This window comes from Symphalangus syndactylus, chromosome 19, assembly GCF_028878055.3.
Source record: "Symphalangus syndactylus isolate Jambi chromosome 19, NHGRI_mSymSyn1-v2.1_pri, whole genome shotgun sequence".
Classification (NCBI taxonomy): domain Eukaryota; kingdom Metazoa; phylum Chordata; class Mammalia; order Primates; family Hylobatidae; genus Symphalangus; species Symphalangus syndactylus.
The window spans coordinates 70,764,382-70,907,513 of NC_072434.2; the positions used below are offsets into that span (position 1 = coordinate 70,764,382).

The window sequence follows — 143,132 nt, forward strand, 5'->3', positions numbered from 1 at the left end:
GTCTGGACAACATAGCAAGACCCTGTCTCTAAAAAAAAAAAAAAAAAATGCCAGGCACGGTGGCTCACGCTGTAATCCCAGGACTTTGGGAGGCTGAGGCGGGCAGATCACTTGAGGTCAGGAGTTCAAGACCAGCCTGGCCAACATGGTGAAACCCTGTCTCTACTAAAAATACAAAAATTAGCCAGGCATGGTGGCAGGTGCCTATAGTCCTAGCTACTCAGGAGACTGAGGCAGGAGAATTGCTTGAACCCGGGAGGCGGAGGTTGCAGTGAGCTGAGATTGGGCCACTGCACTCCAGCCTGGGTGACAGACTCTGTCTCAAAAAAAAAAAAAAAAAAAAAGTCAGGCACGGTGACATGTGCCTGTGGTCCCAGCTACTCAGGAGGCTGATGTGGGAGGACTGCCTGAGTTCAGGAGTTCAAGGCTGCAGTGACCTATGAGCATGCCACTGCACTCAGCCTGAGTGACAGAGTGAGACCTTGTCCCTGCCATTCCCCCAACAAAAAGCCGCTAAGAGAACATAGTTGAGGCCTTAGCAGCAAAGTGTATTTCTTAATTCTTTGAAAGCTGTTTGAAACCAAAAATGAGCTGATAAACATTAGTTATTAACACTGCTCAGGGCCCATCCTGGAGGTGCTCAGGAGGTCTCACAATCACAGAGCTTTACATTTAAACTTGTGACATGGCCAAATGAGATACTACAAATACATCCACAAAACTGAAAGACATATAACATTTTAAATTATGGTCCACTAAGAATCGCACTTACGAAAAAATCTGGTAATTATTTTATTATTGCTTTTATATTGTCTCATGTTGTTTCCCCAGTAAACAACTGTAAAAATCTATAAATATGTAAATCTTGTTGTCACATTTTAAATTGTGGGAGCCTCTAAGAAGTAGCCTGCAGCTCTCTCAAACTCTAAGAGGCCCTAACTGCTAAATGTGTTACAGACATTATCTATTTTATCCTCACACCTACCATGTAAGACAGGGACTAATCTTCCTACTTTAAAGATCAAGAAACTGAATCTAAGTAGTGGCTCACAATTATACAGCTTATAAATGGCACGGCCAGGACTCAAACTCAGCCCACCCATTAGTCTACCACCATACAGTGCCTCCTATATTGCACTGGTCTTGTTAGTCAGAACTAATGATAAAATAATGTGATAGGTTTAAAAGCAATCCCCAAATCAGAATTTCTACATGCCAGTCATTACTGTCTCATCTTTCAAAGAAATCATCATGGAAGACCACACTCTTATTCTGATGACATTAATGTTGCTTAGAGCTTTTATTTGCCCACTCATTACACAAATATTTATTTGTTGCCCATGAACAGGCACTTTACCAGGACCTGGAAATAAATAGTGAACAAAAACAGAAACAATCCCTCCCCTCATGGAGCAGAGGCCAGTAGGGAGACAAAAGATCTCCAAGAAATATTAATATTAAATTGCAAATGTGCCAAGTGCTGGAAGGAGAGATATATGATCTAGAGACATTGTAATAGGAGATGTGCTGTGGTTAAGGAAAGCTTCCTTGAACAAGTGATGCTGAAGGTGAGATCTGGAAGATGATCAAGAGTTACAAGGAGAGGAGAGGGAACGTAGGTACTGTATGTGCAAAGACCCTGTGAAGTAATGAGCAGATAAAGAAGTGGGGGGGCCAGATCATGCATGGCTTTATAGGTCTTGTAAAAGAGTTTTGAATTTGTCCTGAAAGCCAAATGAGGACTTTAAAAGCATTTATAGACAGAGGGATAACATGATCCATTCTGCATTTGAAGATGATCCCTCTGACTGCATTTGAAGAGGACTGAGTAGATGCTGGGAGATGTTAGGAGACAACTGCAGTGTTCCAGACCAGTGATGATGGCAGCTGGGCTGCAAGTAGTGGTGATAATGAAGATGGAGAGCGGTGCATTGATTCAAAAATGCTAATGGGCAAATATTTTTGTAGATTCTCAATGGTTATGAGTGAATGTGACTTTTAGAACTAGCTTAAAGTAACTCAGAACCAAATCTATATAAATAAAAGCCATGTATGTGCTTGCATGTTTGCTCAATCTGGCTTTGATAGCTTTCTTTAGAGCTCCAAAAGTGTGTTAAGCAGTGGCATATCATTCAAATCAATGTACGGCTGACCCAACATGACTACTTTGAAATATAGATTTCTTCCTCCCTAAACAGAAATAAAATTCAACTGTATTCTTCAGCACAGTCCCTGCTGTCAACACACGAAGGCACTGAAAGACAAACAATGCTCAATTAAATATGTGTAAAATGAGGTACTATTTAAGTGTGACAAGTAAGCCTTAAGAAATGTAAGACAGACCGGGTGTGGTGGCTCACACCTGTAATCCCAGCACTTTGGGAGGCTGAGGCAGGTGGATCACTTGAGGTCGGGAGTTCGAGACCAGCCTGACCAATATGGTGAAACTCTGTTTCTACTAAAAATACAAAAATTAGCCAGGCGTGGTGGTGCGTGCCTGTAATCCCAGCTACTCAGGAGGCGGGAGAATCCCTTGAACCCAAGACCTAGAGATTGCGGTGAGCCGAGATTGCACCACTGCACTCCAGCCTGAGTGACAGAGAAAAAAAAAAAAGAAATGTAAAAGAAAAAAATGCACAAAATACCCAATTCTAGGCAGAATATATTAAAATCAACCTTTCACTAGGTCTATACCAGGCCAAATAACTTACCTGCTTAATACCATACCACTGGATGGTATGGTAATAAATAAAATCCATATCACTGGATGGTATGGTATGGTACTTCAGAGAGACTCGGTAATCTGTACTGTTTCCCCTAAAAATATAACTTAATGGAAATTACAATTCTTCAAAACTTTTTAAACAGAAGGAATGCATATCGACTTGAATTAAATGAAAATATAGAAAATAATTTTCATAGATCAATTTATTTAGAATTACAAATATTAAGAATAGAAGATTTATGCATTTCTTAATTAACATAACAGTTTAGCTAAATATAAACTCTGCACTAAAGTTCTGCAGTGGCACAATACCAACAAAGAATACGGAAGCCTTTTTAAACTATACAAAAATTTCAAATGGAAAATAATCTTGTTTCAGTTTTATTATACATTAACATATAAAAAGTCTCATTTTATGAGACATCTAAAGGAATTAAAACCACCTCTACAGCTATATCTTAAACTCCAAATTTGAAAAAAATTTATATTTTGACTTTATAATATTCTATTAAAACGAAGAAAATTCCAAATACATACTTTTTACAAGATTAGCATTTTAGGCAGGGTTTTCCTAAAAAAGAAAAACAACCAAAACAAGCCTTTCTTCTGCATTTCACAGCACTGGTTATTATATTTGTTTTCCTTATAAAATCTTTTTACTTTATAAATTGTGTACTGTTGGATTTTAACCAGTAATCTGGTTTAAAAGTTGTGCAAATAAACAAAAAAATATGAAAATAGTGTGTTATCATTTTTTTTTAAATAAATCTCATAACAATGCACTTTTGACCTGAACTGATGGGAAGACATGCCAAATCCATTTTCAGAAATTTAGCATTTTGCACCTTTTTTTTCCTGTTCCTTCATTTTCTTTCAACAAACAACAAAGGTTTCTTTAATATAAGTTATGATAAATTAAAATATTTATTATTATAAAACGATCTACAGAACCATGTCACATTGCAAGTATATATAACATATACTTGTAAAGTCCACATTTCCCATTTATATTTCAGTGGTTTCCTTAAAACTAGGACTTCCCACACCTCATGATGTTATCTTTTGAAGACTGAGATGGTGATCAACTAAATCAAGTGGAGTTGTCATTTTCTGGATGGAATTTCCACACTGCCACCGACATGAATAAAAAGACCAGGTTTCTTCATACTCTCCATTGCAGCAGTTGTCTGCATGTGTTGTGGTGAATTCATGCACATTAAAAAAAATGGTCAATGTATTCTTCCACGAAATTATATTATGTTCAGATATTTCAGTTTAAAAATATTTGTGAATATAAACATATGTAACATAAGCAATGCTACTGCATCTGAATAATAAAAGAAAAATAAATATAATGCTGGTCAGCAATGCTGGTTTAAGAAGCAGTACAGTCTATTAAAATGCCTTATTTGGAGATTTAAATTTCCCTTGTTTTCCAGCAGTTAGGTTATTTGGTGTTGGAAGCCTATATAAAGGAAAAGAACTTCTCAAAAACAATGTCCCGTGCAGTTGGAATAATGAAATCTTTACTCAGTCTCTGTTGGTGTTATTTGCTGCAAAGGCATGTAAGTTTCCCATCTGGCTCAGGCCACTCTGAATATGTGCAACATGGATTTCTACATTATTCTGAAAGCAACTAAAGAAAGAAGAAACATGGTTAACTACTTTATTTCAAAAAATTAAGAAAGAATTTTTTAAAAAAGGAAGAGCTGAATTTTAATTAGGAAACAGCCATGATAAATCTTAGGGAAGGAATAAATCTCCTCTAATATATTAGCCATAATTCTACTTCAGTAGTAGTTGAACAAATATGCTCTAAAGAAGCAAAGGAGCCACGGGGGGCTGGAAGGAGAAGATGAGTCTCTCACTGACTGGGGAAGGTCTACTTCTAAGCTCAACCTCCGTGCTGACCCCAAACCTAAATATATCTCCTGATTTCTTTATATACAAAATCCATGTGAAATTTCTATTCTGTCAATAGGCTGGATATAAGTGAAAAATATATTTAATGGATAATAATATATGAGTACTTCACAAATATGCATAATTCTTAAAACTTGGACTGAAAATCACTATGAACTTCACATTAAAATGATTAGAGTGTACCTAATGAATTACCTGATATTAGAAGCATCTATTGTACTCTTGATATCATTTAATGAGTCTGTAAGTGATTTGAATTCAAAGGAATTCAGGTCTCCTCCTTCTGCTAGACACTAAAGGGAAAAAAATTTCAAAATTTAATTGCATTATAGCTCAAATATAGTCAAAAAATACCTGATATAATCAATGAATTAATTTCTTGGCAACAAATTAGCATGGGTTGTTTTGTGTCAAATTAAGAAAATATTTTCTCTAAGATTTACCTTAATTTGTAACAAAATAGCTGTAAGCCTGGAAATTAAGTCTGTCAGATTTTCATTTTCAACACAGGGCTGTCCTGTTGAGGAATTTGCATGCCGAACAATTTCCTGTGCTTCTTCCTCACACCTGCGTCTCATATCTGTTGGCTGATCTGCAGGCTGGAGCCCCTGGTCTGGAGCAAGCTGAATACAGATGATTGAAGCATGAGACGCATGTTCGAGAAGCCATGATTATTTCTGTATGTGTTTGTGCCCTCTTTTCAGATTTTAATTTTTATAAAACTAGCATTTAAAACTAAAGTAGTACTCTTACCTTAGAAGTTTTTTTCCTTTAATAGTTTCTGATTTATTTTCTATTTTTTGTAACTTTTAATTTTGATATAATTTCAAACTTCTAAAAAAAGTTAAAAGAATAAAACAAAGAACTCTTGATAACATTTACTCAGATTCACGGTTTATGTTTTACTACATTTGATCTGCCATTTGATCTCTGTGAATGTATAATTCTTCCCGTGGACTAATTTAAGAATAAGTTGCAAACACTGTGCCTCATTACCTCTAATCACTCCAGTTTGTAATTCCTCGGTATTTTTGAAGAGTATGAGCCAATTATTTTGTGTAATATCCCCCAATGTGGGTTTGTCTGTTTCCTTATGATTAGACTGAAGTTATGCATTTTTGGGCAGAAACACTACAAACGTGGTGCTGAGTTCTCTGGCATCTTTATTAGAAGGCACGTTAGATGTCGACCTGTCCCATTACTGGTGATGTTCTCTTTGATCAAGTGGTAAGTTAAGTGTCTGCCAGATTTCCCTACAGTAAAGGATTTCCTTTTTGTAAGTACTAAGTAGTTGTGAAGAGATACTTTGAGGCTATGTAAACATCCTATTTGTCATCAAACTTTTACCTACCAATTTTAGCATCTGTTGATGATTCTTGTCTTTATCAATTATTACTACGATGGTTGCAAAATGGTGTTTTTCTCACTCTTAACACTGCTTCTGTATTCGTTGGCATTTTACTACAAAGTAGTTTCCCTTAAAAATGAATTAGTATCAGTATGAACCCATACTGATATGATTTTATTCTATGGGTTATAATCTCTTACTATATTTATTTATTATGAAGCTCAAATTGTCCCAGATTTGGCCAGTGGGGACCCTGTCAAGCTGGCTCTTTTTGACACGTCTCCATAATTTGGGGGCACATTTTACTTCCTTAGCATAATAAGGTGGGCCAGGCTCATCTTCTTTCTCTGCCCCAGGTCTGGAATCAGTCTCTTTTTCAAGGAGTCCTGCTTTTTTAAATTGGAGAACAGAGTTAAGAGACCAAGATCTGGGTCTAGTGTGTTCTTTGCTATTAGGGTGTCATTGCTTTTGGCTCTCCCAGCAGACATATACACTCACTTATACCTATAGCATAAAGATAAAATAAACCATGAATTCATACTGATTTCCCCTAATGCCACAGGGTTCACTCTAGTCTTCCCCCTCTTCATAACTGCCTTCTTCAACAGTGAGAAACCTGGCTCACGTTATCCTCAAAAATTTTTTTTTTTTGAGACAGTCTCACTCTGTTGCCCAGGCTAGAGTGCAGTGGTGTGATCTCAGCTCACTGCAACCTCTGCCTCCCAGGTTCAATATACTTATTTGCTTCTTTGCTCAGTCCTAGAGTACACAGTAGGAGTTTCAGAACTGCTGCCGGACATGGTGGCTCATGCCTGTAATCCCAGTACTTTGGGAGGCCGAGGTGGGTGGGTCACCTGAGGTCAGGAGTTCAAGACCAGCCTGGCCAACATGTCTCTACTAAAAATATAAAAATTAGCTGGGCATGGTGGTACATGCCTGTAATCATAGCTACTGGGGAGGTTGAGGCAGGAGAATCACTTGAACCTGGGAGGCGGAGGTTGCAGTGAACCAAGATTGCGCCACTGTACTCCAGCCTGGTGGACAAGAGCGAAAATCCGTCTCAAAAAAAAAAAAAAAAAAAAAAGAGTTTCAGGACTGTTATGCATGCCACCAAGAGAAAAAATTCTAACTAGAGTTCAGTGTTTAAATTTTGGTTCAGACTAAAGGTATACAGCCAAAATACAAGTTGAGTATCCCTTATCCAAAATGCTTGGGACCAGAAGTGTTTTGGATTTAGGATTTTTTTAAATTTTAGAATATTTGCATTATACTTACTGGTTGAGAATCCCAAATACAAAACTCCAAAATCCGAACTGCTCCAGTGAGCATTTTCTTTGAGTTTCACTTTGGCCCTCAAAAAAATTTGGACTTTGGAGAATTTCAGACTTGGGATGCTCAACCTATGCTATGTTCAAGCTATCTGAATCAGTTTTTATCCCCTTCAGTAAGCTTATGTCACTCCTTTGAAATATAGTTAGGTTCGTTTATTTCTGTTTGCATTTACTTGTATTTGTTGGGGAAACAAACACTCAGAAAAATGTCATTCCTTCTTACTCACCAACTCCTACCCCATTCCCAAATTAGTTTCTAATGTATCCTTTCTGTTTCCTTTTGAAAAATTAAGCTGATACATATATATTGTATTTCCACTTATTTCCTACTCCAAAGGTAATATACTTTGGAATATGTATGTGTATTTTTGAATTTGCTTTTTGCATCTAATAACATACCCTGGAAATCACTCCATATCAGTAAATAGAGAGCTTCCTCTCTTACAGCAGCATAGTATTCAATTGTGTGGATGTACCATAAATAGTCAGTTCCCTATGTGTAGGCATTTGTGTTTATTTCTAATATTTTATAATTACCAATAATGCTTCAATGAATAACTGTATCCTCTAATACTTTTCTAAAATTTAAATTGAAGCATAAATACATAAAAGTACACAAATCGTGAAGTACAGGTTAATGTGTTTTCACAAATCAAACATGCCTGAGAAGTCAGCAACTAGATTAAGAACCAGAATATTACCAATGCCCCAGACCCCCTGATAATGCCTTCTTCCAGTACCACCTCCCTCAGGGTAATCACCATCCGCACTTCTAGCATCAGAGGTTAGCTTTTGAGCTTTATAAAAATGTAAACATACATTATATATTCTCGTGTCTGACTTTATTTATTTATTTATTTTTATTTTTTTTTCTTGAGATGGAGTCTCGCTCTGTTGCCCAGGCTGGAGTGCCGTGGCGCGATCTCGGCTCGCTGCAAGCTCCGCCTCCCAGGTTCACGCCATTCTCCTGCCTCAGCCTCCCGAGTAGCTGGGACTACAGGCACCCGCCACCATGCCTGGCTAATTTTTTTTGTATTTTTAGTAGAGACGGGGTTTCACTGTATTAGCCAGGATGGTCTTGATCTCCTGACCTTGTGATCCGCCCGCCTCGGCCTCCCAAAGTGCTGGGATTACAGGCGTGAGCCACCGTACCCGGCTTGTCTGACTTCATTTGTTCAACATTGTATTTGTGAGATCCATCCATGGCGCTGAGTTGTAGTTGAGTTCATTCATTCTCATTGCTGGGTAGCATTTCCATTGTGTAATTATACCATGTTTATCAGTCGATTGTAGTACTGATGGGTATTTGGGTAGTTTGTGATTTCTGGCTATAATGAACAGTGATGCTATGAACATTCTAGTATATGTATTTTGGTAAATACATGTTGATGTATCTTTTTGATATATATTGAGAAGTAGAATTGCTTAGTCATGGTGTTCTCTCTGATATGTTCTTATTTTAAAATCTATATTGTAGTTCCATAAGAGCTTTGAGAAGATTAAATCACTTTACTTCATTAGGAAAGGAGCCTATCACAAATGGCCTTGGGTACTACAAAAAGATTGATGAGCAACCCGTTTCTGCATGTACCATCAGCTTTGTTATGTGTCATCCTGGACTGCATAGTCTGCATGTCTTGTGAATAGTTGCTAGTCCAGGGGAGAAAATCTATTTACTAATACAATGCATATTATTATGTGGGTGACTGACAACTATCAGGAAAATAAGCCAACTGTTTAAAAATTTGATATTGCTGGGCGCGGTGACTCACGCCTGTAATCCCAGCACTTTGGGAGTCTCAGGCAGGCGGATCACCTGAGATCGGGAGTTTGAGACCAGCCTCACCAACACGGAGAAACCCCGTCTCTATTAAAAATACAAAATTAGCTGGGCGTGGTAATGCATGCCTGTAATCCCAGCTACTCGGGAGGCTGAGGCAGGAGAATCACTTGAACCCGGGAGGCAGACGTTGCAGTGGGCCGAGATGACACCACTGCACTCCAGCCGGGCAACAAGGGCGAAACTCCGTCTCAAAAACAAAATAAATAAAAATAAAAAAATCTGATATCACAGCCAGGCACAGTGGCTCACGTCTCTAATCCCAGCACTTTGGGAGGCCGAGGAGGGCGGATCACTTGAGGTCAGGAGTTCGAGACCAGCCTGGCCTATAGTATGGTGAAACCCCATCTCTACCAAAAATACAAAAAAATTAGCCGGGCATGGTGGATGATGGTACACAGCTGTAGTCCCAGCTACCCAGGAGGCTGAGGCAGGAGAATCGCTTGAACCTGGGAGGCAGAGGTTCCAGTGAGCCGAGATTGTGCCATTGCACTCCAGCCTGGCAACAGAGTAAGACTCCATCTCAAAAAAAAAAAAGAATCTGATATCACAAATAGAGGTGGCTTTCCTGGAAACACACAACCTCAAAGTATGCAAATGCAGGAGCATTTTAAACTCACCTGAATCATTTTAATTCTTACTCTGTAGTAGGAAACTCAAATTTTGGATGAAACTTTTGAACCACTCTCATATAATCACATGTGAATGAAAATTAAACAAATAACCCTGTTACCTATGTATTTGAAATTCAAGAATTCATAGTTCTAATGCTAATTTAAGGTTTAAAAAAGAAAGCAACAAAATTGTATAGCCAGCATGATCAGAACTGTATGAGAAAAAGCATGTATTGTTTAAAAAAAAAAAAAAAAAAAAAAAGACTAAGGAGAAATAAAGCAAAATTTGGTCTTTGGGGCTGGGCACAGTGGCTCATGCCTATATCTCAGTACTTTGGAAGGCCAAGGTAGGAGGATCGCTTGAGCCCATGAGTTTGAGACCAGCCTGAGCAACATAGCGAGACTTCATCTCTGTAAAAAATAAACTGGGCATGTTGTGCATTTGTGGTTCCAGCTGCTCGGGAGGCTGAGGTTGGGGGATAGCTTGAGCCTGGGAAGTTGAGGCTGTAGTTCGCCAAGATTGCACCACTGTACTCCAGCCTCGTCAACAGAGCTAGACCCTGTCTCAAAGGAAAAAAAAATGAAGAAAAAACAACGACAACAACAAAATTTGGTCTCTGGGGTAGTGGAATTAAGAGTAATTAGTTTTCTGGATTTTTCCATATTTTTTTGGAGGGCCTTATCATTTGTATCTTGAACCAAAAAACTCAGAATTGATAGCTTTCTGTGTATAAAGCACTCTTTAACACTGATGCTGGGAGGAGTAAGAAACTTTATATAATACAGTTCTGCAAAAGGACTTTATGAAGATATTGGCTTGGTATGGATTTTCTAAAGTGTGAAAGTAAAAGGATTAAGCTTCAAATACAAATATGGAGGGAAATCTATACATATCACTTACTTCATAGCAATACTGTTGAACTTTATGCAAAACTTTGTTTAGGTCCTTGTTCAGTTGTTCAAGCTCCAGAACAATTGTTGCATATCTCCGCTGAAATTCAATGCTGATGGGCATGGAATATGATTTCTGAGAAGAGAAAAAAATCAGATCTTGGTAAGAGTTTTTTAGCAATGCAATTTCAATGATATAAAAGGAGATTTGACTTATCTAAAAAGCAAACTAAAGGTCATTAAATTTGTCTGTTTTAATTGTTATAGTTCTTGTTAATGGACTTTGATGCCATTTCCTTCCCTCTCTTCACAGTACTTCCAATAAATTATACTCTCCATTTCATTCCTGCTAAAAATGCTGGCAATGAAACCTCTCTAGTCAAGGAAAATTTAACCACATTTCTTTTTTCAGAGGGTTTCTGAGAAAGCATGTTGTTATGTACTAAGGAAGCAAAATCGCTCCTTCTAATGAGTATAGGTAGGGAAAGAAAACTTTCCTAGACCTAGGGAGGAACTACTTATATAGGTTCCAAATCACAGAATTATAGACTGAGTTAACAGAAACCTCAGAGGTCATCTAGTTAAGCCATACCATTTTACACAGGAGAAAACTGAGGCCCAGAAAAGTTAAACGACTTAACAGCACACACTATTAATGATATGCTGATTACTTAATGATGACAACAGATGTACTAAATACAGCTGACTAATGGGCCATACACTAAGAGTGGTTTTGTTGTTGTTTTTGGGATGGCGTCTTGCTATGTTGCCCGGGCTAGACTCGAACTCCTGGCCTGAAGCAATCCTCCTGCCTCAGCCTCCCAAGTAGCTGTGACTATAGCATGTGCCACCACACCCAGCTTGTTCTAAGTTTTTTTTTTTTTTTTTGAGACAGGGTTTCACTCCTGTCACCCAGGCTGGAGTGCAACGATGTGATCTCTGCTCACTATAACCTCTGCCTCCTCAGCTTAAGCAATCCTTCTGCCTCAGCCTCTCAAGTAGGTGGGACTACAGGTGCATGCCACCACACCCGGCTAATTTTTGTATTTTTAGTGGAGACGGGGTTTCACCATGTTGGCCAGGCTGGTCTCGAACTCCTGACCTCAAGTGATCCGCCTGCCTTGGCCTCCCTAAGTGCTGGGATTACAGACGTGAGCCACCGCACCAGGCCTGTTTTGTTTTTTAGAGACAGGGTCTCACTCTGTTGCCCAGACAGGACTGCAGTGGCACGATCATAACTCAGTGCAGCCTCAAACTCCTAGACTCAAGGGATCCTCCTGTCTCAGCCTCCCAAGTAGCTTGGACTACAGGCATGTGCCACTATGCCTGGCTAACGTTCTAAGTGTTTTTAAAGGATTTCATTGAATCCTCACAATAACCCCATGAGAAAGATATTATTGCTTATTGTCTCCATTTTACATATGAGGCCCATGTACCACAGCCAGTAAGTGGTAACCTTGTGGGATCTGAAGCCAGTTTGCATCAGTTAGAATTCTTCTGCTACTATGGATCTGAAGCAGTAAAAGAGAAAGAGGGGAGGGAATGCCACAGTGGGAGTAGGGAAGGGATAATTTCCACATAGGCCTGGAATCATATCCAGGACATCCTACTTTTAGTTTACCATTGGTGCTTCCTGAATTCCTTCCTCTTCGTAAACCTCAGTTTTTGTGAAGTTAAAACCATTGGATCATCCAAAAGATTTTCAATAAGAATGCAGGGATAATGCAGGACATGCTGAATTTAATTTCATTTCCTTGTTGGGAATTGGGGGTTACTGAGGACATAGTGTAACGTAAATTATAACTAAGTATTTGATCAAGCCTCTTCTCGGGGATAAGTGTATACTTTTGCAGACTCAGAACTAGTTAATCAAAATCAAAATCATTAAAAGCTCTGTATCTCTTACAGCAAATTTGAGGGTGTCAAAAGTCTCTATCTTCATCTTTTGTGTTCAACATTTTAATGAATTAAAGATGTACAAAGGGTTTACATATACAGTATACGTCAAAATGTATGAAATTGGGAGATGGCTAATGCATTACAAAATGGGGTGATATAGGCCAGGTGCAGTGGCTCACACCTGTAATCCCAGCACTTTGGGAGGCTGAGGCGGGCAGATCACAAGATCAGGAGATCGAGACCATCCTGGCTAACATGGTGAAACCCCATCTCTACTAAAAACACAAAAAATTAGCCAGGTGTGGTGGCAGGTGCCTGTAGTCCCAGCTACTCGGGAGGCTGAGGCAGGAGAATGGCGTGAAACCGGGAGGCGGAGCTTGCAGTGAGCCGAGATCGCACCACTGCACTCCAGCCTGGGTGAGAGAGACAGACTCTGTCTCAAAAAAAAAAAAAGGGGGGGTGGTGATGTAACTAATGAACCATAAAAAAAAACTCCAAAACTAAACAGATATATACTTCCCATTGAAATTATCATCTGGTTATATCTCCAACTTCTAAAAATATTTTTTGAGCCCCCTTTTTTGAAGCTGTTCTCAAAGTCTTTATCTTTTTGAATATCTCCCAATGATGGAAAAAATTTCCCTTATCTTCTTAAACATCTAAATAATGAAGGGTTAATGTAGAAGCATAAATGTATAAGAATGACCAAATCAATTTTGAAAGAGAAAGACAAATGGAGGGACTTGTACTGGTAGTTATCAAACAGTATGGTACTGACATGGGAGACAAATACACCAATGGGAGAGAATGGTGGCCAGTCTTTATACTAAATTCCAACACATATGTATATGTATGCCTGGCACATATGCTTGTGTGTGTACGAATATATGTATATTAATGTTTGGAAATTTTGTATATAGTAAAGCTGGCCTTTCAAATCAGTGGGAAAGGATGAACTATTAATAAACTGGAACAAATATCTATTTGAGGAAAAAAGTTAGCTTTCTATACTCAAATCATTCACAAAATTTTAGGATGTACTGAAGGTCTAAATATTTAAAGAAACTATAAAAGTATCATGAGAAGACAGGAGAATATGTTTATGAATAAGAGGTAAAGAAGCTATTTTAAACAAGTTACAAAAACCAGAAAAAGGAACAGGCTGATATAGAGCTGACCCTCAGACAACACAGGTTTGAATGGTGCAGGTCCACTTACATTATTTACATGCAGAATTTTTAAAATTAATTTTTGTAATAGCCCACCAGATCGTATAGATGCAGACTTTTTCAAAAGTTACACCAGTGTGCCTGCTTCTCCTGCCTCTCCTTCCATCTCCTCTACCTCTTCTGCCTCTGCCACCCCTGAGACAGCAAAACCAACCCCTCCACTTCCTCCTCCTCCTCAGCCTACTCAATGTGAAGATGACAAGGATGAAAACCTTTATTATCTACTCCTGCTTAATGAATATGTTTTCTTTACCTTATGATTTTCCTAATAACATTTCCTTTTCTCTAGCTTACTTTATGTAAGGATACAGTAAATAATGCATATACATGATAAGTGTTCATCTACTATTTAGGTTATCAGTAAAGCTCCTGGTCAACAGTAGGCTATTAGTAGTCAAGTTTTAGGGGAGTCAAAAGCTGTATGCAGATTTTTGACTGCTGGCAGGGGTTGCACCCCTAACCCCCATGTTGTTTGAGGGTCAACTGTATTTGACTACATCAAAATTTAAATTTTCTGTACTATGGTAACATGAGAAACAAATAATTTGGTTACTATAAATAGCCAATTAGAATGCAAAAAGATGCTTAATTCCACTAGTAGCCTTAGAAATACAAAATAAAACAATGAGATTTATATTTCACCTATCAGATTGCTAACAATTTAAAGATCTTCTAACACTAGGATTGAAGAGAGTGATCTATATTTACTGATACTATACAGTGAAAAGCAGAATGTTACATAGTATAAAATTTATTTAAAAATGTCTGCCCTTGGCCGGGCATGGTGGCTCAGGCCTGTAATCCCTGCACTTTGGGAGGCCAAGGTGGGCAGATCATTTGAGGTCAGGAGTTCGAGACCAGCCTGGCCAACATGGTGAAACCCCGTCTCTACTAAAAATACACAAAATTAGCTGGGCGTGGTGGTGCGTGTCTGTAATCCCAGCTACTTGGGAGGCTGAGGCAGGAGAATTGCTTGAACCCAGGAGGTGGAGGTTGCAGTAAGCCAAGATTATACCACTGCACTCCAGCCTGGGCAACAGAGCAAGACTCCGTCTCAAAAAAAAAAAAAATTCCCTCTTCAAAAAAACCCAATAGTATATATTCTATAGGTATTTATACATTAAAAAACAAATACAAAGAAAGAAAAACACACATCAAACTCAATAAGAATGGTAATTTTTTAAAGAAAAGTACATTCGTTTTACACATACACACATACAATTAAAAATTATTATTATTTTTTGAGATGGAGTCTTGCTCTGTCGCCCAGGCTGGAGTGCAGTGGCACAATCTCGGCTTACTGCAACCTCTACCTCCAAGGTTCAAGTGATTCTCCTGCCTCAGCCTCCCGAATAGCTGGGATTACAGGTGTGGGCTACTGTGCCGGGCTAATTTTTGTATTTTTACTAGAGGTAGGGTTTCACCATGTTGGCCAGGCCGATCTCAAACTCCTGGCCTCAAGTGATCCACCCGCCTCAGCCTCCCAAAGTTCTGGGATTACAGGCATGAGCCACCGTGCCTGGCCTAAAAATTACTTTTGGAGGTCAAGGAGGGTAGATCACTTGAGGCCAGGAGTTAAAGACTAGCCTGGTCAACACGGTGAAACCCCATCTCTACCAAAAATATAAAAAATTAGCCGGGCATGGTGGCGCATGCCTGTAATCCCAACTACTCGGGAGGCTGAGGCAGGAGAATCGCTTGAACCTGGGAGGCAGAGGTTGCAGTGAGCCGAGATCGTGCCTCTCCACCCAGCTTGGGTGACAAAGCGAGACTCCATCTCACAAAAATTAAATAAATAAAATAAAAACAAGTCAAAAATATGACATTCAATTAGGCCTGTATGAATAAGGTGAGGCATTTGAGCCATTAGAAATAACTAATACATTCTGATAAAAAACCAGGTATGATCACAAATTAATGATTTTCTTGTGTGGCTTACAGGTTCATGTTGAAGGCAAACAGTCTGTAAAAATATGAGCTTATAAGGGACAAGATGGAAAATACCAGATTTAGCAGTTCATGATCAAGGGTATGGATTTATTTGACTAGTCCTCTACAGATATTCATTTAACCATTTATAATCTCTTGCTATTACAACAATGCTGTGATGAACATCCTTGTATGCGCATCTTCGGAATGATACTCTAGAAGTAAAATTTCTGGCCCATCAGTATGGCCAAGCTGCCTTCCAAAAAGACTTCAATTAACTTATATTCCCACCTAGAGTGTATAAACATGCTCACTTCTTCACCCGTTCACTAACGCTTTATTTGAAACATTTACAAATCTGATGGGAAGACTAGTAATATTTAGTCTGAATAAGAATAGAAGATGGTAGAAATGTAGGTTGTCTTCAAATAATTTACTTTTTTCTTTTGTTTTACATGCACAGATTGTGTAATGATCAAGTCAGAATATTTGGGTATTACCTTGAGAAACAAGGGACCTTGCAATGTACCTTAATACTATTAACAATAAAGTTGGAGATATAACCAGATGATAATTTTGAAGGGGAGTATATATTGTATATCCATTTTGTTTTAGAGTTTTTTCATGGTCCATTAGTCACATCACTCTATTTTGTAACATGTTAGCTATCTCTCAACTCTGTACTTTTTTTTTTTTTTTGAGATGGAATCTCACTCTGTCACCCAGGCTGGAGTGCAGTGGCATGATCTCAGCTCACTGCAACCTCCGCCTCCTGGGTTCCAGTGATTCTTCTGCTTCAGCCTCCCAAGTAGCTACGATTACAGGCATGTGCCACCACGCCTTGCTAATTTTTGTATTTTTAGTAGAGACGGGGTTTCCCCATGTTGGCCAGGCTGGTCTCGAACTCCTAACCTCAAGTGATCTGCTCACCTCAGCCTCCCAAAGTGCTGGGATTACAGGCATGAGCCACCATGCCCAGCTATTTCGTACATTTTTATGTATACTGTATATGAAAACCCTTTGTACATTTTTAAGCGATTCATTAAAATACTGAACACGAAAGATGGAGAGACTCTTAACACCTTCGAAAAAAATTCTCTGTAGGAGATACTGAGTATTTAATAATTTTGATTTTAACTAGTTCTGAGTCTGCAAAAGTATACATGTATCCCTAGGAAGAGGCTTGATCAAATGCTTAGTTATAATTTATGTTACCCTATGTCTTCGGTAACCCCCAATTCCCATTTGAAAAGATAATCCCAATCTGAAAGGCAAATACCTCATATTCTTACTCATGTGGGAGCTAAAAAAAACCTGAATTCATGGAGATGGAGAGTAGAATGATAGATAACAGAGGCTGGGAGGGGTAGTATTACCCAAAATACTCTGACTTGATCATTACACAATCTATGTATGTAAATACTTAAGGTAATACCATTATTATCTCTATATGACTAAAATATTTAAAAGCCTCTCTATTTTGAAATATATATTTTTGCTAACTATAGTCACTCTGGTCTGCTATCAAACATTAGAACTTATTTATTCTGTTTGAACCCATTCAACAACCTCTCTTCATTTCCTCCTCACACCCTCTGGTTTCTATCACTCTACTCTCCATCCCCATGAGTTCAGGTTTTTTTTTTTTTTTAGCTCCCACATGAGTAAGAATATGAGGTATTTGTCTTTCTTTACCTGGGTTATCGCACTTAAAATAATGACCTCCAGTTTCATCCAGGTTGCTGCAAATGACAGGATTTCATTATTTCTTATGGTGGAATAGTATTCTATTTCTTTATCCATTGATGGACACTTAGGCTGATTGCCTATCTTTGCTATTGTAAATAGTGCTATTATAAACATGTGAACACAGGCATCCCTTTGATATACCGATTTTGTTTTCCTTTGGATCGACACCCAGTAGTGGGACTGCTGGATCATATGGTGGTTCTGTTTTTAGTTGTTTGAGAAATCTCAATATGTTGTACATAGTGGATGTACTAATTTGCATTCCCACCAACAGTGTATAAGAGGTCCCTTTCCTCCACATCCTTGCCAGCATCTGTTATTTTTTGCCTTTTTAATAACAGCCATCCTAACTGGGGTAGGATGATATCTCATGGTGGCTTTGATTTGCATTTTCCTGATGATGAGTGATGTTGAGCATTTTTTCATATACTTGTTGGCCATCTGTATGTCTTCTTTTGAGAACTGTCTATTCATGTCCTTTGCTCACTTTTTAATGGAATTACTATTACTTTTATTGTTGAGTTATTTTACTTGTATATTCTGGATATCAGTCCCTTGTTGCATGAATAGTTTATAAATACTTTCAGGCCGGGCGTGGTGGTTCACGCCTGTAATCCCAGCACTTTGAGAGGCCAAGGCGGGCGGATCAGGAGGTCAGGAGATCAAGACCATCCTGGCTAACACAGTGAAACCCCGTCTCTACTAAAAATACAAAAAATTAGCCGGGTGCGGTGGCGGGTGCCTGTAGTCCCAGCTACTCGGGAGGCTGAGGCAGGAGAATGGCGTGAACCCGGTAGGCGGAGCTTGCAGTGAGCCGAGATAGCGCCACTGCACTCCAGCTTGGGCGCAAGCGCGAGACTCCACCTCAAAAAAAAGAAATACTTTATCCCATTCAACTGGCTGTCTCTTCACTCTGTTTTCTTTAATGTGCAGATTTTTTAGTTTGAAATAGGACCATTTGTCTATTTTTATTTTAGTTGACAGTGCTTTTGAGGTCTTAGTCCTAAAATCTTTGCCTGAACCGATGTCCTGAAGGGTTTTCCTTGTGTTCTCTTCTATTATGTTTATAGCTTCAGATCTTTTGTTTAAGCCTTTAATCCATCTTGAGTTTTGCATATGATGAGATAGGGATCCAGTTTCATTCTTCTTCATATGGATTTTTTTTTTTTTTGAGACAGAGTCTTGCTCTGTCACCCAGGCTGGAGCGCAGTGGCGCAATCTCGGTTCACTGCAAGCTCCGCCTCCCGGGTTCACGCTATTCTCCTGCCTCAGCCTCTCCGAGTAGCTGGGACTACAGGCACCCACCACCATGCCCAGCTAATTTTCTGTATTTTTTAGTAGAGATGGGGTTTCACTGTGGTCTCGATCTCCTGACCTTGTGATCCGCCCGCCACGGCCTCCCAAAGTGCTGGGATTACAAGCGTGAGCCACCGTGCCCGGCCCTTCATATGGATTTCTAATTTTCCCAGCGCCATTTATTGAAGAGGGTGTCTTTTTCTCAGCATATGTATGTTCTTGGCACCTCTGTCAAAAATCAGTTGGCTAAACATAAGTAGATTTCTGTGTTCTCTACTCTCTTCCGTTGGCCTATGTGTCTATTTTCATACCAATATCATGCTGTTTTGGTTACTATAACCTTGTAATATAATTTGAAGTCAGACAGTGTGATGTTTCTGGATTTGTTCTTTTTGCTCAGAATTGATTTGGCTAATCTGGCTCTTGTTTCAATATGAATTTTAGGATTGTTTTTTCTATTTCTGTAAAAATAACATTGGTATTTTGATAGGGATTTCATGGAATCTGTATATTGCTTTGGGCACTATGGTCATTTTAATGATAGTCTTCCAATCCGTGAGCATGAGAAGTCTTTCCATTTATTTGTGTTATGGTCATTTTAATGATATTAATTCTTCCAATCTGTGACCTTGAGATGTCTTTCCATTTGTTTGTGTCCTCTTCAATTTATTTCATCAGTGCATTTCCTTGTAGAGATCTTTCACCTCCTTGGTTAAACAGATTCCTAAGTATTTAATTTTCTGGCCGGGGGCGGTGGCTCACGCCTGTAATCCCAGCACTTTGGGAGCCTGAGGTGGGCGGATCACCTGAGGTCAAGAGTTTGAGACTTGCCTGACCAACATGGAGAAACCCCGTTTCTAGTAAAAATACAAAAATTAGCCAGGCATGGTGGCGCATACCTGTAATCATAGCTACTCGGGAGGCTGAGGCAGGAGAATCGCTTAAACCCAGGAGGCAGAGGTTGCAGTGAGCGGAGATCACGCCATTGCACTCCAGCAGCCTGGGCAACAAAAACGAAACTCTGTCTCAAAAAAAAAAAAAAATTTCTTTGTAGCTACTGTAAATGAGATTACCTTCTTGATTTTTTGGCTACTTCGTTATTGGTGTGTAGAAAATGCTACTGATTTTTGTATGTTGATTTTTGTATCCAGAAACTTTACTGAATTTGCTTATCAGCTCTAAGACTTTTTTGGTGCAGTCTTATGGTTTTACAAAATATAAGATCATGTCATCTGCAAAGAGGGACAATTTGACTTCCTCTTTTCCAATTTCAATGGCTTTTCTTTCTTTCCTTTGCCTGATTGCTCTGGCTATGACTTCCATTAGTTTGTTGAATAAGAGTGGTAAAAGTAGGTTCCAGTTCTTAGAGGAAAGGCTTTCAACTTTTCCCCATTCAGTATGATGTTAGCTATGGGTTTGTTATCTATGGCTTTTATTATTTTGGGGTATGTTCCTTCTATGCCTAGTTTGCTGACAGTTTTTTTTTTTTTTTTTAACATAAAGGGATGTTGAATTTTATCAAATGCTTTTTCTGCATCTATTGGGATAATCACGTGGTTTTTGTCCTTCATTCTGTTGATGTGATGTACATGTTTATTGATTTACTTATGTTAAATCATCCTTGGATCCGTAGTATAGATCCCTCTTGATAGTGGTGTACTATCTTTGTTATGTGCTGTTGAATTCAGTTTGCTAGTATTTTCTTAAGGATTTTTGAGTCTATGTTCATGAGTGACAATGGACTAGTTTTTTTAGTTGTGTCCGTATCTGGTTTTCATATCAGGTAATGCTGGCCTTGTAGAATGAGTTGGGGAGAATTCTCTTCTCTCCTCTCCAATATTTTGGAATAGCTTAAGGATGATTGGTATTAGTTCTTTATATATCTGGTAGAATTTGGCCTGAATCCATGTGGTCCTGGGCTTTTCTTTGTTGGGGGGGCTATTTTTATTACTGCCTCAATCTCACAAATTGTTAGTGGTCTGTTCAGGTTTTCTGTTTCCTTTTGATTTAATCTTGATAGCCTGTTTGTGACCAGGACTTTATCCATTCTCTCTAGGTTTTCCAGTTTGTTAGCATATAGTTGTTCATAACAGTCTCTGATGATATTCGGTCTTTCAGTGGTACCAGTTGTAATGTCTTTTTTTCATTTCTGATTTTATTTAGTTCTTTTCTTGGCTAGTATAGTTAGTAGTTTATAAATTTTTTTCAAAGAACCAACTTTTAATTGATCCTCTCTATTATTTTGTTTAGTCTCTATTTTGTTTAGTCCTGCTCTGATCTTTATTGTTTTTCCTTCTGATAATTTTGGGTTTGGCTTGTTCTTGCTTTTCTAGTTCCCTGAGGTGCATTGTTAGATTGTCTACTGGAAATTTCTACTTTTTGGATATAGGCATTTATTGCTATAAACTTCCCTCTGAGTATTGATTTTGCTGTATTCCACAGGTATTAGTATGTTGTATTACCATTTTAAGATTTAAAAAAAATTTTCCATCATAATTTCTTCATGACTTAATGGTTGTTCAGGAGCATGTTGCTTAACTTCCACGTATTTGTATAGTTTCCAAAGTTCCTCTCAGTATTGTTTTCTAGTTTTATTCTATAGTGGTCTCAGAAGACACTGGATATGATTTTGATTTTTTAAAAATTTGTTGAGATTTGTCTTGTGCCTTAACATAGGGTCTATCCTGGAGAATATTCCATGTGCTGAGAAGAATGTGTACTCTATAGTTGTTGGATAAAATGTTCTGTAAATGCCTGTTAGATCCATATGGTCTAAAGTCCAGTTTAAATCCAAAAAATTTTTTTTTTTTTTTTGAGACAGAGTCTTGCTCTGTCACCCAGGCTGGAATGTAGTGGCGCGATCTTGGCTCACTGCAATCTCTGCCTCCTGGGTTCAAGCGATTCTCCTGCCTCAGCCTCCTGAGCAGGTGGGACTACAGGCATGCGCCACCACACCCAGCTAATTTTTTTTTGTATTTTTAGTAGAGACAGGGTTTCACCATATTGGCCAGGCTAGTCTCGAACTCCTGACCTCATGATCTAACCACCTTGGCCTCCCAAAGTGCTGGGATTACAGGCGTGAGCCACCGCTCCTGGTCAAAATCCAGTATTTCTCATTAATTTTCTGTCTAGATGATCTGTTTAATGCTGAGTAGGGTGCTGAAGTTCCCCACTATTATTGCACTGGAGTCTATTATTAGTAGTATTATTTTCTCTTTCCCCATCATGAAATAGCCCTCTTTTTAGATCTAGTAATATGTGCTCTGTGAATCTGGGTGCTACAATGTTGGGTGCACATATATTTAGAATTGTTATATACTCTGGCTGGATTGATCCCTTTATCATTATGTTATATAATGACCTTATATTTTAAAAAAACTGTTATTGGCCGGGCGCAGTGGCTCACACTTGTAATCCCAGCACTTTGGGAGGCCGAGGCGGGCGGATCACGAGGTCAGGAGATTGAGACCACGGTGAAACCCCGTCTCTACTAAAAATACAAAAAATTAGCCGGGCGTGGTGGCGGGCACCTGTAGTCCCAGCTCCTCGGAGAGGCTGAGGCAGGAGAATGGCGTGAACCCAGGAGGCGGAGAGCTTGCAGTGAGCTGAGATCGCGCCACTGCACTCCAGCCTGGGTGAAAGAGCGAGACTCCGTCTCAAAAAAAAAAAAAAACAAAAAAATTGTTATTGACTTAAAGTTTGTTTTATCTGATATTAAGTGTAGCTACTCCTGCTCACTTCTGGTTTCCATTTACATGGAATATCTTTTTTCATCCCTTTACTTTCAATCTATATGTGTCTATACAGATAAAGTGCATTTCTTATAAGCAGCATATACTTGGGTCATGTTTGTTTTGAATACATTCAGCCAGTCTATATAAGTAGAGAATTAAATCCATTTACATTTAAGGTTATTGATTTGTGTGTTTTTTTTCCTATCATATTGTTGTTTGCTGGTTGTTTTATATATTCTTTATTTCTTCTCTTATTGTCATTTTGGTTTGGTTGTTTTCTGTAGTGGTACCATTTGAGTACTTTCTCTACCTCATTTGTGTGCTTGCTTTACCAGTGTTTTATATTTCCATGTGTTTTCATGATGGTAAACACTTCCAGGTTTAGGATGCTCTTGAGCATTTCTTGTACAGTCAGTCTAGTGGTGATGAATTCCCTCAGCATTTGCTTGTCTGGGAAAGGCGTTACTTCTCCTTCATTTAAGAAGCATTAGTTTCTTTCAGCACTCTAAATATATCATCCCATTCTCTCCAGGCCTGTAAGGTTTCTGCTGAGTAATCTACTCTTAGTCTGATGAGGATTCTTTATAGGTAACTAGATGCTTTTATCTTGCTATTTTTGGAATTCCCTCCTTGTCTCTGACTTTAGTCAGTGTGACTATAATGTGATGTGAAGAAGTCCTTTTTGATTGTATCTATTTGGGGATCTCAGAGCTTCCTGTATCTGGATGTGTAAATCTATTGCTAGACTTGGGACGTTTTCATCTATTATTTCATTAAATAGGTTTCCTAATCCTCTTGTTCTCTCTTCACCTTCTGGGACCCTAATAATTTGAATATTTGGTCACTTTATGGTGTCCCACATGTCATGAAGGTTTTGTTCACTTATTTGTTCTTTTTTTCCTTTAGCCTGAATAGCTTATTTCGAAAGACCTGTCTTCAAGTTCTGAGATTCTTTTTTCTGCTGGATCTAGTCTCTTGTTCAAGCTTTTTTTTTTTTTTTTTTTGAGACGGAGTCTTGCTCTGTCGCCAGGCTGGAGTGCAGTGGTGTGATCTCTGCTCACTGCAACCTCTGCCTCCCAGGTTCAAGTGATTCTCCTGCCTCAGCCTCCCGAGCAGCTGGGACTACAGGTGCGTGCCACCATGCCCAGCTAATTTTTGTATTTTTTAAATAGAGATGGGGTTTCATCATGTTGACTAGGATGGTCTCAATCTCTTGACCTCGTGATCTGCCCACCTCGGCCTCTCAAAATGTTGGGATTACAGGCGTGAGCCACCGCACCTGGCGAAGCTTTCTAATATATTTTGTATTTCATTCAATGAACACTTCAGTTCCAGAATTTGGTTCTTAAAAAGTGTATCTTTATGGTGAATTTATCATTCACATCCTGAACTGTTTTCTAGTTTCTTTGTATTGTTTTTCAGAATTCTCTTCCCTCTCACTGAGCTTCTTTAGAATCAGTAATTTGAATTTTTTCCAGGATTTCAAGAATGTCTTTTTGATTGGAATCTGTTGCTGGAGAATTATTGTGTTCCTTTGGAGGTGTCATATTTCCTTGTTTTTAAATGTTTCTTGTCCTTAAGTTGATATCTGTGCATCTGGGTATAATAGTTGCTTCTTCCAAGTTTTTTGATTTTTTTTTTTTTCTTTTAGAGTTGGAATCTATCTCTATTACCGAGGCTGGAGTGCATGGGCACAATCACAGCTCACTGCAGCTCAAACTCCTGGGCTCGAGTGATCCTCCCACCTCAGCCTCCCAAGTAGCTAGGACTACAGGCATGCACCACCGTCCTTGGCTAATTTTTAAAAAATCATTTTTATGGGCCAGGCACGGTGGTTCGCAACTGTAATCCCAGCATTTTGGGAGGCTGAGGCGGATGAATTGCCTGAAGTTGGGAGTTCGAGACCTGCCTCACCAACATGGAGAAACCCTGTCTCTACTAAAAAAATACAAAATTAGCCAGGAGTGGTGGTGCATGCCTGTAATCCCAGCTACTTGGGAGGCTGAGGCAGGAGAATTGCTTGAACCCGGGAGGCAGAGGTTGCGGTGAGCCAAGATCATGCCATTGCACTCCAGCCTAGGCAAGAAGAGTGAAACTCTGTCTCAAAAGAAAAAAAAAATCATTTTTATAGAGACGGGGTCTCACTGTGTTACTTAGGCCGCTATTAAACACTTGGCCTCAGGCAATCCTCCTGCCTTGGCCTCCCAAACTGCTGGGATTACAGGCATGAGCCACTGCACCTGGCTGAAATTGCTTTTGTAGGGGAGGACTTCTTCCTGAATATGTATCTATGGTATTGGTTGGGTGGGATACTTTGACTTGATTTTGGATGCATGCAGCAGTGTAGTCTTTGTATTTCTTTGACTGTAAACAGCATTAATGGTATCTATGGTTTCCTCAGTAGCTCAGGGTAGAGTTATTTGTGGACGCTCTGGTGAAGTTTTGCTGAGGACTGGGATGCCAGGTAGGTCGGCCTTTGGGCCCCAGTGGTGGCAGTGGTGGGCTAAGCATGCCTGTCCTTGGATTCCAAGGTGGTGTATGCTGGCACTAATGTTAACAGGTCCAGGCACACCAATTCTTGTGGTTCCAGGTGGCTTACTTGGATGTTGGTAAGGTAGTAGCAGCAGTGGGCTGAGTGGGTGGGCAGAATTTTGGGCCCTGAGGCAGCCAGTGTCACATGAACAATGACAATGACAGTGGCAAGATGATCTAGGTCCCCAAGGATCCAGTACGTGCTGGTGTTGGCAGTGGCTGTGATGGGCTGGATGGGCCAGTCTCCAGGTGTGCAGGTGGCATATACAGCTAGGTGCCAGCTGTGGTGGTAGGCCCAAACTCAGGCCCCTGGGAGGAGTGTTCAGGTACAAGTGGTGGTATACTGGGTCGGGCAATAGCCTGGCTGCTGGACTGTGTACTCTGGCACAAGGGGCAGGGGGACCAAAGCTGGGCCGAGCAGACTTGTTCTCAGGCTCCCTGATGGTAAGGGCAGGTGCAACCAGTGGCAGGCAGGGGTGGGGCAATCCCTCAGGCCACCAGTGGAATGCTTGGGTGGGGAGCTGCCCTGCCACACTAGGGAGGGTGGCACTGCCTTCAATGGTGTGCAGCCTAGGCCAGGGGGTGCAGAACATGCATGCCGCTTGCACCTCAGCCCCTGCTGCCATAGCCAGTGACTCACTTGTGCTTCAGCCCCTGGTGCAGTAGCCCATGGTCAAATGCACCTAAACCCTGGGGGTAGCAGCCATACTTCTCTTGCATCTCAGCTCTGGTGCCACTAGGTTCTGGGACAGTGCACAGTCTGTTAGGGCTGGGCTCTAAAATGGCACCTTGTTGTAGCTGCTTAGGTCTCAGGGAGCATGTGAGACGCAGTGCAAGCTTCCTCTCTGGAGCAGTGCTGTTGCACAAGATCCCGACAGCTCTGTGTTAGTTGCAGGACCCATGAGAGTCAAGGGGCTCTCTTCTGGCTAGGATTGCAGGAGCTGACAGCGGGAATGAGGACTTCTGAGGGTCTCTCATTTACCCTTTCCCTGTACTGGGGAGTCTCTCTTGGCTCTCAGACTGCTAGGCTGTCTCACTCTCTTCTTCCTTGCTTTAAATATTTCCTGTCACTTTTCTGTTGAATTCCAGTATTCTCTTTTGGATGATCTATTTGAAGTGTGATTATCTACTTACTATTTTGCTTCTTAGTGGAGGAGTTGAGTACAAAAATGCCTATAGTCAGTCATCTTGAAACCTCCCATCGTATTCTCCAAATATCTTAATAGTTACCACACAGAAGATGTAGCAGACTTATTCTGCTACATCTTATTGTTTCTGAGAGTAAAAGTAGGATTAATGAAGGAAAGCTACTGAGTCAACATTAAGAGTAAACAGTGAGTTAGGTCACTTTCTTCTTCAGCTTTGGGAAATTTTCTTGTATCATTGTTTTGATAACTCCTCTCCCCTCTATTTTCTCTGCTCCATTTCTGGGCACCCTATTGGCTGAATGTTGGACAGTTGAATTGGTACTCTCTGTTTCTTAATTTTTCTCTCAGATTTTCCATCTCTGGCTTTCAATCGTATGTTCTGAGAGAGCTCAACCTTTTCTTCTTAATCTTCTCTTGAACATAATTTTAATTTTTTTGGAATACAAAATAAATTTGCATGGTTTAAAATTCAAAAGTTAGGTCTCCCCCTAATGCCACTTATTCTCTTCTCTTTAGAAGTAATCAATATTACCCGTTTCTTAAGCATCTTTCCAGAGACAGTCTATTTACACACAACAAAAAAGGCATATATTTCCTCCTGAATCCACCCTTCTTTTTCCAAACAAATGGGAATATATCATAAACATGTTCAGCACTTTTATCTTCTCACTTGAAATCTTGGTTTGTTCAAGTGAGCTTCCCTATTACAGAGTGTTACACTGTATAAATATATTACACATTTAACCAGTTCCTTATTATTATTTTTAAAATTTATTTTAAAAAATATTCTTTTTTTTTGAGACAGAGTCTCGCTTTGTCACCCAAGCTGAAGTGCAGTGGCATGATCTTGGCTCACTGCAACCTCTGCCTCCCAGGTTCAAGCTTGGCTCACTGCAACCTCTGCCTCCCAGGTTCAAGCAATTCTCCTGCCTCAGCCTCCTGAGTAGCTGGGGTTACAGGTGCGTGCCACCACGCCTGGCTAATTTTTGTATTTTTAGTAGAGACGGGGTTTCACCATGTTGGCCAGGCTGGTCTTGAATGCCTGACCTTGTGATCCACCCACCTCAGCCTCCCAAAGCTGGGATTACATGCGTAAGCCACAGCACCCAGCCAAAAAAATATTATTATTATTGTTTTTAGAGATAGGATCTTGCTCTATTGCCCAAGCTGGAGTACAGTGGTATGATCATAGCTCACTGCAGCCTCAAACTCTGGCAATCCTCCTGCTTCGGTCTCCTGAGTAGCTGGGACTACAGGCATCCAGAACTGTGCTTGGCTAACTTCCTAAACATTTTTGTAGAGACAGGGTCTCACTATGTTGCCCAGGCTGGTCTTGAACTCCTGGCCCCAGGCAATCTTCCTACCTTAATCTCCCAAACTAGCTCCTTCTTGATGAACATTCAGGTTGTTTCTAACCTTCAGATCTTGCAAACATGCTGCAATGAACATGCAGTCATTTTGGACAAAGGCAAACATAAGTGTAGAAGTTTCCAGGAGTGCAACTGCTAAATCAAAGGACTTGAGCATTTTAAATCTTCATAGGTATTGCCAAAGCACCTGTAGAGGCCAGAGGGACCTCCCCTTTACCCTCCGAAGGCTCACTGAAAATCACTGACAAAAGAGAGATTAATAGGAAAAAAGGCATACACATTTATTTGGTTATAATTTTATGTGACGCCAGAGTCTTCAGAATGAAGAATACAAAATAAACTGTCATTTTTTGTGCTTAGGTTCACAAAGCATATGGACAGTGGTATAGAAATATGATTGGACACAGGAGGCTGAGGCATAAGAATTGCTTGAGCCCAGGAGGCGGAGGTTGCAGTGAGCCAAGGTTGCACCACTGCACTCCAGCCTAGGCAACAGAGTAAGACTCTTGTCTCCAAAAAAAAAAAAGAGAAAAAACAAAAAAGAAATATGATTGGACAAACAGGGTATGATCTAATGCTAACAGACAAAGTAGGGAAATCCAGTAAGGCCTGTCTAGATTTCTCTTGGCCTGTCTCTGCAGCAATCCTTTCTACGGGTATGAGGCAGAATCCTGTCTGGAATGGGGGTCTTATGACCTGTAGTCAAAGTAGGTCAAATCATTTCTTTATGACCAATTTTTACACAGAAAGGTGACGGGCAAGCTGGAGTAATATTCTCAGGTTTTATATAAAGCTGGCTTCTGGGAAAAGGAATTCTGGTTTCTATGACCTGCTCTGGGGAAGAGGGATTCTGGTTTCTATGGTTAGCCTCAGAAGAAAATGAGAGATCAAAGATAGGTGGGCAGAAAAAGGTCAGAGAGAGCTGCTTCTGAGGCCTTCATTTTGGGGTATCATTTTCTGAGACCCTGTACACCCTTCATAAAAGATGTACTAATTTATGTGTAAGAATGCCTACTTGTCCATATCCTCACCAATACAGTGTTTTGTCAAAGTTTCTTAGTTCTGCCAGTCACATACTCGTCATTTTTTTTTTTTCCCCCAAGAAATAGGATCTCACTGTCACCCAGACTGGAGTTCAGTGGTACCATCCTAGCTCACCACAGCCTCAAACTTCTGGGCTCAAGCAATCCTCCCCCATCAGTCTCCTGAGTAGCTGGAACTATACCATGCCTGGCTAATTTTTCTAAAAAACAATTTTTTTTTTTTTTTGAGACTCAGTCTTGCTCTGTTGCCCAGGCTGGAGTGCAGTGGTGTGGTCTTGGCTCTCACTGCAACCTCTGCTTCCTGGGTTCAAGTGATTCTCCTGCCTCAGCCTCCTGCGTAGCTAGGATTATAGGCGTGTGCCATCACGCCCGGCTAATTTTTGTATTTTTAGTAGAAACGGGGTTTGGCTATGTTGGCCAGGCTAGTCTCAAACTCCTGGCCTCAAGCAATCCAATAGCATGAGCCATTATACCCAGTCCCAATTAAACATTTTTATTGTTCCATTTCCCACCTACTTCCCCCTAATTAGCTTGATAAATATTCACCTTTTACTATTATTTTAATAGGTTCCTTAGAGATTAAAATGTCATCCATCTTTGATTTATCTAGGCCTATATGTATATACACCCCTACCCTGACCAACAGACAATGTAGTGTATTTTAATTCTCTCTATACTTTAAGTGCCACAAAAATTATTTAATGTGTCACTTAGATTAATCCACATATTTACCCTTTTTGTTGTTTCTTCATTCCCTGAATCTTCATGTTTCTTTTACAAACTTCAAGTTTTTTCTTCTGCTTAAACAAAAACTTTAGTATTTCCTTTAATGTAGGTATTCTGGTAAGAAAGTCCATAAATTTGTCTACAACTGTCCTTGTATTAAGTTTATCCTTGAAGGCATTTTCACTGGTTATGGAAATCTAGGTTGGTAGTTATTTTGTTTCAGCCCTGTGAAGATGTCGTTCCATTATCTTCTGTCTTCTATTGTTTCTGTGGAGATGGTAGCTCTCAAACTGTTGGCCGCTCGTTTGTACATACTCCCCACTCCCATCCTGCCCTGGGTACTCTAATATTTTTTCACTTTGAGTTTAGTTTCAGCAGTTTTAAGATAATGTGTTTAGGTCGGGCGCAGTGGCTCACGCCTGTAATCCCAGCACTTTGGGAGGCCGAGGCATCCACAAGGTTTCCTGATCTCACGAGGTCAGGAGATCGAGACCATCCTGGCACCTGGTGAAACCCCGTCTCTACTAAAAAAAAATATATAAAAAATCAGCCAGGCGTGGTGGTGGGCACCAGTAGTCCCAGCTACTTGGGAGGCTAAGGCAGCAGAATGGCGTGAATCTGGGAGGCGGAGCTTGCAGTGAGCCGAGATTGCGCCACTGCACTCCAGCCTGGGCGACAGAGCAAGACTGTCAAAAAAAAAAAAAAAAAAAAAAGAAGATAATGTGTCTAAAAGTCACTATCATTTTACTTACCTTGTTGGGGTTGATAGGAATTTATCTGTGGCTTGTTGCCTTTTGATGGTTTTGGAATGCCTTTAGTCATTATCTTTTAAAATACTGCTTTTGTCCCATTCTTTCTTTCTCCTTCTGCTGTTCCATTACATATTAGACCTTCCTCACTGTATTCCCTATTTATCGTCTCTTCTATATTTTCCACTCATTTTTATCTTCATGTTTCATTTGGGATATTTTCTTCTGATCTATTTTAAATTACTAGCTCTCTCTTTAGCTGTTTCTAATCTGCTGTGGTTGTATCCACCGAGTTCTTAATTTTGACTGCTAGAGTTTATAGTTTTCATTTGGTCTTTTTTATTGTTGTTTCCAGTTCTCTTCTAAAATTCTCAATTTTGTCTCATCTCTTTTAACAAATTAAACATTTAAAATATATTTCTAAAAACTCCATTGTCTGGAGTCTGCCTACTGTCTACAGTTGATTTTCTTTTTGGCTTAGGATTATTGTGTCTCCTATTGTGTCTTGAATTTAAATTGAGTTTTAGATACTATATATAAAAATTTATAGAAATAATTTGAGGCCTATAAAAATGCTATAGTCCTCCAAAGAGGACTTAAAGTTTGCCAACTTCCCCCAACCCTCGGTGGGTCTCTGGACTCTAATTTTGGCCTCCAACCCATTTAAGCCTTTCAAGAATGCCACTTAGCTTCTCAGCTACCTTTTCTGGAACTTGCAGAAGCCCCCAAGGAAAAAGCAACCCTGAACATCAGGTTCCCCCTTACTTCTTTCCTTCTTTTCTCAGATCCTATAATTCCTTAATGCCTTGTTGTTGTTTATTTTCTTTCTTTCTTTCTTTCTTTCTTTTTTTTTTTTTTCGAGACAGAGTCTCACTCTGTTGCCCAGGCTAGAGTACAGTGGCACGATCTTGGCTCACTGCAACGTCTCTTTGTGGGTTCAAGCGACTCTCCTGCCTCAGCCTACCAAGTAGCTGGGATTACAGGTGTATGCTATCACACCCAGCTAATTTTTTTATTTTCAGTAGAGATACGGTTTTGCCATGTTGGTTGGCCAGGCTTGTCTTGAACTCGTGACCTCAAGTGATCCACTTGCCTCGGCCTCCCAAAGTGCTGGGATTACAGGTATGAGCCACTGCACCTGGCCTCCTTAATGCCTTATTAATGCTCCAGTGTTCTTCAAGCAGGTTATTTTAATATTTTATTCCAGAGGAAACAGTTATTCACAGCAGGAAGGTTAATCCAAATTACCTAGTCTACTCTTACCAAAAGCAGAAAAAAACCTTAACTTTCCCCAAATAGTACATTCAAATTCTTTAGAGAAGTGCTTCTTTCTCTCCTTTTAACTTGAGTAAATGCCACGTTTGAGTTCTGTCACTGAGATGAAGAAGGGGAACAAGGAGAAAGACCTTGAATTAATTGCCTTTTAAAATACTAATCTCACTTCTGCACTTCATCATATTTGCCAACTCTGGATCTAGGGCCTCTTGTAGCCAAGGTTTCTGTTTCATCTAAAAACATGCCAGGAAAAATTTCAAAATCTCATAGACATTGTTAAGCAGACTGCTTCATTTTTTCTGTTTACTTCTTTTTGTACTTCATATTCTATGTGCAATTATAAAGGATATGAAAAAATATGTTCAGCCTACCATCTTTAAACTGTTTCATTAAATCTTTCATTTTACTTTCTAAAATTTATCCTACAGATAGACACAAACAAATGCACAAAAATATTAGCACTATATTAATAAAATGATGGAAATAACACAAATATCTGTTAACAGGAAGTTGTTTAAATTATGGTACAATACAATCATTTTAAAAGATAAGCCAATATATCATAATTTAATTCCATTTTGTATGAAAATAATTTTTAGTATATGCACAGAAAAAGAAATCCATATGGTAAACATATAAATAAACATATTTATAACATATGCTAACTTAATACTATTTATGGAGAAGGCATTATAAAGAACTACAGTTTGACTCATTAAATCATTTCATAATATTTGAATTTTTATAGGGAAACTATTTTTACATAAATAAAACAAATAATCAAACATATCAAGCCAACTAGATTACTTCTACAGAGTTCTCATATGCTAAGAAGCCAAGCCAACATCAAAACGGTCTCTGGGAATACAAATTCATTTTACACTGAAGGCTGCATCTCCTTGGTTTGCAAATCAACCCGAAATAGGTCTCTATTTGAAAGCAGGTAAGATTAACTGGGCAAAGGCAAGCCCAGTGCTTTAAAGCATGGAACTTAGAATAAAACAGTCCTAACTAGTGATATTAAAGGGAAATAATTCATTTATACATAAAGATAGAAGAGATGATAAAGTGACCAGAGAAAAACATAAGTGGGGGTGGAGGAGCACTGAAAAGGCATAGAATATAAAGGGCAGAAGTAGAACTGATGGAAACCAAGAATTAGAGTCCAGTAGGAAAGAAGCACGCACATACATTTCTATGTTTAAGATATGTAATGGCAATATGCTATAGCTAATCCTTTTCATTTTCGGATGGCTTGTGTATCTGATAATACTAATTTCATATTACGCTTAAATGAGTTAAACTGGGAAATAAACCCAAGTTTTAACACCTGTACTGCTAAAGAGAGCAGTATGATGTTACACTGAAATCACCTGACATTTTTGGTCTTAAAAATTCAGTAATTTTAAGATAAAAAAAATTCTATAATCCTAAAAGAGGATTGTTCTTTATTCACTTAGGTATCTACTTTTGCAGCTGTAGATACCCAACTGTATCCACACCTATATGCTTACAACTTTTCATTTCAGAGATTCCCAGTGCTACTACTCCCATTCCTGCACTTATGACAGACACTGATCATCAGTCACAGCACTTTGCCCCCGAGCACAGTCACTGAGCCCTCCCTTTCAGACTTCTATACAGTCATTTTCAATAAACTGGAGATAGTACGAGATAAAACCTATTTGCCATCCTACATATCCTTAAGCAAGATGTGAATTTCATTACAATTCAAAGACTTTCTTAGTGAATAGTGTCCACATAAACAGCTTTTTAAAAAACTCTGGGCCGGGTGCTGTGGCTGGCCGAGTGCCGTGGCTCACACCTGTAATCCTGAGGTGGGTGGATCACCTGAGGTCAGGAGTTCCAGATCAGCCTGGCCAACATGGCGAAACCCCGTCTCTACTAAAAATACAAAAAATTAGCTGGTCGTGGTGGTGTGCGCCTGTAATCCTAGCTACTTGGGAGGCTGAGGCAGGCGAATCGCTTGAACCCGGGAGGCGGAGGTTGCAGTGAGCCAAGATTGCACCATTGCACTCCAGCCTGGGTGATGAGCAAAACTCCGTCTCAGAAAAAAAAAAAAGACTTCTGGTAATTATCTTATGAATAAAATTGGCTCTCATTTTTTGAACTCATTAGATTAATAAATTAGGATATAAACGTTGTCAAGATAACCCAAAGATGACAACATAGATATTTCCTGACTTACTTATTCTGAAACATTTTTTATAACCTGCCATTACAACTTCCTTGGTCACAGGTATCTGTCTGAGCAATTCTAGACTCATGCAAACTGTTGAAAGAACCTAATATACCCATTAATCCTATTCAACTGTACAGCCAATAGCATAATGAGGTCTGGGGCAATGCATTTCCAGTTTACTTAGCATATGTTCTGTGTAACAAGAGATAGTGACAGCAATGAAGATTTACTTTTGTATGTATGTATGTATGTATGTATGTATGTATTTATTCTTGTATTCATTCATTTACTGAGATAGGGTCCCGCTATCACCCAGGCTAGACTGTAGTGGTAGAATCTATAGCTCACTGCAGTCTCTGACTCTAGACTTAAGCAATCCTTTTGCTTCAGCCTCCCAAGAAGGTGGGCTACAGGTGTGGACCTCATGCAAATGAGGATTTAAAAATAATATTTATCTGAAGGTTTCCTCCCATAGATATTTTTAAATCATTAGATATAGATGATGGTCTCACCATTTTAAAATTAGACAAACAAATGAAGAAAAAAAAAAGAGAAACAAATTCTTACCAATTTTTCTGCTTCTGTGTTCATTTCCCTTAATTTCTTGATATGTTCCTTTTTAATCATGAGAATTTTTGATAATCTGGTCTACAGACAAAGAAGAAATATTTTAGAATAAACAGGCATTTAGGTATATTGGTTAGACATTAAATTTCCAATTTTTTAGTAAGATATTTCAGCAATAGATTTTAGTGTTTCAACATATATATATAGCATAGCATTGTTTTTTTTTTTTTTCTGAGACAGAGTCTCACTCTGTCACCCAGGCTGGAGTGCAGTGACACAGTCTTGGCTCGCTGCAACCTCTGCCTCCCAGTTCAAGCAATTCTCAACTCAGCCTCCCGAGTAGCAGGGATTACAGGTACACGCAACCACGCCTGGCTAATTTTTGTAATTTTTTTTTTGTTTTTTGGAGATGGAGTCTTGCTCTACTGCCTAGGCTGCAGTGTAATGGCGTGATCTTGGCTCACTGCAACCTCCGCCTCCCAGGCTCAAGCAATTCTCCTGCCTCAGCCTCCCGAGTGGCTGGGATTACAGGCACCCGCCACCATGCCCGACTAATTTTTGTATCTTTGGTAGAGATGGAGTTTTGCCATGTTGGCCAGGCTGGTCTTGAACTCCTGACCTCAGATGATCCATTCACCTTGGCCTCCCAAAGTGCTGGGATTACAGGCGTGAGCCAGGGCACCCAGCCATTTTTGTATTTTTAGTAGAGATGGGGTTTCACCATGCTGGCCAGGCTGGTCTTGAACTCCTGACCTCAAGTGATCTGCCCACCTTGGCCTCCCAAAGTGCTGGGATTACAGACATGAGTCACCACACTTAGCCTCATAGCACTGTATTTTATATATCTGATTAAACTGACAAGCAAATATTATTTTAAAAATCCATTGTAACTAGGACATGTCAAAAGGACTAAGGAGTCAATCTGAAGAAGCTTTCACTGGTCCAAAATAGGGCAATTTGTAGACTAGTAAGAACAATAACTGTAATGAACTAAAGCCAAATGTTAAAATCCATGAGTTTACAATGATACTTAGGAAGAAGAAATGACAGAGTGAGAGCAATTCTGAAATCTTATTGAATGAATGGATCTAAGCATTGATAATCGATGGCAGCTAACATTAAAAAATAATTAGGTCAGAGATGCAGTGGCTCACACCTGTAATCCCAGTACTTCGGGAGGCCAAGGCGGGAAGATCACTTGAGCCCAAGAGTTTGTGACCAGCCTCAGCTTCCCAAGTAGCTGGGATCATGAGTCCAGGAGTTTGAGATCTCATCTCCACAAAAAATAAATGAAATTAGCTGGGTTTGGTGGCTTGCATCTGTAGTCCCAGTTACTCAGGAGGCTGAGGTGGGAGAACTTCTTGAGCCAGGTAGGTGGACGATGCAGTGGGCCGAAATCATGCCACTGCACTCCAGCCTGGGCAACAGAGCAAGAACCCATCTCATAATAAATAAATAAATAAATAAATAAATAAATAAATAAAGAAAGAAAGAAAGGGCCTCCTATCAAAAGAACACAAAACCACCTGTAAAAGTAGTCACATAATAACAAATAATCAGCCAACCAAAAAACCTAAATCTACTCAAACCTCTAGAAATAATTTTCAATTTACACAAGATACAAAGAACAGGTTAAATAATCCCACAAGGATTTAGTCAAAAAATCAAGACTGTGGGAGACTGTATGGATAAATAATCCAGTTTCTTCAATAAGTTGCATGGAGAAAAAAGGCACTCAACATTTAAAAAACAACTGAAAGATCTGAATACCAATTGGATATTTGATATTGACATTTAAATTTTTATAGATGTAATAATGATATCGTAGTTGTTTCTTAAAAAAAAGAAATCTAGGCCAGGTGTGGTAGCTCACACCTATAATCCCAGCACTTTGGGAGGCGGGTGGATCACCTGAGGTCAGGAGTTTGAGACCAACCTGGCCAACATGGTAAAACCCCATCTCTACTAAAAATACAAAAATTAGCAGTGCGTGGTGGTGGACACCTGTAGTTCCAGCTACTCCGGAGGCTGAGGCAGGAGAATCGCTTGAACCTGGGAGGCAGAGGTTGCAGTGAGCAAGATGGTGCCACTGAACTCCAGCCTGGGGGACAAGAGTGAAACACCCTCTCAAAAAAGAAATCCCAGCTGGGCACAGTGGCTCACACCTATAATCCCAGGACTTTGGGAGGCAGAGGTGGGAGGATCACTTGAGTCCCGGAGTTTGAGATCAGCCTGGGCAACACAGCAAGACCCCGTCTCTATGAAAAAGTAAAAAATTAGCCAGGTGTGGTGGCACCCACCTGTAGTCCCAGCTACTCAGGAGGCTTATGTGGGAGGATTGCTTGAGCCCAGGGGTTTGAGGCTGCAGTGATCTGTGATCATGCCACTACACTCAGCCTGGGTGACAAGGTGACTGAAACCCTGTCTCAAAAAAAAAAAAAAAAAAAAAAAAGAGAGAAAGAAAGAAAAAAAAATTTATCTCTCTTTTTTTTTGGAGACGGAATCTTGCTCTGTCGCCCAGGCTAGAACGCAGCTGCATGATCTTGGCTTCACCTCCCAGGTTCAAGCAATCCTCATGTCTCAGGCTTCCGAGTAGCTGGGACTACAGGCTCGCACCACCACGCGTGGATAATTTTTGTATTTTTAGTAAAGATGAGGTTTTACCATGTTGGCCAGGCTGGTCTTGAACTTCCTGACCTCAGGTGATCCATTAGCCTCAGCCTCCCAAAGTGCTGGGATTACATACAGGCATAAGCCACCATGCCTGGCCAAAAAAAGGGTTATCTCTTAGAAATAAATAATAAGGGCCAGGCGCAGTGGCTCACGCCTGTAATCCCAGCACTTTGGGAGGCCAAGGTGGGTGGATCACCTGAGGTCAGGAGTTTGAGACCAACCTGGCCAACATGGTGAAACCCCATCTCTACTAAAAATACAAAATTTAGCCAGCGTGATGGCAGGTGCCTGTAATCCCAGCTTCTCAGGAGGCTGAGGCAGGAGAATCGCATGAACCCAGGAAGCGGAGTCTGCAATGAGCTGAGATCACGCCACTGCACTCCAGCCTGGGCAACAGAGTAAGATTCTGTTTCAAAAAAGAAAAGAAAGAAAGAAAGAAAGAAAGAATAAGGCCGGGTGTGGTAGCTTATAGCTACCCAGGCTGAGTGCAGTAGCATGATCATGGCTCAATGCAGCCTCAACCTCCTGGGCTCAAGTGATCTTCCCACCTCAGACTCCCAAGCAGTTGGGACTACAGGGACGTACCACTACACCGGGCTAATTTTTGTATTTTTTGTACAGATGGGGTCTCACTATGTTGCCCAGGCTTGTCTTCAACTCCTAGACTCAATCCTTGTCTATGTTGCCCAGGCTTGTCTTCAACTCCTAGACTTCCAATCCTCCCAGCTTGGCCACCCAAAGTGCTGGGATTGCAGGTGTGAGCCGCTGTGCCTGGCGGTGAAACATTTTTAATGTTTATTTTGTCATAAGAAAAAATATATTTGGAACAGCAAAAAAATCAAAATATCAACTTCACTTAAGAGCAAAACTGAGAGTTTTATAAAACCTCACATAATATAAAAGGTAAGGACATAAAATAACTTTTATTTTTACCTCTTAAATATCTTAAAATAATAGTGGAAGTAGTATTTTAACTAGGCTTTACATATAGATTATAAATTTTAAATTAAGAACTAAAATCAAATACACAGACTTTCAGTTTACAGTCTGGGATATAAGAAGCTTGGAAGGTGCTACTCCATCCTAACACCAGGTAAAAAGCTGAACATACTTAAAAAAAATCAATGACACTTGGCCGGGCGCGGTGGCTCACGCCTGTAATCCTAGCACTTTGGGAGGCTGAGACGGGTGGATCACGAGGTCAGGAGATCAAGACCATCCTGGCTAAGACGGTGAAACCCCGTCTCTACTAAAAATACAACAAATAGCTAGGCGTAGTGGCAGGCGCCTGTAGTCCCAGCTACTCGGGACGCTGAGGCAGAAGAATGGCATGAACCCGGGAGGTGGAGCTTGCAGTGAGCTGAGATCGTGCCACTACACTCTTGCCCAGGCGACAGAGCAAGCCTCCATCTAAAAAAAAAAAAAAAAAAAAAATCAACAACACTTCTTAGATCTCTAAGAAAATTGAGGGCCAAGGCAAACTGTCCACAAAATTGGAAAGAATGAAAGGCAAATATGTAGAATCACAATTACTGGAGCAGAAACCCATGAGCAAAAACCTCTAGGAACCAGTGCTGGGGTAGGAAAAACTGAACTGTAATTTATGTGGTAGGTGTGGGAAAGTCTGACCTTAAATTAAGCATTTACTCTACGGGACCCAGTTAGGAGGGTTTTTTGAAAAGCATACTTGGTGAGTTTTACTTCCAGGGGCTTAATCTGGTTCTTAGTGAATACTGCAGAAATACCCCCTCTTGCTTCCTGCAAGGGGAAGGAAAACTAACAATTTTGAATTAAGATAGAGCATTCTGTTCTTAGCAAGGCCTACCCTCAGGAAAAACTATTTAACCAGAAGCTAACATGCTAGGGTTTTATCAGAGGCTAACTGACCTGGGGGAAGAGAAAAACCCAACCCCAGCCCACTCTAGCCACCCTGTTCCACCTAAGAGGAGGAAAAACTGAGGTGCATTTGTGAAGTTCACAGTCCAGAGGCTCAGGCTGACACAGTTCCTTTTACATAGTACATCATGTTTGGCAATTAAGAAAAAAGTACAAGGTATGCCAGAAGGCAAAAAACGTAGTTTGAAGAGACAAAGCAAGCATAAAAACCAGCCTTAGATATGGCAGGGATGTTGAAATTTGAAAGAACTATGAGTAATAAGCTAAGGCCTCTAATGGATAAAATAGCATGCAAGAACAGATGGGCAATGCAAGCAGAGAGATGAAAATTTCTAAAGCTTGAGGATATATTATTTATTTTTCTTTTTTTTTCTGCCACAACAGTTATCTCAGAAGAGGATATATTAATAGGAACTTCCAAAACTAAAAAACAAAGAGAACAAAGACTGAAAAAATCAGCACAGAATGTTCAAGGATTGTGGGACAACTACAAAAGGTATAACTTATGCATTAATGGAAATACAAGAAGGAGAGCAAAGAGAGAAAAAAAGGAAGAACTATCTGAAATATAACGAATGAGAATTTCCCCAATTTAATGTCAAATACCAAACCAAAGATCTAAGAATCTCAGAGAATACCAAGCAGAAAAAACACCACAAAAACCTCTAGATTTACACATATCATATTAAAACTACAGAAAATCCAAGATAAAGAAAAATTCTGGTCCGGCTATGGTGGCTCACACCTCTAATCCCAGCACTTTGGGAGGCTGAGGCGGGCAGACTGCTTGACCCTAGCAGTTCGAGACCAGCCTGGGCAACATGGCAAAACTCCATCTCTACATACTAAAAAACAGGAAAAAAAAATCCTGAAAGAAAACACTTCACCGATAGAGGAGCAAAGATAAGAATTTCATCTGACTTCTTAGAAACCAGGCAAGCAAGAGGAGACTGGAGTGAAATATCCTGTGTTGAGAAAAAAAAATCTGGCAATCTAAACCTCTGCACCCTATGAAATTATCGTTCAAAAGTAAAACAGGACTGGGCATCATAGCTCACGCCTGTAATCTCAGCACTTTGGAAGGCCAAGAGGGAGGACTGCTTAAGCCCAGGAGTTGTGGAGCAGCCTGAGAAACACAGCTAGAGCTTATCTCTACAATAATAAATAAAATAAATAATTTTTTTTTTTTTTTTTTTGAGACAGAGTCTCGCTCTGTCACCCAGGCTGGAGTGCAGTGGTGCGATTGTGGCTCACTGCAAGCTCCGCCTCCCAGGTTCATGCCAGTCTCCTGCCTCAGCCTCCCGAGTAGCTGGGACTACAGGCGCCCGCCACCACGCCCGGCTAATTTTTTGTATTTTTAGTAGAGACGGGGTTTCACCATGTTAGCCAAGATGGTCTGGATCTCCTGACCTTGTGATCCGCCCGCCTGGCCTCCCAAAGTACTGAGATTACAGGCATGAGCCACCATGCCCGGCCAATAAAATAAAATTTTTTTTAAGTGAAAGAAAAATACTTTCTCAGAGAAAAAAACTTGAGAAAATCTGTCACCAGTAGGACTGCCTTGTAAGAAATGATTTTTTTCTTTTTTTTTTTTTTTTGAGATAGAATTTTGCTCTGTTGCCCAGGCTGGAGTGCAACGGAGAGATTTTGGCTCCCTACAACCTCCACCTCCCAGGTCGAAGCGATTCTCGTGCCTCAGCCTCCCAAGTAGCTGGGACTATAAGCACCACCACGCCCAGCTAATTTTTGTATTTTTAGTAGAGACGGGGTTTCACCATGTTGGCCGGGTTGGTCTCGAACTCCTGACCTCAGTGATCTACCCACCTCAGCCTCCCAAAGTGCCAGGATCACAGGCGTGAGCCACCACACCCAGCCAGAAATGTTAAATGATGTTCTTTAAAGAAAAAGAAAATGATACATGTCAGAAACTCAGATATAAATAAAGGAAGTGTATCAAAGAAAGAATATGTTGAAGGTAAAATACAAACTTTTATTTTCCTTATTCCTAATTGTTCCAACAGATAACAGTTTGTTCAAAATAATAACAGCAACAGCATATTTGATTATATATGATTATGTGTATATATGCTTATGCATGCTTAGGTATAAATAAAATAATGACAGCAATGATACAAAGGAAAGAAGGGATGAATTAGGATTATTTTGTTATTATCAGGTACTGGTACTACCCATGAAGCTGTACAGTGTCATTTGAAAGTGGATATGGATTAGTTGTAAAAGTATATAATGTAAATTCTAGGGCAACCATTAAAGAAAGCTAAAAGAAAAAAAGTATAATCTATATGCTAAGAAAGCAGAGAAAAATAGAATTACGTAAACCATAAAACGCAAAAAAAGAGTGGAATATAAAAACAGAAATAAAGAATATGAGCAACAAATAGAACATAGTAATAAATATGATATTTATTACTATATGATAATCCAACTATATCAATAATCACTTTGAAATCTACTTTAAACATAAAGACACAGATAGATTAAAAGTAAATGGATGAAGGCCAGATGTGGTGGCTCACGCCTATAATCCCAGTACTTTGGGAGGCCGAGGTGGATCCCATTGCTTGAGCCAAGGAGTTCAAGACCAGCCTGGGGTACACTGACACCCCATGTCTATACAAAAAATACAAAAATTAGCAGGCGTGGTGTCTTGTGCCTGTAGTCCCAGCTACTTGGGAGGCTGAGGTGGGAGGATTGCTTAAGCCCAGGAGGTTGGGGCTGTAGTGAGCCACCGCACTCCAGCCTAGGCTACAGAGGGAGACCCTGTTCTCAAAAAAAAAAACCAAAAACAAAAAAAACAAAAACATAGCTAGTCTCGGTGGCTGACACTTATAATTCCAGCACTTTGGGAGGCTGAGGCAGGCAGATTTCTTGTGGTCAGGAGTTCCAGACCAGCCTGGCCAACATGGTGAAAACCTGTCTCGACTAAAAATACAAATATTAGCCAGATGTGGTGGAGCACGCATGTAATCCTAGCTACTCGGGAGGCTGAGGCATGAGAATCATTTGAACCCAGGAGGCAGAGGCTGCCTGGGCGACAGAGCAAGACTTTGTCTCAAAAAAAAAAAAAAAAAAAAGTAAATGGATAAAGAATATAAGAATATGCCATGCTAACACTAATCAAAAGAAAGCAGGAGCAGTTATATCACTTTCAGACAAAGCTGACTCCAGAGCAAGAAAAGGTGTCAGGAATAAAAAGGGACATTATGGCTGGGCGCGGTGGCTCACACCTGTAATCCCAGCACTTTGGGAGGCCGAGGCGGGCAGATCACAAGGTCAGGAGATAAAGACCATCCTGGCTAACATGGTGAAACCCCGTCTCTAATAAAAATACAAAAAAATTAGCTGGGCGTGGTGGCGGGCGCCTGTAGTCCCAGCTACTCGGGAGACTGAGGCAGGAGAATGGCGTGAACCTGGGAGGCGGAGCTTGCAGTGAGCCCAGATCACGGCACTGCACTCCAGCCAAGGGTGACAGAGCAAGACTCTATCTCAAAAAAAAAAAAAAAAAAGGCATTACATAATGAGAAAGGGGTCAATGTTCCAAGAAGACATAATAATTTTTTTTTTTTTTGAGACGAAGTCTTGCTCTGTCACCCAGGCCGGAGTGCAGTGGTGCAACGTCAGTCAGCTCACGCCTCCCGGGTTCAAGCAATTCTCCTGTCTCAGCCTCCCAAGTAGCTGGGATTACAGGTGTCTGCCACCACACCTGGCTAATTTTGTATTTTTAGTAGAGACGGGGTTTCACCACGTTGGCCAGGCTGGTCTCGAACTCCTGACCTCAAGTGATCTGCCCGCCTAAGCTTCCCAAAGGGCTGGGATTACAGGGGTGAGCCACCGCACCCGGCCAACAATACTTAATATTTATGTGCTTCAGGAAGGGGAACATCACACTCCGGGGACTGTTGTGGGGTGGGGGGAGGGGGGAGGGACAGCATTAGGAGATACACCTAATGCTAAATGACGAGTTAATGGGTGCAGGAAATCAACATGGCACATGGATACATATGTAACAAACCTGCACATTGTGCACATGTACCCTAAAACCCTAAAGTATAATAAAAAAAAAAATTTATGTGCTTAATAACAGAACATCAAAACATGAGGCAAAATGATTATGGACAAATAGATCAATCCACCATTATAGTTGGAGATTTTGATACCCCTCTATCAGAAATGAACAGATCCAATGGGCAGAAAATCAGCAAGGACATAAACTCAACAATACTATCAATTAACTGGATATAATTGGTATCTATAGACTACTTCATCCAACAACCGCAGAATATACTTTCTACTCAAGGTCGTACGGAAAATTCATGAAGATCTCATTCTGGGCCACAAAACATACCTTAACAAAATTAAAAGAATAGAAATCATACAATGTATGCTCTTACACCACAATGAACTTTACTAGAAATCAATAACAAAGAAAGCTATAAAATCTGAAGATATGTCTAAATAATACATGAGTCAAAAAAGCAATCTAAAAGAAGAAATGAAAAAATATTCTGAACTAGATAAAAATAAAAAGACAACTTGTCAAAATTTGTGTGATGCAGCCAAAGCAGTGCTTAGTGGGAAACTTGTAGTATCAAATGCATATATTAGTAAAGAAGACCTAAAATCAGTAATTTAAGCTTCCACTTTAGGAAACTAAAAAAAAAAAAAAAATAGCAAATTAAATACAAAGTAAGCAGAATAATATAAACTAGAGCAGAAATCAATAAAATTGGAAACAGGAAATTAATAGAAAAAAATCAACAAAACCAAAAGCTGGTTCTTTAAAAAGATCAATGATACCGATAAGCCTCTAGCTAGGCTAAGAAAAAAGAGAGAGGACATAAATTATTAATTTCAGAAATGAAAAAGGGGCATCACTACAGATCCTATGGACTTTAAAAAGATAAACTCCTTGAAATTTCTAAAACTCACACAAGAAAAAAATGGAAGGCTCTGAATAGGCTTATATCTATTAAATAAATTGACTCAATAATTAACCTTCCAAAACAGATAGCATCAGGCCCAGATGGGTTCACTAAGGAATTCTACTAAACATTTGAGGAAGAAATTATACCCAACCTCTGTTATGTTTTAGAGGATAGAAGCAGAGGAAATACTTCCTAACTCATTCTCCAAGGTTAGCATTACCTTAATACCAAAATCTGACAAAGACACTGTGAAAGAAAACTATAAGCCAGGCACAATGGAATGTACTCATAGTCCTAGCTACTGGGAGGCTGAAGTGGGAGGATCACTTGAACCCAGGAGTCTGCGCCCAGCCTGGGCAACATAGATCCCCTGTCCAAACATGAAAAGAAAAAAACTATAGATCAGTATCTCTCACAAACACAGATGCAAAAATCCTCAATAAAATATTAGCAAATTGAATCCAATGATGTATAAAAGGATTTAAGATCACAGCCAAGTGAGTGTTTTTTTTTTTTTTTTTTTTTTTGAGACAGAGTCTTGCTCTGTCACCCACGCTGGAATGCAGTGGCGTGAAATCTGCTCACTGCAAGCTCCGCCTCCCAGGTTCACGCCAGTCTCCTGTCTCGGCCTTCCAAGTAACTGGGACCACAGGCGCCCACCACCACGCCTGGCTAATTTTTTTGTATTTTTAGTAGAGACGGGGTTTCACCATGTTAGCCAGGATGGTCTCTATCTCCTGACCTCGTGATCCACCTGCCTCAGCCTCCCAAAGTGCTGGGATTACAGGCGTGAGCCACTGCGCCCAGCCCCAAGTGAGATTTACCTGAAGTATGCAAGGCTGATTCAATGTTTGAAAATTAATTAATATAATCCATCACATCAATAGGCTAAAGAAGAAAAATATGATCAGATTGATAGAGGCAAAGTATTTGACAAAATTCAACACTCATTCATGATAAAAACTCTCAGTAAACTAGGAATAGACAATGTCCCCAGCCTGATAAAAAAAAAAATCTACAAAAAAACCCCATGTCTAATATCATACTTAATGGTGAGAAACTAGAAGTTTTCCCACCAAGATCAGGAACAAGGCAACGATGTCCTCTCTTATCACTCTTTTCAACATCATACTGGAAGTCCTAGCTAATGCAATAAGACAAGAAAGAGAAATAAAAGGTAGAATTGGGAAGGAAAAAAAACAACTATCTGTTTTAAGCAGGTGACATGACCATCTACGTAGACAATCTGAAAGAATTGACAAAAAAAAAAAAATCCCTGGAACTAGTAAGTGACTACAGCAAAGTTGCAGGATACAAAGTTAACATACAAAAGTCAATTGCTTTGTCAAACAATAAACAATTATGATGTGAGATTAAAAACACAGTATCATTTACCTTAACACCCTCCAAAATGGAATACTTAAGTATAAATCCAACAAATATGTACAAGACCTATGTGAGCAAAACTCTGATGAAAGAAATCAAAGAACTAAATAAATAAGAGATATTTCATGTTCATGGATAAGAAGACACAACACTGCCAAGATACCAGTTCTTCTCAACTAGATCTATAAATTCAATGCAATATAAGTCAAAATCCCAGCAAGTCGTTTTATGGATATTGACAAAATGATTCTAAAGTCTATATTGAAAGGCAAAAGATCTACTATAGCCAACACAATATTGAAGTAGAAGAACAAAGTTGAAGGACTGACACTAGTCAACTTCAAAACATACTATAAACCTACAGTAATCAAGACAGTGTGGTAGTGGCAAAGAATAAAATAAAATAGATCAATGGAACAGAATAGAGAGCCCAGAAATAAATCCACATAGTCAATTATCTTCAACAAATGGGCAAAGGCAGTTGCCCAACAAATGGGCAACAATGGAGAAAAGTCAGTCTTCAACAAATGGTGCTGCAACAACTGGACATCCACAAACAAACAAACAAAAAATGAATCTAGACAAAAACCTTACACCTTTCACAAAGGGAATCACAAACATAGATGTAAAATCCAAAACTGTAAAACTCCTAGAAACACAGGAAAAAAAATCTAGATGACTTTGGTTTTGTGACAACACTTTAGATATGACACCAAAGGCATGATCCATGTAAGAATGAAATGATGAGCTGAACTTCACTAACATTAAAAACTTCTGTTTGGTTAAAGACATTGTAAAGAGAATGAAAAGACAAGCCACAGACTGGGAGAAAATATTTGTAAAATATACATCTGATAAGGAACTGCTTTCCAAAATATACAAAGAACTCTTAAAACCCGATAATAAGAAAACAAACAACTGGATTAAAAAATGAGCCAAAGACCTTAACAGACACCTCACCAAAGAAGATATACAGGTGGCAGATAAGCATATGAAAAGATGCTCAATGAGGAAATGTATATGTCATCAGGGAAATGCAAATTTAAATAATAAGATACCACAATAAACCTATTAGAATGGCCAAAATCCAGAACACTGACAACACCAAATGCTGACGAGGATATGGAGCAACAGGAAATCCCATTCACTGCTGCTGGGAATGCAAAATGGTACAGCCACTTTAGAACACAGCTTGTCAGTTTCTTATATAACTAAAGCATACTCTTACCATATGATCCAGCAATTACACTCCTTGGTATTTACCCAAAGGAGCTGAAAACTTACAGCTACACAAAAACCTGCACACAGATGTTTATGGCACCTTTATTCATAATTGCCAAAATTTGAAAGCAACCAAGATGTCTTTCAGTTTGTCAATGAGTAAATTAAACTGCAGTACATCCCGACAATGTAATATTATTCAATGCTAAAAAGAAATGAGCTATCAAGCCACAAAAAGACATGAAAGAAACTTAAATGTATACTAGTAACTGAAAGAAACCAATATAAAAAGGCTATATACTGTATGACTTCAAATATATGACAGCCTGCAAAAAATAAAACTATGGAAACAGTAAAAAGATCAGTGATTTCCAGGGGCTCAGGGGAAGAGATAAAAAGGTGAAACACAGAAGATTTTTAGGGCAGCAAAACTACTCTATATGATACATAATGGTGGATACATGATATTATACACTTGTCAAAACTCTTAAAATGTTCCACATCCTTAAATACATTAATGTGAACTATGGTCTTTAGGTGAAATGATGTGTTAATGAAAGTTCACTGACTGGGCCGGGCGCGGTGGCTCACGCTTGTAATCCCAGCACTTTGGGAGGCCGAGGCGGGCGGATCATGAGGTCAGGAGATCGAGACCACGGTGAAACCCCGTCTCTACTAAAAATACAAAAAAAAATTAGCCGGGCGTGGTGGCGGGTGCCTGTAGTCCCAGCTACTCGGAGAGGCTGAGGCAGGAGAATGGTGTGAACCCGGGAGGCGGAGCTTGCAGTGAGCCGAGATTGCACCACTGCACTCCAGCCTGGGCGACAGAGCGAGACTACATCTCAAAAAAAAAAATAAAAAGAAAGTTCACTGACTGTAACAAATGTACCATCTGGTGGGAGATAATAGGGGGAGGCTACACAGGTGTGGGGTCAGGAAGTATATGGGAAATATCCGTATCGTCTTCTCAATTTTGCTATGAACCTAAAACTGGTCTAAAAAAATAAAGTGTATTGAATTAAAAATCAAATATAACAAGGATCGATAAAAATATCACTATTTAGACATAGTGTAGTAATACTTAGCTTCTGGCTCCCTTTGCTTATTGATCTCTCTCAAACTCACACACACAACACCTGTTCAAATATAACATATTAGCTTTGTTTTTACTTCTACTATTTAAAAGAAAGAATTAAAAACAAGTGTCTTCTTTGTGAAAAGAATAAGTCTTTGCTCTTACCACATTTTCAATCTTTCATATAAAAATATCCATCTGCCTTGAGAAGCCAAAGGTATAAGAAATTTTGCCGGGCGCGGTGGCTCACGCCTGTAATCCCAGCACTTTGGGAGGCCGAGGCGGGCGGATCACGAGGTCAGGAGATCGAGACCATGGTGAAACCCCGTCTCTACTACAAATACAAAAAATTAGCTGGGCGCAGTGGCGGGCGCCTGTAGTCCCAGCTACTACTCGGGAGGCTGAGGCGGGAGAATGGCATGATCCCGGGAGGCGGAGCTTGTAGTGAGCCGAGATTGCGCCACTGCACTCCAGCCTGGGCGACAGAGCGAGACTCCGTCTCAAAAAAAAAAAAAAAAAAAAAAAAAGAAATTTTATATTGCAAGGATAACTAACAATATATCATTGGCTGGGCATGGTGACTCAAGCCTGTAATCTTAGCATTTTGGAAAGCCAAGGTGGGAGGATCACTTGAGCCCAGGAGTTCGAGACCAGCCTAGGTAACATAGACCCCATCTCTACAAAACTAATAAAAAATATATTAGCTGGGAGTGGTGGTACATGCCTGCAGTCTCAGCTACTTGGGAGGCTGAGGTGGGAGGACTGCCTGAGACTGGAGGTTAAGGCTGCAGTGAGCCATAATGGCACCACTGTACTCCAGCCTGGACAACAGAGCGAGATTTTGTCTCAAAAAAAATAAATAAATAGACCAGGCGCAGTGGCTCATGCCTGTAATCCCAGCACTTTGGGAGGCCGAGGGCGGATCACGTGAGGTCAGGAGTTCAAGACCAGCCTGGCCAACATGGTGAAACCCCGTTTCTACTAAAAATACAAAAAATTAGCTGGGTGTGGTGGCGTGCGCCTGTAATCCCAGCTACTTGGGAGGCTGAGGTGATTCCACTGGAACCCGGGAGGTAGAGGCTACAGTGAGCTGAGATCGTGCCACCGCACTCCAGCCTGGGAGGCAGAGTGAGACTCTGTCTCAAATTAAATAAATAAATAAATAAATATTAAATTAAAAAATGTGATTGAGGAACACAGAATGCTATATACAGACATACAACTGACAAGACTTTTCCTCAAAATAACATCAACTGCAAAAGAACACTGTGAATATTTTCATGGATTATGTTATAAACATTTTTATTTATAAAGATCGTATCGGCCAGGTGCGGTAGCTCATGCCTGTAATCCCAGCACTTTGGGAGGCCAAGGTGGGAGGATCACTTGAAGTTAGGAATTGGAGACCAGCCTGGCCAGCACAGTGAAACCCCATCTCTATTAAAATTACAAAAAAAATTAGCTGGGCATAGTGGTGCATGCCTGTAATCCCAGCTACTCAGGAGGCTGAAGCAGGAGAAAAGCTTGAATCCGGGAGGTGGAGGTTGCAGTGAGCCAAGATTGACCCACTGCACTCCAGCCTGGGCAACAGAGCAAGACTCAGTCTCAAAATGAATAAATAAATAAATAAATGAAAATAAAGATCATATCTATCCCAAGCCAAAGTAGTTTTCATTTTCCAAAAAGGAAATGAAACATTATTAGACTATGATTCAAACTAAAAAATTTATTTAATCTAATTTTCAAACTCACTACATTTTTAAGAGTCCAGCTATAAGGAAAATTTTCCGATATAATACTTCTACACTTACTTCAGTTTAGGCTTAGATTTCTTAGTGTCTAATCACTAAGTACTTAGCAAGTGAATACCTGTTTCTAGTGTCTGAAAAGAATTAAAATTTCTTCTAACCATATAAGCTAGCCAGGACATCATAACTGTTGAACTGACTGATGATGGCAGAATATGCTGAGGTTACTAAATAAAAGCCTTCATAGTTACCCAAGTTATTAACAGCCAAACATTCAGAATTTCACAGAACATATGCAAGAATGTTTGAGCCCTTAAAATAGCAGAATAATAAGAACTCAGATACAAGACAAAGCTCAAGAAGAAAGATCTTTAAGTCTTTTTTGGTTTTTATAACTTTTACTTTCAGGCTTTGTTGGAAATAGCAGCTCTTAAAACCTACACGGTGATAAACCTACATGGCCCTAGAAAAATTTTCAACTTTAATAACATAAAAGGCATTGAGTTTTTAAACAAACAGCCAAGATATTCAGAACAATTCTTACCACTTGGATAAGAAATTCTACTGGAAAACCACCTAATGTTTCAGTGTCAGAGCCAGAAATTTTACTTCTCCACGGCGACTGTCCTAATAAAGGATCATTATCCTATGGGAATAAAAAGGAATTATTTAATCATTGACTATTCAGAGGAAGTATCTTATTTTTTTTATTTTTATCTTTTTTTTAGACAGAGTCTCGCTCTGTTGCCATGTGTGATCTCGGCTCACTGCAATCTCCGACTCCCGGGTTCAAGCAATTCTCCTGCCTCAGGAGCAGCTGGGATTACAGGCGCGCGCCACCACGCCCAGCTAATTTTTGTATTTTTAGCAGAGACGGCGTTTCACCATGTTGGTCAGGCTGGTCTCGAACTCCTGACCTCGTGATCCGCCTGCCTCGGCCTCCCAAAGTGCTGGGATTACAGGCGTGAGCCACTGTGCCCAGCCAGGAAGTATCTTATTTTTAGAAAAAGAGAAAATTCTGTTATAATTAATATTATATTAAAATCCAATAAAAAGGAAAATATTTCTGGAGATGAAGCAACTATTTATTTTATTTAATATTTTCAATTCAAAATAGTGTGCATACTTTGAAGTTGTTGTAATAGATGTGTATTTCTTAAGAACCTAGTTCACCTTCATAATAATCAATTAAATTATTGATATTTCTAAAATATACTTACTATAATTGGTGACTGGAGAGGAGGAGTATAATGTAACCGTGGTGGGGTCATAAAAAATCGAGAAGGCCGCTGTTTTTGTCCAAAGGCAGCAATTGGCATTGTCTCATGAGGTTCATTACTCTGAGAAAACAGAATAATTCACAAAACTTAAAGAAATTTACCAATCATTTAAGCTTTATAATCATTGTATTTCAGCTTGAGATATATATTCATGCATATTCTATGATTCATATAGAATTTATTACTTATATATTTAATTATTTATAGAGTAGCATATTAGTCTATACAGATCAAAGGCTAGAACTTAAAACAGAGTATGAAAACTTTGCCACCAAAAGGATGAACTTCCAGAATAAAAAAAGAAATAAAAAAAAGGGGGGTCAAAATAGTTCAGAGAATCAAAGATTAATATTAAAGTTTTCTATGGCCACCTTTGGTTATCTGCATTTAGACTGTCTGAATATACCCTACAATTAAAAATCAACTCTTATTTAGCCAGGGAGAAATATTTGGGTGATCTCATAAAAACAGTTAAATTAATGAAACAGAGAAGCAATTTACTTTTTTTTTGTTTGAGACCGAGTTTCACTCTTGTTGACCAAACTGGAGTGCAATGGCGCGATCTCGGCTCACTGCAGCCTCCATCTCCCAGGTTCAAGCGATTCTCCTACCTCAGCCTCCCAAGTAGCTGGGATTACAGGTGCGTGCCACCACGCCCGGCTAACTTTTTGTATTTTTAGTAGAAACAGGGTTTCACCACGTTAGCCAGGCTGGTCTCAAACTCCTGACCTCAGGTGATCCACCTGCCTCGGCTTGCCAAAGTGCTGGGATTATAGGCGTGAGCAACTACACCCAGCCAATTTACTTTTTTTGAAAGGAGAGTTTAAAGCTTTCATCCTTTAATGTAAAAACTTAAGAGTAATGTACTCTGTTCTACATTTAGTTCTAATTTTCTTTCTCTCCTATTGCGGAGAGATATCAAGCAATATTGTATTTCTGCACTAAGGAGATACATATATATATATTTCTTTTAGGAAATATATTTACAAAGACATACATACATGTATGTATGTATGTATGTATGTATGTATGTATGTATATTCTAGGCAGAGGTTGCAGTGAGCCGAGATCACACCACTGCACTCCAGCCTGGGCGACAGAGCAAGACTCCGTCTCAAAAAAAAAAAAAAAAAAGATCTCAATCCTAGTCTCAGCCTAATCGGAAACCAGATCTAGAGCCTTGAATAAATTACGCAATTGTACTTATGTCTAAGTTTCATCATGCAAAAGCAAAGGTAATTAACACCCACCCTGCATACCTCTGAAGATAAAACAGGAGAACAAATAAGTACAAGATGTTACTTCATACTTTAAAAACAATTTTGCAAGAGGACTATACTTTAACCTAACAGCTGCAATGAAAATGTTATGTAGCTTCTTCTCCAAGGTTAGTCAGGACTCATCAGTTTGGTTATACTAAAGTGCTGTGTCGTTAAGGTCCAACAGAGAAATTCTAGTTCCTGGAAAATGGAAGACTTAAGTATAGATCCGAACCAGGTATCCAGCAGATAGGGCTGGGGTCCCCTAAGGATCTCTTCCTCTGTGAGCCAAAGTCTTGATTCTATCATAAAATACGATTTCCAAAAAAACTCTATATAACACATTTAACAGGCATAAAACACAAATGTATTATGAAATACTACTTACGAGAACTTCATAGTCAGGGATGGTATGGGTTCCAAGCCCTGTCCTATCAAAAGTTACTCTGTAAGTAGCATTAAGAGTATCCACAGCATCTATTTGTCCAGTGAATAAACCATCATGAACACCACGTAATCGTGCTGAGAAAAGAACAAAGGCATTATGATGTGTGGGAGATACAAAGAATAGTCAAATATAAAACTGTTCCAAGCATGTAATTTAAATCATAGTACAGTATTTTGTCTATCAGAGTTTCAAAACAAGCACACACTTTATTTTTGGCTTAGAGAAACAACAAAGATTTTTTGAAACAAAAACCAAAACTATAAATGATGATCCCTAATTTCATATATGAATAAAATTATATTACTCCCAAATTAAGAGAAAAATATTTTAAATCATTTAACTGCAAAAAAACAAAAGAACTTTGGTCATTGTACTCATGAGTGAAGCACCAGGAGTAGTTCAATTTAAAAAAAAAGACAAAGATGTTGTGTAGAAAATAATTAAAGAAGTTAATACTGCAGGCCTGACGCTGCTATACTTAGGAAAACCTCCTTGCAAGGTTGGCCTTTGTCTGGTATCCAGGAACTTGGATTTTGGAAGTGTTCCCACTGTTCCCTAATTAATAATGGTGGTTTACTGTGTCTAGATTGTGCAAATGATGTGGTTAATGCTGGACACCTGCTTTCCCTCTGGAAGACTGGAATTTTAGTATGTACTAGGCAAAAGATGCCTACATACTCAGCCCCCAGTAGAAACTCTGGTCACTGAGTCTCTAATGAGCTTCCCTGGTAGACAACACTTATAAGCATTGTGACAACTTGTTTCTGGGGGAATTAAAAGTCTTGCATGTCTCTATTGGGAGAGGACTTTTGAAAACTTGCACATGGTTTCCTCTGGATTTTGCCCCAGGCACCTTATTCTTTTGCCAGTTTTGTTTTGTGTCCTTCACTGTAACAAATCTTACCCATGAGTACATGTGCTGAGTACTCTGAGTCTTTCTAGTGAATCACCAAAACTAGTAGTCTTGGAACTGATGACACAGATGAACTCTGTGTCACTATTATTTAAGTCCAGCCTAAAATAACATCAGAGAAATCCAAACAAACATCCAGCATGAGTATAAAATTTAAGAACAACAGCATTGATGGCTTTAAACTGGGCAAAGTAATACATTTCATACTAACCAAAAAGTATAATACACAACATTTTAATAGAACACAGAAATACACAATGCAAGACTGTTTAAAATAAAAGGATCAATTGATAAAAACACAACTGTAGAGGACTAAAATCTCTCTCAGTTTCTGACAGATCCTGGAAATGGATCAAATGCAGAAAACAAGAAACGTTTATTGTTGAAGTGCTAGAGCTTCAGGTTAGGGCAGGGGACTCAGTGGCCTTTTTGCACGAGGTTATTCACACACCCACTACTACCATCAAAGTGGTTGATGAGAATGGTTTTATTAGTTCAGGGTTGGTCACGAAAACCAGCCAGAATTTTGGTTGGTCATGAAAGACAGCCAGGAATTTAACAGGGAGATCCTGGAAACTAGAGAGCCAAAAAAGGGCAGAAATAAGCTCTCTACCATCCCTGGCTAACTGGGTTACTATGCAAATGGACGGGGAAGATCCAAGAATCTGGCAAAAAGTAAAAGCTAAGGATGACTTGAAAACTAGCAGCAACTTTGTATATACATTCCCCAACTCACATATAAATCAATGTGAGGCTTTTCCCGATCAAGATGTTTGAGCATAACCTCTGTTCAAATCATTAGGTGACCACTAAATTATTATTATTATTTTGAGATGGGAGTCTCGCTCTGTTGCCCAGGATGGAATGCAGTGGGACCATCTCAGCTCACTGCAACCTCTGCCTCCCGGGTTCAAGTGATTTTCCTGCCTCAGCTTCCTGAGTAGCTGGGATTACTAGTGCCTGCCACCACACCCAGCTAATTTTTTTTTGTATTTTTAGTAGAGACAGGGTTTCACATGCTGGCCAGACTGGTCACAAACTCCTGACATCAGGTGATCTGCCCACCTCAGACTCCCAAAGTGTTGGGATTACAGGCATGAGCCATCGCACCCAGCCCTGACCACTAAATTATATGCAGACACAGGCAACTCTTTGGAAACCAAGTTTAATAATAATAATAATAATAATAATAATAATAATAATAATAAATATAAGAATAAAAAAATGAAGCAGAGACATCAGTATTTGCATAGCCAAGTTATTAAAGCAAATCCAACAACTCTCCAAAAAATTAGAATACATAGTTGCTACAATATATTATCTGAAATATCAAGTTTTCCACCAAAAATTACTAGACATGTAAAGAAGTAGGAAAGCATGGCTCTTAATCAAGAAAAGTACAATAAGAAATTGACAGAGATAATATATTTAGCAAAGACTTAAAAAAGCAGCTGTTATAAATATGTTCAAAGAATTAATGGAGGCTGGGTGCAGTGGCTCACTTTGGGAGGCCCAAGAGGGTGGATCGCTGGAGCTCAGGAGTTCAAGACCAGTCTGTGCAACATGGTGAAACTCTATCTCTACAAAAACATACAAAAAAATTAGCCAGGCATGGTGGCATGTGCCTGTAGTCCCTGGAGGCTGAGGTGGGAGGACTGCTTGAGCCCAAGAGGTAGAGATTGCAGTGAGCCAAGATAGTAGCACTGCACTCCAGCCTGGAAGACACAGCAAGACTCTGTCTCAAAAAAAAAAAAAAGTTTGTGTATGTACGTACTTTTTTCCTATTTTCTTCATTTCTATTTTTTGAAAAATTTATTTGATAAATAAAATCTTTTTTATTTCTTTTCCATTTACTTCTTTAGATAACCTACAGAAAATCCCAGATAACCTGGAATTATTGTTCATTTTACGAAGATTACTTTTAGGATAGTTCAGATTCTTACAATTTCCTAACAAATCAATGATTTTAATATCTTTCTTAACACTCTCATTTCTCCAGGGGTAAACAACTGTGGCTTAAGTATCACGTCTCAAACAACTTTCTATATACTATAGCTAAAGTATCATGTCTAGACATTTTTCCAAACTTCTCTACTATTCAAATTTTCCATTACTTTGAATACCCAGTGCATCTGTCAAAACTCTTGTGCTTCTAACTCTGTATATGACAATCACAAAGTCCAGTCACTTTTTACCTGCCAGATTCTTTGTTCCTACAGCAAGATCCCTAATAGAGTGACGTTTTTATTCTGTTTGCTCTTGTTTTTGAGGAATAATCTACTACTCTTTGTTTACTAAAATATTTTCTAAAGAAGGAATATGTTAAATTCTATTGTGGTCAGAGAAATTCTCTGTATGATTTCAATCTTTCAAAATTTATTGACTTTTTTTAATGGGCCAGTATATGGTATATGTTGATAAACAAGCCATTTGCATATGTAAATAATATATATTCTGCAGTTGAGTGTACTGTTCCAAAAATATTATTTAGCTCAAGATGATTGATAGTGTTGTTGAGATCCTCTATATGTGTATTGACATTTTTTGGCTTCTTCTACCTATTAATTACTGGAAGTGAGGTGTTAAAATCTACAACTATGATTGTGGATTTGTCTATTTCTTTCTTTAGTTATCTCAACAGTTGCTTTCATGTATTTTGAAGCTCTATTGTTAGGTATATAGTAATATACATACATAATATTAGGATTGGTATATCTTTCTGAACTGGCCATTTTTATCATTATGAAATACTTCTCTCTGACAATACTGTCTTGATACCTATTTTTCTCTAATGTTAAAATAGCCACTTTAGCTTTCTTACAGTTACTATTTGCACTGCATATCTTTTTCATCTTTTTGCTTTCAACCTGTCTAAGATTTTATATTTAAGTATAACTCTTGAAGACAGCATATAGATGAGTCTTACTTTTTTTTAATCTGGTCTCATAATCTTAACTTTTTTTTTTTTTTTTTGAGACAGAACCTCACTGTCGCATAGACTAGAGTGCAGAGTGCAGAGTGCAGTGGGTGCGATCTTGGCTCGCTGCAACTTCTGCCTCCCAGGTTCAAGTGATTCTCCTGCCTCAGCCTCCTGAGTAGCTGGGATTACAGGCGCGTGCCACCATGCCCGGCTAGTTTTGTATTTTTAGTGGAGATGCGGTTTCACCATGTTGGACAGGCTGGTCTCGAACTCCTGACCTCAAGTGATCTGCCTGCCTCGGCCTCCCAAAGTGCTGGGAATACAGGCGTGAGCCATCACGCCCAGCCAATCATTACTTTTTAATTGAAGTGGCTTTTTATTTTTTATTTTTTTTTTGAGATAGAGTCTAGCTGTGTCACCCAAACTGGAGTGCAGTGGCATGATCATAGCTCACTGTAGCCTTGAACTCCTGTGCTCAAGCGATCCTCTCATCTCAGCCTCCTGAGTAGCTGGGACTACAGGTGCCCACTACCATGCTTGACCTTTTTTTTTTATTTTTTTATTTTTTTATTTTTGTAGAGACAGAGTTACACTATGTTGGGAAAAAGCTGAGGCAGGGCTTGCATGTCTGACATAACGTCCCCTGGAATGTGTCTAGACTTGCTGGCTCCTTGCTTCTAGCCCTCCTAGGCTCCTAGATTGATTGTATTCCCATCATCTCAAGTAGCAGAACATGTTCTATATAAATGCTAAGCCGTCACAGCTGTAGATCATGCGCCTACCTTTTTGACCCCCACATTCTCACCACCTGTTTCTTTGTTGGATTACCAATAAATAGCGTGGGGTCCCAGAGCTTGGGGCCTTCACAGCCTCCACAATTGCGATGGGCCCCTGGTCCCACTTTCTTTCTCAAACTTTTTCTCAATCCTTTGATTCAGCTGGACTTCATCACCCCCACAACCTGGTGTTGGGTCTGATCACCCCAACACACTATGTAGCCCAGGCTAGTCTCAAACTCCTGGGCTTAAGTGATCCTCCTGCCTTGGCCTCCCCAAAGTGCTGGGATTACAGGTGTGAGCCAGTGTGCTTGGCAGAAGTGTTTATAGTTCATTGGCATTTAATATAACAATAGGATGGCCAGACTTAAGTTTACCACCTTGCTATTTTCTATTTATCCCATTTGGGTTTTTTGTTGTTGTTCCCTGTCCCTTCCTTGGTGCCATCTTTTTTTTTTTAATTAGATAATTTTTTTTTTTTTGAGACAAGGTCTCACTCTGTCCAGGCTGGAGTGCTGTGGTATAATCACTGCTCACTGCAGTTGAGACTAAGGTAATCCTCCCACCTCAGCCTTCCAAGGAACTGGAACTACAGGAGCACACCACCACACCTGACCAATTTTTGTATTTTTTGTAGAAACAGGGTTTCACCATGTTGCCAGGCTAGTCTCAAACTCCTGGGCTCAAGTGAGGGGCTTGCCTCAGTCTCCCAAAGTGCTGGGATTATAGGCATGAGCCACTGCACCTGGCCAAATTCAATATTTAAAAAATCAAATTCTCTTTTGACTTTTTAGCTATACCTCTTTGCATTTGTTTTTTTTTTTTTGTTTAAAAAAAAAAAAAGGTAGTTCCCAAACCAGCAGCATTACTTTGAAACTTGTCAGACATGCAAATTCCCAGGCCCTATCCCAGAACTTCTGAATCAGAAACTCAGAGGTAGAGCCCAGCAACATGTTTTATCAAGCCCTCCAGGTGATTCTGATGCATACTAAAGTTTTTGAGCCACAATGGGCTAGGAACTATGATGCTCCCTCTCAACATTTTCTTTTTTTTTTTTTTTTTGAGACGGAGTCTCACTCTGTCACCCAGGCTGGAGTGCAGTGGTGCAATCTCGGCTCACTACAACCTCTGCCTCCTGGGTTCAAGTGATTCTCATGCCTCAGCCTCCCAAGTAGCTAGGATTACAGTCGTACATCACTATTCCCAGCTAATTTTTGTATTTTTAGTAGAGACAGGGTTTCACCATGTTGGTCAGGCTGCAACTCCTGGCCTCAAGTGATCCACTTGCCTTGGCCTCCCAAAATGCTGAGATTACAGGCGTGAGCCACTACGCCTGGTCTTAACATTACTTTCTACTAAATTAATACTGTGTGTTCTTACATAAAATTTAAGAACTTGGCAACACAATAATTTCATTTTATTCATTTATTCATTTCTGGTGCTCTATGGTCCTTTCTGTAGATTCCAGTTTACATATGATATCATATAATGTAAAAAAGTTCCTTTCAGTCTGGAGAACTTTTTTGGCATTACTTCTAGCATTTTTTCTGATATGAGGTTGGCTGCCATCCATATCAGTGCTCCTCTTACATAATATGCTGTTTTTCTGTGACTGCTTTTAAGAGTTTCTCTGAAGATTTTCTGTATTGTGTCTAATGATGGGTTTTGTGTATATGTGGGTATCCTGCTTGGGGTTCAGAGTACCTTAGATCTATACTTTTGGAAAAATTTCAGCTTTTGTTTTGTCTAATATTTTTTATGTGCCAATGCCTCTCTCCTGTCTTTATGGGGACTACAGTCACGCATATGTTATCTTGCTTAATATTGTCTGAGGGATCTGAGGGTCTATTTTTTTTTTCATTTTTTTCCTACCTGTTTTCATACTTGGATGATTTCTACTGATACATACTCAAGTTCACCGACCCATTCTTTTAGTGTTTCCAATTTGCTTTTAAGCTCATTCAGAAGTTTTTCTTTTCAAATATTATACTTTTCAGTTCTAAATTCATTTTATCTGAAAAAATGTCCATTTATTCACTCAGATTTCCTCTGTTCATTATATTTATATTTACATTTAAGTTCATGAACATGTCTGATGATAGCTATTTTTTTTTTTTTTGTTTTGTTTTTTTTTTTTGAGACAGAGTCTCGCTCTGTCGCCCAGGCTGGAGTGCAGTGGCGCAATCTCGGCTCACTGCAAGCTCCCCCTCCCGGGTTCACGCCATTCTCCTGCCTCAGCCTCCGAGTAGCTGGGACTACAGGCGCCCGCCACTGCGCCCGGCTAATTTTTTGTATTTTTTAGTAGAGACGGGGTTTCACCGTGGTCTCGATCTCCTGACCTCGTGATCCGCCCGCCTTGGCCTCCCAAAGTGCTGGGATTACAAGCGTGAGCCACCGCGCCCGGCGATGATAGCTATTTTGAAGTCACTGTCTGCTAATCCCAACATCTGAGTCATCTCAGAGTCTGTCTCTATTGATGGCTTTTTTATTGACTATGGAATAGTCTTTTTTTTTCCCACAAGTACAGCAATTTTTTATTGTATGCTACACAGGGTATTGAATTTTTTTCTTGTAGACAAAAAAATTTACCGGCAGATTTTTTTGATCCTGTCACACTTGCTTTTATATTTTGTAGGGGCTGGTCTGTTTCAGTTATAAACTTATTTAGAGCATGTTTACTCCTTAAGGAGGCCCTGTGAACCTGATATAATTTCCATAAGTCACAACATATCATTATTCTTTTGATATTTTTAAAGCACTTACAAATACAAAAAGTATTCTTAGCTCACAAACTATGCATAAATAGGTGGCAGCCTAGATTTGGCCTACAGGCCGTAAGTTTGCTGACCCCTGCACTAGCCCAAAGAGAAAATGTAAAACATTGCTTTAAAAAAGCTCTAAGCTAGGCCGGGTGCGGTGGCTCACACCTGTAATCCCAGCACTTTGGGAGGCCGAGGCGGGCGGATTACGAGGTCAGGAGTTCGAGACCAGCCTGACCAATATGGTGAAACCCCGTCTCTACTAAAAATACAAAATATGTTGGGTGTGGTGGCACGCGCCTGCAGTCCCAGCTACTTGGGAGGCTGAGGCAGGAGAATCGCTTGAACGTGGGAGGCGGAGGTTGCAGTGAGCTAAGATTGAGCCACTGCACTCCAGCCTGGTGACAGAGCAAGACTCCGTCTCAGAAAAAAAAAAAAAAAAAGAAAAAATAGCTCTAGGCTGGGTGCAGTGGCTTACGCCTGTAATCCCAACACTTTGGGAGGCTGAGGTGGACAGAAGATCACTTGAGGCTGGGAGTTTGAGACCAACCAGCCTGGCCAACTTGGTGAAATCTCATCTCTACTAAAAAAATTACAAAAATTAGCCAGGTGTGGTGGCGGGTGCCGGTAATCCCAGTTACTCAGGAGGCTGAGGCAGGAGAATTGCTTGAACCCTAGAGGCGGAGGTTGTAGTGAGCCGAGATCACACCACTGCACTCCAGCCTGGGCAACAGAGCAAGACTTTGTCTCAAAAACCAAAAACAAAAATAAAAAACACAACACACAAAACAGCTCTAGTAGTTTTCTCACATTTTGCTATAGCCTGTCTAACCTATTCTCCACTGTAACAAGAGTACTTATATAGAAACACTATCTAAGATTTTCAGTCTTGTCAAATAATATCACCAGTCCTTAAAATTCTAAAACAATGAATTTCTAAGGATTTCCTAATGAGTCTGAGAGTCACTCTTCATGTCAGCATTTCTCTGACAAAAATCAGTATGTCAGCATTACTACTTACACTAGACTTTATTGCTGTAGTTATTTATATGGAGTTTTTACAACTAAACATTTTTCAAATATGCTGTCTACCCATCTCATCCCATTTCCACCTCTACTACCAGACTAGTTTTGTTAAGACAGAGATCACATCATCTATAATCTGTTGATTACACAGTGAGTTGTCAATATACACTCATTTATTACCAAATCTAGTCTCTCCTAGATAAACTGTGTTTGCATTTCATATGCATGATTCAGTCTCTTCTCTATTTTCTACCTTTCCTCTTAATAATTTTTACAATATAATGGAAACAAGTACCACTTTTATAGCCAGAAAAAATGATATAACTATGTAACTCCAGGTTCCCTTCCCTCCAAAAACTATTTTTGAATTACTCCAACCATTTTTCAATGGTTGAAGTACAATTACAATTACTCAGTACAATTACTAGCCTATTCTATCCACTTAACACACCTTATTTCTTGTATTACATATATTGTAATTTGCCTTCACCAAGTAATTAAGGATTAACTGAAACCTGAGATTTTGCACTTTCTCTCCATGAGTACACAGAATCACATCTATAAAATGGACAAAATTTACACCCCTATAAAATGTTGAGCAGACTAGTGAATAATTTAGTTTTATTCAATCATTAGAAATGGACTATTTCTAGACCCAAAGTCCACGAGAACAATGGTATTTGTTAACTAACCAGACAAGACTAGTTAGAAAAGGAAAACAAATAATGTAGAAGGAAAATATAGAATAATTTAAAATTTAAAAAATTTCCAGCCAGGTGTGGTGATTCATGCCTGTAATCCTGCACTTTGGGAGACCGAGGCAGGAGGATTGCTTGAGCCTGGGAGGTCGAGGCCACAGTGAGCCAAGATCCAGCCTAGGTGCACTCCAGCCTAGGTGACAGATGGAGACTCAGTCTCAAAAAGAAAAAAAAAAACCAAAAAAACAAACTTTAAAATAATACATAGCTATACTTACTCCAATAGATTATTAAATTTCATCTTTGTGGCAGTTGGCTTTAGTTTATATTGTAGTAGATGTTACTTTGAACCAATACACTTTTTCCCAATTACTTTAAAAAATAGATTTCATGCATGAAGAAAGAGTAACTTCTATAGTAAACTGCACAGAGCTATAGTTTAAGCTTTCTAAATTTAAAAGCCATTTCTCGAATAGAGATTATCTGGGTTATTTACACCTTCGGAATTTTGTTCCATGTGTACGTGTAAACACATTCTAGTGAAAAATCAAAGTCACTAAGGAAAAAAAAGATCAAGTGACGTGTACTACAGAACCTACTCCACCCCTGAGCATCAACCAGGCTCAGAGAGAGTTGAAGAATAGGGATAGGGTGAGGGTTAACGACGTCTATTGTAAATATTTCTTGGTAATTAAAAATGAAATAAAATAAGAACCAAAGAAACAAAAAAGATTACGTTGATTAAAAATTACAAGTCAAAAGAGTAATTAGCTTATTTTCACTTACCTGTAACTTTCGTTCCAATAACCAGAGGCAAAGGAATTTCATCTGGGAGATCTTTGAATTGTGAAACATCTGCAACTTTCCTTTGTTGTAAGAGCCTTATTTTCTGCCGTTTCTGTTTTAATGCTGATCTCTCTTCCTCAAAAAATGCAGAAGAACATCTAGAATAAATTATAAAAAACATACAAACTGATAACTACCCCATATAAAAACTTAAAATCTTTTTTTTTTCTTTTTTTGAGATAGGGTCTGGCTCTGTCGCCCAGGCTGGAGCGCAGTGGCACAATCTCGGCTCACTACAGCCTCCACCTCCGGCTCAAGCGATTCTGGGCTCCACCTCCTGGACTCAAGTGCTGAGATTAAAAACTTAAAATCAGCCGGACGCGGTGGCTCACGCCTGTAATCTCAGCACTTGGGGAGGCCGAGGCGGGTGGATATTGAGGTCAGGAAATCCAGACCATCCTGGCTAACACGGTGAAACCCCATCTCTACTAAAAAAAAAAAAAAAAAAAATACAAAAAATTAGCCGGGCATGGCGGTGGGCGCCTGTAGTCGCAGGTACTCGGCAGGCTGAGGCAGGAGAATGGCGTGAACCCGGGAGGCGGAGCTTGCAGTGAGCCGAGATCGCGCCACTGCGCTCTGGCCTGGGCAACAGAGCGAGACTCCCTCTCGGGGAAAAAAAAAAAAAAATTGTTTCTTTTTGGCCAAGCATGGTGGCTCATGTTTTAATCCTGGCACTTTGTAGTCTGAGGTGGAAGAATTGCTTGAGCCCAGGAGTCTGAGACCAGCATGGGCAACATAGTGAGACTTTGTTGCTACTAAAAATAAAAAAATTAGCTAGGCATAATGGTGTGCAACCAGCTACTTGGGAGGCTGAGGCCAGAGGATCATTTGGGCCCAGTAAGTTGAGGCTGCAATGAGCTGAGCTGTGATTGTACCACTGCACTCCAGCCTGCACAACAGAGGGAGACTGTTTCAAAAAAAGAAAGAAAGAAAAAAGAGCTGGGCAAAGTGGCTCATACTTGTAATCTCAGCACTTTGGGACGCTGAGGCGGATGGATTGCCTGAGCTCAGGAGTTTGAGACCAGCCTGGGCAACATGGTGAAACCCCATCTCTGCCAAAAATACAAAAAAAAAAAAAAACAAAAAAACTGGGTGTGGTGGAATGAGCCTGTAGTCCCAGCTACTTGGGAGGCTGAGGTGGGAGGATTGTTTGAGCCTGGGAGACAGAAGTTGTAGTGAGCCGAGATTGCACCACTCCAGCCTGGGCAACAAAGCAAGACCCAGTCTCAAAAAAAAAAAAAAAAAAAAAAGAAAGGAAAGAAAAAGGAACTGTTCCTTTTCACAGTAAATTACCTTTCATTTTTTAAAAAACAGGACCTTGAAAGACTCAAAGATTTTGCAGGTTATTCCTTCCTACAAAGCAAAATAATTTTTTCACCATCCTTTGACAAAATTGTGCCTGGAATCTAGATCTCATAGGGACCAAGTTCAATTTCAATATTCTACCCAAAAGAACATGACATTTTCTCTGTGACCCAGTAAACACACCAATATAGCAGTTAAAGATGAAACCTCCTACTATGTAAACTTTTAATCATACTTTCTGCCTTAAAAGTATAAATGCTGAATTCCCTCTTATTTCTAGAGCCTATCTTCCTTCCATTTTCAAATCCCAGGATGAAGCAAAGTATTTAAACATCACTTTCACGCCATGTTATTTATGGCTTTCACTTTCAAAGGTACATTATGAGCTCTATTGTCATTTAAGTTGTCTCAAAAACTAAATAAAAACAATGAGAAAAAAGGATATAAAGACCAATGTATAAAGTGAATTGTTGTAAGCAATGATGAATAAGGACTGGAAATACACAGAAAGATCTTAGCTGATAATAACGATTTTTTTGTATGATTTCTGAACTTGTTGAATATTGATTCGAGCAGTATATATGGGAAGATTATGAGAAGATAAAGCAAAGGATAATGAGTTACTAGTAAGCTAAGTAGTATCATAAAAACAGACTTGCGGCCAGGCGCAGTGGCTCACACCTGTAATCCCAGCACTTTGGGAGGCCGAAGCGGGCGGATCATGAGGTCAGGAGATGAAGACCATCCTGGCCAATATGGTGAAACCCATCTCTACCAAAAACACAAAAATTAGCTAGGCGTGGAGGTGTGTGCCTGTAATCCCAGCTACTTGGGAGGCTGAGGCAGGAGAATCGCTTGAACCTGGGAGACGGAGATTGCAGTGAGCCAAAATAATCACGCCACCGTACTCCAGCCTGGCAACAGAGCGAGACTCCGGCTCAAAAACAAACACATAAACAAAAAAACAGACTTGCTTCTGGTGTAAACAACATCTTTTAGAAATCTTCCTGGTATATAGCCATTATCGAAATTAGTATGGAGGTTTCTCAAAAAACTAAAAATCCAGCAATCCTGTGGTTAGGTGTATATTCAAAAAAAGGAAATCAGTATATCAAAGAGATATCTGTACTCCCATGTTTATTGTAGCACTATTTACAATAGCCAAGATATGGAATCACCCTAAACGTCCATCAACAGATGAATGGAATTTTAAAATATGGTATATATGCACAATGAAATCTTATTCAGCCACAAAATATAATGAAATCCTGTCATTTGCAGCAACATAGATGATATTGGAAGTCATTATGCTAAGCGTAATAAGCCAGGCACAGAAAAACAAGTATCAGATGTTCTCATTCATACATGGAAACTAAAAATGTGGATCTCATGGAGGTAGAAATTATTAATAGAATGGTGGTTACCAGAGGCTGGGAAGGGAAAAGGGAGGGGAGGATGAAGAGAAGTTAGCTAAGGGGTACAAAAATACAGTGAGATAGAAGGAATAAGTTCTAGTATTTGACAGTATAGTACGAAAATTATAGTTAATAATTTATTGACTATTTCTTTTTTGTTTTGATTTTTCTTTTACTTTTTTATTGACTATTTCCACATAGTTAGAAGAGAAAAATTATAATGTTCCCAACACAAAGAAAAATGTTTGAGGTAATGGATATCCCAATTACCCTGATTTGATCATTACACACTGTATACATGTACTCCCAAAATATGTACAACTATTATGTATCAATTTAAAAAATACACCAAAAAAAGTCTTCTTGACATAAGAACCCAGGACCCATGCTATTTCCCTATAGCTGACAATTTTTTTTTTTTTTTTTTTTTTGAGATGGAGTCTTGTTCTGTTGCCCAGGCTGGAGTGCAGTGGTGTGATCTCGGCTCACTGCAACCTCCACTACCCAGGCTCAAGCAATTCTCCTGCCTCAGCCTCCTGAGTAGCTGGGACTACAGGTATATGCCACCATGCCTGGCTAATGTTTGCGTTTTTAGCAGAGACGGGGTTTCACCATATTGACCAGGCTGCTCTCGAACTCCTGACCTCATGATTCACCTGCCTGGCCTCCCAAAGTGCTGGGACTATAGGTGTTAGCCACTGGCGCCCGGCCATTATACTTTTCTTAAAGATCCTTTGTTGACACCTTAGACATATACAATAAAAAAAATGCATATGTTCCTCTATTTTTCTCAAATAGCTACAATATGCAGTTGTGTATTTTACTTTCTTGACACAGCATAGCAATCATTTCCATATTAGTACATAGAAACCATCTTCTGTTTTTGTTTTATGTTAAATGGTTTCAGGGTTTTCTATTATATGGAGTGCCATACTATAATCATTCCCCCATTTACGGACTTTTAGGCTGTTGCCAATCTTCTGCTACTACAAACAATACTGCAATAAATACCTTTGTACATGTAATTTCATCTGTGTGCAAGTAGCTCTGTGTTGTACACTCTTAAAAGTGCTACATCAAGGGAATGGAAATTTGTAAATGTTATAGATATTACCAAATTGTCCTCCACAGAGATTATATAAAATTAATCTCTCACCAGTAATACGTATGAGTGACTAACCATGCCATTACTAACCCAACACATTAAAACCTTTATGAACTCTGCCCATCTGATAGTTAAAAGCAGTATCTCGGCCGGGCGTGGTGGCTCACGCCTGTGATCCCAGCACTTTGGAAGGCCGAGGCGGGCAGATCACCTGAGGTCAGGAGTTCAAGACCAACCTGGCCAACAGGGTGAAACCCCATCTCTACTAAAAATACAAAAATAAAAATACAAAAATTAGCCAGGCGTGGTGGCGGGCGCCTGTAATCCCAGCTACTCAGGAGCCTGAGGCAGGAGAATCACTTGAACCTGGGAGGCAAAGGTTGCAGTGAGCCAAGATTGTGCCACTGCACTCCAGCCTGGGCAACAGAGTGAGACTGTCTCAAAAAACAAAACAAAACAAACAAACAAAAAAACTGTATCTCAGCATACTTTAATTTTTCATTTCCCATTATGAGTAAAATGGAATTTTTTTCATGTTTACAAGAGCCATTTCTTTTTCCTTTCCTATCAATTACCTGTTGTTGTTCTTGCTTTTAAACAGACAGGGTCTCCCTTTGTTGCCCAGGCTGGAGTGCAATGGGGCAATCACAGCTCACTGCAGTCTCAAAGTCCTGGGTTCAAGTGATCCTCCCACCTTGGCCTAGTGAGTAGCTAGGATCACAGTCATGTGTCACCCAACTGGCTAATTTTATTTTATTATTTTTGAGGCAGGGTCTTGTTCTGTTGCCCAGGCTGGAGTGCAGTGGCGTGATCATGGCTTACTGCAGCCTCAACATCCAGAGCTCAAGCGATCCTTCCACCTCAGCCTCCCGAGTAGCTGGGACTACAGGTGGATGCCACCATGCCTGGGTAATTTTTGAATTTTTTTTTTTTTTTTTTTTTTTTTTTTTGGTGGAGATGGGGTCTCACCATGGTGCCCAGGCTGGTCTTAAGTTCCTGAGCTCAAGCGATCCTCCTGCCTCAGCCTTCCAAAATGCTGGGATTACAGGTGTGAGCCACCACACCTAGCCTGAATCATCTATTTATAATCATTTTTATTATGCGTTACCTGACATTTTCTTATTGATAGTTCTTTATATAGTAGGGAATTAGCTCTCTGTAATAAGATGTGATGGATACTTCTGTACTATTTTTCAACTCTGTTTACGGGCTTTTGTTTTTGGCCATGTAAAATGTTCTTATTTTTGTATAGTCAAATTTATTAATGTTTTCTTTTATGGCTCCTAGGTTTAAAGCCTGCTTTTCCAGGCCAGGCGTGGTAGCTCATACCCATAATCCCAGCACTCTGGGAGGCCGGGGCAGGCAGATTGCCTGAGGTCAGATGTTTGAGACCAGCCTGACCAACATGGCAAAACCCAGTCTCTACTAAAAATATAAAAGTTAGCCAGGTGTGGTGGCGGGCGCCTGTAGTCCCAGCTACTCTACTCAGGAGGCTGAGGTAGGAGCTTAGGAGGCAGAGGTTGCAGTGAGCCGAGATTGCACAACCATACACCAGCCTGGGTGACACAGCAAGACTCCCATCTCAAAAAAAAAAAAAAAAAAAAAGAGAGAGAAAAAGCCTTTTTCCAATTCAAGATTAAGTAAAACTCTCCTGTTTTCCTCTTGTGGTTTTATTCTTTCATTTAAAAAAATATTTAAATCTTCAATCCTTTTGAAGTATTTCCTAGTTGTAAGGCATGAGAACAACTTGTTTTTTTCTATAGACTACTAAACAGTAGTCTCGGTTTCCATTAAACAATCCATCCTCTTCTTCACCATGTACTTGAGAGTCAACCATTGCAACTATTATACTAAATTCCCATAGACATCTGTGACTGTATCTGGATTTTCTCTTCTTTTTCATTCATCTTTCTATTTATGCACCACTACCACTCTGCTTTAATTATGATCACTTTATAATCTATTTTATTTTATTTTATTTTTTTTTCTTTTTCGGGAGAACGGGGTCTTGCTATATTGCCCAGACAGGTCTCGAACTCCTGGGCTCAAGCTATCCTCCCGCCTCTTGCCTCCCTGAGAGCTGGGATTACAGGTGTGAGCCACCGCACCCGGCCTTTATAATCTATTTTAAAGTGCTCTTTAAAATGGAGTCTCTCTTCATTACCTTGCTTTTTCAGAATTTTCCTGCTTGATTTCTCCCCTCTTAAATGTGAATTTTAGAATTAACTCATCTAATTAAAAAAAGAGGCCAGGTGTAGTGGCTCACACCTGTAATCCTAGCACTTTGGGAGGCTGAGGCGGGTGGATCACCTGAGGTCAGGAGTTCAAAACCAGCCTGGCCAACATGGCAAAACCTTGTCTCTACTAAAAATACAAAAATTAGCTGGGCGAGGTGGCGAGCACCTATAACCCCAGCTACTCAGGAGGCTGAGGCAGGAGAATCACTTGAACCCAGAAGGCGGAGGCTGCAGTGAGCTGAGATCACGCCACTGCACTCCAGCCTGGGTGAAAGAGCAAGACTCTGTCTCAACAACAACAACAAAAAAGGCCTGTTAATATTTTTATTGGGACTGATTTTAACTTATAGACTAATTTAAGATGTTGAGTCTTCTTTTCCAAGATCCTGTATGTCTTAACATTTGTTCATATGTATCTTGCATATTTCCTCTTAAGTTCCTTCCTGGTAGTTTATCTTTCTTTGTTTCTTCCTTTTTGTCTTCCAACTGGATGGAGTTTCACCAATTGATTTTTAAAATTAAGATATTTTAAGGTCTATTGTATCAATGATTTGTATTATACCTGGACTTCCTCAAAGAAAGAAAAACTACATATTTTATTGAAAAAAGACTTCAACTATTAATTAACCTTGATGAATTAAAGGACTATAAGGTTAAATAATGTTATGGTAAGAGAATAGAAGATAATTAACAAGGGAAATATTACAACACTCAAACTACAGAATTATGACAAAACAGTAAATAGTGACCAATATCCCACTCTGATGGACAATAATTAGAAATAGTGTAACTCAATTTGCTCAAACACGCAAAATGATAGCAAAAAGTCACCAAATGGCTACTATAATTACCAAAGGCCATAAATTATGAGTATGAAACACACTAAATAACATACCAAATTTTAATTTTGTTATTATAAGAAATATTAAAAACATCATCATCAAGGTCTTTTAATACAAAAAAATTGGCAGTTTGATTAAAAGTTCTCTTTGTATTTCATCACCATCTAAAGAAATCATCAAATCTAAATTCCATTTCTATTTGTCCAAATCACTTTATATTTACAGACCTTCCTTGAACTTTCCCACCATTTAAAATGAAAAAGTCTTGCACATACTTTTTACCAAGCAGACAGACATAATGTCTGAACTAATGATCTAATTCTTCTTCTAACGGATTTCCAATTTTCACTCAAAAGTAATATAAGGTTTTCTAATGTGTTACCAGGATAACACTGGAAAAGAAAAAATCATTTCACATGAAGAGCAATTCTCAGGAAGTAACATATTAGATAGATTAATTTGTTTTCTACTTTTATACAAAGTAAAATAGGCACTTCTGGGAAGGCTCCTGAGATTGTAAAGGATTTCACAAAAGAGAACAAAAATGTACACAGAACTTTATGGCATCCTTAAATACTTTTTAGGACATTCTTAAATATTTTTTGGAACACAGAGGGACATAGGTAATGTAAAACTAAAAAATTATGTTCAAATCCTGTGATTCCAACAAAAATGAAATTGTGCATTTAATTAAAAGATGCAAATGTATAAACAGCACCTACATTAAAGTTGGTTAGCAGGATATATTTAACATATAATCAATTATTCTGAAAAGTTATGTTTTGGTACTAGTCATTTTAAAGATTAAAAAAAATCAATGTAGTAATGATACTAACAACTATTATTTATTGATTTTATTTTTTAATTCTTTTTTAGAGGAATGGTCTCACTGTGTTGCCCAGGCTAGAGTGCAGTGACTAGTCACAGGTGTAATCACAGCATACTACAGCCCTGAACCCCTGGCCTTAAGCAAATACCCCATCTTAGCCTTCCAAGTAACTGGGATTATAAGTACATGCACTGCTCCTGGCTTGATTTTATTTTAAACAAAAACATTATTTTTACCTCCGTGGTTTTCCCATAAGCCGCCTAATTTTTCCCCACTCTACTCTTGTTAACTTTCTTGTTTTCAAATTAGGAAAAGATTCCTTTAGACATACACAGAAGTCATTATCACCTTCAAAAAGCGGTCTGTAAAACAGAAATAGTATTTTAATGGTTACATACAATGTGTTACTTTCTTAAAACACATAAAATCATAAAATGCTAAACTTTCACTTCTACCCCATATATATATATATATATATATATATAAACTGGCACAAATTCAAAGTGCTAAAACTAAATCCTTGGCATTTGTGAAACATCTAATGTCATGTAAAAATTGCTCAGGAAATATTATTTGTGTTGTGATTCCAAGAGACACTGATTTTTATTCAATCTCTTACACAGGTATATCCTTTGGGAGGCTATCCTGGCCCTGGCCTTATATCAGGTGAAGATAAACCAAGTTAGATACAAGGTATCTTTGTCCCAAAGGAATACCATCACCAAGGAGTCCTCTTTGGAATTAAACCAGTCTTGGGACACTGGAGGACTCCAGAGGGTTAGATTAGCTTGGGGGATCCCAGAAGAACTCAGATCACACTGAGACACCCTGAAAACTCTCTTAGGCCTATGGACAAAAATAAAACAATTCTATTCATGGGTCTGGGAAACCAGGAACCAGTGTTGGCAATGATACATAAATACCTTGGGCTCAAATATGAACACTCATGAGATTCACAAGCTCCAGAGTAGGCAATTGGTATAGAAAACAGAGAAGGGAAGTAAATATAAATATCCAGCAGAGCAAGCAGCAATGACTAGCATATGAGGAAGGATTATAAGTAAGAACTTTTCCTCAGTAAATTCCATTGTTGAATAATTGTATTTCAGCCAAATCTCATACTATGTCATACTTAAGCATATGTGTATACCTAACGTGCTTAAAGTACCATATCCAAACTAGAAAGACTACCCTCCTAAAAATCTGAAGCCATTTTTACCATTAGTAATGGTTTCTCTATGATTATACCAGCACTTAACATTTCAATTGTAAAATGAATCTCATTCATTGCAAATAATGGTGTTTTAAGGTATCTCTACTCCATAGTCTTTAAGAATTATAACACAGAAATTATACTCTAAACAATTCTTCACAAAGATGTACAGTTTTCTTCCCCAAAAAGGATAACGGGGAAGAAAACTATGACAAATAGAACAGATCCAACTGGAATGTGGAATAGAAAAATGAATTCAGGGAAAAATAAGATCAAAATAGACCTATAGAAAATGTTGTAGCTTAAAACACTTGAAAAACTTAAGTTTCTGATTCAAGTAATATTTGTAATATAAGCCATGATACATACTTATCTATATTCGAATAGAACCACTCATATATACACCATTTATGTGCTTTAGGAAGCTTGAGCAGATTACGTAATCGAAAACCAATCTTCTGTGAAGCTTTCTTATCTGGTGTTGACATTGTTGCTGTAAATTTCTATATGATAAAAAAAAGAGAGATTAATTTATGGCTCCATTAAGTAAAAATGAACATTTATAACCCTGAATAAATTTGCAAAAGGTAAATTATGTTTAAGTGCTCAAAAAGATTCACCGATATTCAATGTGGAATTTTGTTGCTGTTTTAAACACTCTGATTATTTTTGATTATTGCTTTTTTTTTTTTTTTTGACAGTCTTGCTCTGTTGCCCAGGCTGGAATGCAGTGGCACAATCTCGGCTCACTGCAACCTCTGCCTCCTGGGTTCAAGCTATTCTCTTGCCTCAGCCTCCCAAGTAGCTGGGACTATAGGCGCGTGCCACCACACCCAGCTAATTTTTGTATTTTTAGTAGAGACGGGGTTTCACCATGTTGGCCAGGCTGGTCTCGAACTCCTGACCTCAGGTAATCCGCCTGCCTCAGCCTCCCAAAGTGCTGGGAATACAGGTGTGAGCCACAGCGCCCAGCTTAGATGTATACTTTTTTAACCCAATAAAACATTTCTCCCCACTCCAACCCAAAAACCAGTATCATAATATTAAAAGACGATGAGAACGACAAATATGTCAACTACCACCACTAACCTAGTATGACAAAGATTTCAACTATCACCGCTATTTCATAACACTGTTTTGAAGGAGTTGGCCAATCAGGTAAGAAGAATAAAATTTAGAAAGAAGATAAAACTACCATTTCCTTGTAGGTGAAAACTCAAGAAAATCAACTGTAACAATTAAAAACAATAAGAAAATTTAATGAAACGGGTAAATACAAAGTTGATATACAAAAACCACAATTCAAAAAAATCACTATATGTAAATAATAACTGGACAGGCCATAAGAGTTTATATCCCGTTTATAACAGCAAAAAAATTGACATGAACAAGAAACTATTAAATATGTAGGAATATACTTAAGAAACATGCAAGACTGATATGGAAAAAAATGTTTAAGTCTACTGTGGAATACTAAGAACTTAACTAAGTGGAACTACAATCAGTTCTTAGGTAGTCTCAATGTTACCTATAGATATCATTTCCCATAAATTAATTTATAATATTAGTCCAATCCCAGTCAAAATGCCAACAGGATTTTTTTTTCCTAGTCAAGTTGATTCTAAAGTCTACATGGAAAAATAAATGCACAAAAATATTTAGGAAAAAATCTTAGGCTGGGCACAGTGGCTCATGCCTGTGATCTCAGTACTTTGGGAGGCCAAGGCGGACGGATCACAAGGTCAGGAGTTCGAGACAGCCTGGCCAATATAGTGAAACCCCATCTCTACTAAAAATACAAAAATTAGCCGGGCGTGGTGGCTGTGCCTCTAATCCCAGCTACTCGGGAGGCTGAGGCAGAAGAATAGCTTGAACCTGGGAGGCGGAGGTTGCAGTGAGCAGAGATCACACCACTGCACTCCAGCCTGGGCGACAGAGTGAGACTCCGTGTCAAAAAAAAAAGAAAAGGAAAAAAATCTTAAAAAAAGAATATGTGATAATATCTTACCAGGCATTAAAACACAGTATAAAGTCATGTTAAACCAATTGTGTGTGTGTGTGTGTTTTGGTTTTGTTTGTTCTTTTGAGAAAGGGTCTCTCTCTCTGTCACTTAGGCTGAAGTGCAGTGGTGCAAACATTGCTCACTACAGCCTTGACCTCCTGGGCTCAAGCCATCCTCCCACCTGAACCTCCCAAGTAGCTGGGACTGCAGGCATGTGCCACCACACTGGGCTAATTCATGTATTTTTTGTGGAGACGGGCTCTCGCTATGTTACCAGGTTGGTCCCAAACTCCTGGGCTCAAGCGATCTTCCTGCCTCAGCCTCCCAAAGAACTAGGATTACAGGTATAAGCTGCCATGCCCAGCCAAAATAATTTGATACTAGCACATATAGAGATATGCTAGATGCAGAAATAGAAAGCCTAGAAGTAATCCCAAATACTTATACGAATTTAGCTTTGATGAAGGCAGCATTTTAAATCAATGTTTAAAAAGATGGATTACCCAATAAATGTTACTAGGATAACTAAGTAGTCTTCCGGTGCGGGGGGCGGGGGGGGAAGCTAGGTTGCAATCTTACTTCATCCCTTACTGTAACATAAATTCCAGATGTACTGAAGATTTAAACCAAAAAAAGAAATAAGAAATATGAGAGAATTCTAAAACGATACATTTTAGTGTAGAAAAGGTCTTTCTGAGCATGACAAACTCAAGAAGTCATTAAAAGGTAAGAAAGTTACATTTGACCCTTAAAATATTTTAAAATCCCCTATGTTAAAAAATACAGAAACAAAGTCAAAAGACAAACTATAAACTCTAAAAAAAATTACAGCCATTATAAACATTCAAAGGGCCAATATTTTTAATATATACAAAATTCTTATAAACTAGTAACAAAATGACCCACAATCCAATAGAAAAATGGGAAAAAGGCATAAACAGTTTACAGAAAAGGAAAGAAATCATTTTTAAACATATGAAAAGTGTCTCAACTTTGCTCTTATATAAAATGCCAACTAAAACAAGTGAGAGGCTATTTCTTTTTTTTGAGATGGAGTCTCGCTCTGTTGCCCAGGCTGGAGCACAGTGGCACGATCTCAGCTCACTGCTCTGCCTCCCGGGTTCATGCCATTCTCCTGTCTCAGCCTCCCGAGTAGCTGGGACTACAGGCGCCCGCCACCATGCCCGGCTAATTTTTTGTATTTTTCATAGAGACAGGGTTTCATCCTGTTAGCCAGGATGGTCTTGATCTCCTGACCTCGTGATCCGTCCGCCTCGGCCTCCCAAAGTGCTGGGATCACAGGCATGAGCCACCGTGCCCAGCCGAGGCTATTTCTATGTATCAGATTAGCAAAAATCTAGATGCTTGGTTCTGTACTGAGTTGGAGGCATTTGGAAAATAGGAACTCTAATATATATAAACCAGTACAATTTCTTTCCTTTTTTTTTTTTATTTTTTTCTTGCTCTGTCACCTAGGCTGCAGCGTACTGACACGATCGCGGCTCACTGCAGCCTTCGCCTCCCAGGTTCCACCTATTCTCGTGCCTCAGCCTCCCGAGTAGCTGGGACTACAGGCACATGCCACCACGCCTGGCTAATTTTTCTATTTTTAGTAGAGATGGGGTTTCGCCATGTTGGCCAGGCTGGTCTTGAACTCCTGACCTCAGGTGATCTGCCCACCTTGGGCTCCCGAAGTGCTGCTATTACAGGTGTGAGCCACTGTGCACAGTCCCAATTCAATTTATTTGGAGAGTACTTGGTACTGCTTTAAAAACTTTAAATGCACATATTCTACGATCCAGGAATTCCACATCTTAGGCATCTGTCCTAGAAGAAAACTTGCAGATTTATATAAACATGCTCAGGATGTTCACTGCAGCACTATTTGTCAAAGTAAAAATTTACAAACAATTTAAATGCTCCCAAATGGGAGAATTTATAAATAACGATATAAAATTGAATACTATTCAACAGTAAAAAGAAATGAAACATTGAATCCGATCTATCTATCTCAATCAATCAACATGGCCAGATCTCAAAAAAAGACAGTGAAAAAATTACAGACACATGGCACAATACCATGAAAATGATACTACAAATGTAATTTTTAGAATACATACATTTAGAAAAAGAAAAAATATACATACGTTTAACAACATTATATATTTTCTATGAATACATTAAAAGTATATTTAAAAGGTCTCAAAAGGATAATCAAACTATAGTGGCTACCACTGTATGAGGGAAGTACATATTGGGATGGTGAGTTAGGGTCAAAATTTTAAAATTTTTATTATAAACGTTGTATTTTGGAAAAGTTGTAGATTTACAGGCAAGTTGCAAAGATAGTACATACTCCTACATGCCCTCCACCTAGCTTTCCCTAACCTTAATATCTTATAGTAATTTTGGTATATTTGTCAAAACTAGTGCAATACTATTAACTAAACTACAGGCTTTATTTGGATTTTACCAGTTTTTTCACTAACGTCCTTTTTCTGTTCCAGAAACCAATTGAGGATATCACACTGCATTTAGAAAAATAACTTTGCTTTTCTTTGTTTTCCCTCAGTGACCATTCTCAGGAGAAAAAAAAAAATTTAAATGTAAAAAGAAGAAAAAAGAAAAAATTTATAAGTGAGGAGATGTTTAGCATAAATAACCAAATTACTATAAAATATTCTTATCACAAAAAGTGTTCTTTCTACTACATTATTGACCCAGATTTTTAAATAGGGTATATAGGATATTAGCAGCTCATCGTATATAAAACTATATTAAGGACTCGCCTGTTGGGTATGGGAAAATAGATTCAAATTTTTAGAGGGAATCTTTTATTGATTGATTGAAACAGGGTCTCACTCTGTCACCCAGGCTGGAGTGTAGTGGCGCAATTTTGGCTCACTGCAGCTTCCACCTCCCAGATTCAAGTGATTCTCCTGTCTCAGCCTCCTGAGTAGCTGGGACTACAGGCGTGTGCCACCACACCCAGCTAATTTTTGTATTTTTGGTAGAGATGGGGTTTCGCCATGTTGCCCAGGCCAGTCTGGAACTCCTGAGCTTAAGCCATCCACCTGCCTTAGCCTCCCAAAGTGCCACAGGCGGGCACCACTGCACCAGACCAGAAACATAAATTATTAAAACTGACAGGGTCTCTGTTCTATTGCCCAGGCTGGACTGCAGTGGTCTGATCATAGCTCACTACAGCCTCAATCTCCTGGGCTGAAGTGATCCTCCCACTTTGGCCTCCCAAGCAGCTGGTACCACAGGTGCCCACCACCATGCGTGGCTAATTTTTTAAAAAAATTTTTTTGTAGAGACAGGGTCCCACTCTGTTGCCCAAGCTGGTCTCAAACTCCTGAGCTCAAGTGATCCTCCCACTTTGGCCTCTCAAAATGAGCCACTGCCCAGCCAAACTGTATGCTTTAAATATATGATTTGTATATGTAAAGTCTATCTCAAAAAAGCTCGTTTTTTTTCTTTTTAAAGTAGGACTCTGGAGACAGGCTGCCTGACTGTTACTAGCCTTTACTTCCTAGCTTTGAGTTCTTGGGCAAGATACTTATCTGTATCTGTTTTCTCATCTACAAAGTGGGAAATAATGTAACAGTAACCTATCTCATAGGGGTTGTTGAAGATTAAATCAAAGTAATATCTATGAAGTGCTTAGAACAGGACTCAACACATAAGTAATTAGTAAAAGTTAGTTTTCATAATTTTTCAGCTCTGGGTGGTGTTCTTTAAATAAACATATAGACAAAATGCAAGAGATTTAGAAGATATGACTAAGGAGGGTAAGGGAACAAGCCATGTCAGGTAAATGAAGATGGAAAGAACTAGAGATGCTACAACTACTAAAGAGAAAACTCAGAGGATATAAAAACTTTTCACATATTTGAAGAAGTCTCATATCATGTTTATCCTACATTATATTTGTTCTGTATTGCTCAGAATTACCTGTATTGCTAAAAAGGGCTCTGTAAAATAGTCCCAGAAGGAGTGATGTGCTCAGGAAGGAAGGCAGTGGATAGAGTTGCGACAGGACAGCGTCACAGTCATAAAAATCAGTTTTATGTATGTTTGTGAATCATCTAGATTATCCTAGTAACATAACTATTCCAAAGTCTAGCTAACAAAATTGTTATTTAACTATTTCTTGTTCATTCAACCTTGTATACAACAGCTAACTTAGCTAAGAAATGCACACTGCATTTTAGTTTCAACAAGATCAAATTATTATTATTTTTAAATTTTAGTTAATTTATTTTTTGAGACAGACTCTTGTTCTGTCACCCTTGCTGGAGTGTACAGCTGTGATCTCGGCTCACTGCAACCTCTGCCTCCCAGGTTCAAGTGAGTAGCTGGGATTACAGGTGTGTGCCACCATGCCCAACTAATTTTTGTATTTACTGTAGAGATGGCATTTTGCCATGTTGGCCAGACCGGTCTCAAACTCTTGACATCAAGTGATCTGCCTGCCTTGGCCTCCCAAAGTGCTGGGATTACAAGATCAAATTATTAGATGCTTATGTGCACTTGTCCTTGACAACTTTTGTTTTGAAGTTCAAGATACATTTTTGTTCATTCTACAGAACATGAACATATTTTCCTATTTAAAATTATCATAAGGCATTTAAGAGTTTTTATTGGTAGGGTAGATTGCTGGTCATGCTTTTAATTTATTTAATGCTAAATCCTTGGGTCGGGTGTGGTGGCTCACGCCTATAATCCTAGCAGTTTAGGAGGCTGAGGTGAGTGGATTGCTTGAGGTCAGGAGTTTGAGACCAGCCTGGCCAATGTGGCAAAACCCTGTCTCTACTGAAAATACAAAAATTAGCCAGGTGTGGTGGTGCGTGCCTATAGTCTCCCAGGTACTCAAGAGGCTGAGGGACAAGAATCACTTCAGTTATGGGAGGCAGAGATTGCAGTGAGCCGAGATCATGCCAATGCAGTCCAAAAAAAAAAAAAACCTGGCTGGGAGCAGTGGCTCACGCCTGTAATCCCAGCACTTTGGGAGGCCGAGGTGGGTGGATCACCTGAGGTCGGGAGTTCAAGATCAGCCTGATCAACATGGAGAAACCCCGTCTCTACTAAAAATACAAAATTAGCCAGGCGTGGTGGCACATGCCTGTAATCCCAGCTACTCGGGAGGCTAAGGCAGGAGAATCGCTTGAACCCAGGAGGTGGAGGTTGCAGTGAGCTGAGATCACACCACTGCACTCCAACTGGGCAACAAAAGCAAAATTCTGTCTCAAAAAAAAAAACCTAATGCTAAATTCTTGGTTGAGAATATCACCTCTACCATCCATTATACTAGAAAATCTTGTTTTATAAGACTTTGGAAAATAATGAAAGAGAAATAGGGAATGATTATATCAGAAGTTATAAATTGGGTAAGACAAAAATTACATTACCCTTTTTTTTTTTTTGAGACGGAGTCTCGCTATGTCGCCCAGGCTGGAGTGCAGTGGCGCAATCTCGGCTCACTGCTAGCTCCGCCTCCCGGGTTCACGCCATTCTCCTGCCTCAGCCTCTTCGAGTAGCTGGGACTACAGGCGCCCGCTACCACGCCCGGCTAATTTTTTTGTATTTTTAGTAGAGACGGGGTTTCACCGTGGTCTCGATCTCCTGACCTCGTGATCCGCCCGCCTCGGCCTCCCAAAGTGCTGGGATTACAAGCGTGAGCCACCGCGCCCAGCCTACATTACCCTTAAAGTTAATATTTCCCTATCCAATTTTCATTCCTTTGATTTTTACATGTCTTTTTTTTTTTTTTTTTTTGAGACAGAGTCTTGCTCTGTTGCCCAGGCTGGAGTGCAGTGGCATGATCTTGGCTCACTGCAACCTCAGCCTCCTGGTTTCAAACGATTCTCATGCCTCAGCCTCTCAAGTAGCTGAGATTACAGGCGTGTGCCACCATGCTAGCTAGTTTTTTTGTATGTTTAGTAGAGACAGGGTTTCGCCATGTTGGCCAGGCTGGTCTCGAACTCCTGGCCTCAAAGGATGCACTCACTTTGGCTTCCCAAAGTGCTGTAATTATACTCATAAGCCACCGTTCCCAGCCCACTATGAGTTTTTAAATGCCAAAATCAAATAAGGAGATATGATTTCATGCTAAATATCTTCCTCTCAGCAGGGTGCAGTGGCTCACGACTGTAATCCCAGCACTTTGGGAGGCCGAGGTGGGCAGATCACTTGAGGTCAGGAGTTCAAGACCAGCCTGGCCAACATGGTGAAACCCTGTCTCTACTAAAATATAAAAATCAGCTGGGCGTGGTGGTGTGAGCCTGTAATCCCAGCTACTCGAGAGGCTGAGGCAGGAGAATCACTTGAACCCGGGAGGCAAAGGTAGCAGTAAGCAGAGATCACGCCACTGTACTCCAGCCTCGGCGACAGAGTGAGACTCCATCTCAAAATATATATATATATAAAATTTTTTTTTTTTTTCCCTCTCTTGGATAAAGGAAGTCTTCAATGTACTTTTGGTGATCAAGTAAAACATTTCTTCCCTCTTATTTCTGTGCAAACCTACAAATTGATTCCATGTTGCCAAATTCTTCCACTATTTCCATGCTTAAAAGAAAAGTGTGCATTTTTAGGACTAATGACTGGCTTTCTATCCTGTTTTAAAGTTGATAAAAAAAAATAACGTTTTCCAGGTAACTAAAATAGGACCAGAGTAGCAGTATGAATTTAAAGAAAAGAATTTGTTACTCAAAATGTAACAGAAATATAAACTTTATTAGGTTGAGCATTTGCTTACTTCCTTTCCAATGAAACAAAATTTTAGCACACACATACCTGTGGAACCATTGCAACCCTCTGGTTTCTTTTAGGTGACCTTGTATTTATTTGCCTATCATCTTCATCAGAAAAAAGTCGACTTCGTTTTGAATTTCTGAAAGGCTATGATAGAAATGTTTTCATTTAATGAAAAAGCTGAACCCTCCCATTTTTGTTCCAAAATACAATTCTATACTTGGATAACTGAGCTAACTCTGGATTATCAGCAGTATGGAAGGATAAAGTATGGGCAACACAAAGCACACAAAGCCAAATATAAATAATCTCAGATTTAGAAAGCAGTAAGATGTATTTATGCAAGTTGCTTATGAATGAAATACCTAGCTGATGAATAAAGTAAAACTTGAACCCCAAGTCTCCTTAGTACACTGGCAGCCTTGGACAGTGATGATAGGAAAATACGTTCCGGAAATTCCAGTTCCAATTATGTTGGTGCTTGGGTTAATACCAATTGGGTGTGTGACATGATATGTCTGCTGCACAGGGCTGGGCTGGGCCAAAGATTCTAAATCACTCTAGAAGAGTAAGCCTAAATGTGTATATTATTATACTAGATCTGCTGTCAAAAATTGTTAACCGAATTTTCATTTGTAAATAAGAATACAAGATACATATGATAGATATCTGATAATTACCCATAGAACTAAAATTGTTTCAGTACCAAAAGTACATCATACACTTAAGGGTCTGTAATAGGAAAGATTTTACAGTTCACCCTAGGTTCAGAGGTTTCATTAATAGAGAGAAAAAGAAATAATATCCCAATAAGACCTACATCCTTTTCAAAGCCTTCTCCCACCCCTCATGGCTATTTGGAAGAGAAACAGGTGCAGAGGGCTAACAACATATGGGCAACATCCACTCGGGTCTATGAACCCTTGAAATTAAACCCACTCTGGCTGGGCACAGTGGCTCATGCCTATAATCCCAGCACTTTGGAAGGCCAAGGCAGGAGGATCACTTGAGCCCAGGAGCTGGAAACCAGCCTGGGCAACACAAGGAGACCCCATCTCTACAAAAAAAAAATTTTTTAAATTAGCTGGACATGGTGGCACACACCTGTAGTCCCAGCTACTCGGGAGGCTGAGCAGTGAGGATCGCTTGAGCCTGGGAGTTCCTGACCAGCCTGGGCGACAGAGCGAGACCTCATCTCAAAAAAAGAAAAACAAAAAGAAATTAAACCCACTCAGAGTCTTGATACTCTATAGCCCTGACAGGAATTCCATTCTACACTGCCCCCCTTCCATGACCACAAGCAGAGAAGAGGAAGGGAATGAAGATGATGGAATTGACAGTGAGGAAAGCCCCTCACATTCACTGTGGTCAGCTGCCCAGGCTACTGTGACTGCTGCTGTCTATCCCAACTCCAGGATTGTTACATGACAGACCCTTAAAACCTCCTGGCTACCTGGTAGGGCAGGAGAGAAAGAGGATTCCTAAAATTGTTAGTCATGTCAATTATATGCTCATCTCTACTTCCCACCTCTAAATGCACTTACCTTTGAGCTACACAATTTCTTTTTTTTTCTTTTTGGCTATGAAAGATTTTAATACCTTACCACACATATATATTTTTGCAGGTACCAAAGCCATGTAAAATTTTTTGCATATCTAATAAAAGTATAAGTTGTAGTTTTTTTGTTTTTCCTATTTAAAGAAACTATTACACAATTACTGAACAAATGCTTACTGATGACCAGATTATCACTGGGTACAGATTAATTTACCTAAATAAGATCAAACAGTGCTTAATGACACTTGAGGTTGGGAAAAAAATTTGTAAATTTTTTACTGTGCTGCAAGAATTTACACATGACAATAATACAGACAACTTAGCTAGAATTATTCTAAAATGTAAGAAAAACTCACTCCTTACCATTTCCACAGCAGGGCTTGTATTCCTGCCTTTCCAAACAGGTGTTTTCTGTAAAGAACTGTACTTTTCATTCCACGTGTTAGATAAGCTTCCCTCTGTAATAAATAATTAATACTAATAAAATTTTGGCTTAGTTCAAAGGATTTCATACCATGAATACTGCCTTTTTCATAACAGCCATATATCTAAAATATTTACCAATATGGAAAAATATACTGACTATATAATTTTAGGTTATTATAAATGAAAAAGCTCTTCTGTATTTTTCTGTCAAACTCTAAATAATTTGATAAGGCAATGCATCTTGAAAGTATTAAATGTCCATACTGAAACGTGCTTCTTTTTCTTTCTTTTTGGATTTTTAATAATTTCTCCATTCCAACTTGCCAAGAACTATCTCATAACTTTTGGTACAATTCTGAAAGCAGGGGAATCAAAAATGGAAAAAGCCTTTTCTAACCTTGAATTTAGAGCACATTTCTTTTTTTACTTTTTCTTTGTGTGTGAGACAGAGTACTTGCTCCATCGCCCAGGCTGGAGTGCAGTGGCACAATCTTGGCTCACTGCAACCTCTGCCTCCCAGGTTAAAGTGGTTCTCCTGCCTCAGCCTCCCCAGTAGTGGGATTACAGGTGTGTGCCAACATGCCTAGCTAATTTTTGTATTTTTAGTAGAGACAAGGTTTCTCCATGTTGGCCAGGCTGGTCTCAAACTTCAGGTGACCTACCCGCCTCAGTGTCTCGAAGTGTTGAGATTACAGGCATGAGCCACCACGCCAGCCTGTATTTAGAGCACATTTCTAAATGTTTTCTGCTTTAATACGTGAATCATTTGACATATAAAAAGGAAATTAGGCCAGGTGCAATGGCTCATGCCTATAATTCCAGGACTTTGGGAGGCCGAGGCGGGTGGATCATTTGAGGCCATGAGTTCGAGACCAACCTGCCCAACATGGTGAAATGCCACCTCTACAAAAAATACAAAAATTAGCCGGGCATGGTGGCGCGCACCTGTGGTCCCAGCTATTCAGGAGGCTGAGGCAGAGAATTGCTGGAACCTGGGAGGCGAAGGTTGAAGTGAGCCAGGGTCGAAGTGAGCCAGGGTTGAAGCAAGCCGAGATAGCACCACTGCACTTCAGTCTGGGAAACATAGCGAGTCTCTGTCCCCTCACAAAAAAAGAAAAAGTAAATCAGTGTGGTTATTTCTGTTTTCCTTAATTCAGAGAAATGTCTTCAGAGTTGTACACAACCAGAAAAAAATTCTATCGAATAGACATATTATGATTACACATATTATAATGATTAGACATATTGTGAAAATAAAGAGGGGTAAGTTTAATTTTTGTAAAAAAGATGTTTATATAGAGGCATAGAAAACTGGGATGAATATACAAGCTGGTTATTTTTGTTTTCTTCTAGTGGCTCATCAGCATTTTCTCATTTCTTCCATAAGAAATGTACATTACTTATATAAATGATTTATCAAGACGAATGAGTGCCGGGTGCAGTGGCTCACACTTGTAATCCCAGCACACTGGGAGGCCAAAGTGGGAGGATCACCTGAGGTCAGGAGTTCAAGACCAGCCTGGCCAACATGATGAAAACCCATCTCTATTAAAAAGACAAAAATGAGCCAGGTGTGGTGATGCATGCCTGCAGTCCCAGCTACTCAGGAGGCTGAGGCACAAGAATCACTTGACCCAGGAGGCAGAGGTTGCAGTGAGCCAAGATATTGTGCCACTGCACTCCAGCCTGGGCGGCAAAGCGAGACTCAGTCTCAAAAAAAAAAAAAAAAAAAGGGGGTGGGGAAGAGAAATGAGCTTAATATTGGGAGAAAAATAAAGGAATAATTTTTAAGAATCACAAAAGAACAGAGATGGGATGGAGTTGATCCTGCTAGGCAAACAAACTGGGGTGTTCTGGAAGACAAATGGTCTTCTCAAGCTAGAAGGATTTAATTTGGTAAATCACCAATCCAAAGCACAATATAGTAGCTTTAAAGACTAAAAGTACTAATGAACCTTGAGAATATTTAGCTTGGTTCCAAATTTATTGACCTACCAGAATCTTAATCAAGGGGTAAAATTTTAAAGAAACTATGTTAAAAAGGTTAGTCTAATGTACCTGCCAAAAGAAATAGTGAGACCAAGGAACATGTCAAACTTTTTCTTAGAATGAGAAAAGTACTATCCTTCTTTTATTTTTATTGCAGGGCATTATTACTTAGAAAGCAAGTTCTTTTTTTTTTTTTTTTTTAAATTTGAGACAGTCTTACTCTGTCACCCAGACTCCCAGACTGGAGTGTGGTGGCCCGATCTCGGCTTACGGCAATCTCTGCCTCCCAGGTTCAAACAATTCTCCTGCTTCAGCCTCTCAAGCAGCTAGGATTATAGGTGCCCACCACCACTCCTGGCTAATTTTGTATTTTTAGTAGAGATGGGGTTTCACCATGTTAGCCAGGCTGATCTCGAACTCCTGAGCTCAAGTGGTCCTCTTGCCTCAGCCTCCCAAAGTGCCCGGATTACAGGCGTGAGCCACCGTGCCCAGTGAAAGCAAGACTCTTAAAAATAAGCTATTACGGGCCAGGTGTGGTGGCTCATGCCTGTCATCTCAGCACTTTGCAAAGATGAGGCAGCAGGATCCCTTGAGCCCAGGAGTTCGAGACCAGCCTGGGCAACAAAGTGAGGCCTCCTCTCTACAAAAAACAAAGAAATTAGCTGGGCATGGTGGCATGTGCCTGTGGTCCCAGCTACATGGGAGACTGAGGCAAGAGGATCACTTGAGCCCAGGAGGTCGAGGCTGCAGTGAACTGTAATCACGTCACCACACTCTAGCCTGTGCGACAGAGCAAGACCCTGTCTCAAAAAATAAATAAACAAAAAATCTGCTGGGCACAGTGGCTCACGCCTGTAATCCCAGCACTTTGGGAGGCCAAGGTGGGCAGATCACTTGAGGCCAGGAGTTTGAGGCCAGCTTGGCCAACATGGTGAAATCCCCTCTCTACTAAAAATACAAAAATTAGCCAGGCATGGTGGCACATGCCTGTAATCCCAGCTACTCAGGGGGCTGAGGCAGGAGAATCGCTTGAGCCTGGGAGGCAGAGGTTGCAGTGAGCCAAGATTGCACCGCTGTACTCCAGCCTGGGCAACAGAGACAGACTGTCTCAAAAACAAACAAACAAATAATTATGCTAACATATAGCTCAGCGCAGTTGTTTAACAAATGCTTTTAATCTAAATACTTATGGAATGTTTAATTAGAAAGGTTTTTAATCAATAATTTTAGAAAATTTTAAAAATAATTTCTAACAACTGAGGATCAATTCTCCTATAAAAGCATATTAATTTAAGGTTATCAGTAAAAACCAATACTGAAAAGCTATAATGCATCATAACTTAGAAGGAAAAGGGAAACACTATATCCAAATTAATTTAATGAATTAGACTTTTAGCTATGGTATACCTAAAAATGCTATACTTCTTACCTTTTAAACTGACAAGGGCTTTTGCTGAAGAGCCTGCAATTAAAAATAAAACAAATCAATAATTATTTCATAACCAAAGTGAGAGAAAAAGACCTTGGTTTGGGGGTAAAAGTGATCCATTTAGTTTTAGTAATGTTGAGTTTGAAGAGACGGTAGAATGTGCAATTAGAAATATCTAGCAACAATTCAAACTATAAACCAGAACTCAGATAAAGAAAGAACTGGAGAGAGACATATGAGAGTCTTGCTGACGTTGTGAGAACTGGAGACCATTCCAGGAGAAGAAAGTGAAGAAAGAGAAGAAAGAGGAAGAGTGGGGACAGACGTAATTTTGGATCCTCATCCAGGCGTGCTGTGGTGCTGGAAGAAAAGAGAAAGGGAACCGACATCTATTGAGGCAAAGACTGATGTAGTAATGGAATGGAAAAAACAAACAATGGAAATGATTCAGGGACTGTCAGAGCAAGCAATAAGTCCCTTGAAAGTCTAGAATGCAGGTATATGCAATACCTCAAGATCTAAGCTGGAAAAGGGAATACAGAACGGCCAAGAGGGGCTAGAATAAAGTTGGAGGGGTCCACTGGATAAAACAAACTCCAGTGTACATTAGAGGCCAGGTGTGATGGCTGACACCTGTAATCCCAGTGCTTTGGAAGGCCAAGGTGGGAAGGATAGCTTGAGGCCAGGAGTCTGAGACCAGCCTGGGCAACATAGGGAGATCCTGTCTCTCAAAATTTTTTTTTAATTCACTGGGTATGGGGGCACGTGCCTCCAGTCTCAGCTACTCAGGGGGCTGATGTGAGAGGCCTGCTGGAGCCTGGGAGGTTGAGGCAGCAGTGAGCTGTGACCACGCCACTGCACTTCAGCCTGACAGACAGAGTAAGACTCTGCCTCAAAAACATAAAAAAGACATTAGAATAACAAGGAAGCTCCTCATACATGCGGAATCTAGACTGAATCTATATTATTAATAAACAACAGGGGATTCTGTTGCAGGTAACCCACTTTGAGAAACATCAGGCTACAGGTTCTGGTGTGAATGAATGATAGGATCTATGGGTAGGGAAAGTAGAAAAATCAATAGAGAGGCCGGGCGCGGTGGCTCACGCCTGTAATCCCAGCACTTTGAGAGGCTGAGGTGGGCAGATCACAAGGTCAGGAGATCAAGACCACCTGGCTAACATGGTGAAAACCCATCTCTACTAAAAATACAAAAAATTAACTGGGTGTGGTGGCGAACACCTGTAGTCCCAGCTACTCGGGAGGCTGAGGTGGGAGAATGGTGTGAACCCACGAGGCGGAGCTTGCAGTGAGCAGAGATCACGCCACTGCACTCCATCCAGCCTGGGCGACAGAGTGAGACTCCATGTCAAAAAAAAAAAAAAAATCAATAGAGAAGCTTTTTGAGAGTGAGAAAGCACTAAATTTAAAAATCTCAGAATTGGATGTATACATTGCAAAGTCCAAGTCATCTGAAAAATAATAATTAAGGATGATCTCAGGGGATTAAATAAAAAAGAACATGAACTAGGAACAAAAATCAGAGAGGACAGATTAATCCTCCTTGCTATTTAACAAAAGCAGCCATGATTTACATCTCATATAAATGGATAACAGACTTAAAATGAGAAGCAACAGATAAAGTATGGCAGTTATGAAACACTTCATCTCAGATCCTTAAACACTATGCATCTCTGATCACTAAACCTCAACTGACTTTTTCCTCCACAGGCCTGTATAAGAGACTTGTGAAACAGACACCTACCAGCATTAAAGACACTTACTTTCGGCCGGGCGCGGTGGCTCACACCTGTAATCCCAGCACTCTGGGAGGCCGAGTTGGGCGGATCACGAGGTCAGGAGATCGAGACCATCCTGGCTAAACAGTGAAACCCCGTCTCTACTAAAAATACAAAAAAAAAAAAATTAGCCGGACGAGATGGCGGGTGCCTGTAGTCCCAGCTACTCGGGAGGCTGAGGCAGGAGAATGGCGTGAACCCCGGGGGGGCGGAGCCTACAATGAGCCAAGATAGCGCCACTGCACTTCAGCCTGGGCGACAGCGAGACTCTGTCTCAAAAAAAAAAAAAAAAAAAAAAAGACACTTACTTTCACTCTACTCTCTTGCCTAGATGTGAAGAATAGTTAACAGGACACCATAAAAGCTTCTGCATGGCAAATGAAGCTTAATGACAAAAGGCAGTAAAGTCATGGGGGTGAATGACAAAAAATCTTGCTAAAAAGTCTCAAACAATGCAACACAACTGTAAAGCAGCAATAGTAGACAATACACACATCTGTGTACCAAGAGATATGTAGTGCATTTGAGAAAAAGTAGTAACCACTCACTGAATATGTAGAGTGCTGACGGCATGGCAGTCCCTACCTGCTCTAGGCAATGAGAATACAACAGCAAGCAAAATTGTCAAAGTCCCTGCTCTCATGGAATGTACATTCTAGTGATGGGAGACAAACAAAAACAGCTATCGAGTCATGATAAGCACTCTGGAAAAAATAAAGCAGAATAAGAAGAATATGCACGGTGGGGATGGGGGGAAGGAAAACTATTTGTATATAAGGTGTTCATGATGAGCTTCTATGAAAGGTGATGCTTAAGAAAAGATCTGAAGGAAGAGGTATACGCCATAAGAATATCCACTCCTGCTCCATGAAGGCAGGAACCGTATCTTGGGGATTCTGACCAATCACCTTTAACCTTTTTTTTCTTTTTTTCTTTTTCGTTTTCTTTCTCTTTTCTTTTTTTTTTTTTTGAGATGGAGTCTCACTCTGTCACCCAGGTTGGAGTACGGTGGTACAATCTCAGCTCACTGCAACCTCCACCTCCCGGGTTCAAGCAATTCTCCCCGCATCAGCCTTCCAGGTAGCTAGGATTACAGGTGCATGCCACCATACACAGCTAATTTTTGTATTTTTAGTAGAGACAGGATTTCACCATGTTGGCCAGGCTGGTCTCGAACTCCTGACCTCAGGTGATCCACCCGGCTCGGCCTCCCAAAGTGCTGGGATTACAGGCGTGAGCCACCGCAACCGGTCCTTTTTTCCTTTTTCTAGATGCAGGATAGCATAGTGGTCAAGAAAATAGGTTCTAGATTGAGACTAGCTATGTTTGAATCTTGGTCCTGACACTTTCTTGCATGTTACCTTAAGCAAGTTACTTTGCCTCTCTGTGCTATTGTTTCTTCATGTGTAAAATGAGGATTAAATGAGTTAATACATGTAAAAGTGCATAGAACAATGCATATATTACACAGTTAATTTTGATATAATGCTGTTAGTATTATTTTGAGCAATCAAAAAATAATAGGTTAAGAACATGGATTTTTCAGTCAGGCAAATCTGATTAAAGTAGAATCTTGCTCTAATGAGGTGTTCATTAATCCAAAGATTCTACCCTTCGTAGTTCATAAGCATGATGATTGGGTTTTCATATTCATGTGTGAGATGTGTCTCTCTCAAACTTTGTGAAAAGTCAGCACATGACCCATCTGATGTGGAAAAAAAATTTTACTGAATGCCTACCATAAGCACTGTTAGGGGCGAGGGTTACCCCAAAGAACAAGACAAACAAAGCCTCTGCTCTCAGGAAGCTTAAACTCTAGTGGAAAGAGACATATATATATATATAAAACATGTACATAATAATTATAGCTCATGATAAAGGAAATAAACAGGGTGATATTGGTGGGGATGGGGGAATTACTCTTAAGTACTAGCTACCTTACTTTTGAGTACAGACGGTTTCTCTGAGGAGGTAACATCTGAAAAACTAGCTGTGAGAGAGCAGGAAATCAAAGCAATGAGTCTGGGCAGAAGAAACAGGTGAAGTCCTAAGAAGGGAGGAGCGGTGACTGTGCTTGCATAGGGAAGAATGGTATGAAAGGGCAGAGGTAAGCCAGGTGTTATGGATGGAACTGGGAATGCAATTAGGAAGACAGAAACAGTACCTACTCTGATGGGGCTACTAACCAATCACATAAACAAATACAAAACTGCAACTGTAATAGCTACCACTAGGAAGTTACATAGTAATACAAAAAGATTTAAAGAATATGGGCCCTGGCCTGGCACAGTGGCTCACACCTGTAATCCCAGAACTTTGAGGGGGCTAAATGACTTGAGGTCAGGAGTTTGAGACCAGCCGGGTTCTACTAAAAATACAAAAATTAGCCGGGCTTGGTGGCACACACCTGTAATCACAGCTACTCAGGAGGCTGAGGCAGGAGAATTGCTTGAACTCTAGAGGCAGAGGTTGCAGTGAGCCAAGATTGCACCGCTGCACTCCAGCCTGGGTGACAGAGCAAGACTCCATCTTTAAAAAAAAATAAAGAAGATAGGCCCTGCATGGTGGCTGAAGCCTGTAATCCCAGCACTTTGGAAGGCTAAGGCAGGAGGATCGCTTGAGGCCAGGAGTTTGAGATCAGCCTGAGCTACATAGGGAGACCTCGTCTCTACAAAAAATAGGAAAAAAAAAAAAAAAAAAAAACCTTAGTTGAGCATGGTGGTACATGCCTGTGGTCCCAGCTACTGGGGAGACTGATGCCGGAGGATCTCCTTAGCCCAGAAGATCAAGGCTGCAGTGAGCCATGATCATGCCTCTGCACTCCAGTCTACACAACAGACTATTTAAAAAACAAAAAACAGATTTAAAGAAGACATAATTTAGTCAGGGAGGATGGGAAATGGCTCTCTGAAGAAGCATAAATTGGGATCTAAAAGATAATAAGAAGTTAACTGAAAGTAAGGGGGGTGTGGGGGGGTAGCATTCCAGGTTGAGAGAACAGTATGTGCAAAGACCGTGGAGAAAAGGGGAGACTGGTGAGTATAGCGAATGAAAAAGGTCCAATTTACCCCAAGGGATAGAATGAGGGGACAAATGGTACAACATAAAGCTGAGAGGTAGGGAGCAGCCAGACCACAAAGGGTCTTATAGCTACTAAAGGGTTTGTAACAGGAGGATGACATACATTCATTTTGAAAGGATCCCTCTCGCTGTGTGTTTGCGGGAAGCGGGCTGAATTAATGAGAGGCCGAGGTAATTGGTAAAGAGAAGAAATGGCGACAGTTTGGGCTACGGTGATGGTAAGAAATGGGTAGAATTGATAGATATTTAGAAGGTAAAATTTACAGACTTAGTAAAGGCTTAAACATGGGAAGTGAAAGAGAGGAAAGTCGCTGGGTGTGCGGTGGCTCATGCCTGCAATCCCAGCACTTTGGGAGGCTGAGGCGGGTGGATCACCTGAGGTCAGGAGTTTGAGACCAGCCTAGCCAACATGGTGAAACCCCGCCTCTATTAAATATACAAAAATTAGCCAGGTGTGGTGGCAGGCGCCTGTAAACCCAGCTACTCAGGAGGCTGAGGCAGGAGAATCGCTTGAACCCGGGAGGCGGAGGCTGCAGTGAGCTGAGATCACACACTGCACTCCAGCCTAGGTGACACAGCAAGACTCTGTCTCAAAAAAAAGAAAAGAAAAGAAAAGAAAGAGAGGGAAGTGCCAAAGAAAATCTCTAGGTTTCTGCCCTGCCAGCTGAGTGCACAGTGGAACCATTCGAATCACTAGAAGTATCTGTCCTGGGGTAGGACTGAGGTGGATTTTAAACCCGTGCAGTTTGAGGGGCCTTTGAAGCATCTAAGAAGAAATGTGAAACAGGCAAGAGATATCAAGAAAGGGAGCTCAGGAAAGATCTGGGCTGAAGATAGCCTTAGTTTCCTTATATAAAAAGTGAGTACTTACATCAATTGAAATGAAGATTAAATGAGCAAATACATATAATATCCTTTGCATGGCATCTGGTTCATAGTAAATACTCAATAAATGGTAGCTTTCATTATTGATGTTATATCGACTCCTGAATAATATATTAGCTAGCCTCCTTGACTAAATGTGGCCAAAAAACATCCTATTATTTCCAGTATCAAATTGAAATCGCTTTTCCTTTTCAAGACCCTGCTCTAGTTTCATTAATAATACCTGTTACTTTGCATTAATTCCATATAAATTAAGTATTTATGTATATTTGATTTGTGGCACTGTATGACAAAGAAAGAAAGAAAATCCTGGTTTCAACAAAGCTGAAGTCTGGCTAAACAAGACATATGCTTCACAAATACACACCAATGTACAAGAGATGTCACAAAGTAATATAAATGATAAGGTTATATAATTTGAAAGTGGAGCTGGAATTTGAACCCTAATATAAATGCCGAGTCCCTACAAAGAACCACAGTAAATTCTCAATAAATGTTGGATGATATGAAGCAAATATTCCTAATGGCAGTTGTAAGAAAGCCACTTAAAACGCCTCTCATTACAACAGAATGACTACAGTAACCAAAACAGTAGCTCTAGTGATTGTGACATCCAAGAGGTGATAAGGCATGTTTATGATAAAGATGCCAAGGATAATGAAAAACATTTTCGGATGACAAGTACATTGTGCTTAGTAGGTCCACACTCATTTGGGAGCATTCTAAGTCACAATCAAGGCCAGCTGCGGTGGCTCACGCCTGTAATCCCAGCACTTTGGGAGGCCGAGGTGAGTGGATCACCTGAGGTCGGGAGTTCGAGACCAGCCTGACCAACATGGAGAAACCCCGTCTCTACTAAAAAATACAAAAAAATTAGGCAGGCGTGGTGGCACATGCCTGTAACCCCAGCTACTCGGGAGGCTGAGGTAGGAGAATCGCTTGAACCCGGGAGGCAGAGGTTGCAGTGAGCTGAGATAGTACCATTGCACCCCAGCTTGGGCAATAAGAGTGAAACTCCGTCTCAAAATAAATAAATAAATAAATAAATCACAATCAGTTGTATTCTACAAATAAACAATACAACTCATGACTGGTCAATAGCTGTGCCCTACCCAATACAGTGACTACTAGCTACATGTGACTATGTAAATTAAAATTAAATAAAATTCAAAATTCAGTTCCTCCATCACTCTAGCCACATTTGAAATGTTCCATGGCCACACATGGCTAGTAGCTTGGCTACCCTACTGGACATCACAAAAGGGAACAGTTCCATCATGGACAAAGTTCCTTGGGGACTTAGTGCTGCTCTCTATCAAATTTAAAACGCAGACCCTCTTAATACTTTTCACCAGCTTGGCAACTTGAATTTTTATTTTAACTTTATAACTTATTAAGAATACATGATCTCACAAAGAAAATGGAATCAGTAGTATGTTGAGTTCTCATTTTTAAGTCCATTTGCCTTGTGCATAGATAGATTCAATAGTAATCGAGCCTTTCACAGATATGTATAAACTGAATAGTGAATGTGGATTCAGGACTTTTTTGTAATTAACGAACATATTTGCCTTTTCATATAATTTATGCAATATTGTAAATTACAAAATTAAGTTCCACTGCCCTTAAACTACGGAATTGGTGCTTTTACTTACTCAACACAAGTGAGCATACATGTCTTAGATGTCAGGGTGAGTAAACATGGTCAGGTGAGGCAATGCCCTAGGGTGGGTGTCAGGCAGGGTACTGCACATGTACGCTGTGTTGGTCACATCCATGCATAAAGGTACCTTTATGGCTCTTAAGACACATACAGAATAAAGTCTGCGGGACGGGGTCTACCTGAACACTGAGTATCCGGGCTGGATGATCTCAGGAAAGGTCCACAGCCACCTGTGGTCCCAAGGGAAGGGGCCAACCCTCTGACACGGAAACACTTCCAGGGGTGGACACACCGGTGGGGGGGTGGGGAGGACAGTGAAGATCACAAGTGCCCGTAGAGGCGGGAGCTGTGACAGGACAAGATCAGAGGCTGGGGCAAGAAGAAGGGGCGGTGGACCACCCCGTGCCCAGCCCGAGCCCTCCCCCGGCCCCGGGACAGGCGAGTTACATAACCCCGGCGGGCGTCTCTCGGCGCCGGGCGAGTGGTGCAGGCGGCGAGGACAGCCCCCGCGCCCGGGGGCCGCTCTTCCCCCCACCTCGGCTGGGGGCCGGAGTCGGGCCAGGGGAGCAGCCACCGCCTCCGCCTGGCACAGGCTGGACTCCCGGGCTCTCGGTTTCCGGCCCTGGCGCTCACACAACCCCAGAAACCAACACACAGACACCATAACAAAGGCGGCGACGCGGCGGCAACACAGGAGTGGGAAGACTAAGGGACCACGGTGGGGCTGGCAGTCAGCCCACCTGCCCAGCGGAGGGCACGGCCGTCCGTCCCGGCCGGTGCAGCCGCTGGGCAGGCGGCAGGCGGGAAAAGGGGGGGTGCTTTGAGGTGCTACTCACTCTCGTCAGGCAACTGATCGAGCTCCGCCATCTTGAACGAGCCGCGCCGCTTTTTCAAAGGCTGCCCGCCGCTGTGCATTGTGGGGCGGAGACTGTCTTTGCGAGGGAGGTTCGAATGCGGAGCTCGCTGCCCGCGGCGCCGCGCTGCGCTGCTCCCGCCGCGGCTGGCTGAGGCGGGCCCGGCTCCGCCCGCGCCTGCCCGAGGAGGAGGTGCCGCCGAGGGGGGGCCGCGCCTCGCCCCTCCGCCGTCGCCTCCGGCCGAGCCGGGCGGGAGGAAAGGAGGAAGGAGGCCGCGCGGCGAGGCCCGGCGCCGGAGCGCGGGGGGAGCAGCACCAGCCCCGGAGTCCCGCCCGGGCCCCGCTCCCGGCGCATGTTCTGCGGCCCGCGCTGCAGCTGCGGGAACTGCAGGCTGTTTGTTCCGAGTGGAGAACGGGAGGGAGGCCCCGGCAGGGGGAAAGAAGCCCTCGATTCTGGGCCTCATTGACCGAGGGGGCTCTACGCAAAGTGAAATATTCACAGTTCCCGAAACCCACGTTGCTCGGGCGCCTCCGTCCCCTCACTTTTCCCGAGAGCGCCAACCGCAGCAGCCCCCTGCGCGTCGCCACGTCCGGGACTCGGTCCCAGCGGCCCCTGGCGATCCGGGCACGCCTTTCCTGAATGTTGGAAGCTGAGCTGCGTGCAGCCGGGGAGCGAGACCTTGAGAGGTCATGAAGTTGGTCATTTAGGCCGACAGTTAAAGAACTGTTCTGCTTAGCTGTTTCATCCGTTCGACACCAGATCGTGCAGTGGGCTGGAAGAGAATTAGAAAACGAGTAACAGGAGGCTTCGAGAGGATACAGAAAGGAACAGTGACACTACAAGGTGATAAAGTACCTGATCCAAATGTTATGAGAATACTGGACGAGAATTCAACGAAATTGAAAGAAGCCCAGGGAAAAATTTCACAATATCTGTCTGTAACACTTTCCAGTAATAAAACACTGTTGCTTTTCAAAAATTCATTTAACAAATGTCATTGAGCTCCAATCCTTTTCTCCAGGAATTTATGGGAGTTGAAGGAATGAGACCGTTAAGCAGTCAAAAGACAACATGGGTGAATTCCAGGAACTACAAAATTAAAAGGAGGTAGACTAAGATGACAGAGTGGTACACAGAGGCCTGCCCAAGCTGAGGAGTTGAACTTGCTTAGTCCACTGGAGCAGTGGAAAAGTCGGGTGTAAGAGGGGCATGTTTCTATTTTTGTTTTAGAACAAAAATATGGGAAATGGATTGGTGGGGGACAAGATGAGAGCCTAGAAACCAGTCAGGAAGAAGCTTATTTGGGGCATGCAAAGGACAGAAGAGAGATGCCTACACTGGTAGCTAGAGAGGTGCAGAGGGTGGGCTCTGGAGCCCCGGGGCCTCGATGAGAAGAATCCAGATGGGCTGCTAGTTGTATAATCTCAGGCACGTTGGCTTCTTAACCGAATTCTCTGTGCCTCAGTTTCTTTTCTGTAAAATGCAAATAACAGGGTTGTTTTGAGGGCTAAATGATTTGATAGATGTAAGGACCTTATGCTAGCTGCTAGCACCCATCAGTTAGCCACTACCACCACCATCACCACAGCATAGGCGGTATTAGAGAGAGGTGGCAGCATGCACTCCACCTTTCAAGAGGTGGAAAATAAAGGATTGGGTGAGTCACTGGGTGTGAGGAGAAGGAAGTCTCATTGTTGATGCCAGCTTTGTGCCTTGGGTAGCTGGGTGCTGCCATGCTAAGGTAGGAGGGAGAGCAGGGAGGGTGAAAGTTCAATTTTACAAAGTAATCCTTCCTTCAGAGCTAGCTTAACCTCTCCTTTGCCTTCTAAACACACTCTGATCTGCTCCCTAAGAAGATTAAAACACTGGTCCTTGTTGTCAGCACCTGGTGGGGGGGGCTTCAGCAGCTTGCACTTCAGTATCAATTTGGAGATGAGATCAAGGAAAGGTCAGCCCTTTAAGAATGAAAGAATAGAAATTAAAGAAGCATGAGAGGTTATCAGAGTGGGAGAAGCAAAAGCTTAGTGAATGTCGTGATGGTCAAGGTGTCATTAGACCAAGGCAAACCTGGTTTTTTTCTGAGGCAGTTTTCATGTACACTCAACAACACAACTACTGTTTAAATCAATGTTTTTAGGCCCTTCCGTGATAATCTGCATTTTAAACAAAAACTCTAAGTGACTCTTCTCATAAATCCAAAGCCTGAAGCTGTATCCTAGCCCCAGATCTAGCGCTTAGCTGTGTGATCGAAGCCAAGGCACACCTAACTCTTCAATAAATTTCGTTATTGAATATTTATGACAGATTTTACAATGATTGGCTTACTTGATTCTCCCAACAACCTGGTAATTTGTCCAAAGACAATGGAAAGCAAGTGCTAGCCCACTTTTTGGTGCCTCAGTGACTCCCTCTGTGATGGGAGGATTACACGTATGTCTTTGTCCACTTGTGCTGCCATAACAAAACATCTGAGACTGGGTAATTTACAGACAACAAGAATTTTTTTTTTTTTTTGAGACGGAGTTTTGCTCTTGTCACCCACACTGGAGTACAAGGGTGTGATCTCGGCTCACTGCAACCTCTGCCTCCTGGGTTCAAGTGATTCTCCTGCCTCTGCCTCCAGAGTAGCTGGGATTACAGGTGCTGCCACCACTCCTGGCTAATTTTTGTATTCTTAGTAGAGACAGGGTTTCACTAGGTTGGCCAGGCTAGTCTTGAACTCCTGATCTTAAGTGATCTACTGGCCTCAGCCTCCCAAAGTGTTGGGATTACAGGCATGAGCCACCGTGCCCAGCCGACAACAAGAATTTATTTCTCACAGTTTCAAACGCTGGGAAGTCCAAGATCAAGGTGCCAACGTTGTTGTCTGGTGACGGCAGCTGTTTCCAAGATGGTGGCTCATTGCTCCATCCTCTGGAGGGGATGCATACTGTGTCCTTACATGGTAGAAGGGACAGAAAGGCAAGAGAACACCTCCTTCAGCCTTGAGCCCTTTCATAAGGCTACTAACCCCATTCACGAGAGCAGAACCCTCATGACTTAATTACCTCCCAGAGGCTACACTGCTTAATACTGTTGCATTGGGGATTATGTTACAACTGAATTTTGGAGGGAATACCATCATTCAAACCATAGCAACATGCAACACAGGCGTATTAAATTTCCTGCAATCACTTATTCCAATTTAAAATGACATGACTGTGTGTGGTGTTTGCTTTTTTAAAAATACAAACCACGGTATGGATAAGGTCATTAAGTCATGAAAAACCTAAATAAAAATACACCATAAGAAACATCTCATGTACCTCATAAATATATCCACTTACTGCGTACCCACAAAAATTCTAAAAAATTTTAAAAATACCATAAGAAAAATAAACATGGCCACATTTTAGAAATATCAGGTTTGACCATTTCTAGTCCTGTGGCCTATTTATCAATTATTGGGTTGGATTATTTTTGTGAAAACAGTTGCAATGACTAAAGATAAAATGTGTGTGTTGGGGGCCTGGTGCAGTCGCTCACACTGTACATTACTGCTGTAATCCCAGCACTTTGGGAGGCTGAGGCAGGTGGATCGCCTGAGCACCTGAGATCAGGGGTTTGAGACTAGCCTGACCAACATGGTGAAACCCAGTCTCTACTAAAATACAAAATTAGCCAGGCGTGGTGGCTTGCACCTGTAATTCAAGCTACTTGGAAGGCTGAGGCTGGAGAATTGCTTGAACCCCGGAAGTGGAGATTGCAGTGAGCTGAGATCACACCACTGCACTCCCGCCTGGGTAACAGAGTGAGACTCCGTCTCAAAAAAAAAAAAAAAAAAAGTGTGTGTGTTTATAGTATGTGTGTGAATGTTTTTATAAATACTTTTGATAAAGTTGGGAATTTGAGTTAGCAATGAAAAAACAAAGACAATTCAGCTTGCCTTGCTTGAGTATCTCAGCCATAATGAGGTAAAAAGACTCTCCAGCCTATACGTATATATATTTTTAAGTTATGTTGCTGGTAGGACTCCACACTCAGCATTTCCTCTTCCAGCATCCAAGTACACCAGGAGTACTGATGGCCCCAGGATCTAGGTTCAAATTGCAGTTCACCTACTTCCTTTGTGTGTATTCTTGAACAAATTACTCTCAGTAGTAGTTTTTAGTTTTCTTCTCCCTTTCTTGAAGGGTTATTATGAAGATTAAATTACTATTATAAATTAAGTGCCTATCAAGATCTCCAGTGACTGTTGGTATCCTTCCTTGATGAGAATCCCTCTTTTACAACATAAATATTCTCAAAAATGTGCCCAATGGCCATCCTGGTAATTCCCTTCAGAATCCTTTCCCTGAACATGTTCAGCGCAGTGGAAACAGGCATGAGGAGTGAGAGCAGAAGACATGGGTTCTAAGCCTTTCTTTACCTCTTGTGAGCACCATGATCTTGGACAAGTCATTGAACCTTTCTGCCTTCATCTTTCCCATTTGGGGAGTGAATATAACTACACTGCCCTACCTAGATCACAATGTGAGGATGCATGTCTATAAAATTGAGATAATAAAAGATAAAATTCTCTACATGTGCTAGATATTATGGATAACATCCAAGTTTAGTGGAGTTTAGTATGTTACACTATTCTAATGAAAACTATAACAAAGCTTTTTAAAAAATCATATACAATACAAATGTGAAACTCATAATGAACCAAAGACCTAAATGTAAAAGCTAAACCATAAAAATTCCTAAAAGAAAACATAGGTGTAAAGCTTCATGACCTTAGATTAAGCAACAGTTTCTCAGCTATGACACAAAAGCACAATCAGCCAAAGAAAGTATAAATTGGACCTCATCAAAATTAAAAATGTGTGTGTTTCAAAGGGCACTATCAAGAAAGTGAAAAGACAACCCTTAGAATGGGAGAAAATATTTGCAAATCTTATATCTGATAAAGCACTTGTATCCAAAACATTTAAACACATTTAAAACTCTTATAACTTGATAATAAAAAGACAACCCAATTCAAAAATGTGCAAAGGATCTGAATAGACATTTCTCCACAGTAGATAAGTCAATAAGCACACAAAAGGCTGTTCAAGATCATTATTATTAGGGAGCTACAAATCAAAACCACAATGAGATACCAATGAGATACCAATTCACACCCACTGGGTTAGCTATGTTTAAAAAGACAGATAATAACAAGTGTTGGCAAGGATGTGAAGAAATCAGAACACTGTATACTGCTATTGGGAATGTAAAATGGTGCAGCTGCTATGGAAAACAATATGGTGGTTCTTCAAAGATTTATGCATAAAAGTACTGTACTATGTGATCCAGCAATTCTACTCTGAATATAAATACCCAAAATAATGAAAAGCAAGTACTCAAACAAATATTTGTACACCCATGTTCTTAGCAGTATTACTTCACAATAGCCAAGAGTTGGACGCAACCTAAGTATTTATTGATGGGTGAATGGAAAAATAAAATGTGGTACATAAATACAATGAAAATTATTTAGTCTAAAAAAGGAAGCAAATTCTGTCATATATGAGGGTTCTTAAGAAAGTTCATGGAAAATGCATATTATGAAAAAACTGGCCATGCATGGTGGCTCACGTCTGTAATCCCAGCACTTTGGGAGGCCAAGGCAAGCAGATCACCTGAGGTTGGGAGTTCGAGACCAGACTGGCCAAAATGGCAAAACCCCATCTCTACTAAAAATACAAAAATTAGCCGGGCGTGGTGGCGGGCACCTGTAATCCCAGCTATTCGGGAGGCTGAGGCAGGAAAATTGCTTGAACCCGGGTGGTGGAGGTTGCAGTGAGCCGAGATCGCACCACTGCACTCCAGCCTGGGCAACAGAGTGAGATTCCGTCTCAAAAAAAAAAAAAAAAAAAGAAAAAAGAAAAAAACTATGCATGGATTCCAAAATTTTTTTGCACCAAAATAAACTTGTACTTACATCTGAATGGGATCTAGTCTGAAACACTAAGAAGGTTAAGACATCAGTTTGAACAGAGTACCTTTCAGAGCACCATAAATTCTGCTAAAATTGAAGCAAGAACAAACATCAATGGTGAAGCTTGATGGTGGACAAATGGAAGCTTTACGGTGAAGCTTGGGTGGAAGAATGATGAAATTATTGATGCTCTTAAAACAAACTAAATATAGCCTGAGAAGAAGTCCATAATTCTATATTTGAGTCCTTGTGGACTAAGTGCAACCTAGTGTAATAGGCAGACAAGATTAAAAACTTAACTTAGGAGTACGTGCCTATAACAATCACTGAGTCTTGGCCAATCCCAGCAGCCATACTTCAACCACTCTTAGACTGCTGAGTGTTCAAACTGTGTTCAGATAAGGCAAATGTCAACCTGTAACCAATCCAGCTGTTTCTGTACCTCACTTCTGATTTCTGTACATCACTTTGCTTTTTTTGCCTATAAATTTGTTCTGACCATGTGGCACCCCTGGAGTCTCTCTGAATCTGCTGTAATTCTAGGGGCTGCCCAATTTGCGAATTGTCCATTGCTCAGTTAAACTCCTTTAATTAGGCTGAAGTTTTTCTTTTAACAATGCTTTGCAAAGGTTTATGAGGATGATGCACCAAAGAATTCAGAGTTTACAAATAGATAACTCATTTTAAGAGAGGACAAGAAGATATTGAAGATGAAACCTGAAGCAACAGAGCATCCACTTCAATTTTCAAGGAAAAAATTAACCTTATTTTTGCCCTAATTGAAGAAGACCAATTATTAACAGCAGAAACAATACCCAACACCATAGATACCTCAATTGGCTCAGTTTACACAATTCTAACAGAAAAATTAAAGGTGAGCAAACTTTTCATTTGATGGATGCCAAAACAGTTTCATTCAGATCAGCTGCAGACAAGAGCAGAGAGCAGAGCATTTTTTTTCCTTCTATGTCAGACAGGTGTTGTAACACAAGTAACAAGGTTACATGTTGTAACATGTACATGCAATGTTGTAACAAGGTTCAAGGGTGGGACATCTCACACATGAGCATGAACACACAATCATCATGCTCAGGAGCTACAAAAGGATTGAGCAGAGCTTTCAATGGAAATTTTAAACGAGTGGGGTCAGGATCCTGAAGCACTTCCTTGAAGAATTATAACAGGAGATGAGATGTGGCTTTACCAGAATGATCCCGAAGACAAAGCACAATCAAAACAATGGCAACCAAGAGGTAGAAGTGGTCCAGTCACAGCAAAAGCGGACCAGTCCAGAGCAAAGGTCATGGCAATAGTTTTTTGGGATGCTTGAGGTATTTTACTTGTTAACTCTCTGGAGAGCCAAAGAATGATAACATCTGCTTATTACAGGAGTGTTTTGAGAAAGTTAGTCAAAGCTTTAGCAGACAATCCCTGAGAAATCTTCACTAGGGAGTCCTTCTCCACCACGCCAATGCTCCTGTTCATTCCTCGCATCTAAATGGGTATTTGTGCAAGCGAGAGTTTCAACAGGCTGGACACAGTGGCTCATGCCTGTAATCCAGCACTTTGGGTGGCCAAGGCGGGTGAATTGCTTGAGCCCAGGAATTAGAGACTAGCCTGGGCAACATGGTGAAACCCCGTCTCTACAAAAAATACAAAAATTAGCCAGGCGTGGTGGCACATGCCTGTAGTTCCAGCTGCTGGGAAGGCTGAGGTGGGAGAATTGCTTGAGCCTAGGAGGTAGAGGTTGTGGTGAGCCGTGATTGTGCCACTCCACTCCAGCCTGGGCTACAGAGTGAGGCCCTGCCTCAAAAAACAAACAAACAAACAAACAAATAAATAGAGTTTCACAGTCCTGATTTGCCTCCTTCTGCCTTCTTTTCATTTCCTAATCTTTAAAAAAACCATAAAAGTACACCTATTTTTCTTCAGTTAATATCATAAAAGAGACTGCACTGACATGGTTACATTCCCAGGACCCTCAGTTCTTTAGGGATGGACTAAATGGCTGGTATCATTGCTTACAAAAGTGTCCTGAACTTGAAGTCTATGTTGGGAAATAAACTTTATATTTTTTATTTTAACTTTTTTGACAATTATTTAAGATCTTTATTGACAAGTGCTTGCAGTTCATTGACTATTTTGAAAAAACACCAAGTTGTGAACTTTTATTACAAATTTAAAATGTTCTTAAGTCTCAACTTGACCAGATATGAAACAATTTAAAAATCTTTAGAGGCATATTGAGAAAAGCCAGACTTTTTTTTTTTTTAAGAAAACCACATTTGTTATCACCAGAAAGAGTTGTATTTAGGAAAAAAGTGATTTAAAAAACCCATGCTGCACAGATAATGCAGATAGTTCTAGTAATTGGTCAGCAGCAAAAAGCAATGTCTTCAGTGCCAATCTTTTGTTCATTTCTTATTGCTGCAGTTTCACACTCATTTCTTCTTGTTTTATGACTAAAGGGGATGATGGTAGAGATGGTAAGCTGGTATTTACTCAGCCCTACCCTGCTCAGCCTTGGCCATGGGCAAATTTTCAGCTGCTTTTGTCTCTTTGCCATATTTTCTGGGTCTCCACCTGGGCACTGACATTGCTGCTGACCTGGGGTCTCATCTCCTTGATTTCTTTTAATCCTCTTCATCACCATCCTCTAGGTGTCTTTGGCTAGGAGGGCCCCAGCAGAATCGTGGCCTATAGCCACATACATATCTTGCCTCACTGGTCTACCTGGTGCTCCTGCACCCTGGCTGTCAGCACCCTCCATCTCCGCTCCCTGCGCTGGAGGGCTGGAATATTGTGGTCCACGCCCATAGGGTCTCTTCAGGTAGTAGTGACAGCATGCTGGCAGTCCTCACAGCCCTCGCTCGCTGTCAGGGCCTCCTCTGCCTGGGCTCCCACTTTGGCGGCACTTGAGGAGCCCTTCAGCCCGCCGCTGCAATGTGGGAGCCCCTTTCTGGGCTGGCCGAGGCTGGAGCCGGCTCCCTCAGCTTGTGGGGAGGTGTGGAGGGAGAGGCACAGGCGAGAACCCGGGCTGCGCGCGGTGCTTGCGGGACACGCGAGTTCCGGGTGGGTGTGGTCTCGGCTGGCCCGGCACTCACAGCGGCCAGCCGACCCTGCTGGCCCCGTGTAATGAGGGGTTTAGCACCTGGGCCTGCGGCTGCGGAGGGTGTGCTGGATCCCTCAGCAGTGCCGGCCCACCAGCGCTGTGCTGGATTTCTCGCCAGGCCTTAGCTGCCTTCTGGTGGGGCAGGGCTCGGGACCTGCAGCCTGCCATGCCTGAGCCTCCCCCACCCCGCCCCACCCCCGCCTCCATGGGCTCCTGTGCAGCCCGAGCCTCCTCGATGAGCGCCGCCCACTCCTGTACGGCGCCCAGTCCCATTGACCACCCAAGGGCTGAGGAGTGTGAGCGCACGGCGCGGGACTGGCGGGCAGCTCCACCTGCAGCCCCAGTGTGGGATCCACTGGGTGAAGCCAGCTGGGCTCCTGAGTCTGGTGGGGACGTGGAGAACCTTTATGTCTAGCTCAGGGATTGTAAATACACCAATCAGCACCCTGTGTCTAGCTCAGGGTTTGTGAATGCACCAGTGACACTCTGTATCTAGCTACTCTGGTGGGGCCTTGGAGAACCTTTATGGCTAGCTCAGGGATTGTAAATACACCAATCGGCACTCTGTATCTAGCTTAAGGTTTGTAAACACACCAATCAGCACCCTGTGTCTAGCTCAGGGTTTGTGAATGCACCAATTGACACTCTGTATCTAGCTACTCTGGTGGGGCCTTGGAGAACCTTTGTGTCCACACTCTGTGTCTAGCTAATCTAGTGGGGACGTGAAGAACCTTTGTGTCTAGCTCAGGGATTGTAAATGCACCAATCAGCGCCCTGTCAAAACAGACCACTCGGCTCTACCAATCAGCAGGGTGTGGGTGGGGCCAGATAAGAATAAAAACAGGCTGCCCTAGCCAGCAGTGGCAATCCGCTCGGGTCCCGTTCAAACTGTGGAAGCTTTGTTCTTTCGCTCTTTGCAATAAATCTTGCTACTGCTCACTCTTTGGGTCCACACTGCTTTTATGAGCTGTAACACTCACCACAAAGGTCTGCAGAAGGCTTCACTCCTGAAGCCAACGAGCCCATGAGCCCACCGGAGGAACGAACAACTCCAGACGCGCTGCCTTAAGAGCTGTAACACTCACCGCGAAGGTCTGCAGCTTCACTCCTGAGCCAGCAAGACCACGAGCCCACCAAAAGGAAGGAACTCCGAACACATCCGAACATCAAAAGGAACAAACAAGTCCAGACGCGCCACCTTAAGAGCTGTAACACTCACTGCGAGGATCTGCAGCTTCATTCTTCAAGTCAGTGAGACCAAGAACCCACCAATTCCGGACACAGTAGGGCAGGAAACTTCTCCAGGAATCTTCTCCTTAGGAAGGGCAGGTCTTGTTGGGCCTGGCCTTTGGGAGCACTCTCCCTTCCTTCTTTTTTTTCCCCACGCTCACTATTCTGGTAATTCCGCTGGTAATTGTGTGGAGGACTCCCAGGACTTGGATTGTTTCCATAATGGTTACGGCCTGCTCCACGTTTACTGCCTTGCAGTGGAATTCCACCAGGGCTGTGACATCTGCTGCCTCCGCACCCTTTTCTCCTTCAGCGTCAGACTCCACAGTCTCTCCAGCTCCTACACTGCCAAGGTACTTCCTGGGGTTCTTTTTTAATGGCGATCTGTTTCTTACATTGAACCATTTTCCTTTTCCCAAAAATCTTTGCCATGACCTTGTCCCTACCCACAGAACCATGGATGTGAGGCTGCCGAGGCCAGTACTCCCTGGGCAGCCAAGGCTGGTGGTAGAGGTGTGGCTACTTTCAGGGCTTTCTAGGGTATGCTCTCAGCTTCTGATCAAACTTTATTTTTTTATTTTTATTTTTTGAGACAGGGTCTCACTCTGTTGCTTAAGCTGAAGTGCAGTGGTACAATCATAACTTACTGCAGCCTCAACCTCCCTGGCTTAAGGAATCCTCCCACTTCAGCCTCCCGAGTAGCTGGGAATACAGATGTGCACCACCACACCCAGCTAATTTTTTATTTTTTGAGACAGAGTCTTGCTGTGACGCCCAGGCTGGAGAGCAATGGCACAATTTTGGCTCACTGCAACCTCCGCTTACCAGGTTCAAGCGATTCTCCTGCCTCAGCCTCCCGAGTAGCTGGAATTACAGGCATGTGCCACCACACCCAGCTAATTTTTGTATTTTTAGTAGAGATGGAGTTTCACCATGTTGGCCAGGCTGGTCTCAAACTCCTGAGTTCAAGTGATCCTCATACCTTGGCCTCCCGAAGTGCTGCGACTACAGGTGTAAGTCACTGTACCCAGCCTTTTAAAAAAAATCATTTAATTCCATTTTTCCACTAACTTCTTGAAGTCCTCTCATACTACAGCATAGATCAATCTTGAAGACTTTATGCTCAGCCGAATAAGCCAGTGAAATAACACATAAGGAGAAATACTGTAGGATTCCACTTATGTGAGGAACCTGGAGTTCTCAAATTCATAGAGAAAAAGCAGAATGGTGCTTGCCGGGGGTTGAGGGGGAGGGGAGTGAGGAGTTATTGTTTAATGGGTACAGAGTTTCAGTTTTGGATGATAAAGTTCTGGAGGTGGATGGTGGTGATGGTTTCACAACAATGTGAATGTACTTAGTGCCACTGAACTGTACACTTTAAAATGGCTAAAATGGTAAATATTATATGCATTTTACCACAAGAAAAAAATTCATATTGCACAAACATTACAAGTATGATTCCAATTACTAAATATATTTGCATAGATTACTCAGAACAAAAGATATCCAGTGTTTATGGTGGTTATCTCTGTGTGATAGGGCTATGGGTGCTTTTAATTTCTCTGAATCTGTATTTATAACAGAAATTATAAGTAGTAAATTATATAAAATTATGAGCAGTAAAATGTTTTTTATTACTTTTGCCGGTAATGCAAGCCCAAAATATTTTGTGTTATCTTTTTGGTTTTTTTTGGTTTTTTTTTGAGACAGAGTTTCTCTCTTGTCACTCAGGCTGTATTGCAATGGCACGATCTTGGCTCACTGCAACCTCTGCCTCCCAGATTCAAGGTTCAAGCAATTTCACCTTAGCCTCCCGAGTAGCTGGGATTATAGGCACCCACCACCGCACTGGCTAATTTTTATATTTTTGGTAGAGACAGGGTTTCGCCATGTTGGCCAGGCTGGTCTCCAACTCCTGACCTCAGGTGATCTGCCCACCTTGGCCTCCCAAAGTGCTGGTATTACAGGCGTGAGCCACCGTGCCTGGCCTTGTATTACATTTATACCACATTGAAAAATGTGGTAAAAGAGGAAAACAACAGACACTTGAGGGTGGAGAGTGGGAGGAGGGAGCGGATCAGAAAAAATAACTGTTGGCTATTAGGCTTAGAACTGGGTGATGAAATAATCTGTACAACAAACCCCCATGACATGAGTTTACCTACATAACAACCTGCACATGTACCCCGAACCTAAAATAAAAGTTAAACAAAAAGAAAAAAGTGGTATACCATACAATGAAATATTATTCAGCCATAAAAAGGAATGAAGTACTGGTAAATGTTACAACATGAATGAACCTTGAAAACATCATATGCTAAGTGAAAGAAGCCAGTCATAGAAGATCACATATTGTATGACTCCACTCGTGAAATGTCCAGAATAGGCAAATCCATGGAGAGAAAGGACAGATTAGTGATTGCTTAGGGCTGATGGGAATGGGTCAGGGGTGGGGGATGGGGAGTGACTACTAATGAGTACAGGGTTTCTTTCTCTGTTCTTCTCTCCTTCTTTTTTAGAGACAAGCTCTTGCTTGCTGTTGCCCAAGCTGAAGTATAGTGGCCTTATCATAGCTCACTGCAGCCTAGAACTCTTAGGGCTCAAGAAATCCTCCTGCCTCAGCCTCTGGAGTGGCTGGGACTACAGTGTGTGCCACCATGCCTGTCTAATTTTTTTTTTTTTTTTTTTTTTTTGCAGAGACAGGGATCTCATCATGTTGCTTTTGCTGGTCTTAACCTAGTGAGAGGTGAAGCCAGCTGGGCTTCTGGATTGGGTGGGCACTTGGAGAACTTTTCTGTCTAGCTAGAGGATTGTAAATGCACCAATCAGCACTCTGTGTCTAGCTAGAGGATTGTGAATGCACCAATCAACATTCCATAAAAATTGACCAATCAGCACTCTGTAAAATGGACCAATCAGTACTCTGTGAAATAGACCAATCAACAGGACATGGGAGGGGCTAAATAAGGCAATAAAAGCTGGCCACCTGAGCCCACAGTGGCAACCTGCTGGGGTCCCTTTGTGCTTTGTCCTTTTGCTCTTCACAGTAACTCTTGCTGCTGCTTACTCTGTGGGTCTGCACCACTTTTAAGAGCTGTAATACTCGCCGTGGAGGTCTGTGGGTTCATTCTTGAAGTCAGCAAGACCACAAACCCACCAGAAGGAAGACACTGCAGACACATCTAAAGGAACAAACTCTGGACACTCCGTCTTTAAGAGCTGTTAACACTCACCACCAAGGTCTGCAGCTTCATTCTTTAAGTCAGTGAGACCAAGAACCTGCCGGAAGGAACCGACTTCGGACACACTGGCCTCAAGGGATCCTCCTGCCTCAGCCTCCCAAAGTGCTGGAGCCACCATGTCCAGTCCACTGTACAGGGTTTCATTTTGGGGTGATGAAAATGTTCTGAAATTGGCCAGGTGTGGTGGCTCACGCCTGCGATCCCAGCACTCTGGGAAGCCGAGGTGGGTAGATCACCTGGAGCGAGGAGTTCAAGACCAGCCTGACCAATACAGTGAAACCGTGTCTCTTTTAAAAATACAAAAATTAACCAGGCGTGGTGGTGGGCAGCTGTAATTCAGGTACTCGGGAGATTGAGGCTGGAGAATCACTTGAACCTGGGAGGCAGAGATTCAGTGAGTCGAGATCGTGCCACTTCATTCCAGCCCAGGCGACAGAGCAAGACTCCGTCTCAAAAAAAAAAAAGTCCTGAAATCAACTGGTGGTTGCACAACTGCATACAGTAGTCCCCACTTTTCCAGAGTTTCTCTTGCCATTGTTTCATTTACCCATGAACAACTGAGGTCCGAAAAGAGATGGGTACTGTATATTTAGAGACACAGTTACAACATACAGTAACTTTTATTACGTATACATTTGTTACAGTATATTTCTGTGATTGTTTTAGTTTTGAGACAAGGTCTCTGTCATCCAGGCTGGAGTGCGGGGGTGCAATCATGGCTCACTGTAGCCTGGACCTCACTAGGCTCAGGGGATTTTGCTACCTCAGCCTCCATAGTAGCTGGGACCACAGGCATGTATCACCACACCCGGCTATTTTATAGAGATAGGGTTTTGCCATGTTGCCCAGGCTGGTCTTGAACTCCTGGGCTCAAGCAATCTGCCTGCCCTGGCCTGCCAAAGTGCTAGGGTTACATGCGTGAGCCACTGTGCCCAGCCTGTTCTATTTTATTATTAGTTATTGTTGTTAATCTCTCACTCTGCTAATTTACAAATTAAGCTTTATCATGGGTATGTATGTATAGAAAAAACAGAATATATAGGATTCAGTACTATCGTCAGTTTCAGCCATCCAATGGTGGTCCTGGAATGTATCCCCCAGGGTTAAGTGTGAACTAGTATATACTAAAAACTATTGAATTGTATATTTTACATAGGTGAATTGTGGTCTGTGAAGTATAACTCAATAAATGTGTTACAAGGAAAATCTTGTTTTCAGACTAGGTTTTATCCCAATCTTAAAATCTTTGGTAGTCATTTTGTAGTAGACCCATTCCTAGGCACTTAATGAAGATGTGAAGTCAAAGAGGCACTCTGCTGGGCAATTTTGTTTATTTTTTGAGACGGGTCTCACACTGTTGCTCAGGCTGGATTGCAGTGGCGCAATCACAGCTCCTGCAGCCTCAACCGCCCAGGCTCAAGCCACATCCTCCCACCTGAGACTGCCAAATAGCTGGGACTACAGGGGCACGCTACTACAGGGGCACACTACTATTTTTTGTAGAGGTAGGATTTTGCCATGTTGCTCAGGCTGGTCTAGAACTCCTGAGCTCAAGCAATCTGCCCTCAGTCTCCCAAAGTGATGGGATTACAGGCACTTGGCTTGTTCAGAATTTCTTAAATGAATTAGCACATATAAGCTAGAGAAGCCCACCACCCATCAGAACTGCCCAAACCAGAAAGATTGGATGACTCAACACTGCAGATTTGTGAATTCTAACCCAGAAAGATTACCTCTTCAGGACATGTATGTGTCCAAGGAAACATTAAGAGTTTAATAGCCTGGGCAACATAGTCAAACTCTGTCTCCACAAAAATTAGCTGGGCGAGGTGGTGTGCGCCTGTAGTCCCAGCTACGCAGGAGGCTTAGGTGTGACGATCAGTTGGGCTGGGGAGGTTGAAGCCGCAGTGAGCTATGATTGCACCGCTGCAGTCCAGCCTGGGAAATAAAGCAAGATCCTGTCTCAAAAAAAAAAAAAAAAAAGGCCAGTCATGGTGGCTCACTCCTGTAATCTCAGCACTTTCAGAGGCCGAGGTGGGTGGATCACTTGAGCTCTGGAGTTCGCGACCAGCCTGGCCAACGTGGTAAAACCCCGTCTCTACTAAAAATACAAAAATTAGCTGGGCATGGTGGCATGTGCCTGTAATCCCAGGTAGTTGAGAGGCTGAGGCAGGAGAATCACTTGAACCTAGGAGGCAGAGGTTGCAGTGAGCGGAGATCCTGGGCAACAGAGTGAGACTCCATCTTAAAAAAAGAATTAAATCCTGGGGTGAGGATGGTGAAGACCAAGATACACCATCAAAGATCTAAAGGGACGGGGTGCAGTGGCTCATGCCTGTAATCTCAGCACTTTGGGAGGATGAGGTGGAAGGATCACTTGAGCCCAGGAGTTTGGGACCAGCCTGGACAACATAGCAAGACTCCATCTCTACAAAAAATAAAAAAATTAACTAGGCATGGTGGTGTGCCATTGCACTCTAGCCTGGGCGACAGAGCAAGACCCTGTCTCAAAAAAGATCTAAAGAATGTCAGGTCTGCTGTTTGATTTTTTTTAAAAAATCATCCTAAATTTAATATAGATAAGTTTTTTAGCATTTGTAAAATCATTCAGCCACACTTGCATGTCCTAAATATTTTCCCATGTTCAACAAACTGATTTAAATGAAGTTATTCCACCACTTAAAGAGAAAAGTCTGTGCAATCACTTTAAACCTTGAAGTTACCTTAATTTCATCATTAAGATAGCAATAGCTCTTAATCTCACTGGGATCTGGATCCAAACTCACATTCTTCCTCACAAAATATAATCAATTTTGTGTTCACCCATATATCATCAGATTGAGCCTTGTGAATTTATCTTAAATAATTAACATCTTCTGGGGAAACTTGTTCCACTGGAATTCCTAATTCAGCTTTTAAAGGCCCCTGTGCTACCCTTTTTGCTCTGATTGTATCATTTTTTTCAAGAGCTCTTGGATGGATGACTACAAGTATTGATAAACAACCTGGAAAGGTCATTTTAGTGTATGATCTCACGGTAGTAGTAGCTTATTTTCTGTGTTTAATAAGATGACACTGGCTGGGTGAGATGGCTCACAGTGGTAATGCCAGCATTTTGGGAGGCTGAGGTGGGAAGACTGCTTGAGTCCAGGAGTTTGAGAGCAGTCTGGGGAATATGGCAAAAACCCATCTCTACATAGAATTCGCACCTGTGGTCCCAGTTACTCTGGAGGCTGAGGTAGGAGGATCACCTGAGCCCAAGGAGGCTGAGGCTGCAGTGAGCCGTGATTGAGACACTGGATTCCAGCCTGAGTGACAGAGTGAGACCCTGTCTCAAAAAAAAAAAAAAAAAGAGAAAAGAAAAATAAAAGAAAAATGAAAAAAAAAAAGTCACTCAAGGTGCAATGCAATAGTCCTTTTTCAATGTTTTCATTCAGGTGAATGAAACAATTTGTTTTGGTTCCATGTCCAGTTTTATTGCATTGGCATCACTCAAAATATGCATGACTATGCCGGGTACAGTGGCTCACGCCTGTAATCCCAGCACTTTGGGAGGCCAAGGCGGGTGGATCATTTGAGGTCAGGATTTCGAAGCCAGCCTGGCCAACATGGTGAAACCCCATTTCTACTAAAAATTACAAACATTAGCTGGCCGTGGTGGCATGCACCTGTAATCCCAGCTACTCGGGAGGCTGAGGAAGGAATCCCTTGAACCTGAGAGGCGGAGGTTGCAGTGAGCTGAGATCATGCCCCTGCACTCCAGCCTGGGCAACAGAGCGAGACTCTGTCTCAAAAAAAGAAAAAAAAAAAATATATATATATATATATATATATCACTTCCAGAATTGCAAAATTTTGCTCATCAAAATTGTCAATATTTATTTCAGACATGATTAAAATATGTCTGTTCTGTCCTCAGTATCCTTGCTCCAGCTACAGCAGAGGGTCCCATGGCTGAGTCAGAAAGCAAGGACCAAATACATTCCTCAGGGCTTAAATGTGTCTCCTTCAGGCCCGCAGTAGAATGGTTCATAAGCAACTCCTACCAAAGATTTTCTTTCCTATGCCTTGCCACACTTGCTAATTCAAGGACAGGAACCTAAATCAATGAGTCTGTTGAACAGGGACTGGGAAATGGATCCAGAAAAGTGGATTTAATCACTTTCCAAGTGGCTACACCAAAATGCACAAACCTGTCCTTTCCTTTGGCTATATTTTTCACCAAGTGGCTAGAAGCAGCAGAAAAGGCCAGTCCACAAAGAAAAGGTAGTGAGCTCTCAGGAGCCTCCAAGAGCCAAGAGGGAAAAGCTGCAGCAGTGCTTTCTGCCCTGGTTCCATCTCTCCTTCCTTAAGCCTGGCTGTACCCTTGGTCGGGCACGGTGGCTCACGCCTGTAATCCCAGCACTTTGGGAGGTCGAGGCGGGCCGATCACGAGGTCAGGAGATCGAGACCATCCTGGTTAACACGGTGAAACCCCGTCTCTACTAAAAATACAAAAAATTAGGCGGGCACAGTGGCGGGCGCCTGTAGTCCCAGCTACTCGGGGGGCTGAGGCAGGAGAATGGCGTGAACCCGGGAGGCGGAGCTTGCAGTGAGCCGAGATTGCGCCACTGCACTCCGGGCTGGGCTAAAGAGCAAGACCCCATCTCAAAAAAAAAAAAAAAAAAGCCTGGCTGCACCCTCACCCTGGGGTTATTTGCAACTCAACGCCTCATTAACCTATATTTCTATGCTGACATCAAACTAAATTATGCATATGTGCAAAGGATGGCAAGCAAAGTAGAACATGAAAACAGCTTCACTTTTTAGGGGGTGTGATCATGGATGAATATTTGTCTTTATTATTATTATTGTTAGTTTTGTAGAGACAGGATCTTGTTATGTTCCCCAGGCTAGTCTTAAACTCCTTAGGTTCAAGGGATCCACCCACACCAGCCTCCTGAGTAGCTGAGATTACAGGCATGCACCCACCAGGGGAGGCATATTCTTTTTTTTGAGACGAATTTTTCTTCTGTCGCCCAGGCTGGAGGGCAGTCGCACAATCTCGGCTCAGCCAGATATTCTTTTTATACCTAAAAATAGTTTGCACTAAAACTAATCTTTAGGCCTGGCGCGGTGGCTCACGCCTGTAATCCCAGCACTTTGGGAGGCCAAAGCGGGCGGATCACCTGATGTCAGCAGTTCAAGACCAGCCTGACTAACATGGTTAAACCCGGTCTATACTAAAAATACAAAAATTAGCCAGGTGTAGTGGCGGGCGCCTGTAATCCCAGCTACTGAGGAGGCTGAGGCAGGAGAACCACTTGAACTCGGAAGGCGGAGGTTGCAGTGAGCTGAGACCCCGTCATTGCACTCCAGCCTGTGCAACAGAGCGAGACTCCGTCTCAAATAAAAAAACAAAAAACCTAATTTTAAAAAATTGAGGCTGGGCGCGGTGGCTCACACCTGTAATCCCAGCACTTTGGGAGGCTGAGGCGGGCGGATCACAAGGTCAGGGGATTGAGACCATCCTGGCTAACACGGTGAAACCCTGTCTCTACTAAAAATACAAAAAATTAGCCAGGTGTGGGGGCAAGCGGCTGTAGTCCCAGCTACTCGGGAGGCTGAGGCAGGAGAATGGTGTGAACCTGGGAGGCGGAGCTTCCAGTGAGCCGAGATTGCGAGATTGGATTGCGCCACTGCACTCCAGCCTGGGAGACAGAGACTCCCTCTCAAAAAAAAAAAAAACAAAGAAAAAAATTGAAACATATATTCAGTAAAGTGCACAAATCTTTAGTGTATAACATCTTGACAATTTGTTTCTTTTTAAAATCAACTATTATTGAGATAAAGGTTATATATAATAAAATGTACCTTTTTTAGTGTATGGTTTGATGAATTTTGACATCTATGTATATGTCATCATAATTAAGATATATAACATTTCCATCACCAACAAAATTTCCCTCATACTACTTTGTAGTCAGTCCTACCCCTCCCAGTACTAGGCAAACACTGGTCTGCTTTTTGTCACTACATAGTAGTTTTTCCTGTTCTAGGACTTTATATTAAAAAATCCTACTATATATATGTATTATACACACACACACACACACACTTTTTTGGATCTGGATTATTTAGCTCATCAATAAAGTTTTCAAGATCCATTCATGATGTTGTGTGCTGTGTCTATCAGAAGTTTGCTCCTTTTTATTGCTGAGTAGTATTCCCTCGTATGGACAAACCAATTTGCTTATCTATTTGCCTATAGATGGATATATATTTTTTGAGATGGAGTTTCGTTCTTGTCTCCCAGGCTGGAGTGCATTGGCATGATCTTGGCTCACTGCAACCTCTGCCTCCAGGTTCAAGGGATTCTCCCGCCTCAGCCTCCCAAGTAGCTGACATTACAGGTGCCCACCACCATGCCCAGCTAATTTTTGTATTTTTAGTAGAGATGGGGTCTCACCATGTTGGCCAGGCTGTTCTCGAACTCCCAACCTCAGGTGATCTGCCTACCTTAGCTTCCCAAAGTGCTGGAATTACAGGCATGAGCCACCTTGCCCGGCTAGATGCGTATTTGGTGTTAATACCCATCCACAAATATTCATGGCAGCTTTATTAATAAAACTATTATTTTTTATTTTTATTAATAAAACTATTATTAATAAAGCTGCCATGAATATGCGTGTACAAGTCTTTTGGGGCTCATGGGATTTCATTCTCTTTGGTAAGTACCTAGGAATGGAATGGTTGGGTCATATGGTGGGTACATATTTAACTTTATAAGAACCTGCCAAATGGATTTCCAAGGTGACTGTGCCATTTGACATCCCTATCAATTCTGGCCACTTTATATTCTCTTCAGCGGTTGGTAATGTCAGATTTTTGACTTTTTTTAATGTGTGTGTCCTTCTGATAGGTATGTAATGATATTGATTTCTAGATTCTTTTGTGGTCAAATAAAATATTCTATATTGTGGGCCAGGAGCAGTGGCTCACGCCTATAATCTCAGCTCTTTGTGAGGCTGAGGCGGGCAGATGATTTGAGGTCAGAAGTTTGAGACCAGCCTGACCAACATGGTGAAACTTCCTCTCTACTAAAAATACAAAGAAATTAGCCAGGGGTTGTGGTGCATGCCTGTAGTCCCAGCTACTTGGGAGTCTGAGGCGGGAGAATCGCTTGAGCCAGGAGGCTAAGGTTGCAGTGAGCTGAGATCGCGCCACTGCATTCCAGCCTAGGCAACAGAGCAAGTCTCCGTCTCAAAAACCAAAACCAAAACAAAACAAAACTCTATATTGTGACAGTCTTTTTCACTGTAAGATTTGTTTCATGCCCAGGACATGGACTGTCTTGGTGAATGTTACATTTGCACTTGAAAAAAAATGTGTTTGTTGCCTTTTTTTTTTTTTTTTCTTTTTTGAGACGGATTCTCACTCTGTCGCCCAAGCTGGAGTGCAGTGGCATGATCTCGGCTCACTGCAACTCCCGCCTCCCAGGTTCAAGCGATTCTCCTGCGTCAGCCTCCTGAGTAGCTGGGACTACGGCATGCACTGCCACGCTTGGCTAATTTTTTGTTTTTGTTTTGTTTTGTTTTGTAGAGATGGGGTTTCTCCATGTTGCCCAGGCTTCCATCCATTTATTCTTTTTGTTTGTTTGTTTGTTTGAGAAGGAGTTTTGCTCTTGTTGCCCAGGCTGGAGTGCAATGGCGCCATCTCGGCTCACCGCAACCTCCGCCTCCTGGGTTCAAGCGATTCTCCTGCCTAAGCATCCTAAGTAGCTGGGGTAACAGGCATGCACCACCATGTCCGGCTAATTTTGTATTTTTAGTAGAGATGGGGTTTCTCCATGTTGGTCAGGCTGGTCTCGAACTCCCGACTTCTGGTGATCTGCCCGCCTCGGCCTCCCAAAATGCTGGGATTACAGGTGTGAGCCACCTTGCCTGGCCCATTTATTCTTAATCTATTGTCTTTATATTCAAATTAGATTTCTTTATAGAGTATATAGTTTGGTCTCACTCTTTTTTTTTTTTAGGGTCTTCCTGTGTCGCCCAGGCTGGAGTGCAGTGATGTGATCTTGGCTCACTGCAACCTCTGCCTCCCGGGTTCAAGTGATTCTCATGCCTCAGCCTCCCGAGTAGCTGGGATTACAGACATGTGCCACCACCCCCGGCTAATTTTTGTATTTTTAGTAGAGATGGGTTTCACCATGTTGGTCAGGATGGTCTCAATCTCTTGACCTCGTGATATTCCTGCCTCAGCCTCCCAAAGTGCTGGGATTACAGGCGTTAGCCACTGTGCCCGGCCTCATTTTTTTTTTCAAGGTCAATGAGATACAATTCGTTAAGAATAAAAATATATTGTTTCGCCAGGTGCAGTGGCTCATGCCTATAATCTTGGCCCTTTGGGAGGCTGAAGTGGTGCGTCATTTGAATCCAGGAGTTTGAGACCAGCCTGCCCAATATGGGGAAACCCCATCTCTACTAAAAATACAAAAATTAGCTGGCTGTGGTGGTGCATGCCTGTAGTCCCAGCTACTCGGGAGGCTGAGGCACGAGAATAGCTTAAGCCTGGGAGGCGGAGGTTGCAGTGAGTCGAGATTGCCCCACTGCACTCCAGCCTGGGTGACACAGCAAGACACTGTTTCAAAAAAAAAAAAAAAATTAGCCAGTGTGGTGGCCTGTGCCTGTAATCCCAGCTACTTGGGGGGCTGAGGCAGGAGAATCGCTCCAACCTGGGAAGTAGAGGCTGCAGAGGGCCAAGAGGGCACTGCATCCAGCCTGGGTGACAGAGCGAGATTTTGTCTCAATAAAAAATAATAATAATAAAAAAAATACATTGTTTCAAACTTAGAATAATTTAATATTCTCTTTATTATTTCATATGTATCTGGAAATGGAATAGATACATGTTCTCATCCTGTCCTGAGGCAGCGTTCCAGCAACTGGTACACGGTTCCCAGATAGAGTCAAAGTGACGTTTCTCTTGCAACCATTTCCATTGTCAAAAAAAATTTTGTTTTCATATATTTCAAGAGTAGCTTCAGATTAATACCTCTCAGAACAATCTCGTCCTAAAGGCCAACTTGGTTTAGAGCCGTTAACTGCAAATAATTTCCAGGAGACACTGACAACCAACATAAGGGTAACGCAGGTAAATAACATATAGGCACATTTCAGTTCCACGGATTTCACTTTCCCATTTTAAGTCTATCACTTTATACCTTCAGTATTAACATTAAAATAGAACCTAAGAAGATTTCTGTTTGAGCAACGTTCTATATAAATATCTCCACCTCTACCTCACTTGTAATCAGACTAGATTAATTCACTTTCAATTATAATAACTGATAACTTTAATAGATTTTGAATCTAATAGTTTAACAGCTTTTAATTATAAAACTTATTCTCAATTATAATTTATAATTTTTTAAATTTAATTTTTTTTGAGACAGGGTCTTGCTCTGTCACCCAGGTTGGAGTGCAATGGCACCATCACAACTTACGGCAGCCTCAACCTCCTGGACTCAATCAATTCTCCTACCTCAGCCTCACCAGTAGCTGAGACTACAACTGTATGTCATCATATCTGACTAATTTTTAAAATTTTTTGTAGAGACAAGGTCTCACTATGTTGCCCAGGCTGGCCTTGGACTTCTGGGCTCAAGAGATCCTCCCAACTCAGTCTCCCAAAGTGCTGGTGTTACGGGCATTAGCCACTGCACCTGGCGTGTAATTTACAATTAAAAAGACTAGTTCACTCAAACCTGTAATCCTAGCACTTTGGGAGGCTGAGGTGGGCGGATCACGAGGTCAGGAGTTTGAGACCATCCTGGCCAACATAGTGAAACCCTGTCTCTACTAAAAAATACAAAAAAATTAGCAGGGCATGGTGGCGGGCACCTGTAGTCCCAGCTACTCGGGAGGCTGAGGCAGGAGGATGGCGTGAACCCGGGAGGCGGAGCTTGCAGTGAGCCGAGATGGTGCCACTGCACTCCAGCCTGGGCAACAGAGCCAGACTCTGTCTCAAAAAAAAAAAAGACTAGTTCAAGTACTTAGGTTGATGAATCCCGTACAACTCCAAAACAAAGGAAAATTATTTTCAATAGGCAGAGATATAATTAATTGCAGATACTTGGCTTACTAAGACTACTAAAACAGCTCATGCCATGTATTTAAAAACAAAAACAAAAACAAAACATGCCTGAGGCAAGGAGATTGAGGCTGCAGTGAGCTGTGATTGCCCCAGCCTGGGTGACAGAGTGAGACACTCTCTCTTAAAAACAGAAAAAAAAATATGAGAAAAAAGAAGTTGTACTGAGATGGATTTTAAAATAATCTCACAAAATAGAAAAATTATTAATAATCTTTACAGCTTTTGATTACATATCTTCATAATGATAATTTTAATCACAGGTCTCAAATTTTGTTGCAAATATATTGCCATTAGGTCTCTAATCATAGATTATCTTTTGTTGAATATTCTGCTGATAAATAAACAACTGCTTAACATTCCAATCAAATGTATCCTCACAATTAACTACAAGACTGGTGCCACTACTGGGAAATGAGCTGAGTTAATCAGCAGTTACATCAAATGTAATGAATCCCAAATCACTTCTTTCTCTCGGTCCGTTGAAGTCATCTACGTTTTTCAGCTTGATCGGCGAGTCCTTGCCACCAAACCGGGATGCTTCCGTCTTTGAAGGCAGTGGTGACGGTGAAAGCAGCTAAATATTAGCGCCACCATCAGGCTGAAAAGCGGCAGAGAGTTCACCTGCGACACCACCGCGTTCATCTCCCACGACCCTGTGTCCACATGCACGCTTGGGCTCCTGTTTCAGGAGTGTATCACATATCTTTAAATATTGTTGTCCAGGAGGAAGCTCTGGCCCTTGTATTACACATTCTGGACATTAAAAATAATAATTATACAGTTAAAAAAAAAATATTGTTATGCTACTTTACATATCATGTGAGAACCTTTTAATAATGCAACTCCATTTTCCCTTTGGAATCTTTGTGCTATTGTTTTAAGACATTTCATTTCCATTTCCATTAGAAAGTCCAAAATATATTTTTATATTTGCTTTAAATGGTCAATTATCTTTTTAGAGAAATTTTTTTAAATGAAAAAAGTATTTTATATTTACCATGTATTTACATCTCTTTTTTTCTTTCTTTTCTTTTTTTTTTTTTTTGAGATGGAGTCTTGCTCTGTCACCCAGGCTGGAGTGCAGTGGCACAATCTCGGCTCACTGCAAGCTCTGCCTCCTGGGTTCATGCCATTCTCTTGCCTCAGCCTCCCGGGTAGCTGGGACTACAGGCACCCGCCACCACACCTGGCTAATTTTTTGTTTTTGGTAGAGACGGGGTTTCACCGTGTTAGCCAGGATGTCTCGATCTCCTGACCTCGTGATCCGCCCGCTTTGGCCTCCCAAAGTGCTGGGACTACAGGCGTGAACCACTGCGCCAGGCCACATCTCGTTATTTCTTTGTGTAGATCTCATTTTTCTATCTGTCACCCAGGCTGGAGTGCAGTGACACAATCATGGCTCACTGAAACCCCAAACTCCTGGGCTCAAGCAATCCCTCTATCTGTAGCTTCCTGAGTAGCTAGGACTAAAGGTGTGTGCCACCATACCCAGCTAATTTTTCTCTATTTTTGGTAGAGATTGTGTCTTGCTAGTTGCCCAGGCTTGTCTTGAACTCCTGGCCTGAGGCAATCCTCTCCCTACGGCTTCTCAAAATGCTGGGATTGACTGGGCGCAGTGGCTCACGCCTGTAATCCCAGCACTTTGGAAGGCCGACGGGGGCAGATCACTTGAGGTCAGGAGTTCAAGACCAGCCTGGCCAACATGGCGAAACCCCATCTCTATTAATATTAAAAAATATTTAAAAAACAAGGCAACAACAAAAAGCCCAAAGTGCTGGGATTACATGCATGAGCCACCGTGCCCAGCCAAAAAAATATTCCTTATAATGCAGTTCTCTGGAAATGACCTCACAGCTTTTATTTATCTGAAAAGGTCTTTCTTTTCTTTTCTTTCTTTCTTTTTTTTTTTTTTTTTTTTGAGATGGAATCTTGCGCTGTCATCCAGGCTGGAGTGCAATGGCATGATCTCAACTCACCGCAACCTCTGCCTCCCAGGTTCAAGTAATTCTATTCTCCTGCCTCAGCCTCCCCAGTAGCTGGGATTACAGGCGTGCGCCACCACACCTGGCTAACTTTTGTATTTTTAGCAGAGACGGGGTTTCACCATTGTTGGCCAGGCTGGTCTCAAACTCCTGACCTCAAGCAATCCGCCCACCTTGGCCTCCCAAAGTGCCGGGATTACAGGCGTGAGCCACTGCACCCGGCCACAACATTGGTACTTTTGATATTTGTCATTTTTTTTTTTTCTTCACACTCACGGACTCAGGTCACAACTTTTGACATTTGGATTGACAAAGGCTTGGCACTTGTTGACATGTCTTTGTTGTGGAGGCCTTTCCTGTGCACTGCAGGATGTTTAACAGCATCCCTGCTGCTATGGTCTGAATGTTTGTGTCTCTCCCAAATTAATATGTTGAAGTCTAACACTAATAGTATTAGAGGAGGTGGGGCATTTGGGATTGGTGTCCTTATGAAAAAGGCCCCAGAGAGCTGCCTTGTCCCCTTTCGCCATGTGAGAAAGCAGCGAGGACACATTCTCTAAACCAGGAAGCGGGCTCTCATCAGACACCAAATCTGCCAGTGCCTTGATCTAGGTCCTCCCAGCCTCCAGAACTGTGAGAAATACATTTCTGTTATTTATAAACCACCCAGTGTTTTGTTACAGCTACACAAATGGACTAAGACACCTGGCCTCTACCTTCTAGACAATGGTAGCATCTTCCCAGTCATGACAATATAAATTGTCTCCAGATATAGCAAAATATCCTCTGGGGAGTAAACTCACCCCTGGTTGAGAACTGCTGTTCTAGGTCTCTTTTAGTTCTACTCCTAAGGTGTAACCCTTCACGGATCTTTACCACGTATCCTGAGTGTTTAATCAGGTCTCTTCTCTCAGAGTTGGAACTCAAACATACCCCAGTAGTGTGTGGGCTCTGGGAACTGTCCAACTTACATTTCCCCGTGGTGAATTTTTTGCTTGGCTTTGTGGAGTTTCCTGTTACAGATACAGCTTAATATTTAGCACAAGACTCCAGGGCACTGTTATGCAGATTTCCTGGACTCTTTCTCTGCTCTTTTCTCTGCGTTACTTTGCCTTGCAAATTCCAGCCACCTTAGCCTCCTGAAACCAATCTCTGTCCTTCAACTTGGTGAAACGACTATATTCTGTTTAGGTTCCCTCTTCTTGCACCACAGCAGTCTAGGAAGTATCTCTAGGCAGACAGCCTAGGTCATTTTTGGACTCATTCCATTTATTTTCCTTCTCACATTCTTGAATTGCCTATAGTACATGTATGAACATTTATAGTACGTGTATGAACATTTGTTTCATATACTTTGCCCAGTTTCCTTATAGCAGGAGGGCATGCATGGTACTTGGTACTCTGTCAGGGCTGGAAACAGAAGTCTCCCTCAATAATTACATTTTTAAACATTTCATCTACTAACATGCCCTGTTGATGTTGGTCTTCCTTCCTGTCACTCTTTACTACTTATCTTTTCTAAACACATAATTACTGAGTAGGCCAAGAAAGACATTTCAAGTAAATGCTACTTTGTTTTCTTTGAGAGTACCTTTTCTAAAATGCGTCAGATCTCTATTTTGCTTTTGGGCAATCACATTCATCCTTGGGTAAAAACTGACGATATCCATTATTCGCTGTACACCCAAGGCAGATACACTTGCATTTCAAATTAGAGGTAAGCAGAATGGTCCTCTGTTCTTTGATATAGGAAAATGATGGGCCAGGAAAATGATTAGCCAGGTTTGATGGCTCTCGCCTCTAATCCCAGCACTTTAGGAGGCTGAGGCAAGAGGATCACTTGCATCCAGGAGTTTGAGACCAGCCTGGGCAACAAAGTGAGACCTTGTCTCTACAAAAATTAGCCAGGGGTGGTGTTTGTACCTGTAGTCCCAGCTACTTGGGACACTGAACTGGGAAGATCACTTGAGCCCAGGAGGCGGGGGCTGCATTGAGCCATGATCATGCCACTGCACTCCAGCCTGGGTGACAGAGCAAGAGCCTGTCTCAAAAAAAAAAAAAAAAAAAGAGACTTAAGATTGAGATAGACCCCATCCCCTTCCACCGTTTGAGGACATAACAAGAAGGTGGCGTCTATGAAACAGGAGACAGGCCCTCACTAGATACTGAACCCACTGCATCTTAATCTTGGTCTTCTCAGCTCCAGAACTGTGAGAAATAAATGTCTGTTGTTTATCAGCTACCAAGTCCACGGTATTCTGTTATAGCAGTCCAGACGGATGAAGACGATAATAGTAGTAGTTAACATTTACAGACTACCCACCACACACCAGTCACTAGTTAACACTTTACCTACATATCTCTCAGTTATCCTCACAACCTTTTGAGAGGGCCAGCCTTATTATCTCCATTTTACAAATGTACCAAGAGTTGAAACAACTTTCCAGGGTCACACGGCCAGCAAGCAGCAGTCAGGTGGCTCATGTTCCTCACCATGGCATGGCTATGACAGCTCCACTGTCTCTACAACGTGGGCACCAAGCTTTACAAAGGCTCTCTCTTTCAGCGAAGCTTCTACATGGTGCCCGTGTATTAATTAAAAAATGTAAAAGTCCCTAACATTGAAATGAGTGACGTAAGAATTGTATTAGTCACTCTCGAGCTTTTTCATACATTTTTCTGTTTGAATGGAATAATTTGCATTTTTTATAATGGAAAACAATTAGTCACACATCAAATTCTACTGCATCACTAATACACATGTCTCGCGAGCATAATACTAGGAATTATTTGGCCTGCCACGGCTGCCAGAGATCTACAATTAAGAATTCACCCACCATGTTGTCTTTAAGTCTCATTGCATTTCCTATGCCCAGATAAATCCTCTGTCCCTGCCTTGGCCTCCAAGAGTGCTCACACTGCCACGCCTGGCACTTTTTTTTTTTTTTTTTTGAGACTTGGTCTTGTTCTGTCACCCAGGCTGGAGTGAAGTGATGCAATCATGGCTCACTGTAGCCTCAACCTCCTGGGCTCAAGTGATCTCCCTCTTCAGCATTCCAAGTAGCTGGGACTACAGGCAACTGCCACCACAATGACTATTTGTTGTGGAGATGGGGTTTCATCATGTTGCCCTGGCTGGTCTTGAACCACTGCCTTGACCTCCCTAAGTGCTGGGATCACAGGTGCATGCCACTACGCCTGGCTAATTTTTAATTTTTTGTAGAGATGGGGTCTTGCCATGTTGCCTAGGCTGGTCTTGAACTTCTGGGTTCATGCAATCGTACAGGCATGAATCACTGCACCCAGCTGGGAAATCTTTCTAAAGTCCTTTATGTATTGAGAATTCTTCACTGTATCAGTTATACCTTGTGTTGTAAATAACAGAATCCCCTCACTTGAATAGATTTGGTTTCAGGTAATGAGAATCCTGGAGGAGGACATCTTCAGGTTGGTGGATGTGCAGTTTGGGGAGGCTACCAGGGACCTAGGTGTACTCTCTCCTTACTCTCCCTTCCGCCAGCACATCAGCTTGTCCTCGGTAAAGCTCTTCTCAGGGCACTGATGGTAATGACACATCTAGGAATGCCGATATCAGCATGCCCTTATTGTACCATCTTAGCTCACTGGAGCCTAGACCTCCTGGGCTCAAGCAATCCTCCCATCTCAGCCTCCCGAGTAGCTGGGGTCACAGGCACATGCCACCATGCTCAGCTAGTTTTTTAATTTTTTTTGTTGCTGTTGTTGTAGAGACAAGGTCTCACTAGATTGCTCAGGCTGGTTTTGAATGCCTGGGCTCAAGTAATTCTCCTGCCACAGCCTTCCAAACTGCTGGGATTACAGGCATGATGAGCCACCACACCTGGCTACATGCACTTTTTTAACTAATGCACTAGTAAGGGTGATGGGACAACCATGATTGATTTAGATCAGAGGTGTCAAGTTAGCAACCAAGTGCCGGGGGTATGTGGAATCACCTGGGTAGCTTCAAAAACCACTGATGCTTGAGTGTCCATGCCCTCATCATCCATTTTCATTGGTGATACGGTTTGGCTGTGTCCCCACCCAAATCTCATCTTGAATTCCCACATGTTGTGGGAGGAACTTGGTGGGAGGTAATTGAATCATCGGGGCAGGTCTTTCCTGTGCTGTTCTCATAATAGTGAATAAGTCTCACAAGATCTGATGGTTTAAAAAATGGGAGTTTCTCTGCACAAGCTCTCTCTTATTTACTGCCATCCATGTAAGACGTGACTTGCTCCTCCTTGCCTTCCACCATGATTGTGAGGCTTCCCCAGCCATGTAGAACTCTAAGTCCAACTAAACCTCTTTCTTTTGTAAATTATCCAGTCTTGAGTATGTCTTTATCAGCAGCATGAACATGGACTAATACAGTAAATCGGTACCCATAGAGTGGGGTGCTGCTGGAAAGATATCTGAAAATGTGGAAGTGACTTTGGAAATGGGCAACAGGCAGAGGTGGGAACAGTTGGAGAGCTCAGAAGACAGGAAAATGTGGGAAAGTTTAGAACTCCCTTTAGTTTACACTTGTTGAATGACTTTGACCAAACCGATAATGATATGGACAATAAAATCTAGGCTGAGGTGGTCTCAGATAAAGATGAAGAACTTGCTGGGGACTGGAAAAAAGGTGACTCTTGTTATGTTTTAGCAAAGAGGCTGGCAGCATTTTGCCTCTGCCCTAGAGATTTGTGGAAGTTTGAACTTGAGAGAGATGATTTAGGGTAGCTGGTGGAAGAAATTTCTAAGCAGCAAAGCATTCAAGAGGTGACTTGGGTGCTGTTAAAGGCATTCAGTTTTATAAGGGAAGCAGAGCATAAAAGTTCAGAAAATTTGCAGCCTGACAATGTGATAGAAAAGAAAATCCAATTTTCTGAGGAGAAATTCAAGATGGCTACAAAAATTTGCAAAAGTAACAAGGAGCCAAATGTTAACCTGCAAGACAATGAGGAAAATGGCCCCAGGGCATGTCAGAGGTCTTCACAGCAACCACTCCCATCTATCACAGGCCCAGAGACCTAGGAGGAAAAAATGGTTTCATGGGTTGGGCCCAAGGTCCCCATGCTGTGTGCAGCCTAGGGACTTGGTGCCCTGCATTCCAGCTGCTCTAGCCATGGCTAAAAGGGGCCAAGGTACAGCTTGGGCTGTTGCTTCAGAGGGTGGAAGCCCCAAGCCTTGGCAGTTTCCATGTGATGTTGAGCCAGGGGGTGCATATAAGTCAAGAACTGAGGTTTGGGAACCTCCACCTAGATTTCAGAGGATGTATGGAAACGCCTGGATGTCCAGGCAGAAGTTTGCTGCAGGGGCAGGATGCTCATGGAGAACCTCTGCTAGGGCAGTGTGAAAGGGAAATGTGGAGTCGGAGCCCCCACACAGAGTCCCTACTGGGGCACTGCCTAGTGGAGCTGTTAGAAGAGGGCCACCATTCTTCAGACCCCAGAATGGTGTATCTACAGCTTGCACCATGTGCTTGGACAAGCCGCAGATGGTCAACACCAGCACATGAAAGCAGCCAGGAGGGGGGCTATACCCTGCAAAGCCACAGGGTCAGAGCTGCCCAAGACTAAGGGGAGCTACCTCCTACATCAGTGTGACCTGGATGTGAGACCTGGAGTCAAAGGAGATCATTTTAGAGCTTTAAGATTTGACTGCACTGGGCACGGTGGCTCACGCCTGTAATCCCAGCACTTTGGGAGGCTGAGGTGGGCGGATCATGAGGTCAGGAGTTTGAGACCAGCCTGGCCAACATACTGAATCCCTGTCTCTACTAAAAATACAAAAATTAGCCAGGGGGGGTGTCGGGCACCTGTAATCCCAGCTACTCAGGAGGCTGAGGCAAAAGAATTGCTTGAACCCGGAAGGTGGATGTTGCAGTGAGCCAAGATCACGCCATTCACTCCAGCCTGGGCAACATTGCAAGACTCCATCTCAAAAAAAAAAAATGATTTGACTGTCCCACTGGATTTTGGACTTGCATGGGGCCTGCAGCCCCTTTGTTTTGGCCAATTTCTCCCATTTGGAATGGCTGTATTTACCCAATCCCTGTACCCTCATTGCATCTAGGAAGGAACTAACTTGCTTTTGATTTTATAGGCTCATAGGTGGAAGGGACTTGCCTTGTCTTGAATGAGACTTTGGACTGTGGACTTTTGAGTTGATGCTGTAATGAGTTAAGATTTTGGAGGACTGTGGCTGGGCGTGGTGGCTCATGCCTGTAATCCCAGCACTTTGGGAGGCCGAGGCGGGCAGATCATGAGGTCAGGAGATTGAGACCATCCTGGCTAACACAGTGAAACTCTGAAGTACAAAAATACTCTCTACTAAAAGTACAAAAAAATTAGCCAGGTGTGGTGGCAGGTGCCTGTAGTCCCAGCTATCTAGAGGCTGAGGCAGAAGAATGGTGTCAACCCAGAAGATGGAGCTTGTAGTGAGCTGAGATCACACCACTGCACTCCAGGCTGGGCAACAGAACGAGACTCTATATCAAAAAAAAAAAAAAAATTTGGGGAGGACTGTTGGGAAGGCATGATTGGTTTTGAAATGTGAGGAGATGAGATTTGGGAGGGGCCAGGGGCAGAATGATATGGTTTGGCTGTGTTCCCCACCCAAATCTCATAATGAATTCCCACATGTTGTGAGAGGAACCTGGTGGGAGGTAATTGAATCATGGGGGCAAATCTTTCCTGTGCTGCTCTGGTGATAGTAAGTCTTACGAGATCTGATGGTTACTATAAGGGGGAGGTTTCCTGCAGAAGCTCTCTTTGCCTGCTACCATCCATGTAAGACATGATTTGCTCCTCCTTGCCTTCCACCATGATTATGAGGCTTCCCCAACCACATGGAACTGTAAGTCCAATTGAAACTCTTTCTTTTGTAAATTGCCTAGTTTTGGGTATGTCTTTATTGGTAGCGTGAAAATGGACTAATACAATTGGTTTGGGATGTGCCTGGATTGGGGGTGGGGAATCTCCCCAGGTGATTCTAGTGTATAGCCAAGGTTGAGAATCATTGGCTTAGATTCCTCAGGATTTACCCTGAGTTGAGAGGGGTGAGGAGTAAATATCAGGAGAGAAATGGGGCCAGGAAGGAGAGAAATGATTGTTGGGACTGATGAAAAATAGTGTCTGCCTCTCTCATGCATCTTTATCAAAAGTATACTTCATTCATTTTTTCATTGATTCCTTTCCTCTTTCAGTATTTTTTGGGCTTCTACAATGTTCGGGAGATGAGAAATCAAAGGACACTGTTAGGAAATTAGAAGAAGTTATATAGGTCAAATAAAATAGAAAAAGTATACTGCCTCCAGGCAAACACAACCCCAAGGCACGGGGCTTGACTAGGGAAGAAAAGGCTGGATTTCAGCCCTCATTCCCTCCTTTGACTAGGCATCCTCATGCAGTGTGCAAACTCAGCTGTGCAAGGACGCCAGAAGCATCCAAAGATAAACAGGACACAGGCCCTGCTTGTCAAGACCTCATCATCTGAACCGGGGAAACAACAGGTAAACATACCAACTGCTTTTGATAGTTTAAGATCCATCCTAGGAGTAGCCATAGACAGTAGAAGGCATCTGAAAGTTTTATTGTTAGATTACATCTTGTGGTTTTTCAGGAGACAAATGCTTTTAATTTTTTTAGCCAATTTTCTAACTAGAAGAGTGATTATATACGCATATATATTTTAGGAAACAGGTTCTCACTCTGTCTCCCAGGCTGAAGTGCAGTGATGTAGTGGGGCCATCATAGCTCCTTGTAGCCTTGACTTCCTGGATGCAAGAGCTCCTCCCGCCTCAGCCTTTTGAGTAGCTTTGACTACAGGTGCTCACCACCACACCTGGATAATGTTTTAACTTTTGTTTTGTTTTGTTTTGTAGAGATGGGGTCTCACTGTGTTGCCCAGGCTGGTCTTGAATTCCTGGGCTCAAGTGATCCTTCTGCCTTGGCCTCTCAGAGTGCTGGGATTACAGGCAGGAGGCACTGTACCCGGCCTTGCATATCCTTATGTAATGACATCCTGCACAGCACTAATTCATTAGAAGGTTTTTTGTGTTTTTGAGACAGGGTCTTACTCCATCACCCAGGCTGCAGTGCAGTGGTGCAATCTCAGCTCACTGCAACCTCTGCCTTCCGGGTTCAAGCAATTCTCCTGCCTTGGCCTCCTGAGTAGCTGGGATTACAGGTGCACGTCACCATGCTTGGCTAACTTTTGTATTTTTGGTAGAGGTGGGGTTTCGCCATGTTGGCCAGGCTGGTCTTGAACTCCTGACCTCAGGTGATCCATCCACCTCAGCCTCCCAACGTGCTGGGATTACAGGCGTGAGCCACTGCACCCAGCCCCAGTCTTAAAAAATAAAATAATTTTTAAAAATTTAAATGTTAAAAAAACGAAAACCAAAACTTTTCACAGTATTTGTTAAAAGTCTTTCTTTTCCCTGTTCTGAGAGTACTCAGCATGGATGCATCTCAGCCAAGGAGAGCTGGCGGTGCCGCCCACCCAGAGCCATCGGGCCTAAGCAAGCGCGGCGATGGCACAGCTCTCAGCCAATGAGTCTCCTATGCATTCTGCCTGGTTGAGTGAGTTCTGCGGCTCTCTAGCTTCTCTTTTTGCATTTATTTTGTCTCTGGCAAGTAGTTCTAACCCACGATGGCTGGCTGTAGAAGTAATAGGGCTGGAACTATTTCAGAGAAGCTAAGGGAAAATATGTTGGATTTTAACAGAGACTGAAGGGGCTTGCAAGGAAACAGTCCAGGAAGAGAGATAGGCAGGTGAGTGAGGATTGTGAGAGTCCTCTGACTTCATGAAGGAAATAGAGATGTCACCGCCCCTCAGGAGAACTGACAGGAAGAATTATGGCTTCAAGTATGATATGGTTTGACTCCGTGTCGCCACCCAAATCTCATCTTGAATTGTACTCCCATAATTCTCACATGTTGTGGGAGGTACCTGGTGGGAGATAATTTGAACCTAGGGGGAAATTTCCTCTGTACTGTTCTTGTGGTAGTGAGTAAGTCTCACAAGATCTGATGGTTTTATCAGGGGTTTCCACTTTGCATCTTCCTCATTTTCTCTTGCCACTGCCATGTAAGAAGTGTCTTTCACCTCCTGCCATGATTTTGAGGCCTCCCCAGCCACGTGGAACTGTAAGTCCAATTAAACCTTTTTCTTCCCAGTCTCGAGTATTCCTTTATCATCAGTGTGAAAACGGACTAATACAAAGCATGTCCATGACCTCAGGAGATTTGGAGAGAAAGGACGAGCAATTGGCAGTGGCTAATGCCCAGAACACCAGCAGAGACCTGCACCAGCAGAGACCTGCACCAGCAGAGACTACTCAGAACTGATTTGCTTAATGCTCCTATTTCCAGAAGTGCTAAACAGAATACGCTCTATCTTTTGCCAGCTAATACTTTCAGAGTAGCAAGAATTAGTTCACTCAGTTAACATGGGTTTTAAAAAAAAAAAGCAAGGGGCTGGCATGGTGGCTCAAGCCTGTAATCCTAGCACTTTGGGAGGCTGAGGCTGGGGAATCACCTGAGGCCAGGAGTTCAAGACCAGCCTGGCCAACATGGTGAAACCTTATCTTTACTAAAAATACAAAAACTAGCCAGGCATGGTGGTGCACACATGTAGTCCCAGCTACTTGGGAAGCTGAAGCAGGGGAATTGCTTGAACCTGGGAGGAGGAGGTTGCAGTGAGCCGAAGCCATGCCACTGCACTCCAGCCTGGGCAACAGAGCAAGACTCCATCTCAAAAAAGAAAAAAAAAAAAAAAAGAGTAAGCCATAGAAAAGCTAAGTCTTGATAGGGACTGGGGAGCTGGGAAGGAAATTTGAAAAAAACACAGGTCACCTGCCACACAGATGGGAGGTGAGGTAGTAGATTTGGTCTCCATATAAAATAAATTTTTCTGGCCAGGTATGATGGCTCACTCCTGTAATCCCAGCACTTTGGGAGGCCGAGGCGGGTGGATCACCTGAGGTCAGGAGTTCGAGACCAGCCTGGCCAACATGGTGAAACCCCGTCTCTCCTAAAATTCTAAAAATTAGCTGGGTATGGTGGCAGGCGCCTGTAATCCCAGCTACTTGGGAGGCGGAGGCAGGAGGTCGCTTGAGGCAGAGGTTGCAGTGAGCCAAGATCGTGCCACTGCACTCCAGCCTGGGGGACAAGTGTGAGACTTCGTCTCAAAATAAATAAATAAAATAAAATTTTTCTGTTTAACAACAAACTGAGCCTTATAAGGTATAGTTATTAGAATTATTCAATTATAACTGACCTTATAAGGTATGATTATTAGAATTATTCAAGCAGTGTTGGTTTGACCAACACTCAAGGAAGCCATGCAAAGGAGTCACCCACTGGCTAGAAGGCTGGCTTATATCCAGGGTTCTTACCCCTGAGACCCCAAAGAAAGGTAAAGTCCCGGCTGGATGCAGTGGCTCACGCCTGTAATCCCAGCACTTTGGGAGGCCAAGGCGGGTGGATCACTTGAGGCCTGGAGGTTAAGACCAGCCTGGCCAACATAGTGAAACTGCATCTCTACTGAAAATACAAAAAATTAGCTGGGTGTCGTGGCGCATGCCTGTAGTCCCAGCTACTCAGAAGGCTGTGGTATGAGCATTGCTTGAACCCAGGAGGCTGAGGTTGCAGTGAGCCAAGACTGCATCACTGCACTCCAGCCTGGGTGACACAGTGAGACTCCGTCTCAAAAAAAAAAAAAAAAAAAAAAAAAAAAGAAAGAAAGAAAAAGGTGAGGACCCTTCTTTTCCTCTGAAAAATTCACATACTCATTGAATTGATAATTTATTGCTGCATAATAAATCACCCCAAGAACATAGTAGTTTCTTATCTCACAGCTTCTGTGGGTCAGGAATTTGGATGCAGCTTAGGTGGGTGATCCTGGCTCATGAGATTGAAGTGAATGTCGACCAGGGCTGCAGTCATCTAACATAGCAGCTGTCAGCTGGGGTAGGGGGGTGATTTTGCCGCTCAGGGGACATTTGGCAACATCTGGAAGTATTTCTTATAGTCACTAAGTTGGGGGAGTATGCTATTGGCATCTAGTGGATGGGGGCCAGGGATGCTGTGATAGCTCCTACAGCACACAGCACAACTCCCCGCAACAAAAATTATCCAGCCCCAAATGTCAATAGAGGCACCCTGATCCAAAGGCTCAAATAGTCAAATAGGGCTGGAGGATCCCCTTTTGAGAAGGCTCACTCACGCAGCGGGTAAGGGCTGCTGGTATGCTCCCAACATGGCAGCTGGCTTTCCCCTGAGCAAGTCAGCTAAGAAAGAGGGCAAGGGGGCCGGGTGCGGTGGCTCACACCTATAATCCCAGCACTTTGGGAGGCTGAGGTGGGCAGATCACCTGAGGTCAGGAGTTTGAGACCAGCCTGGCCAACGTGGTGAAACCCCGTCTCTATTAAAAATACAAAAATTAGCCGGGTGTGGTGGCGCATGCCTGTAGTCCCAGCTACTGGGGAGGCTGAGGTTGGAGAATCACTTGAACCTAGGAGACGGAGGTTGCAGTGAGCTGAGATTGCGCCATTGCACTCCAGCCTGGGTGACGAGAACAAAACTCCATCTCAAAAAAAAAAGAGGGCAAGGGCCAGGGGGCATGGTGGCTCACGCCTATAATCCTAGCACTTTGGTAGGCTAAGGAGGGCAGATTGCCTGAGGCCAGGAGGTCAAGACCAGCCCGGGGAACATAGTGAGACACCTGTCTCTACCAAAAAAAAAAAAAAAATATATATATATATATATATATGGCAATGAGGAAGCCTTCTATGATGAGTTTATTAGAAGCAAGTTACTGAGTACAGCCTTCACTGAAGGGAGAGGGCCTGGCTTCCACCAGTTTTTTTGTTTTGTTTTTCAACCCCTCTCCCTTGGCTTCCACCATTTGAGGAGGGGATCATCAAAGAATTTGTGGACATTTGAAAACCAGCAAGCCTATCCACAACACAATTCTACACATTAAGTTCAGTGTCACAGATTCCAGAGCCTGCCCATGGAATCCCTAAATTAAATAACCCAAGGTTCCTTCCAGCTCCAACAGATAAAATCTAGCAACTTCTGATCAAGACATCTTCAAGGACAGGTAAAAACTAACAGAGCAGCAAAAACCTCAGGATTCTATCGCCAGCCCATGTTCACATTCTACCCTTCCTTTCCTCCTCCTCCTGGGCCCTCCATCCAAGGTCCTTGCAACTTACTGTGTCATGTATTTCATTCCAAAGCAGGACTGAGGGGCTGACATTTACGCATGAACCTTGAGATTCCTTCAAGAGAAAGATTAGCTGAGGTTTCAAGACCGCCCCCCACTCCCACCTTTTGGACTTAATGCAAGTTAGGACTGACAATGTTGCAAATAAAAGTAGTTCTTATTGTCTGGTCAGAGGAAATGAGGTACAGCCAGGTTCAGCAATGCACCGATTCATGGATGTCATGGGCTGATTCCCTGTGGCTTTAATTTCAGTCCATTCATTTATTTGCTTTCCATTAATCATGAGCAATATACCCCAGGAATGGTGGTCCTAAGACGGTTTTTGGAAAAAGAAAGCAGAGTCCATTTGATTTTTTAACTTAGTTCTCAAGATTTTCTAGAGAATCATTTCTTGGTAGTTATTTTCTGTTTTCAGAATGGAGAAGGAGATGCTTATAGGCTTCTGGGTGTAAAATGGCTTCCTCAATCCAGCGCTTTGATGGATCAAAGGAGGGAGACAGTAATAGACTATTCCATGACCCGCCCTTGAAGCGTCAAGCAAGCTCAGCTGAGCACTTGGGGAAAAGTACTGATGGAGCAAAGGGTTTTTAAAAACAGGGCCCAGGTGTTTTTCCTGGCCTGGAAATGCTGCCAGTTTTACTTCTTGCCACCCCTTTGATCATCTTTGGAACAAGCAGGGGCTGTGAGAACAGTCAGGCTCAGACACCGCCATCCCTTGCCTTAGAAGTCTGAGTGTTACTGGGAAGTGCTGACCAAATGGCGTCTGTATGTCCGGGTGGTGGGGGGGTCCTCCCTTCCCGGGGCCTCTCAGGATGGGAGAGGACAGTGCTTGTGGTGTGAAGGCACTGCGGAAGAGGAACGAGCCCACTCCTCGGGAAGCAGATACGACCTACGGGTCTCTCACACATGGGCAACGAAACCTGTGTGTCCTCGCGCGTGGGGCTCACCCACTGCAGGCCCCATTCATCACCCGAGAGTGAAAGTGTGTCCGGAATTGGTGGGTTCTTGGTCTCACTGACTTCAAGAATGAAGCCGCGGACCCTCGCGGTGAGTGTTACAGCTCTTAAGGTGGCGCATCTGGAGTTTGTTCCTCCTGATGTTCAGGTATGTTTGGAGTTAATCTTCTTTCTGGTGGTTTCGTGGTCTCACTGGCTCAGGAGTGAAGCTGCAGACCTTCGCAGTCAGTGTTACAGCTTATAAAAGCAGTGTGGACCCAAAGAGTGAGCAGTAGCAAGATTAATTACAAAGAGTGAAAGAACAAAACTTCCACAGTGTGAAGGGGACCCGAGCGGGTTGCCACTGCTGGCTCGGGCAGCCTGCTTTTATTCTCTTATCTGGCCCCACCCACATCCTGCTGATTGGTAGAGCCGAGTGGTCTGTTTTGACAGGGCGCTGATTGGTGCGTTTACAATCCCTGAGCTAGACACAAAGGTTCTCCACGTCCCCATCAGATCAGTTAGATACAGAGTATGGACACAAAGGTTCTCCAAGGCCCCACCAGAGCAGCTAGATACAGAGTGTCAATTGGTGCCCTCACAAACCCTGAGCTAGACACAGGGTGCTGATTGGTGTGTTTACAAACCTTGAGCTAGATACAGAGTGCCGATTGGTGTATTTACAATCCCTGAGCTAGACATAAAGGTTCTCCACGTCCCCACCAGACTCAGGAGACCAGCTGGCTTCACCCAGTGGATCCCGCACCAGGGCTGCAGGTGGAGTTGCCTGCCAGTCCCGCGCCGTGCGCTCGCACTCCTCAGCCCTTGGGTGGTCGATGGGACTGGGTGCCGTGGAGCAGGGGGTGGCGCTCGTTGGGGAGGCTCGGGCCGCACAGGAGCCCGTGGAGGGGGTGGGAGGCTCAGGCATGGCGGGCTGCAGGTCCCGAGCCCTGCCCGGAGGGAAGGCAGCTAAGGCCCGGTGAGAAATTGAGCACAGCGCCAGTGGGCTGGCACTGCTGGGGGACCCAGTACACCCTCCACAGCCGCTGGCCCGGGTGCTAAGCCCCTCATTGCCCGGGGCCGGCAGGGCAGGCTGGCTGCTCTGAGTGCAGGGCCTGCCAAGCCCACGCCCACCTGGAACTCCAGCTGGCCCGCAAGCGCCGGGTGCAGCCCTGGTTCCCACTTGCGCCTCTCCCTCCACACCTCCCTGCAAGCTGAGGGAGCTGGCTCTGGCCTTGGCCAGCCCAGAAAGGGGCTCCCACAGTGCAGCGGTGGGCTGAAGGGCTCCTCAAGTGCCGCCGAAGTGGGAGCCCAGGCAGAGGAGGCACCGAGAGCGAGCGAGGGCTGTGAGGACTGCCAGCACGCTGTCACCTCTCAAAAGAGGACAGAGCACAGCATAGCTAAGTGGGTTCATTGCACAAACCGGACCCAAAACGGAGAGGTCCCGGGGTTTATTTATCAGTCAGGGTCTCGCTGTGTCACCCAGGCAGTGGTGCAAACACTGCTCACTGCAGACTTGACCTCCTGGGCTCAAGCAGTTCTCCTGCCTCAGCCCCCCCAAGTAGCTGGGACTTACAGGCCTGTACCATCATGCCCAGCTAATTTTTTTTTTTTCCAAGATGGAGTCTCACTCTGTTGCCCAGGCTGGAGTGCAGTGGCACAATCTTAGCTCACTGCAACCTCTGCCTCCTGGGTTCAAGCGATTCTCGTGCCTCAGCCTCCCAAGTAGCTGGGGTTACAGGTGCTTGCCACTATGTCCAGCTAATTTTTGGTATTTTTAGTAGAGACAGGGTTTCCTTATGTTGCCCAGGCTGGTCTTGAACTCCTGAGCTCAAGTGATCCACCTGCCTCGGCCTCCCAAAGTGCTAGGATTACAGAAGTGAGTCTCCGTGCCCGGCCTCCAGCTAATTTTTTTAATGTTTTCATTTTTTGTAGAGACAAGGTCTCGCTATGTTACCCAGGCTGGTGTCAAATTCTTGGCCTCGAGCCATCTTCCCACCTCGGCCTCCCAGTGTTGAGATTAAGGCATGAGCCACTGCACCTGGCAAGATCCTGGGTTCTAAAGAAGCCTTCTTGGGGTTCACTGAGGGTGTGGGGTTGTGCTGGGAACTCCACCCTGAACTTTGCACTCCTTAGGCCCATCCTGCCTCCTTCTCTGCGGGAGGCCCTGACCCAGGCCTCCACCCACGCTTCGCCTCCAGGGCTGCAGCATGGGGCCCAGACTCCCCTGCTTCCCCTTCCCGTGGCTATTAAAGGCAAATAAACAGACCCTTTTACAACTCTAGAGTTTTCCTGCCTGTTGTTACAGGGAGCAGGCAGCTGTTAGCAATCAGCAAATGTGGGCAAGTTCCTGAGGTGCCAGAACTGTACAGGGTTCTTATGGGGAGACCTGCTCCACAGGCCGCTGCTCCCTTATCTTCAATCAGCCGGCAGGTTTCCTGATTTCCTCATCTCAGAGCCTACCTTTGGCCAAGGGGAACTTCTCCTCCACAAAACCCAACGTCCCAGTCAGAAATGACAATAAGCCCTTTGGAAGTGCTTCAAGCAGAAAAATGAGTGCCGCTTTGTTTCTCTCCAGCGGGTAATTATGCTCCACCCGGGGATGAGGCCTGAGGAAGAAAGTTTCCTTAGAAACCGAGGCCAGCAGCAGTCTTTCAGGTGTGCGTTCTGGGAGTAAAGGCCAGGAGCTTCTTGGAGGTAACCAGCACTGGCAACGAGCTTGGCAACCTCGATCTGGCCAGTGCTACGGAGCCAGAGGAACCAGGAGAAGCTTGCTGTGCAGAGGAGGCACCAGCAGAAGCCACCCCTGGTGCCCATGTCCCCAGCCACAGTGCCTTCCATCCAGGGCTGAGGGCACCACAGTTAACAAGGGGAAAGTGAAGGGACTTGGGGAACCCAAGCCCAGTGCTTATGTGTGCTCAACAGTAGGGATAATGAGAGTGTGACAGGAAAATATTTATTTGAAAGGTTATTTATTTAAATCCTATTTAAAATTTAAAATCCTATTTAAAATTTATTTAAATCCTATTTAAAAGGTCGACGGTTTTTATTATCTGATTGTACAAGCTTATTGTGAAAAAATGTGAAAAACCCCAAAGATTAAAATTACTCTTATGTTTACCACATACAGACCACTACTTTTCCATTTTGGGGTTTTCTTCTCAATCCTTTTTTCTAAAATGCATGTTTTAATTTTTTTCTCACAAAATTGCATCACACGTCAGGCAATGATGTGCCTGGCCACTTTTTGTATTTTTTTAGTGGAGATGGGGTTTTACCATGTTGACCAGGCTGGTCTTGAACTCCTGCTGGGATTACAGGCGTGAGCCACAGCACCCGGCCTAATCTCCAAATTTTATCAAATTAATATATGTACATATAGTGTGATAAGCAAGTGCAGTAGTTGAAAGGTTTAAAATAGAACGAGGGGCCGGGCGTGGCTCACGCCTGTAATCCCAGCACTTTGGTAGGTCAAGGCAGGCAGATCACCTGAGGTCAGGAGTTCGAGATCAGCCTGGCCAACATGGTGAAACCCTGTTTCTACCAAAAATACAAAAATTAGCTGGGTGTGGTGGCACGCACCTGTAATCCCAGCTACTCAGGAGGCTGAGGCAGGAGAATTGCTTCAACCTGGGAGGTGGAGGCTGCAGTGAGCCAAGATCGTGCTACTGCACTCCAGCCTGGGCAACGGGGCGAGACTGTGTCTCAAAAAAAATAAAATAGAATGAGGGCTGGGTGTGGTGGCTCATAGCACTTTGGAAGGCTGAGGTGGGAGGATCCCTTGAGTCCAAGAGAGAACAGCGTGGGCAAAATAGTGAGACCCTCCCGTCCCCCGCATGCTGCACACACTGTCAAGGCTCTTGGATGGAGAAGGCCCCCAGCTGGGCTGACTCAAGTAAAGAGGAAACTTTATGAGAAAGTGACGAAGACTCTGGGGATCCCAAAGAAAGAAGCAGAGGATCAGGTCTGTGGGAAACAGGAAGTGGAAGCAGAAAGTCCCATCTTCTCTCCCCTGAGGTGCGAGGGGCATGGCCTCTGGAGAGCCGCTGGGCTCCCTCTTCCCTTTGATGACTTCTACCAACTCACTATGCAGAGTCTAACTTGGTCCACCTATGACATCTTAGCTCTAATTTTTTACCACTGAGGGGCAGGAGTTGATGATGTTTTTTGGATGGCATTTAAAATCAACATTTATTAAGGTGTAATTTATCTTCAGTAAACTAAAGTGTGCGACTAAATGGATTTGACATCATAATTGACACGCACATTTCCATCACCCCCGAAAAGAGTCCCTGGAGGTGCAACCATTTTTTCTTTGTACAAATTGCTGAGCGTATTGACTGCTGGCTTTGGGTTATGTGAAGGGAGTTGTCACTTGGTCCACTCAATAAGCAGGATTTGTGTAGAGGCCAGGCAAGGAAAGGCCCAACTGAACAGTCATCTACTGTGTGACCTTGGGCAGGTTAGTCCCTCTGTGCCTCAGGTTCCCATATGTAGACTCAATCATAATATCCCTCACGGGGTTGGTGTGAGGACCAAATTTAAAAATGTGCAACAGAATGTTAAAATCAAAGTTGTGGCCAGGCACAGTGGCAACGCCTGTAATCCCAGAACTTTGGGAGGCTGAGAAGGAGGATTGCTTGAACTCAGGAGTTCAAAACCAGCCAGTCAACATAGACCCCATGTCTATAAACAATAAAAATAAAAATTAGCCAGGTGTGGTGGCATGCACTTGTAGTCCCAGCCACTGGGGAGGCTGAGGCAGGAGGATCACTTGAGTCCTGGAGATCAAGGCTGCAGTGAGCCAAGACTGTAGCACTGCACTCCAGCCTGGGCAACAGAGAAAGACCTTGTCTCAAAAAAAACAAAACAAAACAAAACAAAAAAACCAACAAAAAACTGAAGTTTTAATGGGGACTTCAAGAAAAAAATATGTGAAAAGGAACAGTCTGTGAAGAGCTCCATGATTTTTGGGAGCTTCAGCTAGGTGGGGGATATAAAAGGGCCCAGAGCGTGGAGAGGGAGGGAGCATTTCCTAAGAAGGCTATCCTAGGCCAAGAGCCCACGCTCCCCCCACTAAGCGGAAGGGAGTGATTGTCTCCTTGGAGTTTATTGGTAACTCCTCAGCTGCAGGTGTGGTGGTCCAAGGTCAGTCCCCTCCTCTGGGAGACACAGGACTAACTGCTTTTTGGGGAGCAACTGGAGAGCTGTGTGGGGATTGGCCAAGCTCCCGGAGATGGTCAGGGCCAGGGATGTGTGAGTGAGTCCTGTGGACCAGGTGTGGGTGTCCAGTGGGAGACAGCAGGGTCTTGCCCAATGGAGACCCCAGCAGCAGGGAGCTGGAGTAAGTGCCTAATCACTAAGAACTACACAGGGGGCTACCGCAACAGGCACCTGCCTGGTTTAAGGGAGTGCCCTTTGAGGGACCCAGCAGGGACCCCCTGAAAGCTGATGAACGTACTCTAAGGAAGAGCCAGTGACACATGCCTGCCAGAGCTAGATTAACCGGGTGCCAGTGCAGGGAAGTCTTTTCCTATCCCCCAGCGGCTCCCTCCCTTCACCTTCCCTGAAACTGCCTAGAAAGAGAAGAGGCTGAGAAACGGAGGAGAAAGCAACTTTTTCCCTTTCCTACCGCAGGCTTCCAGCCCAGGGACAGAGAGACGTTAATGCTAAATCAAGTTCAGAGATTTGACTGTTACCGTGGACTAGACATCCCAATTACTGAGCTGGAAGTGTCTGAATCTGAGAGTCACCAGGGGAAACTGTCTTTTACAGAAGGGAAGGTCTGCAGAATTTCCTTCCAGTGGCAGGGGAAGGCGTCTCCTCTGAATAATTTTAAAGGGCCAGTGGGAGAAAAATAAATGGTTTCTTCACACATTGTTTGTTCAACATAAGGTGGTTACGACGTGTTTTGTTGAGTGTCCATTAGTTTATCAGAGGTGTCCTGCATTTCATCAGTGCTGTCACAAGCCAGGGCCTGCCTGGAGATGCTCCCTCCCTGGCGACCAATGCGGGAGATGCCCAAGATGACCACACTGCAGTTCACTGGGCTTGTCCTTAGGGAGTGGCTAACCCTGCCCCGGAGATCTCAGAGGTCCTCACAGGCCCTCGGGGCTGGTCCTGGTGTCCTGGGCACCACTGGGCTGCCCACCCTAAGAGGGAATGGAACTGCCACCAGTATAACTGGAATCCAGTAACTGCTCAGGCAAAAGATTGTGGCCCCAGTCAAGGAAAGCAGGACCATCCCCTGGGCAAAAACATGAGTTCACAGCAAAAAGACAAGCTAGGGAGGAAAAGAAGAGTTTGGTTGACAATGACCTCCGCAGTGTCATCAAAGCCTGGCTGAGCCTGTGAGATTAGCACTAAGTACCGCCACTTAAACTATTCTGGGCAACTGTGTCTATTTCTGTGATGGTTTACATCTTTTTTCACAAAATCAAAGAACGTTAAGCAGCTGAGGGAACCTTAGTGATGATATGCACCTGAAGTTCTAAAGACCTTGAGCTCATGGGCCGCTGAGAATCTGATGGGCTTATGGACCCACTACCCACAAGAGTGCCTGTGTCTCAGCTTCTGTGCACAATTTCTAGGGCATGACACGCTCCCAGGCCACATTCTTCACTCCCTTTGTCCTTGCTGACATGCTGCACTGTGCCTGATACTCTAACTCCAGCCTTCCTGCAGCTGTGGGGCACAGGCATGTGCCCCAACCCCTAGGCAATGAGAAGAGAGGACTATTGGGAACAATGGAGAAAAGTTTTTCTCTCTGGTAAAAGATAAGGGGGTAACTCTCCTTTCCTGCCTCTGGATGGTAGTGCTAGGTGTCCAACTGCCATCTGGCAACCATGAAAAGCCAAGAGAAACAGAGAAGCAGAATTAACCAACCCTGCAAACGTCAGTTTTTAAAAATTTTTATTAAAAAAAAAAATTGAGACAGTCTATGTTGCCTCACCCAGGCTGGAGCACAGTGGCGCCATCTCCACTCTCTGCAACCTCTGCCTCCTGGGTTCAAGCAATTCTCCCACCTCAGCCTCTCAAGTAGCTGGGACTATAGGCACATGCCACCCCGCCTGGCTAAATTTTTGTATTTTTAGTAGAGACGGGGTTTCACTATGTTGGCCAGGCTGGTCTCGAACTCCTGACCTCAGGTGATCCTCCCACTTCAGCCTCTTGAAGTACTGGGATTACAGGTGTGAGCCACCACACCCAACCTTGTTTTTTTTAGAGTCAGGTCTCGCTGTCATCCAGACTGGTGCAGCGATGTGATCACAGTTCACGGCGGGCCATAACTCCTGGGCTCAAGTGATTGCGATCCTCCCACCACTGCCTCCCTAGCAGCTGGGACTACAGGCACACGCCACCATGCCTGGCTAAGTTTTTAAATTTTTTGTAGAGACAGGGTTTCATTATGTTGCTGGGCTGGTCTTAAACTCCTGGCCTCTGGAGATCCTCCTGCCTTGGCCTTCCAAAGAGTTGGGATTACAGGTGTGAGCCACAGTGCCCGGCTCCCACTTCTTGAAAAGTAGCTTTCCTTTTCATTTTTTAAGCTGAAAGCAGCTCAACTGACAAACAGATTCCCTGAAGACCACCCAAACCATCTTTTCAGAGTTCATGGACCCAGTTGAGGAAGCATGACTAGTCTGGTCTCCTCATTCTACTGTCTTCTCTGGTCAACTTGCTTCTGCAACTAGAAATTAATCGTCGAAAGGTGAAGGCAGGCTGGAATGTGGCTTTCCAAGCTACTTTGTGTTGTCTCTGAACTCTCTGGAAGAACTGGGATGAAAGGCAGTCTTCATATATGAAGAATAATAAGGTAGAAACATCACAATGGAAAAAACACGTTCTCAACCTGGCTCAATCTCAGCCTCTCTTGGGACCTCTTACCTCTCTGAGCCTGTTTCCACATCTGCCTACTTCACATTAGGTTGTCTCGAGGGACTGCACATGAAAGTGCCAAAGTAGGTTCTTGCTGGCATCTGGCTGACTTCTTCCTGACCACAGTTGTTCCACAGCATGAAGATGCAGCCTACCACCCACAAGTGGTTCAGAGGATGATATATTTGAGGCTGAGTTGGCTGCTGCCTTCTTTCACTTTGGCCAGGAGAGCAGTGAGAGCACAGTGCACCCAGGATACTGAGGCCCTGCCACCTGCTTGTCATCAGGGAAAAGAGGCAGGAGCTGGTGCCACCATCTGCTTCTCACCACCCTCCATTAACACCCTGCTGGCTTGACTGCCTGCTGGCTCCATAGCTTCGGTTCTTGTTGGTTCACAGAAACAAAATCCTTTAAAATTATATTTCTGGAATCTTATAAAGTGCTAGGCAGACACAGAGATCACAACAACTCCAAACTTTGTTACTGGCTCTAAACCAAAGTTGCACACTGGCTTATTCAAATCTCAAAAGCCCAGCCTGGTCCCTGGGTGAGTAGAACATGGCTAAAATTAGCCTGGCCATCTGCTGAGACAGCAGCTGGGCTATTCTGAGCCCCAGCAAGCCTGCCTGAAGTGGAGCTGGGCCTGGGAGTAAGTGCTGGAGAGGCTGGACACTTCACAGTTAAGGGGACTTCAGGGAGGGACATGGAGGATGAGGCCACACTGAGAGGGAAGGCCAGTGTCATGGTGATGGTTTCACAGGATAGAAAAAACACAGGATGGTTTCTGTGTCCTGTTCTCTAGTTTCTCCTCTTACCTGGAGCTTCCTTTTTGGATTCAGACTCGAGCAAAACCACTTTTTGGGATTTTAGCAATAATGGCTAAGATTTATGGAGCACTTATTGTAGGTCAGGAACCATACAAAGTACTTTAAGAGAATCAGCACACACACTCTCGAGACAATTCTAAAAGGTAGGTACAAGATCTGGGGGATTCAGATTCTCACCACTTTGAGAAATGTGAACTCCTAAAGCACCTGGGTGTACTTTATAGAGTGGAATAAAACCAGCCCAACAGGTCAGAGGTGAATGATTCCCCATGTTCAGATCTTAACAGTTAAAAGATTTCTGAAGGCCAAAAGACAATGCAGCTTCCAGGCTTTTGGTGTAAACAGTTAACACTGAGTACATACTATGCACGCACCAGGGACAAGGCCACCATTAGATTTCATTCCTAAAAGCAGTACTTGAGGTTTGCTCTAAGGCAAAGTTCCAGGCAAATCATTCTATAGCAGCTTCGCCTGAGTGCTCTGAGACGCTGAAGGAATGGTTCTTCACCTCTTGTGTAGCAAGAGATAACCACTGATGCAGAATTCATTGGCTAAAACACTACTGTGTACGTAGTGCATCTTTTATAGATGTATGCATGCACCACTGTGTGGAACAGTGTGCTCTGAAATGTGAGCCCAGTACTGCCTTGGGCAACTACTGTTGGCCAAGGGCACTTCCAGGCACAAAGGCAGGAGGAGGGCAGCTCACCAGGAGGGGCAGAGGGCTGCACCTCTCTCTTCTCTCATGGAGTACCCCGAGTTTCTATGCAAGGTTGGCTTTTTTTTTTTTTTGAGACGGAGTCTCGCCGTGTTGCCCAGGCTGGAGTGCAGTGGCACAATCTCGGCTCACTGCAGGCTCCAACCCCGGGTTTGCGGTTGGCTTTAATTTTTAAATTAAATTCTCACATTTTAGTTGCTACCCTGAGATAGGACTTGAATTTTTTTTTTTGAGGCCGGAGTCTCGCTCTGTTGGCACACATGATCTCAGCTCACTGCAACCTCTGACTCCCGGGTTCAAGCCATTCTCCTGCCTCAGCCTCCTGAGTAGCTGGGATTACAGGTGCACGCCACCATGTCCAGCTAATTTTTGTATTTTTAGTAGAGACGGAATTTCACCAGTTGGCGAAGATGGTCTCCATCTTCTGACCTCGTGATCCGCCTGCTTTGGTCTCCCAAAGTGTTGGGATTACAGGCGTGATGAGCCACTGCACCCGGCCAGGACTTGAATTTTTTTAAAGTGAAGAGAGAAAAGCAGAATGTGTATACTAAAACATAAAATGCTAATTTCTCTCTTTTGAAAGGAAAATAGATTGAGAAATGTGAATCTTCCTTAAAAAAAGAAACCAGTTTTGATTACAGGGAACCCATTAAGTAATCACTCCAAACTAAAAATACTTATTTAATCAGGTACTGTGAGGGTAATTGCCTGTTTCTGTGCTGATAAAAAAAAAAAAGGTAGGAGCTTGCAGTGAGCCGAGATGGCGCCACTGCACTCCAGCCTGGGCGACAGAGTGAGACTCCGTCTCAAAAAAAAAAAAAAAAAAAAAAAAAAAGGTAAAGAGTGCAGAATACTCAGGAGCCCAGGAGCCGAAGAGCCTGGATTGCTGGATAATCAGGAGAGGGTCTCCAGGTCAAAGGTGCTGGTCTTGAACTCCTGGCCTCAAATGATCCTCCCACCTCAGCCTCCCAAAGCACTGGGATTACAGGTGTGAACTACTACCTCACTTGTCCCCTTCTATAAAAGGTCAGAAGTGACATAAGACACTGGCCCTGCTTTCAGGCAATTGAAACGTAAACATTTAAGTATGATTCTCAAATGTAGAGTAGTTGTACAAGGCAACGTGGTATATGAAAGGCAGTCCTCCAGAGAGCAGGATGGGTTGATCACCACAATGCATCTGATAAGCGGAAAAAAAAAAAAAAAGTGTCTCCTATGCCTGGTGCTTGGCCCACCCGTAGGTGGGGCATTCCCATTAAGCAATGCTATTTGCTGCCTGGCACGTTCTGGGGTTTCACAGATAAGGGTAGAAACAATCCCCCCAAAGTCTCTTGGGACCTTGCACTGTGAAGATTAACCATATCTGTAGTCAGAATGAGACCAGACACGCAATACACAAATAGAGAAGGCATCTGCATTTTTAATCGAGTATTACTATTAGCCCTTGGATAAGTATATTTGCGGTAGAGTTTTCATTTGGAAGACAAAAGTGCCCATAAGAAAGT

At 42.1% G+C, this 143,132-nt stretch overlaps 1 protein-coding gene, 1 non-coding gene and 3 pseudogenes across 10 annotated transcripts; 1 reads left to right on the forward strand and 4 right to left on the reverse strand.

Annotated features, from left to right (window-relative positions):
• Positions 1 to 2,910: 2,910 nt before the first annotated feature.
• Positions 2,911 to 94,023, reverse strand: LIN9 (lin-9 DREAM MuvB core complex component). 9 transcript variants are annotated; one of them, XM_055234096.1, is made up of 15 exons: positions 93,882 to 94,023; positions 85,101 to 85,133; positions 81,620 to 81,714; positions 79,741 to 79,845; positions 71,307 to 71,440; positions 69,961 to 70,086; positions 61,932 to 62,089; positions 51,994 to 52,127; positions 50,287 to 50,406; positions 49,611 to 49,712; positions 34,122 to 34,202; positions 10,683 to 10,808; positions 5,092 to 5,271; positions 4,844 to 4,941; positions 2,911 to 4,361 (listed from the first exon to the last, which is right to left on the reverse strand). In XM_055234096.1, the coding sequence occupies exons 3-15, from the start codon at positions 81,620 to 81,622 to the stop codon at positions 4,256 to 4,258; spliced, it is 1,473 nt and encodes a 490-aa protein (XP_055090071.1). In that variant the 5' UTR covers positions 81,623 to 81,714; positions 85,101 to 85,133; positions 93,882 to 94,023; the 3' UTR covers positions 2,911 to 4,255. The 9 variants fall into 9 exon arrangements, with proteins under 9 accessions (XP_055090071.1, XP_055090067.1, XP_063469446.1 ...); XM_055234092.2 differs by having other exon boundaries at positions 93,365 to 93,947; XM_063613376.1 differs by lacking the exon at positions 93,882 to 94,023 and adding an exon at positions 92,708 to 92,803.
• Positions 88,509 to 88,610, forward strand: LOC129459095 (small nucleolar RNA U13). The gene has a single exon (XR_008649902.1). It is a non-coding gene; the product is annotated as a small nucleolar RNA U13 (small nucleolar RNA).
• Positions 93,921 to 104,129, reverse strand: LOC129458280 (Y-box-binding protein 1-like; annotated as a pseudogene).
• On the reverse strand, positions 100,297 to 100,437 carry LOC129459098 (uncharacterized; annotated as a pseudogene).
• An 11,641-nt stretch (positions 104,130 to 115,770) lies between the features above and the next one.
• LOC129458281 (signal peptidase complex subunit 3-like) lies at positions 115,771 to 117,689 on the reverse strand (annotated as a pseudogene).
• Between the last annotated feature and the right edge of the window lie 25,443 nt (positions 117,690 to 143,132).

What these genes read in the sequence shown, in the direction of transcription:
- LIN9 (XM_055234092.2), bottom strand. Translation starts at nt 93,845, where the DNA reads ATGAGGCCCAGAATCGAGGGCTTCTTTCCCCCTGCCGGGGCCTCCCTC. An exon ending in TCCCTGACTATGAAGTTCTC is followed by an intron (nt 50,407 to 51,993) that starts GTAAGTAGTATT and finishes CTGTTTTCTCAG; the next exon opens with AGTAATGAACCTCATGAGAC. An exon ending in ATAGATGCTTCTAATATCAG is followed by an intron (nt 4,362 to 4,843) that starts GTAATTCATTAG and finishes TTCTTTCTTTAG; the next exon opens with TTGCTTTCAGAATAATGTAG.